Source organism: Halichoeres trimaculatus, unplaced genomic scaffold (assembly GCF_033239565.1).
Source record: "Halichoeres trimaculatus isolate MK-OKI-2021-1 unplaced genomic scaffold, fHalTri1.1 fHalTri1_scaffold_20, whole genome shotgun sequence".
Lineage (NCBI taxonomy): Eukaryota > Metazoa > Chordata > Actinopteri > Labriformes > Labridae > Halichoeres > Halichoeres trimaculatus.
In genome coordinates this window covers 17808815-17939282 of record NW_027437198.1, presented here as the reverse complement: position 1 = coordinate 17939282, position 130468 = coordinate 17808815, and the positions used below count along the sequence as shown (strand labels likewise).

Genomic DNA, 130468 nt, shown 5'->3' with positions numbered 1-130468 from the left:
CATGGATGAGATGTATAAACGTAACACTATTCCTACACTATTGGTTTGTACGCGATCTATCACACCTTCACATGACACAAATCACGCCACTCTTCAGCAGCATCATAACAAACGTATAAACCATAGTGTGAAGATGTCCGTGGCAGAGACTCAAGAGTAGGGGTAAAATGTATGAACTATAGGCCCCTGTGGCAAAGCCTAAGCTTTTGACCCTAATGGCATTACCCCCTTTGAGTTACTTTTATACTCTAAGTAGTTTTGAGACCAGTACTTTTACACTTTAACTTAAGTAAAAAGCTTGAGTTGACACTTTAACTTCTACAAAAGTATTTAAAACCCTAGTATCTATACGTCCTATACTTCTACTTGAGTAATGAATGTGTACTCTATGAGGATGAAAATGTTGCACCAATAAAAAAGGATTTCACAATGAAGCTGAAAAACTCTAACAGGTGGTTAAATATCATGTCAACAATGAATCTGTATTGATAATCTGTTATAAATGAAACATCCCAGTGAAGAAAAGTAAGTAGAACACATGCAAGTTCTCGTTTGAATTTAATTTAGTGCTTCTTTTCTGCAAATCCTGAACCAGAGATGGCCTGTCTTCATTTAAACAGTTCCCTGGAGGCTGTGCAAAACTGGTTTTCATCAAATGTGCTCAGTCATTTTCAAACTCCAACTAAAACTTTCATTTTCAAAACCTAAGGAACCACTTAGTACATGTTTGTGACTGTTTCTGAACTGTGCTCCACTTACTCTCAAGTAAGACAAACATACTTTTTGTTTGTTTCTCTTGCTCATTTGTTGTCTTGTCATTGTAAATGATGCTCTCAATAGCATATTGAGATTAAATAAAGGTTGAATGAAACGGGTCAAGCTGAGGGGTTTAGCAAGCAAGACAAACTCTTAAAATGGATATTTTCAATGCTTGTGTATTCGTAAAAAGTAGTCGTAGTTGACTTGAATGTTTCCAGTCCTGTGTGAGCTTTCTTGTTTGTTTTTCTGTTTACAGTTGATGAATTTCAGATAAGAGGGTGTTTACATGATAGCAGGGAGTGCAGCCATTCCTGTTATCCTCGCGGCTCATGTACCGAGCAGCAGCCATGCTCTCTCAGCCTGCGCCTCCTTCAGCCAATGGCAATGGACTCATTTTCTGCAGCCGGCATATAGTGCCTTAGTTGTTCTGTGGCACAGAGCGGAGCCGCTCGCTTACAGAGACAATAGCCTTGATTTGAATCATAAAAGGAGTCCGGCATTATGACACAGTTTCTCTCTGCAGGGGAGGGCAGCTCCCTAATATGCAAGAACACTGGCCCTGCCTGCAACACCGTCTCCCCCTCTCATTCACAATATTCCTGCTCCTGGCCTTGAATAAATTACAGGCATGGGTAGGGCCATGAATGTAGCCGGCTGGTTTGGAGTTAGGTTCGTTAGTGCGTGTGACGTCATCTATAGGGGTCAGTGAAAAGAGCTTGTTAGGCCTCACAGACACCTGCTTAATTTGGCACCCACAGTGTGATGAAAGTTGGGCAGTGTAAAGTTTTCAATAGCTGGATTCAACTTTTTGTTGCACAGTGACATGATTACTGCATCGTATATTCTTCATTAGTGAGTGGATATGGCTGTTACATCTTGAAAATCTCACCCAAACACACAAACATTTGAACATGTGGGTGAGACAACGTGTGAGACGAGGTGTTATTAATAAACACATTTCATGTTTACTCCAAGTAGGTGTAACAAACTTTTTTTCTTTGTCTGGCTGTGAAATATGTCTTTCACCCTGTGGGGATGTAGTAGCTGCACTCCCAGCTCATTCTGGCAGGTGTTGGCAGTATTTTGACTGCCTTCCAGTTGGACTAAGTCCCAGGGTAGAGATTTCTCACTGTGTTCAAGGGACAGACAGTTGTATTTACTGTATGTTGCTATCTTGGCACTCAAAGTCTCCAAACATCTTTTGTCTATCCTTCAGATGAACGCAAGTCTTGAGGAGCCTGGAGCAATCATTCTAAATTAAAAAGCCAAAAAAAAAAAAAGCAAAAAAATCAGAGTGCAATGAATTAAAATTAGTTTTACGACTTGTATTTCTCTTCTCTGTTCCCATGTCTCATCAGCCTTTTGAAAAGTTCTGATGAAATGTTTGCAAGACTTCCAATTTTCATAACCACATGCTGAAATGTTTTGTTTGAGAGGATTAAAATCTACACCACTTGACTTCAGGAAATCAAGAGCCAATGAGAAAATTCCAGTGCGTCCTTTTCTCTCTGATCTCATTAGTGGAAGTGGCCGCACCAGCGGTTCCCTCTGGAAATATGACCTTTCTGTGATTGTTTCAGAAATAATAGACACAGAGAATGTAATCTTGTGTGAACAGCAGCATTATGGTGGCCTGTGGTTTCTTTGTAGGATTGATTTTTTGAGACAGCTTTTAAAAAGTAATAATTTCTTTATCATGCTACATGTGTGCCTCCTTATCTCCCGTCTCTCACCCTCTTTTGCATACACACACACACAGACAACAAACACAGTAAGTCAGTGTTTTGTTTGTTTGAGGGGAATTGTGAGAGTGGAAGCCCTGGTGACAAAGTTCTCGCGCAGGACTCAGGGGGAAACTCCAATCACACAAACAAAGATGTGACAAGCCAGGATTTATAACTCTGTTCTCTGCTGGAAGGAGAGCAGCTCTCCTCTTTGAACAGTTGTTTGCTTTGCTCATACTTGGAAGATGTAAATGTGGAAAAATAGCAGGACAGCAATCAATCAGGAGATCATAGTTTTATGCTTTCAAAATAGAAACCGCCTTTGTAGCGCCACCTTTCTGTTTTTGTGCTCCCAGCCAAACAAAGTGCATGTTATTTCTCCCATTGTGTATCTGATACCTTTGGAACACATACACCACAGTGACACATATTGCTAACAAAAAGGCTTTTATCTAGAACGGCATGTAAATGATACTGTATGTTAGCTACGTCAAGAGTGAAAGGTGACCAAAGGCTGTTAGGACAAGACCACCTATGAGTGACTCTTTCTAAACCCAGTCTTACTTGTTGTACTCATCGGCTGGGAAATTTGTCTATTCCCTGCAAGACTCATTTAGATCAACAAAACCTAATACTCCTCAAGTTTGAGTTGGCAGAGCATATTTGTTGATATAAAGCTAGTGGTAGCTATGGAGTTGGAGAGTCTAAATGTGTCTCTGTGTGGATTTTTTTTCCACACAGTAAAGTACAGTAAAGAGAAGTTATTGGTAAAACATGAATGTGCAGCGTGATCAGAGAGCACCACGGCCTCTTAGTGCTAGCACGCTCCCTGTAAAAGGGGTGCGAACAGGCAGTGTTTGTGGACACAGTGGACGTGATGACTTAACCACCCAACTCAGACTGATTTATGTGGGAAAAGCCCATAGAGCACCCACAGAGAGTGCAGAGAGGATTAGAAGCCCCTCTAAAAAACGGTCATGGCCAGTCTGTGGTTGGGACCCCCTACAGACAGATGTCGAAGCCAATTGGAGCACTGCGTCCAGCGCGATGATCTCGATTGTCTTCTTTATCACAGCTTAGTTATTGTATGACGTCTTTATTGCGCAGGGTTTGAGGTAAACACTTCAGCTTCAAGTGTTTGAGGTTTGAGGGGATGGTGCAGGCACACTTCTGATGTTGTCTCTGATCCTCTGTGAAACATAACACACACACTGCTGTATCTCACAGTGATAAGATAACCTGTTTTTATGGCTGGGAAAGTTAGGGTTTTGATCATGGAAGAACACCTCTGCTTTTCCCAGGATGCTACAATTTTGTTCCTCTCAGGCTCCTTCCCACTCCCCCTCCAAAATCACTTTTTTTAGCTTCATCAGCATTTAAATATCTGAATTAGATTAGTCATACAACATATAAATACAATTTTTGAAATGATCTAACGCCTTGTTTCTCTGAGGGGTGCATTTCTGGTGCATTTCTTGTTTCATAAAAGAGATCGTCCCAGTTTGCACTGTTTCTCTTTAGCCTTTAATTCGTTTGTCATCATGCAGAAAAAAATAACAAAGGCTTCTTCTGGTATTGTGCCTGTATTCAGTCTTCCTGTATCCTGTTTCACCATGATTCTTTAGAAACACATACACACACGCACACACACAAGCACACTCACACTCAGTGACTTAAAGGCTGGGGCTTTTTGCCTTGAGTAAACACAAGAGAATGATGGATCTTTCTTGGGCTTGTGGGAAAAAGTGTTTGACTTTCACACAAGCTCTCTAAATGGCTTTTAAATCCAGTATGTGTACATTAGTCGTGGCTCTGCTGAGGGGATGGAGGGAGAAAACAGAAAGTAGAATTTAACTTTTTGATACATTTTTCCTGCAGACATCTTTGGGACAACAGTGATATGATTGAATCTGAGAGGATACTTTCCCTTCCTCTTCTATCAGTTTAAATCTGTCACTGCACAAGATACACGGTTTTTATCTTTCCAACCTTAGGAATTTAAATCATCTCGGGGTGCACAGGGGAAAGAGACATAGTGTAAGGACTGAAGGCATCCACATAGCAGAAAGACTGAAGGGCAAATAAATGCCCCTTTGAAGGAATGTATTTCAGACAGAGCTGGAGACTGGCCAGCTGGAGGAATTCAGAATGCTATGACTCTGTTTCCGTGTGAAATAGCTACTTAAGACCACTGCAAACAGCTGCCGGACAGTGCCCCCTCTCCCCACCCCTCCTTCCACCTCCTCTGTCCCTCCGCGGGGCTGTAAATCTTCGAGGAGAACGGAGGTGCTGGCGACCTGCTGAAAGGGAACCAGAGAGGATCCTGGGGTTTAGTGCAAAAGGTCAGGTCTGTGTTAGCAGGACCTGGTGCTGAGACTCTGGGCTGATAACTGCTGATGACCAGACACACGCTCCAGGCTGGGGCACCAACATACTGGAGCAGCCATGGATCTCTACCCTGTTGTAAGGATTAATTGAACTGATGTAAGACAGAGGGCAAAGAAGGCCTGTTGCAACAAGAGAGCTTATCTCAACAAAAGGCAGAGGGGTCATTTAAGCCATTTCACCAAACCGTGTTCAAACCCATGTAATCTGACAAATAAAGCAGGAAATGACGTGTTTTTTTCTGCGGTTATCGTAGTGACAGCCTTGAAAAGTGTTTCAAGTGGCATATGCTCCACTAAAAATGTCAAATGAAAGACATATTGAGAAAAATGACTGAATTATAACTGCAAGTGATCCCACATTTGCCTCTGAAAACCAGGAGAGAAAGACACGGAGGGGTCTTGAGCTCTCTGTTCATCCTCTGTCCCTCCTGAGTCAATTGTTGGGGAAGCATGGTGTCAACCCTGCGCCATCAATCACCCCCTTTCAGAGGAGGGCAGACAAGGCGGGGACCCGCCTCCCAGGACAGGGGGGTGGAAGTTCTCATGCCCTCCCCGCCTCCTGAAACCCCGCATTGCTACAGACAGAACTACGACAGCTGGTCTGGCTATTAGGGATAGGCCGAGACCTGAGGGCCCCCGCACAGCAGCAACAGCTGCCAGTCCAATGCCCCCAACAACCCCAACAACACAGCTCTATAAAATCTGTATTAGTGCAGCAATTTATTGGCATACCCTCACATTCCTGCACAAAGATGGCCACGCCACTGAAAACAATCAGTTGTTTTCTTTTGGCCACAGTACGCTTCTGTTGGTATGTGTAATTTTTCAAACATACAGTTTCCTGTGGAGTGATGATTTGGAATTATCATGCAGATAATTTTATTGTGGCTGAGCTTTTCACTCAATGGAATTCATTTGTGCTCTTCACCAGTGGCTGAGCTTTAGCTGCTTTGATGACCTTTAAAAGCACTTTGAGTTAGAGTGCACTGCAAAAACTGGAATCTCAGCTAGTGTTTTTGTCTTGTTTTTGGTAAAAATTGTATTGTTATACTGTTATGAGCCACGTTCAACTGACAAGCCCAGGAACATGTTTTATTTCAAGATGTTAAAAGACAAATATGAGGTCTGAATGGGGTAGGTAACATTTACTTGTCAAGTTTCTTGAAGTTAGAATAAAGTCTAATTACAAGTAACTTTTTTTCTTACTCCACTGGCAGATATTTTTCTTGTTAAAAGCAATTCAGACCTCATTTTTACTTTAAGTTATTTGAATAAAATAAAAAATTTTGCACACTGGCCAATTTCCAGATGGACAAAACTTTATTGCAACGTTTTGGTAACAGACCTTTATCAAGCTGGTCTGCGACTGAAACGTTGCAATAAAGTTTTTTCTCTCAAGAAAGATTTTTTATTTCTGGTAACTTTTGGACCTTTTTGTCTTCAACCAACGCACCTGCCTGAGGAGTAGATGTGCTAAGAGTGTGCTTTTTGCTGACTTTAAGTTACTTGAAATAAGACAATTTTCTGGACTGGTCAGGTGAATGTGGGTCATATTAAGTCTTAAAAAAAAATTGCCCAAAAAATAAGACACACTTAAACTTCATTTTTTTTTGCAGTGCACGATAAAAAAAGAAAAGAAAACAAAACAAAACAAAAAAAAACAGCCTAATGATTTGCTCTTTGGCCTCAACTATGATAGTCTTTTGATCAAAACTTTCTCAGATTTTGGAATTCAAAACACCTTGCGATGTGCAAAAACAGGAAGTGATGTCAGCATTTTCAAACAAGTGTTTAGGCGTTGTTATAGAATTTTGACTATTTTTTGGCTAGTTTTGTTTGTCTACTCTCCAGTCCCTTTTTAATGTCTAATCTATGATCTTTGTCATTACAATTCTTGTTCCACATGTCTTTAAAAGTCAAACAAAAAAAAATCTATAAAAAGTGCTGTACACTTAATTTTATGTTGCATTTTTCCAGAAATGTATTGGGACACAGGACACTTTAATCACCCTGGGGCCATGACAGATGACATTACGCCATTTCATCTGCTCACCTTTTGTAAGCTAAAAAATGATAATGACCCAGAGTTTACAAATTCTCTAAGTAAAATTTTATGTAAGTATAAATCAAAACAATACCTCATCAGTCTGCATCCTGCAAAAAGTTGTGTTGAACAAATAAAAGTTAGGTTGTGTTCACATATCTGCCATTTTCGTATATTAGATGTAGTGAATTGTTTTTCAGCTCTGCAAGACATGAAATGATTACATTTTGATTTTCTTATCTCACTGCAGACACTGAAGCCCCGCTAAAAACCTAAGCAGCTGTCTTATATTTTGTCTGCCAGCAAAATTTCGTCACTTGATCAACAATCGAACCAACAAAGGTATTATTTTCTAGCTGTCCCTGAATTTACACCACAAACAGTCCTTGTCTTGTGGTTTAAGACAGAGATTTCATTTGATGATTGCTGTTTGTTAATGCTTACTGATTGAGATAAATGCGTGAGTGCATGTAATCTTCTAAGTGAATGTGTGTGTGTTACACTAAAGTGAGAGATAGACACACTGAGCGTAAGAGGAGATTACGCCACACTCCCTCGGGGTCTTTGTTACTCATGCACTACTGGTGGTTGAGTGGTTCCCACACTTACACACGGAGGTGAAAGAGGTTTCACCCACAACCCCACCTGTGCCTCTGCGTGTCCCAGCAGAGCCCTCCTGAGCCAGAGGCTTCCTTAAGAAAAGAACAGGGAAAACATTAAACCTCGCTAGTGCGCAATCACAACAACAGCCAGTAACTAACAATGGTACTACACCACTAAGGTATAATTACTACTAAAGCAGGCAGAAAGAGATAATTAGCCTGTACCTGCCTACCCCCCAAAACTCACCTCCTGCTCCACCAGCACAGATGCACTACTTAAGATTCAGGGACTTTTTGCCTCATGCTAATCAGCATTGACACAGAAAGAGTTGTAATTCCTCTTATTTTTATTTTCATTTTTAGTTGTATGCTTCTATGATACTGTGGCTCTATGGCTGAACAGCAGCTATCTGTGTGTCTAGTGTAAAGAAGACAGCCTCTCCAATATGAGACTGACTCTGTGCCAAAACCAACAGGCCAGTTAGCTTTGTTGCCCAAACAGTGTCTGATTGCTAAATCCATCATGGAAGCCCCCCCTGTCCTTTTTGTGCATCCACATTGAAGTTGTGTGAAATGACACACAAATTCTAACACAGCCACCATCCTCTTCATCGGACTGCTTTGGAAAGCAGCAGCTGGATTAAATCTGTTTGGAAATGGGATTGCTTACAAACCTGCTGCGACAGCTGTTGCACTCTTAAAAAAGGCGGTGATGGTGGTCTGTGGTAGGAACAAATCAAGAAAAAGAGGTACATTCTTTTGTTGTGTTGGACACTGCCAATTATATGCCACACACCCATGCTACGGCTACCTTAAAGGCACACTTGAGTGATAAGAAAGGCAGTAATAGAATAAGACAGGGTGGGAGAACAGTGAAGTGTTTAGGGTCAATATGGCTCAAGTGCTCTATGCTTGAGGGCTGACCAGCCAGATTTTAAAAAAAGCTCTTCAAGCATTGTTGACCACTGTGATAGGAGCCCATTTTAGATAGAGCATTCTAGTAAAGTCAGGTAGAAAGTACACTGATAATTATATTTCGTCAGGGCTTTCTCAGTGATTGAGAAAGATAACTTTTTGACAAGGCTTGTTTTTGACGAAAATGTTGACGATAAGTTCCTCGTGGATGAACTCGTTGAACAGAGAAGATAATACTAAGCATTAAAAAGCCATTACAACAACTGAGAGGAAATGTGTGACTTAGATTACATCATTTCATTGTCACTTTTCACCCGAGGCAACCTGTTTCACACAGTTGGTGGTTCGGAGCCAAAACTAGCTAGCTATGAGCCATCGTTTCATAAACTGAACACAGCTACCGGTTGGCAACAAGCTCCTTGAAACGTGAGTTCCTCTTGACATCCAGAAAGGAAAAACGAAAATGACCTGTGAACATGTTTTTTTAGATACTGTTACTCAATACAAGATTGGGTGTATCATTTCAGAGAGCTTTTGTTTAACGTTAAAGAAAAAAAACCCCACAAACTTGAAAAGCCATCTAAGGACAAAGCAGCCTGCTTCTACGATTTTGGTGTCTAAATGACAGGAAAGTGATTTCACGATTTAAACCTAAAACAAGAGAGTTCTTTGTGGAGTCAGGCTGCTACTAACCATTTTTGACCTGTTTGACCCACTCCTTCATTAATATGACTTAGGTCTCTGAAAATTCGTATAAAGTCATTTTAAATGATGTGTATTTCTTAGAGATGCGTTTTTGCCTTTTATCTTTATTGATAGGACAGCTGAGGAGAGACAGGAAACATGGGGAACAAAGAGTGGTAGAACCCATGTAGCAAATTTTTGCATTAGCTAGGGCTCTGTACATGAAATTTCAAATGAAAATGCAAAATTGCAGTGAAAAAAAATCTGTCTTTACACAGAAACACTGTAGTATGCATGCCAGGCCTCTAGTTGGCGATATAACTGTAGAGACACACCCCTCTACAGACCAGAAGATTGCTGCATGCCATTTGTACTCGGAGGTGGGGAGTCAGGAGTGGGAGTGGCATCATGTCCGAGTTCAGCATTTCAGCTGCCAAGTTGGAAAAACTTGCCATCAAAGCAGTATTTCTGTATCTAAATATCAAATAATACTATATATTCAGCTGATTTATTGTGACAAAAACTAGTCAGAAATTTTAAAATAAGAAGAATTTAACAGGAGCTTAATTACTGTTTACCCCTGAACTGGGAATTTCCTCCTGGGAACTCAGAGGTGGTGTGGATGCTTCGACTCACAAGTCGAAAATCCTGACCTCAGGGGCTTGGGGGGACGCGGAACTTGGAAATTCTGACTTCCGAGTACAAATGGAATGCAGGAGAAGTCTAGTCAGCTGCTAACAAACAAAACAGAGCAGTGCAGAAGTGGTGCAACAGATGCACATTTTGTTTTAATAGTTTCTATTTTAGATTGGCTAAAACATTGTTTCAGTGTTAACAAGAGGCTGATAAGCAACAACAACTTTGTGTTACATCCTAAAAATGTTTTCGTGTACACAGCCCCAAAAAGTCAACACAACAAGTTCTATAGCCTTTATGTATGAGGCAAACAGCTCCCTAAATTATAAATCATATGCAGCTCCACCTGAACAGAGAATTTGTGTTGTTGAAATGGGATTCATGTTTAGCCTTTACATTGTTTTGTAGGTATGTCTCCCACGCTCTGCTTTAATAACGGTCTGAAGCTCAAAAGCAGTCACCATACAGGTTCCCCTACTGCAAACTCTATCCTGGTGTCACCCTTACACAACATGTCCAGTAGGTGGGAATAAGCAAAGTCATCAGCTTTGTGCTATAGATGCAGATCCTTCTGGACAATGTCAGGACTTTATCTGGCAACATGTGACTTTTCTAGCAAGAGGTAGCCCTTTCATGAAGGCTCAGTTGGTTGAGGAGCCTGAAGGGGTGGATGACAGCAGTAGACATTCCACACCATCCAAGCCAGGGGCGGAGCTGTGCGGAGGGCTTGCAGTAATTCCACTTTTATTAAAATATACCCAAGAACAACAACAAGCTGGTCCATGGCAGGAGGAGGAGGAAATCAGCATGACAGCTGGAGCCCAGTTCCCCATCATGATCAGGAAGCTCTAAGCTTTCTTTCTTTCTTTCTTTCTTTCTTTCTTTCTTTCTTTCTTTCTTTGCCTTCTCCCTCAATGCTCTAACAGCTGTCTGGTCAGCCCTCACTTCTCAGCTCGCTCCTTTAATCTCTCTTCCTTCTTGTCTTCCATCCCGCCCATCCTCTTACCCACACTCTATCAATCTCTCCTTCCTTCTCTTCCTCTCTCATGGGTTTACTATCTATGCTTATCGGCCTCATGTGAGCCTCTCACATGTGTGAGACCCTGAGGTACTGCAGTCTGGAAGCTTTGAGATGCCCCTCCCATGTTTACCAGTGTCCTGCAGCTTTATCCAAAAGGTTGTTTTCCTGGGTGGTGGTCTTCATGTATAGTGCTAATCTCTCCTGAATGGCCACTACACCATTATTGTGTCTTCCTTTATTGTCTGGGCAATTTTACAACCATGCCTCTGGCCACTCTGACCTCGGTGACCTGGTCACTATCTCCCCAGCAACTAATGAAGGAGGTGTGATAATGCATGAGAGAGGAGGTTCACCTCAGGATGGCCTGACTGTTGGACCAAAGGCAGGCCCTGACAGCATGTCACAAATAATGTCCCTGCTGTTCACTCATATCATCCTTCTGATATTTATTGCCTGCATATCTTGCCCCCCTTGAAGCTTCCAAGCTGGCTGGTATTTCCAAAGGAATGTGGAGAATATTGGGTCGGGAATGCATTATTCATAGGTATGAGGTACTGGATTATTTGGCTTCACCATATAACTTTTACTTGGCTGCAGCAGTCTTCCAAAGACTCCACGGAAGAGAAAGGCAATCCAGACAATCCAGACATTCCTTGGTCCTGTTGTCTTCTCTCTTACTCTCTAATTTAAGAGCAGCTGTCAGGCCCTGCAAACCCTCAACCATCAAAGCATGGCAAGGAGGCGGGGGTAGGGTGTATGACAAGCACTGATGCCCCCTATCATCCTTCCCAAGGTTGTGGCACTGACTCTTAACAGAACACCTGTGGCAAGTAGGGTGCAGACTAAATGACAGGATAGAGGACAGTCACTGCATGCCCCTGCTGTAAAAACAGTACCATGTAAATCACAGTACACCCAGTCAACACTAATGTGTGGAATAGAGATGAGAGGTTTTCCTTGTTTACCGCTCACTAAACAATCCTTCTCTGGTATTTCGTGTATGTAACCTGAAATATTTGGAGAAAATCAGCAACAAATACTGCCCTCTTGTCTAATAGTTAAGGACTTTCTGCTGGCACAAACAGCTCTTCACACCTTGCTCTTAAAGGCAACACTTGTGCAACAGCAGGGAATTAAATTGTAAAAAAAAAAGGAGACATCTTGTTTTTTTCATAGCTATATTTTGGCATTTGTAACCGTTTACTTGCAAATCCATCAGCCCTATTGCCTGCACGGCCAAACTGAATAAGGATCAGAGTGTTGGAAATGTCAGAAGGCGGTGAATACTTGGATCTTCTTTGTGGTTCTCACACTAGAAAGCAAAGACTCCTGCTGGGTTGTTTGGACTTTGGCAGGCACCTGCTGCTTTGAGAAGAAAAACAGTCCTGGAATCACCTGTTGCTTGGTTCATTCATATTCCCTCAGTCAAAGCAAAGAGGGATGAGTGCACCGGGTGTCATGAGATCCCAAATTTCAGAGGCTTCTCACAGTGCCAAGGCCTCCTCCCACCATCCCAAAACCAGAGAGGAAAGGGAAAGTCTCTGTGCCCGGGCTGCCAATGAAAGGTTATAACTATGTGTGAAATTGGATTAAAGATTTGGACATTTCTTAAAAAAATCAACTCTATCATTTCATATAAAAGTGAACCTTTTATATTCTGATGTGGTTCTGTATTTGTAGCAACTCCATGTATTTTTGGTGCACTCATGGGCAAAGGCTCTCACACACTCGTGTGAACATGTTGAGACACGGAGTCCCTCAGGGATCCTAGACATGGGCCACAATCTGCTCTGTACAAACCCCTAATTACACTATTGGCTTCGTTATGGGACATGATTACTGGGAAACATTCTGCTGGTGGATGGCAATTGATTTATTTGTCTTCTTCTGTCTCCATTACACATACATGCACTCAGACATGTTACTATAATAACAAGCTGCATATGGTAAACACACAGTTTGTGTCAGCCACACAATAACAAAACTCCTTAACGTCTTGACAAAGGCGACTGATGCTCAATTTATTTTGTAACCTGTCATTTCTAGATTTCAGATTTTTACTGTTATTTAATCAATACTAAATTTTCCCCCACATTTGTTAATAAGCTCAAATTGTCTCATAACACTTTTTCATAGCTTGATTTATCCTCATCTTTTACATTGCAACCTAGTTTGGGGAAGTACTTTTCCAACTATTCTTCACAATATTTAAGTCCTTCAGAGTTCTTTGGTTTTCAGAGACACCATATTCTCACTATTCGTAATATATATATATATTTATTTTCTTTTAGTACTTTTAATTGAACAGAATATTTCTTGGCATTTCAAAATGTACTTTAAAGCTAATTCACAGTTATATTCATGTACAACTCCTTTATCATCAGATCTTCCCCTTTCTAAGTTTCTGTCTTGGAGAGTTCAATTTTGAAGATTTCGGGATTCCAAATTATGGAACGACCTTTTCTAACTTGCGAAAAACAGTATTTCTAAACAGTGTTACAGGAGATGCTTGAAAAGCAATTAATTTCCTTCTTGTAAGGTGTTCTGTATTATTGTTTTGTTTTGTTTTACTTTTAGATGATGTTTTCTTGTATGTATACATTTACTTTTGCTTAGAGTTGATAATAAAAACGTATGCCCCTTTGTGATGGCCAGGGCCACACAGGGGTAACAGCTCCACTCAATTCATTCCTCAGTTAGTTCACCACACCTTTTCTTTGCAATAAACCACGAACACATTAGGTTGCTTTAACATTAGTTTAATTCAGAATTTAGTTTTGCATTGTTTAAATTTAGCGCGCACATTTGTACAATGCAAGATTAGACACATTTCTGTTGCACTAACCATTTTTCCTTTGTTTGAGTTACCTGGCTGCTGGGGAAGGGCACTTCCTGGAGGGAGCAAAAGGCGGGGCCAAGGGCAGCCAATGCTTTTATGCTGGAGGCTGGCAAATTGGAAGATTCCAACTGCTCCGATGTCACGGGGGGGATTTAGGGTTTCTTAGTTTAGTTTTGTATCAGGTTGCACATTGTCCTGTTATGTTTTCCCCTTGTGTTTGAATTGGTTTGGCCAAACCACTATATAAGTCGTCCTATTGTTTCATTGTGTGAGGTCTGTTTGTTATGTTCGCACGTTATGTCCAGTTTGAGTTCAGTTATATTAAGTTGACCTCTTTTATAGGCCGAATTGTTAGCAGTTTGATTTTTACAGTTCTTTTTTGTTGGGTGAAATAAAAAATAACCCACTTTTTCAAACAAAGAAACTCCTTTGTTGAGTCCTTACTGCTTGGTCCCTGACAATTGGTGGCAGTGGTGGGATCATCCAGTTTAGGACAAAGGAGTTGTTTTTTCTCTCAATATTTTTTTTTTCTCCCCCCTGTTTTCATTGGAAAATGCACCGTGGAGGGAAAAGTGGAAAAGGCAGAGGAGGACCTGCAGGCCTGCTAATAACCAGCGGTGAAGAAGAGGAGCGTGGAGCTGCTGGGGTGGTAGAAAGCACTGAGGATGAAGGCAAGGAGCCAACTCTGTCAGACCTTATGTCCATTCTACAGGCTCATATGGGTCAGCAAGAAGCTCGGGAGGCAAAGCAGAATGAGGTAACTGAAAGACAAGAGCAGCGGTTTAGAGCATTACAGCATCAGTTTCAGCTTCTGCAGTTAGAAGTGCAGGCCAGGACATCGCCATCACCAGAACCTCAGCTTTTAGACTCTGACCCATTAAACTTGGAGGCTCCACCAACCACCCTACAACATCCACAGGCCCAAACCAAACCCAGTCACATGTACACAGATTCAACAGTGGCCTCTGTGGGTCATTTCCACCCACAATATGTGCCAAGATTGGAGAAACTGACTGATAGTGATGACATTGAACATTTTTTGATCACCTTTGAACGCATCGCTGTAGCATGCCGCTGGCAGAGACCTGATTGGGTTTTTCACCTAGTACCACTGCTGACTGGCAAAGCTAGGGGTGCTTATGTGCATATGGACATTGATGACTCTCTTGATTATGATCTGGTAAAGTCTGCTATCCTTGCCAAGTATGACATTAACCCTGAAGCTTTCAGGCAAAGGTTCCGTTCCCTTGAGGTCAACTCTGATGAGAGCCCAAAGGAATTGTACGTCCGGCTCAAGGAGCTTTATGGGAAGTGGATCCAGCCCAAAGGTAAAACAATCCAAGAAATAAGCGAAATGATAATACTGGAGCAATACTTGAGAATGTTGTCCCCTGAGCTTCAGGTTTGGATCAAAGAGCATGACCCTGCTTCAGCAATGGAGGCTGCAAAGCTGGCTGAAGTTTTTGTGGCCGCTAGGAAGAAGGGACAACCATGGAGCTACAATTCATGGAGAGCAACCAAAGACAACCGCAGACCAGCCCAACAGTTCCAGCAGGGGGCACCAGCCAGTGTGGGTAAGCCTCCCACCTGGGAGACCCAGCCAGCTAGCAAGCCAGCAAAACCAGCTAGTAAAAAGCCAGTTTGTTACCTTTGTGGGCTAGAAGGCCATACTAAACCAATGTGCCCGAAAAACTCAGCCAAAATGACCCAAATGTGCTTTGTACCACGTCCTCATTTCGAAACTGAGCTCAAGAGTAACTCTTCAATTAAAATGACAACCATTGAAGTTAATGGAACAACTCTCAAGGCCCTGTTGGACTCTGGGAGTGATCAGACTCTAGTGCATAGGAAGTTTGTTTCGCCAAATGTTATCAGCACAAATGAAACTGTTCCTATCTGTTGCGTTCATGGAGACGAGAAGAGTTATTTGACAGCTGACATGTTCATTAAAGTGGATGGTCAAACTTATCTCCTGAACATTGGGGTTGCTGATAACCTCCCCTACGATGCAGTCCTGGGAAGAGACCTGCCAATCCTTTTTGATTTGTTGGAGTCAGATCAAAGCCGAAAATGTAACGCTGCTCTTACCAGAATGCAGGCAAAACATACAAGCCAGCCCTCAGAGACTCTTAGTGCCTTGCCTTTCTTTAATGAGGAATTGGAGACCACTCCAGGGAAGTCTCGGAAAACTCGCCGACAGAGAAGGAAGGAAAAATTTCAACAGACCCCTGTAAAACCGTCCACAATCACTGAGCCAGATTTGCCTTTGAGGTTTCCTGTGCCAACCAATATTACTGAGATGCAGAAAACTGATCCATCTTTAGTGTCTCTTTTTCAGAAAGCAAAGGAGAAGGAGTCAGAAGCTGAGGGTAACCTTGACCGAGAGGAGTACATTCTGCAAAATGACATACTCTACCGTCAGCAGGGGTCAGTATTGCAGCTTGTGGTTCCCCAAGCAATGAGAGACACCATACTAGCTTTGGGGCATTCTGTTCCCTGGGCTGGCCACCTAGGTAAGCACAAAACCACTGCTCGCATCACACACCATTTCTACTGGCCTGGTCTTCGTAGGGATGTAGCTCAATTCTGCAAAAGTTGTCCTCAGTGTCAAATAACCTCTGCCAAAACACCCTCAAGAGCTCCACTTCAGCCGCTACCTATTATTGGCACTCCCTTTGAACGTATTGGGATGGATGTTGTAGGCCCAGTGGAAAGGAGCAAAGCAGGAAATCGCTATATGCTGGTGATAACAGACTATGCTACTAAGTATCCAGAAGTCTTTCCCCTCAAATCTATCAAAGCAAAATCAGTTGCTTTCTGTTTGGTACAGTTCTTTTCCAGAGTGGGTTTCCCTCAAGAAATTCTGACTGATCAGGGAACTAATTTCATGTCTACTCTGCTGAAACAGGTGTACCAGCTATTAGGTATTAGGAGCCTGAGGACCACACCCTATCATCCGCAAACAGATGGACTAACAGAGCGCTTCAACCAGACCCTGAAACAGATGCTCCGAAAGTTTGTCAATGACAGTGGTACAGATTGGGACCAGTGGCTACCTTATCTCCTCTTTGCCTACAGGGAAGTACCCCAAGCCTCTACTGGCTTCTCCCCTTTTGAACTCTTATATGGGCATGAGGTTCGTGGACCCCTAGCACTGATAAGGGAGATTTGGGAGGGGAGCAGGGGGAGGGGGAATGTTAATATAATCTCCTATGTTGTCCAGATGAGAGAACGACTGGAAAAAATGACGCAGCTTGCTCAATCACACATGATGGAGGCCCAGCGACGGCAGAAGTCGTGGTATGACAAGTCAGCTCGGCAGCGATCCTTTGACCCAGGGCAGAAGGTGCTAGTACTCCTCCCCAGTGATGACAACAAACTGCTGGCCAAGTGGCAAGGACCATTCGAGATCCTGAAGAAACTTGGGCAAACCACATACCAGGTATCTACCCCAGGACAGTCACGCTCCAGTAGGGTACTGCATATAAATCTTTTAAAAGAATGGGTGCAGCGACCTGAAACAAAGGCGGATGTGATGCTCATAAAGGGTGTGCAAGATGAGGAGGAAGTAGATGAGCAATACTTGCCTCCTTCTACTGATTTTGTTGACCATAACCTCAACCACCTCTCAGAGGACAAACAGCACCAGGTGAGATCAATCTGCAATTCCAATGTATTTCAGGAGACTCCTGGGAGGACAAACATTGTTGAACATGAGATTGTTGTTAAAGAGGGTGCTTCTGTGAAAAGACTGAGTTACAGGATTCCTGAACGTTTGCTGACTGCCCTGAGGAAAGAGATCGACCTGATGTTGTCACTGGGGATCATCGAGACTTCCAAAAGCGAGTGGTGTAACCCAGTGGTACTCGTACCCAAAAAGGATGGAAGTATGAGGTTCTGCATTGATTTCAGGTACCTGAACTCAATTTCTCTGTTTGATTCCTATCCAACTCCAAGAATTGATGACCTGCTTGAGAAACTGGGAAAGGCAAAGTACTTGACCACAATAGACCTTTGTAAGGGTTATTGGCAGGTTCCCCTTTCTGACAAATCCAAGGAGCTGACCGCCTTCAGGACACCATGGGGCCTGTTCCAGTTCACAGTAATGCCATTCGGGTTGCATGGTGCTCCAGCAACTTTCCAGAGGCTCATGGACCAGGTACTTCGTGATTTCTCTGGTTTTGCTGCAGCATATCTCGATGACATTGTCATTTACAGTAACACCTGGGAGGAGCACCTGAAACATCTGCAGGCTGTCTTGGACCGCCTTCACTCTGCTGGGCTGACTGTCAATCCTGCAAAATGTGTCTTTGCTGCTGCCGAGACAGAGTATCTGGGCCATGTCATTGGAAATGGGGTGGTACGTCCGCAGGTCAGCAAGATCCAGGCCATAGAGTCATGCCCCCTACCACAGACAAGGAAGCAGCTCCGATCGTTTTTGGGTATGGCAGGCTTTTATCACCGCTTCATACCAGAATTCTCCACCAGGGCAGCTCTACTCACGGACAGGACAGGATCCAAAAGTCCAAATCAGATCCAGTGGACAGAGGAGGCGGTGGCAGCTTTTCAGGACATCCAACAGTCATTAAGTAAGAAACCTGTTTTGCACAGTCCAAACTTTGATGAACAGTTTATTCTGCAAACTGATGCCTCCGACAGGGGTCTTGGAGCTGTGTTACTGCAGGGACCCCAGGGTAATCGGCATCCAGTAGCCTATATCAGCAGGAAACTCTTTGCCAGGGAGGTTCGGTATTCAACAGTGGAGAAGGAGGCACTGGCTATCAAGTGGGCCCTTGATTCCTTCAGGTACTATCTCCTGGGCAGAGAGTTCACCTTGGAGACGGATCACAAAGCACTGCAGTGGATGGAAAGGATGAAGGACACCAATGGGAGAATCACCCGCTGGTATCTGGCATTGCAACCATTCCGGTTCAGCATCCAGTACATCCCAGGAAAGGACAATCTGACAGCTGACTACCTCTCCCGCTGTTCCAGCGAGAGTCCTGAAGAGGGGGAGTGTGTGATGGCCAGGGCCACACAGGGGTAACAGCTCCACTCAATTCATTCCTCAGTTAGTTCACCACACCTTTTCTTTGCAATAAACCACGAACACATTAGGTTGCTTTAACATTAGTTTAATTCAGAATTTAGTTTTGCATTGTTTAAATTTAGCGCGCACATTTGTACAATGCAAGATTAGACACATTTCTGTTGCACTAACCATTTTTCCTTTGTTTGAGTTACCTGGCTGCTGGGGAAGGGCACTTCCTGGAGGGAGCAAAAGGCGGGGCCAAGGGCAGCCAATGCTTTTATGCTGGAGGCTGGCAAATTGGAAGATTCCAACTGCTCCGATGTCACGGGGGGGATTTAGGGTTTCTTAGTTTAGTTTTGTATCAGGTTGCACATTGTCCTGTTATGTTTTCCCCTTGTGTTTGAATTGGTTTGGCCAAACCACTATATAAGTCGTCCTATTGTTTCATTGTGTGAGGTCTGTTTGTTATGTTCGCACGTTATGTCCAGTTTGAGTTCAGTTATATTAAGTTGACCTCTTTTATAGGCCGAATTGTTAGCAGTTTGATTTTTACAGTTCTTTTTTGTTGGGTGAAATAAAAAATAACCCACTTTTTCAAACAAAGAAACTCCTTTGTTGAGTCCTTACTGCTTGGTCCCTGACACCCTTACATCACACACGCACAGACACACATACACACTTTATCATTTGCTTAAATATTATTTCTGTTATCAGACACATTTTTTTATTATTAGTTTGGCATTAATGGTACTACTTTTAGTATTTTTTTTCTACTTTGAGGTTTAGTACATTTTTTAAAAAGATTTTTTTTATGGTGGAGGCTTTAAGCCCTTTTGTTTTTTTGCCTTTCCCTTTACTGCATAATGTATGTGCCTCTTTTTTATAATTTTTTTTTTATGTTTTTTTTTTTAATTAATGAATTTTAATTGTGCAAAATCAATAAATCAAATCAAATCAAGCTTTAACTTTAGGCTCCTGTTAGAGGTTAATGGCTTGCTTTAAAATCAACAGTAGTACCTGAAAAAAAGTGGGATGGGAATAGGTTACTTACCTATGCACAAGAAAAGATAAGCAAAACATACCACTCTGACCACAGGGGGCACTAAAATGACCCAGACCAAAACCTCCTCATGGGAGCTTTAAAAATGTAATTTCTAGTTTACGATGGAGGCTTCTTTCTACATATCTCTGAGTACCAGCATTGCATTTCCCACATACATGAGAAAGGCCATCTTGGGGGTCTCCCTGACCTGCACTCCCATGGAAGTTGCTGTTTCAACAGCTTGTTTTGATTCCCTTGTCTCCCCAAGCTCCTGAAGGACAAACAGGGAGGAGGAAGCGCTGAAGCCCCACATCTCTACAATGAGCTCAGCCTCAGGGGCATGAGGAGGAAAAGGGTCAATGCAATCAAAGTGAGGCCTTGAGGCACAGGAGTGAGGGGGTTGCAAATAAGGGAAGTGGGTTGCCCACGCCCTCATATACCAGAGAATTTCTTTGCATGGGGTGGGCTCTTTTTGTGGTTTTATGCAAACTGGCCTCCAGCTCCAGACTGTTTGAAGTTCCTCTGAAACCTGAGTCTTTGGTCAGGAACTCATTCCTTAAAGATTGCTGATTCTGCCCTCAGCTCAGACTTTTCCATGTGTAATATTACTCTTAGCGACAGTGTGTAGGATCCTGCAGTGGGAGCTACATTTCAAACACAGCAGACAGTAAAGGCAGTTGTATAGGAAACCACAATCCATACACCAAAATTAGGCAGCATTAACCATGTGGTTACTGACATTAAGGCTGCATGAAGTAATGTGTTGAAACTGTTGAAACTGTGATCAGATCTGACGCTGCAGAATAGGATGTCAGAGAAGAACATTTTGCAATTGTTTCTTTTATCCTTAGCCAGGCAAGCTTATCTGTAAGAGCACTGAAGAGGCCTGAGTGACTAATGCCTGGATTTCCTTTGCAGCACACCCCTCACTAGAATACATTTTCCATAATGTCATGAGTCAGATAGCTAAACTAGTTAGTGGTGGAGGTACAAAATTACCACCAAGGCATCTGGAATTTTAGCTTACTACAAACAATGTCTTCCATCCAGTTTTGCTGCTGGATAAAATGCCATCCAAGAGCTTGTTAAATTGAGCAGGGCTCAGATTTGAATGAATCTGATATTTTGGAGGGATAGCTCTGACCTTGTCTAAGCTGAGTGAAACCTTCAAACAGGTGGGGTCCATTGCATTTACGTACTCTGGCTGGTTGGTTCCTCTCAACACAAATGCGTGTCTCACAAAATCTATACCCCAGTTTTAACAAGGCTAAGAGCTGTTTCATCTCTGTTCACTGATGGGGCCTAAACCCAAACAGTGCAGCGTTCAAAGCCAAAAGAACTCTTAAAGTGACAGGCACACTGGGCATACAATCCCCCTGATGACAGAAACACATGCTTTGTGTGGGCCAACCTGCACATGTCCAACTTTCAACTCTCCCTTAATACTCTGGTGTGTAAAAATGTGTATGTCCTGGATTTGCTGTAAATATCTACAGTGTCATGATAACTTGTTTGGGGAGTTGATGCATATGAATTGAAAAGTTGATTGATTGGTTGAAGATGCTGTGAGGAGGATCTGTTTTAAATGGACTGCCTTTCCACCTTCTGGCCCGGAATCTCACGCACACCGTTGTGAAGACATGACTCTTGACCAAGTGTGTATTTGTTTTGGTGCTACAATGTATCCATAGGCTGACATGACAACAAGCAAACTTTGTCAGTTTGAACGGTAGTTTAGTAGCTGTCCATACATAGCGTTGACAGCCCGGTGCTTAGATGTGTCTGTAATGTGTAAAATCGAGCGATCCAGTGAATCCTGGTTATGTCCTGCCAGAGCAAACGTAACCTCACTCCTCATTTCTCAAGTTTGAACAGACCACTGCAGAATAACTGCTGCATGTGAGTTGAAATGGACATTATCAAAAACACCTTAGCTCTGGCTTTTAGCCTTTAGCTCTGGCTGTTTGCAATCGTTTATCTTTCTTCTGCTCTTCTGTCCTTTTTCTGTCGGACAGTTAGGCTCCTGTATCCACCATCATTACAAAATTAATCAGAAATTGTTTTCAGTAGAGAAAAACATTGATATCTCTTCTTACTTTTAAACCTTGTCAGCTGGCATGACTTGGTTATAGAGTCTTAGATTTGTTGCAAAGCAATATTCTACAAAGTAGCGTTTTGAAATAACTTATATTGGTTCTGATAATCTCATTTCAAAGTGTGGATTAGGATTGGGCATATATCTAGAAGATCACCTTGAAACTCCTTACAGCCCCTTTAATATGTCATTCATTATATTCCTCAGTAAAAAAAAAAAAAAAATACTTAGGTTAAGTTTGTGCCATGGGAACATCGTGAGAAACTTGTGATTACTTTCCAAATTCTTAAGCTATTTTTCTAACAACCAAGACACAAGCTAGGAGATGGGGCTCAGGCAGGCTTTCCTTTGTATTATTATTTTGGCTGATACACTATTGAAAAAAACATTAATTGTTCTTGAACCTTGCAGGCTGTTCACATGTTTGAATTTGTGGTGAAATTGGCACCTCAACGTTGGCTCTAAAGGGGCTTCTTTCACTCTTGCAGGCAGAATTAAATGGTCACTCAAAAAACTGCCTTTCTTTCTTTTTTCTTTACTTCTGTTACGAGTTGATTCTTCAGCACTTGAGGGTGCCCTTTGGGGACAATACATAGTTTTGGTCTTTTGAAGATGGGTGAACTTTTATATTGCACTTCTGTAAATATCTCACCAAAAATATGGCTTATTGTATGCTTCTTTTTGACAATAGACCATTCAAGAAACCACCACTACCCCTGTCAGCTAGGGTTAAAGGGCACAATGTCTTAAGACAGCTCTGATAATTCAGTGTCTGCTAGCTTCTGGTAACAGAAAACCAACATGTCTATGGCCTAAATGAGGCACCAAAAGGCGGCATACAAACCAGTGGGTAACATCTTAATGGCTACAACCACTATTTATACAGTCTATGTGTGTAACACAAGCTGATGAGAGGTTGTGTGTATTTGTTTATGCTGCTGGATGAGGGGACTCTGTGGGAAAGGCTGCGCTCTACTGCGGGGATCGATCAGGGAGAGATAAGGGTTCACTGTGGCCTTGGCTGAGCATGCATGAAAATGTTTCCTTTTTTTGTTCTCATTCTTAAAGTAAATTCTAAGATGATTTGGGAAAAATGCCACAAAATGAGGAGTGCAATAATGTGTAAAATACTTTTTCTTCAACAACCACAGATCAGCCCGTGCAGTGTGACAGCACTGCGTAGGAGGAGAGTGAAATTTCAAAAGTGAAAGTTTGGAAAACCTTCAAATAACATTTTTATGGCTCACAAATGTGTACCACTTTAATGGGAATAGTGTTGGTGGTTTAGAGAGATTGTAAGTGCAATTCTACAAAAGCTTTGCAAATGAATAAAAGCTGGAGGATGTATTGTGAGAAGCAGGAGCTAAAGATTATCAGTAACCAACAGTAAAAATGTAAGTTGCCGAGTGTGAAATTTGGCCCTTTAATTCTTTGAATTTCCACAACTTGTTTGAACTTGAGAAATCCATAACTGTTTTTTTATTTTTTTATTTCTTTTTCTTCTTCTTTTTTTTTTTTTTTTAAAAAAAAGGCTTCTCAGAGCCAGAAATGTAATGACCCGAAATGTAATTTTAAAAAAGTTACAAAACCAAGGGGCAACATCCAGATTAGAAAAATGAAGCCTTTACGAAGGTGTTAAAAGTTGCTGTCCTTGAAGAATCTGCAGGAGGCAGGCTGTAGAAAGACAAGAAACCAACAAAAAAACAGACTTTTACAGCACTAAAAAGCGTATTTACAGCCTGGTTCAAAAATTGGCTTAGGTCTAAAATGTTAATTCTGCTACTGGCACACACTGTACAGGGTGAGAATTTTTTTGTTACTTGGTGGTTTAGAAGTTATTAGGATCGTCTGTTTGTCCAATCAGAGACTTAGCTCAGATCACATGGCTTACAGGCCCCTTTTAGCTGTTAGAAAGGAAGCTCAAAGCCTGTATCATATCCATCATACCTGGATTGGCTTCATCTGGAACAGATGGGTAACGTTACAGAGAGTACGTCCATATTTTAAACAGTCTATGAACAAAGCCCAAAATGTTTCAAGACACTGAGCCCAAAAATGTAATAACTTTTTATTGCATTTTTAAAAGCACTTTTCCAGTCGTTTTCACATTTTGGGTTGATGCTCTAACAGGGCTGGATGTTAATCTGTTAAAACTCATTTATTTATTCATATTTAATGGAATTTTGGAAAAAAGTGCAATGAACATATTTTTCCAGTACAACCCATGACTAGAATAGAAAATTAAGAATACCACGAAACTGAAGGTTACACTTTTTTTCCTGTGCCAGTTCGCCATCATTCAGCCCCTCTTCCAAACCATGTGACAGATTTGTACACAAAACATGAATCCTGGAATTTTGGAGTGTCCCTGTTGTTTTACTGAGTCCTTCCCACCAGCACAAGTTGCTCAGTGTGGGAATCAAGGGCAGAGGATGTGGGAGAATGTGGGAGAATGAGAACTGTCTGTCAGTCAAACACATAACATTTCAAGGAAAGCCGCTCTGATAGGGAAGGTACCCAGGTCTCTTCTCCCCTAAAGTCATGAACTTTACCTTAAATCTTCCCTGTAGGGTGTGTGTCAGCCTTGAGTGCTGTCGACGCTCTGGGAACCCAATGGTAGATGCTAGGATAAGGCAGGAACCTGTCCATACGTGATTTTCCATCCAGATATACCACTTAGATTTATGAGACTGATCATTATCAAGCTCACTTTCTTAAAAAGAGCAATCCCCTTTCTTACAAACTACCCAGCACTTACTGCTGTCATGTAGTTAGATTTAAAGCTGAGGGTCTTCAATGGTCCTTGCTCAGATAGAATCTGCGCACACTGATTGACAGCAGCTGAATAATGCTTCTGGGAACGAGTGTTTGACCTCGGCTATTCTCCTTTATCTGTACTGCAAAGTAATGAAGGCCTTCTCGCTCTGCCTGATAGCAAATATATATCACCTTTAACAGGCACACATTCCAGTGTTAGCACCATGGGAAAACAGAGAGCAGGAGCAAGGACATTGTTCTCAGAGAGAGTGTAGTGACTAAAAGAAGGAGGCTGATGAGGAGGGCTAAATACTGGAAGGAGGGAAAAATAAGACTCGATGGGCTAAAAATAAAGAGAATGTTGACAGTAGGGGAGAGAAGTCCGCTCTCTCGTCTGTTTTTAATTATTTTTACAGATACAAACTCAGTAGCTTGAAGAAGTCATAAAGAGCACATGCACTGAGAGTGTCAGCCTCTTTTTCAGGCCCTCCTTTGTGGCGGTTGAAGCGGCCCTGTGTGTGGTCTGAGTGGTTCCCGTCTTCGAGGAGCGAGCAGATCTCTCAGACACTTCAGACTGCAGTCTCATACACAGCCTCTGATGAGCACAGAGCAAAGAGGGAGAGGTCCAATAAACAGGGCCTGTTTGATCCAGCCGCAGCCCAGCAGCTTGCCAAGTTTTCTTTGTCTTAGAGACGACACCACAGCCGTCACACAGACAGCCGTCTACCCACGGCTCTAAGCTGCGGTGAGGGGAATCATTCACATGCTGCTGTGCCAGTGGAGACAGGAAAAGAGGGTGAGAGAAGGAGAGGCAGAAAGAGACGGAGATAAAGACGGGAAAAGCTTGAACTGAAAGATAATGAGCAACACACAATGTAGTTTGCATTTGTGGTGCTTCACTGTCAAACCAAGCGTTCATATCTGTTTCCATCACCTCCATGAGGCTGCTGTGATTCATGCAGGTGATTGGGCAGTAATGCTTTACAGAGCTGATCCACATGGTCCTCATCAGTGTGTCCACTGCTGGGAGTTGAGACACTAGAAATTGCAAATACTTGTGAAACACAAAAAGGAACACGCCAGATCCCATCAATTTGATACAGTCGATAAACAGAACCAGAATACTTGTGTCATTGATCTATTCGTGATAATTCCCTGTAAATCTTGAACAATAGGATCCCATTGTTTCATCAGGAGTGAAATGTAAACTTTAAAGGAAGGAAACATATTTAACAGAGCTGGGTTATACGATGACAGCCTTAATCCTTTCTCATGCCAAGAATACAAGAATTTATTCACAAAAAAATCTACTTTGTACAATGTTCCTTTCTTTTCTTCATTGTGAACAGACAAGGCTGAAAGTAGTGTCTATTTCATTTTTTGAGGGGGTCTGGCTTTTTGTTCATCCTGAACATCAGCTATGAATTCATACCCAGCCAACAAAAATTACCTCAGCTGACCCTTTGCCTGCACACAATAACTACTGGCAGGCCTTTGCTGTTCCACAGAGCAGGCAAGCCAAACTGTCATATTTTATAATGAAAACAGGGAATTTTTGGCTGAAGGTTGCTCGGGTTAAATTGTGCTCTCTGCCCCCCTTTTTTTCTCCCTGGTGAGGCCTGGAAGGGCTCCAAGTTCAGTGGCAGAGCTGCCCTTATCTAAATGAAATGCTGTTCTGCAGAGTTGATCTTCTAAGTCGGTTTTTGTGTGCGCTAGATCCCTGTGTTCCTCTTTAGATTGGAAACTCTAAACTGAGGCCATCAGGTGCAAGCAGCATGACTATTTCCCACAGTTGAAGCTGGGCAGCAAAAGCCAGATATCTGACACTAATCACCCATTAAAAGTGTAATGCTGTTGTGCGCCAGGCCGGCGAGGGAGAGCGACAGTGACAGCTGCTACTACTGCATCCAAACGAGGGATTCTAGGAAAAGAGGCAAAACTTCTCCTGAAGACTGGGGAATAATAAGTTCTTCTTCCATTCCTGAGCTGATGCCTTGTTGTTGTTGTTGTTTTTAACTAAGAAAAGGAGCAAAACAGACTGTACATAAGTGTAGGAAAAAAGGATAAAAAGAGGATAAAGGAGGAAAGTAATGGATTCTTTTGAGGAAGAGTTTCACTGTCAGTTGTCTTATCAATGAGACAGAAAAAAGGAGCTAACTCTGATCCCAAGTTCAAAGTATATCCCTGCTCCAGCATCAGTTTCCTCTCTTAATATTTCACTCTTTCCATCACTTCTCCCCCTCTTCTTTCTTTCCTTTGGAGGCCACCTAGAAGCCTGACCTCATGTTGGATTGTGCTTTGGTCACAGATCGGCGTTGGGTTTAACAGCATGCCAAAGACAGTGCCATTCCATGGGCGTCTGCAAGAAGGGATCAGCGTTAAGCCAAAGAGAGCACTTTCAGGGCAGTTTTAATGCGGCACCTGTCAGGGCTCAGCTCGACCCAGGATTCTATGCAGCTGTGGGTCCAATCTGATACTTGGCCAGAAACAGGGGCCAGGACCCATTCCATCCCTTCCTGCTGGCTTCTGATCTGTCACCACACATAACAATGAAGCTCCTCTGTGGGTGCTCTGACCTCAGCAGGCCTGTAATCTAATGATATGGAATATGCCTGTGGTAATCTAGTGGGGCCAGGAATGCATCTTGCACAATAGCGCTTGGCTTCATGACAGTCATATGGAGTTGCAGTTTGAGACTGTGCAAGAGTCCAAAAATGTGATAAAACATTTACAGACTTTTTAAGATCCCACTCCTTCTAAAAGGGAGTGGACGGACTATTAATATGTTGAACAGATTTTGTGACTAGACCAGGGTTTACCTTGACATAAGGAAGACTCACAGGGGCTGTTGTCACGACAACGGTTTTAGGGTGAAATGCAAAAGTTTTGTTGCTATTTCGCCTCACATTTACACAGAGAGGGCGTTTCAGCTGACCTAAAATGCAAACTTCTATACAGCTGACATAGTGGAAATTTTCTGAAACACTGCCGACACCGTTGCTGTGAAAACAGTGAGCCAGCGTTGTCAGTGACAATGATGATGTCACCGCTTCGCACGAACGCATACAACGGGACAACAGTACCGCGGACTATCGTGTTGTGCTTGTGCTGCTCAATCTGCTGAATGTGCTGACTGTTTTTCAACAAAATGTGTATCTGTTGCTCCACTTCTGCACTTAGCATTTGCTAATACAGGGGTTCTCGAACTTTTTTCAGTGACATCCCGCCTGTGACATATTTTTTTCTGCCAAGTACCCCCTAACAAGCGCAGTTTTGGTTGGAAAAAAAATGTAAAACAGCGCTGTAGTATTAGTGTCTATCTGATAAAGTACTCAGTTTAAGAACTTAAACTTATGTGGATTCAAACATTGATTGAATAAATTGTGTTAAAGGGATTTTTCATTTTTTAATATTTTAATATTTTTTTAAATTTAATTTAATTTTTTTTAATATACGTTTTTGAATCTTGCGTACCCCCTGGAGTGGACTCGTGTACCCCCATTTGAGAACCACTGCGCTAATACACCAGATGATCAGCCCAACTCTACTTCAGTGGAGATCTCCCAAAAGCTGCTTCTGGACAGGACAGTTATAGCGCCAACTGCAGGCCTGGCACGCTTACTACAGCACTTTCAGTCCTTCAGCGTTTCCATGTAAATGTAGATTTTTTTAACTGTGTTTTAGCGTTTTGGGTGAAACGTTGTATAAATGGGGCTACAGACTGTAAAAAACATGGATGTAGCCTCCACAACATCACCTGTCTGGTCCTGACACAGTGAATTGAAGCCAACCCATGGACGCACTCACATTAGATATAACGCAGATTTTGGTCATGTGAGCTGATCTATGTCTCTGATTGGACAATCAGACGAGCTTAGCGAGATAAGCGTTTTCAGATCCAAGCTGCTTTTTGAACCAGGCTGTATATAAGCTTTTTAATGCTGTGAAAGTTTTTTTTTTTTTTGGCTTGGTGTCAACTTGACTCAAGCTGATCCTCCATGTACAGCAACTCTTAGTACTTCTGCATAGGCTCCATTTTTCTAAACCGTACCTTGCTCCTTGGGAAGACTCAGGAAGTCTGTAGTTGAGGTTAAAAAAGAAGAAACACAGATCTAGTTACAAGAACTATTGTTTGGTGTGTTTGGTGACCTTGTTTAGACAAACAAAAAGGAGTCTAAAGCCCAAATGAGGAGTTAGAAAGTAAATGAGAAAATAAAGTTGACAAAGTCTCTGGAGCAAATGTCACAAACACTCAGGCTACATTACTACTGTAAACACCACTCGTAAATCGTCCACTCTAGACACACAAGTGGATTTTTTCTGCTTTCTTGGATGGAAAAATGCATGCCCTCTGGCACCTCTCTCCCAGAACCCTGGTCTCTGGAGATAGGGAATATTAAAGAGGCTAATGTGACCAGAGTGTTCTGGGCTGTCCTTGCAGGGCTGCCTGCTTGTGAATGTCCATTTATAACCAGATTGGTCTAAATAAGAAGACGAAGCAAGAGCTGCACTTTCCCACAGTGCTGCAGGAGGCCAACACGACCTCCCCCTTTATAGTTCATGACTGCATGGAAACTGCACTCCCACTAAGAGCTCACAGAATGGGTGGACTGGTGGACCGTGGCAGCCCAGATAACACAACTTGACCAACGCTGAATCTGATTAGCCAACTTGAAACCAACCATGCACACTGATAGTGGCGGGGCCAGACAAGTCATGGAAAGATCCAGTGCATGAGGCTGAAAATTAGATCGCCATTACACTCAAGGAAATGGTTCATTTACTCTGTCACTACATCACAAAGGTTTTCGAGGGCGATGTGAAAAGTACAACTCTTCCTGAATTTTCCAATCCAAGTATTCCTGCTACTTATATTGGTTTGTTGTGCCTTTCAGTTTTGGTATCAGTTTTTCATTTTATGAAACAACAATCAGCCAAAGTGAAAACATCATCACATCCCACTGAAACCCCATCTGATCCCTTTTCATTGTTTCCTGTGGCAGACAGCTCCACTGCACTTTGAAATCTTGAATGCTTTCCCCTTCAGGTAACCGAATCTGCTCCACACCTGCTGCCACCCAGTTGCACCCAGTTTGCTCTCTACAACAAAGCTTATTTGACCTTCACATCAGTTCATCCTACAACCCCCTCTCAACATGACTCCTTATCTGCATGCCTGCGTGTCCGAACCCCCCCTCTTTGTCCAGCAGCAGGTCCGTTTCACCGGTATCTCGTGTCTCATGTTGCGGTTTGCGACCAAAGAACTGGACTGTGACATTTTGGTTCTGGTTTTTAAAACTTCTGTAGCCACACACTCTAGAGGTTGTGACCCCTGTATGTGTGTGAGTGACAGGAAGGAACAAAGTCTTTTAAGAGGATTTACTGTGAATTACCACGCTGATTTGATGCTCTTTTTTCTCGTGTTGTGTTCCAACCAGAGCAGCCGGCTGCGGCCCCTGTACAGATGGGCAGATTGCGTTTCAGTCTCTTATTTAAGAGCCGTGCGCACAACGGATTGACTTGAGCAGAGTCATTGGTCAACTGTCACATCTGTCAGCCATACTCTTTTGAAGTTAGATTTTAAGAATATGTGTGTTAAACAATTTAATCCCTCTGCATCATTTTTCCACTAATCCCCTTTGTTTACAAACTCATGGCACCCTCAATCACAAGTATGGAATGCAGTTTATTATGAAACCAATTTTGAGTTCAAAGTGTAACCCTGACGCTAAAAGTGATGAGACATTGTGTGAAATGTTGATTTAGACTGACTTTGACAGTTCACAAATAATTAAGAGAAGCTTATTAAACTGGAAAACGCTCATGTCTCAACTCTGTCCACAGCTTCTTCCCCAAAGAAGTCACTGGCATTTCTGGATAGAAAAGAAGAAAGAAGAATTTATCCTTTGTATTCACCTCATTTCAAAAGAAAAGTGCCAATCCAAATGGAGATTTAATCGGTTTCACAGGGGTGGAATATTCCTTTCCCCAAACCGATTGAGGCATCATGTATCCGCTCAAACAGAAAGTTGTCAGGTTGCGTTCTTTCAGCGCATGCTTAGATATGACGTAAGACGCAACTACTGACGTTCCTCAATCTTAAAAATGGCGGCGAGCAGCACTGGACTGCTGCGGAAAGTTTGTTTTTGATCCAAACTTTAAAAGAACTGAACATAATTTCAAGACTGGACGGACAAAAAACTCGCAATACGGAGTTATTCCAACAAGTGAAAGAAAACCTCTTTGATAAATCACGTGATGTTTACGTTTTTCTGGGCATGCCCCATTGACTTGATTGATTATAGCTGCGCATGTAGACCAGAGATTGGAATATTCCTTTCCATGTCGACTATTGTTTTCGGAAAAGTCATTCAGAAAGATTCCATTTGGAAAGTCGAAAAACTCCTCATGTAACCATGGCTAATTTGCCAACTTACACTGGATCTGTTCCAGTGCAGTCCATCTGTGTGGCTAGTCCATCATGTAGGTGCAGGTAATATGCAGCCATCCTACTTTTGCCGGACACCAAGCTGTGATGCATACATTCCGTAAACTACATAAAAACACCTGGTGACTTTCAAAATAAGACAAACTGTGTCAAAATGAGAACATGCACACAGTGTGAGTCTACAAACACAGTAAACACGCAACAGGGCGGGGCCGTACTGCAGATGTATCTGGTGTAATTGAGGCATACTTCTGCGCATTTTCAACATGGCAAGACAGCAAAAGACCTCACACTTCTGGAGCAAAGAGGAGACAAACATTCAAAGTAATTGGAGAGTTGAAAATCATACACAATGGGTAAAAGCAACACAACAGTGTATATCTAAAAGAGTGTGTAATATAACAAGCTGCAGTTGGGGAGATGAATGAGATGAGAGAGTTCTAGTAACACTATGATGAAGAGGGAATACGAAAATTACTCAATATAGTGCAAAAGCAAGCATCTTGGCCTATTGAGATGACATCTTGTCAAATGCTGATAAAAATGTTGACAGGATTACTCCAGCTCAGCACTCTAAGAAGCATTTTTCTGAACCAGAATATGAATCATAATAGCAATATTGCGTACATGTAAACATAGTCAATGTTTGTCTTTGCAGTGGTGTACATCAAAGTTTGATGTGTTGTTTTTGCACTTTTTTAAAATAAATTACAAGGTTTAAGTGATTGGCAGCTATCAAATTCATTTGTGATTACCATTAAACCCACTCTCCCAGCTTTTTTCTCTTCAGTCTAGGGTTGAAGCTGACACACAGAAACCAGAAATGAGGTAACCTTTTAGTGTTTTCCCATTTTCTCTAAGTTAAGATTGAAAAAGAAGGGTACAATGGTTGCTGGAGCAGTGAGCCAGCTCTCTCCCTAATCAGTTTGGAGGGCAGCTGTGTAGCAAAGACCGACAGTTACCATCCAGCTGGCTCAGACTCTGGGAACCAGCGCTAAAGGCTAAGATGCTTTTTACACTATTAAAAGCCTATGCACGGTCTCTGTCTTTCCATTTTGTTTCCTGTGCACTCTTCTTCCTCTATCCCTCTTGTTTTTCCTCTATCACACACACAAAACACACAGCAAGATCACACAAAACTGCAAAAGTTTTTGACTTTTACCCCCCTGGATAAACTATAATCTGTGGTCCTGTTCTGGGCTTTTTTCCAGCATTTACAACGTCATGTGGTCCAGGATTCCCACATTACAGAGAACTGCATGTGGCGTGGGCTGCATGTTCCGTTTCCTGCCGATTAACTTTGTGCGCCTGCCTCTTTACTGTGACAGACTGAATCAATCTAATGTAAATAAGCATTCCTAACTTTCAACAAACCTTTGGGCCCCACTAACCAAAAGCCTCCCTCAGTTGAAAGTGAGAGAATTCCACCAGGAGATCTAAACTTCCCTCTCTCCCAAAGCTCAGGCTTGCCTTCCCACAGGCGCCCCGGGCTCAATGACTCTGACTTCCCACATTTAAGAGGGACTAAAAAAAGCATCTTCAAATTGCAACCATAAGTTGTCTCTCTTCCCCATCTCCCACACACACACTCCAATGATCCTGAGGGGGTCCTTTACAGTGGGAAAATTAAAATCTCCCGTAGAATTAGCCGTATTTCCCCTTTCACCTGTCATTATTTCTGTCAACAACACTGTAACACTCTGAGAAAAGCCAGCAGTGTTTTTTTTCTGTGGGATGCACACTGGGCTGGAGCTTCCAGTAGGAAAACAAGGGAACTGGGGAGAGGAATAGAAAGAAAAAGAAAGTGCGAGAGGGAGCCTCCTGGCTGACTGCGCAGAGAGGTCAGAGGTCTTTTCCCTGAGGATGTGTGAGTTTGACTCCTCCACAGAATAAAAAAGATCCACTTGGTGAAATCACTTCCTGTCAGTGTTTACAGGGCAGTTAGAAATTAGGCATCGAATTGGCGCAGACTGAAAGAAAGTGGATGTTGTATAAAGTTTTTCATATAGAAATCTGACTATAGCTTTGAGCAGATTGCATGGAGTATTTTCCCTCACCACTGTAAATGTACTGTATCTATGCTGCAAGCTTTATCTTGCTCTCTGATGGTGTGGTTTGGAACTCGATCTCTGTGAGATAGTTTGACAGTTTATCCTTCACACTCATCCCAACAGAGAGTGAGGGAAAAGATATGATAGGTGTGTTATTGTTGCATTTTCAGTGAAACTATGCTGGCTCATTCACGGGGCCTCTCTGATAACATTGACATCAGAAGGAGTACCACTACAACCGAAGCGTTATCTCACGTAGCGTGAAGAAGGCCCACATCAGGGTTTATGGAAGCGTGTACAAGGTTTAATGAATGACGGGCATGGGTCAAGCGGAAAGGCAGATAAAGCCTCCCTAGCAGACATTATAGAATGAGGAGGAGAAGTGCACATGAACAAGACCAAACAGATTCAGAGAAAAAATACAAGGTGACATACAGACAAGATACTGTTATTCAGGAATCTACTTGAGCGTGTCACAAACAAAGAATCACAGCATCGAAGTGTCCAATCAGGTGTGATAATCTTCTTGCATCTTTTAGCCCTCACAGATTTCTTGTTTGTTCAGCACCAAAGGCTGTGCGAGTTTGCGTTGATTTAATGTTGCTCTCCAGCAAAAAACTGTGTCTGTCATAAATCTGCATTTGAAAACAAGAGGTGGAAGATCCAGTTGCAGATGAACTAAAAAGGTTTTATTTTTTAACTAAACTTCAAGTACAAAATGCAAAAGAAATCCAGAATAAAAAAAGGGAAAAAAAAAACTCTAAGTTTCTGAGTGAGTACAAGGGGAAAAGTACACGATTTGGGACACGGCACAAGAAACACAAGAACTAAACACATGGGAACAGCGACAGGCGACAGCAAACATCAAACACAATGTACTGACCAAAAACTCAAGAGACCATGGCTGTGTCCACACGTAGCTGGGCAACTGGCAAACCACATATAATTTTATACGTTTATGCCTGTCATCCACACAAAACCACAGTTTTACTTCGCTAAAAGCAATGTTTTCTGAAAACTACGGCTAAAGTGAAGGTTTTGGGGAACTATGGTTTCATGGTTCAGTGTATGCACTGGGAAACAGAGTTTCTGATTCTTAAACATCACAGCTGATTGACAGGGTTCATTCTGATAGGCTGGCACAGGGTTTACATCTGAAAAACATTGACAAATATGGGTTTGGCATGCTTCAAGACACACTTTCCCATTGGGTGTGGACGAAAGTATTGGTAAAAATGATTGCGGGGGTATTTGATTTTGAAGACACCCAGTTACGTGTGTACAGAGGTGTCAAAAGTATTCACATTCATTACTCAAGTAGAAGTATAGACAGTAGGGTTTGAAAAGACTTTAGTAGAAGTTGAAGTATCAACTCAAGCTTTTTACTTAAGTAAAACTGTAAAAGTACTGGTTTCAAAACTAATAAAAAGTATAACAGTAAAAGTAACTTAAAGGGGTGGAAAATGCAGTGAGGGTCAAAAGCTTAGGCTGTGCCACAGAGGCATAAGTTCATACAGTTCATCCGCCTCATGAGTCTCTGCCATAGACATTTTCATACTATGCTACATACGTTTGTTTTGTCCTTGCTGAAGAGTGGTGTGATCAAGGGGCAACATCCAGTAAGGAAAAATGAAGCCTTTGCGGAAGTGTTAAAAGTCGCTGTTCGTCGAGAATCCGCTTGAGGCTGGCTGCAGAAAGACAATTTTTTTCTATCTCTGTAGTTTGGAAGTTATTAGGATCCTTTGATTTTCCAATCAGAGGCACAGCTCAGGTCACGTGACTGCCAGGTGCCCTGTAGCTGCTTGAAGAAAAACTCACAACGGGCGTCATAGCGAATGTGGCTGCATCCACGGATTCGCTTCATTCCACGGTTTCAGGAACAGACCGGTGATGTTGCCGATGCTTCGTCCATGTTTCATAAAGTCTATGGGTGTAATTTGTGTCATGTCATGTGTGATGGATCGTGTACAAACCAGTAGGGTGTTGAAATGGTATTACGTTTGTACATCTCATCCACCTACAATCAAATTCAATTTTTCCAGATTGTGCAATTTCATCAATTTTAGGATATGTTTTTACTTTGTTTGGTGTGTGTCTTTTTGAACAATGACAAGCTGGAATGAAACAAGAGTAGCGAGGCTATTTTCAAAATGTAAGGAGTAAAAGTAAAAAGTTGGCTAAAAAATAATTACTCAAGAAAAGTATAGATACCCCAAATTTTTCCTTAAGTAAGGTAACAAAGTATTTTTATACTTTGCTACCTGACACTTCTGCATGTGTACAAGGCCTATATAGACAGGGGGTAATCAAAGCAGGTGTAAGACACAACAGGAGAAAAACATCAGGAGAACTAAACCAAACAGGAAACACGAGGAAAACACGAGACCTGAAACACAAAGAATAACAAAGAAACTCAAAATACGCAAGAACGCACGTGAAACACAAGAAAGTCCAAAAGAACCCAAAAACCCCAAACCAAACCATGACAGTGTCGCATAGTGCCACATAAAATTTCATAACATTTACAACAATGTCTGATTCTGTTTGGCTAAGAGTTGCTGACATGCTTGGTTTTAGTGCCTCATAAATGTCAATCAGACAAAAAGAACCCAACAATTAACAGACTATAACACAATCACCAAGCCCGTTAAACCCTCTGAATCTTTAAGGCTACATCTAATCGTCAACTCCAGGGTGAGAAAGTGAGCACTTTGCTGGATGCTTATGTTTACTGGTCCCGCTGGAAATGTTCTGTATCTCCAGTCTGACTCCAGACTGTCAGCAGCCCAACAGCGTCCCGTCACACACCACTGCTGCTGAAAGCCCCTCGTTTCATCTGGCTGACTGTTTGAAAAACACACAACTCAATGAGGGTCTTAGTCAAACAGAAATATTTAATAAAGTCTGTCATGGACCATGACTCACAATCCAAATGGTCCTTAGAGATCTCTTTATCCTCCTACCTTGAGTTATAAATGTGTCACTGCATTAACACATACAGCATGATGGCAAATGAGGCCAAAGGCAGAAAAGAAAAGCTGGGTTGAACCAAAATCTGTGACGTTTGTGTTGTGATTGTTTAATAATCTACTTAAGTTTGAAGACTCAAAGTGTTTCTTGTTATCCTCAATAAACCCCAATAACCTGAGGATGTATGAGTAAGAGCATTAAGACTTGATTAATATAAAACAGGAGACTTATCTTCTCTGTGATGTTGATCAAGAGAGTGATTTCATTTCCAGTGTAAACAGACAAGCCAGCAAATATTTATAATGAAAGTCAAACATCTCATTCTGTTCCCATGCTATATCTCTTTGTGATATCCTTTACATCTACGTACATCTAGTGTCACACATGAATCTGAGGGAAAATAAATGCAAAGAAAATCAGGTTGTAACCCCACTCTTGGCCCTTTGCATCAGAGGTTGTGAGAGAGAGGTTTGTTTCCCCCGGGGTTTCTCCCACGCTATTTTCCTCATACCTCTGTCCCCTCCTCTGTATATGAGAACTTTCATAAATCAGCTGCAACCAGCTTTGACCAGCAAGGAGAAGAAACTCACTCTTACAACCTTATGATTTTGAACCATGGCATTGTTGCAGAAGAGACATTTTTCGACCCAAGGTTTCTGTTTGTTGAAGGAAAGTCTGCCCTTGCCACTGGAGCTTACTAAATTCTGCAAAGCGCTCTACTCAGGGTGGATTTAGATAAGATAAGACTCTTTGTCTTGATGCTGGTTCTTTGTTAATCGTATAAGATTGGCAGGCATTGAGATAGCTATTATGATTTGGTTCGACACAAATAAAGACTGATTGACTGACTGACCTTTTACAATACCCAGATGATGATGTGTCACAGCAATAATGGCTCAAAAGTGCAATGATTACTCAGGCTACAGTCACAACACTCAGGCACGCAGACACACTCCCACCCCTCCTCCCTTTCTCCCCAACCTTAGGGCCAAAAACAACCATTCACGTTCTCTCTTGGGCTTCATTAGATGAAAAACATAAAAGATAAATAAATGAACTAACCCCAAAATTGTTGTGCTTGCGTGGGAGAGTTCAGAATGCCCCAAAATAGAGTCTCGTAAGGCCGGAGGAATGAGGGTCTGCATCGCTTCACCATACAAGGGCCTGTTCTCTGTACCCGATTCCCCGCCGAATCCTTCCACCATACTTACCACAGCGACCAGAATGCTGTGGTTTGCACTGCGCGCATTTGTGCACTTGAACGTACATTCAGGACAGAAGCAGATTTTTTTTCATTTCTGCTCAAAGTGCATCTAAACTTTACGTAGGGGCTCCTGTAGGCAGCTGTGATGTCTGAAATATCCTGAATCTCCAATGCACAGGGAACACTTGTACTCGTGTGCCATCAAAATCATGAGGACACATGTTCTGTGGAAGAGAAACAAAGAGATTTGTGGTTGGGTAAAAGGACAAATTGCACATGTCTTGAGTTTCTTAGTGAAAGGAGCAAGTCTTTAAGGAGTGATCTATCATTTTACTGAAGTAGAAGCAGAAGTGAAACTCACACAAGCTTGACCTTTCAGACAATAGAATGACTCATAGATACACAAACAGGTACACACCAATCAAGACCAGACTCCCTTTCTTTCATCACTCCATTCCCTCTGTGGTGTCGGTGAACCCACCTACATTCTGAATCTTTACACACTTCTGAGACTTCCTTACACCACTTTTTTCCAGGTTACTTGTATTTTTTTCCTGTTGGCAGTTTTTGTTTGTTTCTTTGTGTGTACACACATGTCCCTGATGCATTGCTTTGGTCAGTATTTCCATGTGATATCAAAGCTGTCACAAACATCACCAGCCCACTATAACTGCAGTGTTTATCCGTCAGTGGCCAAATGATGGATCCAAGTGACACAAAGGCATATACACCCAGAGCCAACTGAAATACTTGTCTGGCTCAAGTGAGTCAGGAGGGATAATCCTGTGTTCCTAGACCCCCTGACCTCTGGACATTTAGTAGTGTTGGCACGTAGCTGGAGCTGTCAGCCCAGCATCTATGGGAGATCTGTGTTTAATTTGCAAAAGCGGACTCTGCCAAAACTGAGAGAGAGAAAGGAGAGAGCGCGAGGGAAAAGAGGCCAGAGCTTTGAGTGAGTGCAGTTGAGTGGACCTGTGTTTCTGAGCTCTGCTGTTAATGATAAGGCATAATTTGAGCATCTTTACATACATTCAGTACTGCAAATGTAACAGACAGGGTCTTTTTCAGCCTTCCTTTGTTTTCGTGTCTGCTGTGGAAAGAGTTGTGCAAGTCGCTGTATGTTTCCTTATGTGGGTGTGAGCAAGGGTGTGGGAAAAGGGGGGGTTTACTGCAAAACTGAGTTAATAGTCTAAGTTTGTCCACAGATTGCTCTGGCATTGGCCCACAAGGCTCCACTCCGTACTCCAGGATTACCCAACTGTGAGCACAACCCATGTCAACAACTATAGAACCAACTCATGGAGGGTTTCTTTTTGAAAACAACACATTTTGCACAAGACAGAACAACAAGGCGTCACTGATGTTGTCTTGGTTGGAAAAAAAGTGGTTTTACTCACAGTTTGTGTGTCCAGACTTGTGCAAAGGGGTGTGTGGAGACGGTAAATTGAGGGATGAAAGTGACAGGTAACGGTGACTTCTATCAAGTTTTTCTGGTTCTACGCAGCGGCTGAGGCAGTCAAGCCGAGGCCTGCCTTCTTCCCTCCAGCCTGGGAACCAGAGCAGTGATTCTTGGTTGCTTAAGTACCTGGCTGCTCTCGCCGGGAGCTGTTCCCATCACACTCATCTGTTTATTATTTTCCTGTGAGGGCTTGTGTTGTAAGAGGAGAAAGGGAGGAGGGATATAGAGGTCAAGATGGAGAGGATATGCTCCGTGTTTCATTGACAATTCCTCCAGAGACTTGGATGATGGGTTTTGAACGTAGAACAAGTCATAAATATTTCTGAAAGGAACTTGAAAACATGTGCTCTCTGTTGTAGATTTTGGTTTGTGAAACTCTAACCCATTTCTTTTTCCTTTCTTCTAGGCTTAGACTTAAAGGCAAGTGGTTTTCCTTAGATCCCAAGTATTGCCCTTCTGGTTGGTTTGCATTATGTCGAGAACAAAACGAAAGCGGACACTCACCCCAGGCAACAAGGCATAGTAAGGCGCTTTGAATAGAAAAAAAACGTCTTATGTCCCGTGCATAATAGACACGCAAGAAAATCTCAGCTTACATCACGTCATTTTTGAAAACAAGCCCATTTTGGCTACAGGTTTGAGCACCTAGTTTCACCTGACTTAGCAGACATGAGTCACCTGTGGAGGTATCGTACTACAAGTCGGGATCAGTGAGTAGAGATGAATGAGTAAAAGCAACTTTCTCTCAAACACATTTGTGTTTTGGCAGCCTGAGAGTGAGATGAATTGTGCAGCTAGCTGTGTAGTCAGTTGTTTCCATCGCTGCCCTCAAGGCTTCTGGGTAGAGCTGCAGCATCAGCTGTGGGTTTTGTGTGCAGCAGAGAGTGGGCCCTGGGTACAGCCAACCTCTGACCTCAGGGGAAAAGGCCTTTTCACTGAGAAAGGGAAGACCCTTGAGCTGGTCCCACATGGTCCTCTCAAACTCACATTCCAGGGAATGCTTTTCCCACCACGGACCAAACACATCACTCTGTTCTTCCGTGGCAAAAACCCAAAAAAGTGGGCGATCACATGAGTGGGGTCCTGCCCAGGCCTCATGGAACACTTGACCTTCAGCAAATGTCACAGAAAGACCATTCTCCATAGGTCAAGGGAAATGTGGAGAGGGCCTGGACCTGTGGAAAAGGTTTGCCTTCTGCAGTATAGCAGAGAAAAAATTTGGTCCTGGTTTAGCTGGAATATTTTCATGAACAAATATATATTCTCAAAATAATATACATCTATTTTGATGATGATTTATTTTGATGTTTATCATTTCATTATGTTATACATTTATTTTCACATTTGATACTACATTTTTTTTTATTATGACAAATAGAGTTCTATTCTATCAACAAAAATGTAAAAAATAATTTAAAAAATAATGTCCTTATCATAAAATACCAGGGAAAAAACTAAATAGAAAAAAAAATAAAATAACAATGGGGAAATTTTTGGAAAAAAAAAATTAAAAAAAATAAATAAAATTATTTGTAGAGTCAGATTTTAATGCTGATATTATCTAAAATGGCCATGCTGACTCCAAAGTTGCAGGCAGTTTTTTTCCAGCACGTCAAGTTTTTGTAAGACTTGTCAGCGTATTCTGATTGGACTCATCTACAGCTACGTGGCAACTTGTTTGTGCAGTCACAGTTGAGATAGTGTGTTGAGAGGTGTGTGCGGCTCCCAGTAGGTCAGTACAATCGGTATCTGCAAACAGAAAGCTAGCATAGTAGGAATTAAAAGGATCTACGCTTTCTTTTCTCTTAACCTTGTAACCACGAGCAAACGGTTGTAAGTTCTACTTAGTTTTAAACTCTTTTTTTTTTTGTTTCAAAGCTTGTAACCATTCCATCTTGGTGTTTTATTTACATGGGTTTATACTCCTTTGTTCCAGATCATGTCTACTCTTGTAGCTCCTCCACTAGCCGAATCCTTTGTAAAACACGATAGTGTTAAATAAACATTGCAGTCATGCCTGTTTCTTTCAAATTTCATTGTATGTCAATGTTTGAAGATTTTTATTAAACAAACACATACCTGTTGAGTAACGTTTTTTTTATATTTCTTAAGAAAACATGATCCTATATTTCAAAAACGTAATGTGTTAGAAAAAAACTGGTATCACTTTTGGATTCTGCACCCAAAAGTTACAAACAGCTTTCAGACCTAACTCAACAACAATTGTGTCCCCAAGTGAATAAAACTTGAACCAAAAATTTAGTATGCCAAACTAGAATTAAGCTGTGGTTTGTGTATTTGCTCTATAGGTTTACATACATTTCAACATCATATCATGTGCATAAATTACTGCCTTTAAAACAAGAGCTAATGTAGTTACAACAAGCCAAGAAGGCAGTAGATACTGTTCACGGAGTCTTTCTACTGGTGGTTAAAAATGACTGAGAGCAGCATTTATGCATTATGAAAGATGTGGTCAGCAAATGAAAAATGACCCACAGATTACAGCTGTTTTACTGTAAAATGGTTTGGAAAGGGGAGCTGAGTATTGAGAAATATCCCACAGTAAGACACGTTTATATGTCGCAATAAGAGAATGGGGACATGTTTACAGTAAGAGGAGTAAGTGTTTTAAAGATGCCATTCTACAGATCTGCAGCCTGAACATGAAGAGTCTGCAAATTTAAGAGACAGATGTTCAGTACAGTCAGAGGGGAACAAGCTGTGGGTTTTCTGTGCATCATAAGATCCAGAAACAGCATGCTGAACCTGGAGTGACATGTCCCGCTCTGGATTGTGCCCACATTAATGTGACCACATCCCACCATGCACTGCCCCTATATCCGATATATGTGCACGGGTATACCCTTCAACACCAGAAGAGCTCAGAAGTACAGTGACACAGAGTGTACTTTGTGGTGCAGTGTTTTGACTATAGTTGCCGTCAGAATAAGCACACCCTTTGAAAAGCTGTGCGTCAGGGAAAATTGTGCAAAATCACAACTGAACTATAAAGTTACTTGGTTATAGTTTCCAGGCTGTGGTGTGATGCTAAGTTTAGTGCATAATCATGACTCTTCGCACCCCTCAACACCCTAATTTCTTCTTTTTTTTTATTTTTTTTTACTTTTTTTTCATGTGTATCTCCTGATCCTCTCGCCTTGTTTGGCTTCACATAATGCTTGTTTGAATGTGTAAAGAAACTGTAATCTTTAACATCTACAGGATGTGACCACCTTGTATTCATCAGGAAAAACTACACAAGTCTTCTCCCTGAGGCTTTCTCGACATCTCCCCACTTCCCCTCCAGCAAGCGAAACCAGGCTGTGCACAGACAAGCAGAGTTAATGTATGCCAGGCCCCAGCCTCAGCCTGAGGGACACACACACATACACACACACACACAATCAAGATGAGTAGATTAGATAGAATGAAGATGAAAGAGAGAAAACAAATCAGAGGCCAAGGTGGGAGGAGGAGGAGGGCCAGAGAGAACAACAGTTTGGTGCGATCTTCTCTCTTCTGCATTTGCACAAACACAAACCCACGAACCAGCGAATGGGAGAGTGGGGATATGAGAAAAGAAGAGAAACTGCATTGAGGGGGGCAGTAGAAAATAGAATCTAATTTGTAGTGTTAGTTAATAAGAGACAGACTGAGGGACAGGCAGAGATGGAGGGTGTGAGGGAGAGCAGCCAAATGACAGAGGCGTGTTTGTGTTCTGATTAGGCCGAGCCAAATGGAGGCGGCTCACCAATGGAGATAACCAACAAAGACATCCCTTCACCGGGGACAAATCTATGAACATCTTTTCACGGTCAATAGACGGGGGCATTCTTTTGTTTTGATGAGGGGAAAAAAACTCAGGCTCTGTGGATCCATGAATGCAGCACTAAGTTTACGCTCCTCTCCTCTTGAATAAAGACAAACTTCCAGCATGGGGACATTAAAGTCTGCTGATTCCTACGTGTGCTGCTACATTATAATTATGTTCTTATGTACTAAAATTTTGATGTCTATCCGCTCGATCCACTCTCACCCTGTCTGCCAAGATATGATGCACTCAAGCTGAATAAACAATGATGTGGGCTCTTTGGGCTAACGCAGGCTTCCTGGCATGGGTGTGCCTGCGCCCTGTTTCATCTGTATGGATGGTGACAGTGAATAGATCAGATGCATCCAGAGCGAGGGTTTCTCTCTGGCAGGAAAATAAGGCTGGAGTAAAGCCAGGGTTGCTAGGCAAATTCGAATTTTAGCGCAGATAGACTCTGATGAGGTAACTGTCTCTGCGACAAAGACTGCCAGTCTGTCTGTCTGTCTAGGATCATCTTGTGACACATCTTCTCTCTCTGTCTGACTCAATCACACATCCACACAAACATTTAATAAACTCACGCACTGCCAGATGCATAAAAAGAAAAAAAAAATACAGCCTCCCTTGGAACCAAAATTAAAAGGACAACTGTCCCCTAGTTGAAAAGTTTCCCTCTCCAGGGTTAGTTGAACCCGGATGCAAAGCCTATGGTTATTTTTCTGTGAATTGAAAATATAAATACTCATCCGCAACGAATTCCCAGACTGCTAATTACAGCACTGACAGAAAGGAACAAGTAATTCTTGGTGGAAGAGGTTAAAAACCAAAAGAAGGACACGTTACGGGAAGATCTCAGAATGGTGAGAAAATACTGATTTGTTTGGGTGCTTGTGCACTTTGCATGCAGAGCTGGAACCACTGTCGCCTCTGCTGCTGCATTCTTTTTCCTTGTTGGCCTTCAATGCCCTCCAGTTTATCTCAAGGGGAAACAGGATTTTCAGGTTTTGAGCAAAATCTCTGCATGGACATTATGTTGTTGACGTCAGATTTCACTGATGGAAAACTACACCACCTTTACCTTATTGTTCGCTATTAAAACAACAGGATCATGTTCCCTCTGCTCATATTACACCACCTTTGACCCAGCTCCATCAACCACCTTTGAGTTTCCTTGTTTGAGAATTTGAATGCTTGGACACAGATTGAACTCTGTAATCACAGAGTTTCTCAGTCATTGGAACTGGTAGTTTTGAGAAAGGGAACAGAGCGGAGAAAATGACACCGCAGTGGGCAAAATCAGGCCTGGTCTGGAAATTCCTGCCCAATTGTTTATGTTCTGCAAGAGCAGCAAGGAAAAGGAACAACAGTATTGTTGTAACTGAAGAGACAATAGTGGTTCTGTGTCCATAAAACAATGTTTGACTGACCAGCTAGAACCACGATTTATGCTGTGACCTCCACACGATATACTGAGCAGGGATGAGCATTTCAAGAAAAAGTGCTAATATTCACTCATAACTATTTGAAGATCCCCACAAGTTGCCAACACCCACCCACATACATGTACCTGCAAACATTACACTTTGAGAAAGAGGAAGAGGGGCATTTCCATTGACTTATCCCGGGACAGATCCCCAAATAACCGAGACGAGCCGTCCCACTTTTTGGGACCCTTTCGTATGGGTGCTAGACTGAACCGATCCGCTCTCGGAAGGTGGAGCTACAACACAGCAGACCATTGAACATTGGACCAAAGGCTGCATGCCTTCCATCTATGCTCTTTGTTTACTGTGTCGCCTTTTCTTCTTCGTTGGATTTATTAGCGGGGTAAACTGTGTCGTGCTGCTACGGCATCATGCTATTATTTAACAGCTGCAGCTTTCGGCATCAGGCTTACACGACGCCTACCACAAGAGGGCACAGTTTGCTGTGGAAACGCAAACAGGATCAGGCTTAACTGTACTAAACCGTCTTGCTCGATTTGACACAATGTCTAGAAAGTAATGTATCTGAATGCCTACCGTTCACCTTTTAAAACACCTGTAGAAATACTTAAGTAGTGATGCACTATAACAAAAAATCTAAGCCCTGTTTTGTATGTGTATTTCCTTTTTTATGTGTATATATACTCATGTATATGTGATAATATGTATGCATGTATGTATGTATGTATGTGTTTGTATATATGTGTGTACATATATATATATACATATATATATATATATATATATATATATATATATATATATATATATATATATATATATATATATATATATATATATATATATATATATATATATATACATATATATATATATTTTTTAATATTTGTATTTTTTATTTTATTTTTTTATATTTTCGTGTTTGTTTAAGCATTGAAAACTCAATAAAAATATGTTGAAAAAAAAAAAAAAAAAAAAACTGTACTAAACCGTACTGAACCAAACCGGTCTGCTTGGTGGAAACGCAGCTTAAGAGGGACTTCTCTGGAGAGTCTAATCTCTTCTTGTCTCTCAATCCCAACATATTTTATGATCCCTGAAAAAAAAGAAAAAAACAAGACAGCTGCCAATCATCATTTAATGTTACATAAAGCTTTGTTTTAAGCCTCTTATAATTAATGAAATTAAACTTTTCAGAAAAAATAAGGACTTGAAAAACAAGGCAGCCAAATAATATCTTCAAATCACCTTAACAATCGGATGTGAGAAACATTTCTCTGAGGTATATTAATTTTTAAAGAACTATGACCTTTGGAATGTTAACAATTTATTTTTTTTTACCTATACTGCAGCCAGACACCAAGGGGAGACACCAAAGTGACCTCACTTTGAGCCGAGCAAGATGACGTCCATGTTTTTTTTTTTTTTTTTTACAATCTATTGTTTGTTTTATTTTGAAAGTCCTGGGCATTTTCGGTGGTTTCTTTGCACAACTTCCTGCCCTGCTCAATCTGCTTTTGTGAAATGGACGTGCAACAGCTCTGGCCTCTGTCAAAGAACTGCAACCTGCTGCAGACAGGACAAAGCCATCGTCACACTGGCTAATGAAAACTCACTGCCCATCCCTAATACTGAGTTGCCTTACAACATGCATGCATCCCACTAAGATGGAGAGGTGAAAACATTACAGCAAGTGACCTATGATGGGTGTTCAACCGGACGCTCCACAGGGTAGGTAAGGAGGCGGAAAGACAGACAGTGAGAAAGATGGAAAGAGAAGGAGGAAAGATTGATGCAGACAGGGATGAAGTTGGCAGGAGGGATAAATGACTGTTTGTGTCTCCCTGTGGCTTCTGCTGCCCTGATGGACCTGAATGCCACGGGGCAACCTGAACTTCTCCTGCTTTGACTTTATGAAGACAGATTGCTCCCTCCAGACTCCAGATCAGCTCTGCTGGTAGTAATGTGTCCCATGTGGCTTCATCTCCAGTCAGACATGTCCATGTTAAATGGTGGCTGACATCCACCCCTCTTTATTTTCTTCAATGCTGGCTGCAGCTTGAATTTAATTCTGGTCAGTGGATGTATCCATATGTTTTGTTTTGTTTTTAATCATTGTGTGACCATTATTTCAATTAATTAACAATGGATACTTGATAGCAAAGGAAGAAATAAAACAAACGGACGAGTGGAGCCTGTTCGTGATCCAACCTGACCTGGGATCAGGCTGAAGCACTTCTGTCTAGACATCAGCTCCACTTAATTTCATCATCCCACACCACCCATACCTCTATTTCTCATTCTGTCTTTTGCTTTCTCTTCATCTTTCATGCTTTCGATCTCTTTTTCATTTTCTCCTTTTCACAGCTCAGATCTTACAATTATCTGGCCTCTTTTGCTCCCTTCTCATCTGAGTCAGACTTAAGTTTGCTTTGCTGGTGTTGACTGTGAGAGTCAGATCTAGCAATGTGGCTGAACCAGCAAAACACAGAGTATCATTCCTGCTCTCTTTTTTTCCTCTCTTTTCTTAAAGGCTGTTTAAAATGCAGGCTGCTTGTTTGTCTGAACGCAGCGAGGGTGCATGTAGACAGAGCCTAAGCATGTTTAGTGGCTCAGTAATTGTGACAGGGCTACAATTAAGGGAAGCCCTTACCACATCACGCTGCCCTCATTATACTGCAATTATGTTCTTGATTGTGAAACAAAGGTACACAACAATGGTTTGATAAGACCTCTTGTTTAATGAGACTTTGCTGTAACTCCTGTGTTCATTCAATTAGTAAACAGGTCCTCCATTCAGGTCTGGGCACCCCAATTCTCATTTTCCCAAAAGCGACACACCCCCCACCCCTCAGTGCCCCAAAGTCCCCACCACCCCCTGCCCTTAGCCTTCAGCGTCCCACTCTGGGTCTTGGCATCCCCCTGAACATTTGGGACAAACAGACTCCTCCCCCAACCTTCTACGATCCTCGACCCCCTTCCCCTCCAGCCCCCGCACACACACCCATTTGATTGTGATTGACAGGGTCTTTGTTCCATTGTGCGGAGCTGTCGCCTCTGATGAAGATACATATACAGAGCTGAGGCTCTGCTCTCATTGTACACAGAGAAACTACAGGTCTACAACCAGTTGCACTGTCCTCTGATAATGCACCCCATGCAGCCAGACAGGAGCACTGTAAGCTGCCTGGACACTGCTGGCATGTCAGAATGGGGAGGGACAGGGTGTGTGCAGACAGCACAAACTCTGGCGAAGCTATCCGTGCCAGACTGCAGGCCTCTCCCAGTGTGGACCAGGGGGTCCCGGCCCGATGGGCTGAGGGGGCCAGCTGGAGAGGGTGGCTCTGCGCTGCGCAGTGTGTCTGAGGAGGCCGTCATTAGGGTTCACCCCTCCTCAGGGATGGGAACCAGGTCACATTCTCTCACACGGCACAAAGCAGGGTGTGTGTGCAAGGGAGGTGGGGGTTCAAGGGAGGGGTTTTGATGGGGAGCAGGCCATGACCTCTTTATATCCATCAACAGATCACTAACTTGGCGCATAGACATGTTCATACAAGACACACACACACACACACACACACACACACACACACACACACACACACACACACACACACACACACACACACACACACACACACACACACATGCATACAAACTTGTGCTGATGTGTGTGTTTGCATAGGCACGCACTCTCACTACAATGCATCTGCAAAACAAGTAAGCCACAATTTCTGCACACGTCTCACCTACTGAGCCCTAAAACTGCTTGGATACTGCCACTGCTACTTCTTTGCAATCTTTTTTTAAGTTATATTCAAATTTTAAAATATAGACTAATATTCACAACTGAAGCGCTTAAACATTCCTTTACATTTTCAGTTTTAACTGGTTGATGGAATATCTGCTGGTCAAAGAGGAGCCACTGTCTGTAACTTAGGAAAACATATTATTAAGATTTTTGTTTAGTTACAAATTTATCCTTCTCGTGTCAGTGGGAATAAATTCCTTTGCACTTCAGCTTCCTCTGCGCTTGATGGATTTCCACAGGTTGCATTTGTAAGAAAAACTGTGAAACACTGCCCCCTCTTGGTACTATGGATCTCTTGCAGATGAAAAGCAAATTCTTGCAGTTTGTGAAGTTAAATCACATTTGCTAAGTGTCTGTACTTTTCTTTTAGAAGAACACAAGTATATCTTTGAGGGTAAATCAGAATTGAGTTTATTTCTTAATCAAGACTCTATATTTAAAATGTCTGACTAAACCCTTCTCAAAACCTTTAAAACCAAAAACGTTCAGTTTATCAAAAGATTCAATATACGATTCAACAGCAGCTATGACCATGAGAACACTATGTTAAGACAAACATGAAAATAAGGGTAGCACACGAGTAAGGCAGATATTTTCATTCAGGTTCTATTATTCATCTTCAACTTCTGTGAGCCAGAGTGTAATGTTATCCAGCCTACATGTTATTTCATACATTTCTCTGTAACTGAGTTCACTGTGTGTTTTATTGTCTGTTCATAGGGAAGAGAAACATATCATGTGTGTATTCTAAAAAAATACACACTAATCCACCTGTACTGTGTTTAAGTCTTCCCGTAAAGAACCGACTAAGGCATCAACACCGTTTTTTAATATGGATGTACGATAATCCACTGTGCATACTGTTTTTACGTCTGTATTTATGTATGTGTGTGTCTTGCATCCTGCATACAACATCTCATTGACAAATTTGTGCAATTTATGCATGTTTTCTGGCAAAGCTTATTATGGCACTGTCTTTGTACTAAAGACCCCCTCATCCTCTCCCCAGGGTATGTGGGTCTACTCTACCTGCTGAGCAGAAAATCTCAAGAGATGACAACAGGAAACATTGGGCAAACTGGGAGGGTGAGGTTAAGGGCCAGTGTCAGACACCGTCTTCAGTTGGGTGAGATGGTGCGTCTGCGGAGGCAGCTGCAAGTCAGGCACTTCAGGATGCTCATGGTGATGTGCATGAGTGGGCCAAAATTGAAGAGTAGGTTGTAGAACGTGTTGACGGACAGGCCTCCAGTCTCATCTGCATACTTCAAGGCCACGATGGGTGTGTAGAGGTTGTTGGTCAGATTCCTAAAGCGAGGACTGCTCGACTCAATTACTTTTTTAGTGCACTAATAGGGTGGGAAATAGAAGAGAGTTTAGATGTGTTTAAGCTATCAGTCGGAAAAACAAAACACTCAATCTTAAATTCTCACACATATTCTCTTACTTTAGCTATGTCCTCTGGGGTCTGCCCCATGGCTTCAAATATGTCTATAGATGATGGCAGGTAAACGTCCTTAAAGTAACGAACTGTATCAGCATCAGCGCCTGGGTACTCCATCTTAGCCACATCCTCCATCATCTTTGTCTCAAACTCAGTGTGCACAGGGCCAGGCTCGATCATGGACAACCTAAGGGGAGTCACACGCAGAAAAGTCCATGGTAAGTGAGCATGTATGTTGTAAAGCAAAGACAGATGTGAAGGAAGAACAAAGGAAAGAGGGTAATCCACCGGATATTGAACTTCATCAGTTGCACAGCCATGCTCTCACAGAAACCCTCCATGGCGAACTTCGAAGCAGTGTACACATCATTGAACACGACTCCTGAACCAGAAGAATAGAGAGATACACATCAGCATAAACACAGTTTACACAGAAATACTTCAATTCTCCAGATGTTTTAAGGTTAAACTTAAACTGCATGGTATTATCGGTCAGCCAATCAATCTGGTCTAATGGCACAGTGTTATCCCAGAACACCTGATGTAGAGAGCAGATCTATACTGTACTCTTGGCATGAACTTTGTTACTTTATTACAGAGTTACCATGCAACTGTATTAGATTATGTAATCAAATTAAATGCTGATCTCACTAATTTACCAAATGTGACTCTAAGTAGCTTTCCCAGTGTTCAGGGGTTAAACCTAGCTGGTAGTAACATTTCATTCTGTATCAATGACTTCATGTAAAACACTTACCTTGAAGGCCCATTACGCTGCTCATGACCACGATGTGTCCTGAACGCCGCTTCTTCATGTCTGGCATCACTTCTTTAATCATGCGAACCACGCCAAAGAAGTTGGTCTCAAACACTCGTTTCATCTCATCGATGCTGATGCTTTCCACCGGACCCAGCAGGCCCACTCCTGCGTTGTTAACTGACAAAAGCACAAAGACACAGATGACGGATTGTTTTCCACTGTTGATTACCTGTTATAATTTAATGCTCACTCTTTTTAAAAACATAGACAGTGAAACATTATGTTGCCACCAGATGTCAGCGTGAGACAACCACTCAGAAGTGTGATGTAACACTAGTTGATGTTGAGGGGCCTCTAAGTCTTGAGTAACTAGGTGAAGGGGGATGTAGAGTTGGACTTAGAGTGAAATGGAGGCAGGTTTATAAAGAACTAAATATAGACCCTTAATCCAGATTGGGGGTTTGCAGGAACTGAAAAGAATTACCTCTACATGGGATATTTCTCCAGCCATAAACTCTTTACCTTTGGTGCACATTGAGGGTGAATCAATAAGTGTTTATAGAGGAATTGGTTGACTGGTGAAAAAAAACAACAACATGACAAAGTGAGTTTCAAGGGTAGATTTGACATCAGCTACATTTTACACAGAGTCCTTGGGCGTAATCTGTCAACAGGAGATTCTAGACTCTCTGAAAGTCCTTGGACCAGTAACTCATAGTACCACCAACAAAACTATGGGGAAAAGCACTGCAAAAGAGGAAAAACCTTTAAACCTGTGAAAAAGAAGTTATGCGTTGGAGTAATAACACTAGATTTTTAAGGTACTCTTTTATGAAAGTATGGCATTGATGATTGGGGGTTTAAGCTAGTTTATTGGAAGGTGTTTGGAAAGTGAAAGAAATGTTGGTAATATATTTCTACGGAGGCCAGTTGTAAGCCAATTTGCAACATGAATGTAAATGCTACAACGAAAGTCCAGCCACAACAGAAGTTAAGGGGTCAATTACCAGAACAGACACAGAAAAGTTGTGAAAGTAGGGTTAGGGTTAGGTAATGATTGTTTTCTTTTTTAACTTCATAAAGCTAAATATAAGATGAGGTATTAACAGTTAATAGAGAAATTTCGGTACTATGAAGACTATCACCCCTATGTAGCTATATTTATCAAAGATGAAGTTAAAAAAGAAAATCATTTTCTTACTTTAACAACTTTTCTGTGATCATTAAGTTAATGGAACTCTTTTAACTTCAGTTGTGGTTGTACTTCCATTGAGTTTTGGCATTTGCATTCATTTTTTAGCTTTTGCATTCATTTTTGTGGCTTGTGCAAATTGTCCGACTCCCATCGGCCTCCTTATATTTCCCATATTTAACCTGAAGAGCGGTTGTTGATACCAGTCATATTTTTGTGAGTCCTGACAGGCTCAAGCAGTGGCCATGTTTCAGATGTGTCAAACTCACTCAGGATATCAATATGGCGATCTTTTACATTGTTGATGCACTGCTTCACAGACTCGTCGCTACAAACGTCCAGGGGAAGCAACATCAAAGTCTTGCCGTATGCATCTCCTGCTGCCTCTACGAGCTTGTCCTTCTTCTTCAGGTCCCTCATGGTGGCAATGACTAAAACACAGAAAGGAGGAGGAAACCATTGTAGTTTTCATCTTTTTGTTAAGTGTAAAGTTTTATTTTCCTTCAACATTAAATTGTGAAGGAAGTCACGTTTTTTTCTGTGTGCTAATTTAAAGGATAAACTTGTGAGCCTTTATAACACTGATGCAGTGAAACAGGACTGTGAAAACAATGATTTGTGAGGACACCAACTTCTTAAAAACACATAAGCAAGAACACACACACATACACACTGACTTGTTATGGAGTCAAACATGCGGGTCAAAGTTCTCCGTAACAGCCACGCCTGTCAGTTTACGGGACACAGAATTGATTTCCTGTGAACTTTAAACACTGGGGCAACATTAACCTACATACAGCTCAGGAATCTATCACGACCGGAGACGACAGCTATCAGCAGTGTTGACACGGCTTCCTCCATGGTGTGTGTTGTGCTAACACTGTGCTGACTGATGTTATCAAGCAGAGAAAAGGGGAGACAGTGCTGTTGCACAATGACAATCAGAGAGAGTAAACAACTCTTTATTCACACATTTATCACATTATCTGAAGTTACCTGCTGCCCTTGATGGATAAGGAAGCAAAGACCCTGCAGTTTTTTTTCTCATCCGGAAGCCTTTTTGCTTTTGAATTAGTTGCTGCAGCTTGTCTAAGCAAGCAGGAATCAGCAAAAAGCATTACTGATGTCTCAAGAAGCATAATTAAGCCTAATCTTCTGATTAAAGATCTCTGTGTGTACAAAGTAAAAGAGAGATTTATGCACTGGTAGGGATTTGAACAAGAGATCCATTGTTCGTCTCGCTCCTGCAGGAATAACTCTTGGGCCACTTAAACATTCTTGAGTGAATCACATTAAAGAATGGGGTCTTTTTTGGGGGGTTTCTGAGTCTAGCACATGTTTCTGTGGCTGATTACGCACGATGCAATATTTAATCTCAGCTGGATTTCTTTAAGATTAATGGTAAAGAACAGATCAGCTTAATGTGGCTGTATGAACAATCTGGTCACAGTGGGTAAGAAACAACATTCAAATCAGAGTTGAGAGTACAGTAAGCCTGTTTGTTTTTACTCCTCTATTTGATGATAATTAATCTGATTAGATCTGTGTGACCCAAAACAAAGGGTTATCTAATCATGGTTATCTTTCTCAGTTAGCCAACAAAGCGTTATCTAACCCCTGCGCGGTGCTTGAAATGAGGTATCAGTGTTATTTCATTACAGGAGGCCCAGTTATGTATTTAAGACAGATATAAGCAGTGTTAGGAGTGGGAAGGTGATCTAATACAATTCTGTCTGATGCTCCATGACATGCTTTGGATGTCCAATTCCCTCAGTGACATTAATGATGTCTAGGAAGCAGAAGAGGAGACGCACAAACCAACAATGTCAAAGTGGGACACCCTAACTCCACTGTGCACCAATGAAGACTTCAAACAAGGCCCTTGCTTCTGAGTGAACCCTCGCTTGTACAGGTCTCAAACTTTGTCCCCCTTTCAACACTCGCCCCTGTGAGGGGACTATAGGCACATTAGACACGGCACTAAACCGGAGCAGGCGGTCTACAATTCACTGCGATAAAAGGGGTCTTTGTGTGGGAGAAGTCACTTGAAAGAGAACTGACAAGACTCCTTTTATGATTTCGCCTGGCAAGCGGCATCCTCGCAGAGCCCTTCCCTGGAAACTGCGCTTTCAGATGATAATAGTAGAGCCAAAGGAGAGACTGAATCCAAATCCTTACAAAGGGATATGGATCCGATATCACTAGGGTTAGCTTATTCAATGGACACCGCTCTAACTCGCTTATATTGTTGAAACACGTAGTGAGCTGCACATAAAACTCAACCGAACAGTGTGCGTAAAGAGGCTGCGTGCAACAGCAGAGCTGTGCAGCGAAAAGTAAACAAGGAATGGGTTTTCAGGCGACCCACACCATTGCAGACTTGCAAGTAATAGGTCCGATCAAGAAAAGAATGTAGAGGAAAGCCCATTTACCATGGTAACGCTTCTTTTCATCTTTGGCCAGCGTGACGGCGATTCGTAACCCGATGCCGGAGGAGCAGCCAGTGATCAGCACAACCTTCTGCCCGCTGTTCGCCATGATTTGTCCGGGTACGCGCTGTGTTTTTCAGCGGTCCTCTGCTCTGGATGGTCGCTGCCGAGGGAGCTACCGATCACCGGACTTTAAAGAAGTAAAGCGGATCATGCAGCCACCGCAGCCATGTGAGCGTCTAATGCAGTCACATGTTCGATAAAATCAGCGACCAAAAAACAGAGGAGGCATACAAACACCCCTTGCTGACAAGATTATCAGATTCGTGGGCACCGCCTGCCCTGAAAAAGAACTTAATTACTTTAAAATGTGTGTGGCCGTGCATGCGCGCACGTGCGTGATGTCGAGGGGGCAGTGCTTACTTGATTTCTGGGCTGGTGACTGACATACAACAAATGATTGTTATATCCACTCAGTAGTTCAGCTGTTATTAGCAGTTTACTGATTGGTACTAAGGTCATTCCTGCAATATTATGTTTTTGATCCTGGAGATAGTTTTAAGTTTTTAAAACTTTTTTTTTCAAACATGAGTCATTTTATCCACATGAGGTTATATTTATTTGAATTAAACACTGCATACAGAAAAAAAAGTTTAATGATGATGTTAATCATGTGATGCATATGCATTTTAAATTACTATTATTATTATTATTATTATTATTATTATTATTATTATTATTATTATTGTTATTATTATTATTATTTATTCATTTATTTATTTGTTTAGTCTTATTAATTACTTTTTTGGTGCCAAGAAAAATGCGCAATTTTCCATCAATTTCTCCTTCTTGACCCATTATAACTGTATTTCGAAGGGCTATGTTCATGGTAAACTTTTTTTGCCCTGTACTGCACTGCCACCTGCTGGTAAAAGTAGCACATTGATCAACATTATTGCCTAAGGTTTGGTGCTCCAACAAAATACTTATCACATTGTTATCGAAAACGTGAACTGAAACTGCGATTTATTTGCTATTTTAGCATCTTTAGATTCCCTCCCTCGTTTTTTTTTTTCTTTCTTTTTTTTTTTTTTTTAAAAATAAAAGCCATGAGAAACCTGATCGTTACAGTGGTGTGGGCCCTGTTGTTGGCAGATATGTAAGGGGGTCAAAGTTCTTCTGATAAGTTCTGAAAATAGACCCTTTTTCGGTCTGATAACAGCCCATGGTGCAATCCTTATTTGTAAATGTGATGCAACCACATGCAAGCTGTGGAAGACATGAAAATAGACTATGAATTTTACTGTTTCCATTTTCACATACTGCTCCTCAGACAAGAATGTGTGAGAAAAAAAAACAGTCCATAACACAAGTTTTGATATATTCCTTATAATTTTGCCCCTTATCTATTTAATGATATAATTATATATGAAACATCTGGAACTAAAACAGCAGGTCTAGTGTCAGCCCTGATAACCCCATTCCTTCTATAAACACACACAGACCAGCAGAGGGAACATCTGTGAGCCTGTTTTCTCCGCTGAGGTTACATGGAGGTTACTTGTGGACAGGTCTCCATCGTCATGTGCATCTATTCATATCTGTCATAACTTTAAAGAAAGGATTTTCCCATAGGCACATTTTAACGGTGAGTTATCCATAAAAGGTCAGCGAGAAACCTGCAGCCTGTCTGTGTGACAGGTTCACTTTTAGAGTGAGAACAATCGTCTTGTGATACGAGCACTCTGTAACTCTGCATATGAGAATACATAATGAAAAAACTCTTCTGCGGGCTCCCAATCATCCCTGCTGGTGATAAACTGTCTATTCCACTGACAACAGAGAGCAGACTGTCAGCTTAGAGTTTAGGCCTAATTTCCTCCTGCCGTTTCATAAAGCTGATGCCTGCTTATTTAGAATAGCAAAGCTTTAAACCATTTTGTTTACCAGAAAGCAGAAGTTCAGAATCAGATTGAGGTATTTTCCCATCACACTTGGAGCATCTTACAGCTGACTAGAAAAGCTAGAATAAATCACCAAAGTCATCCAAAAGGCTTTGATCATTCCTGTATGCCATCAATGTCTGACTTCTTGAGTGTATGTTTCCACTAATGCTAGTTAATTCTTGAAGTTTTATTGCTGATTACTTCAAATAAACTATCATGAGATGGTCTGAACATATGTCATGGTTAGAGGTGAGCTGAAGAAGACAAGGACCATGGACTTTGGACTCAGACCACCAGCATGAACCAAGAGGTAAGGACAATGAGCAGCAACTTGACTGTTTGCCACTAACAAGTAGTTGTAAAAACCTTACAGCTAGAAACGTCTCTAAAGAAAAATTGTCATGATTTATATAATGTAGCAACTACGAAGAACAAAAAAGTCTCAGAGAGTCTGAGGTTGGGCCTAGGAATGTGTCAAACTCGCTAAATCCAAAAATCAGTTTAAAAAAAGAAATCATTTTACTTTTTATCCACGAAAATAATGATAAACTAATGACAAACTGAAGGTAATGTGAAAAATGATTTTTAACAGTGATCAAACAAAACTAGAGGTCAACAAAAAATACAGCGACCCAGCTCAACCTCCTCTCATCCAAGCCAAACAAAAGGTGACAGGCGACTTCATAAAGGCAATCATTCCCCAAATTAAGCTACATCAAAACCAACAATTATCTTTGCTACACAAGATTTGTTTTTCTTTATCAACTCTTTTGTGGCCTGAAAAGAAAACTGTTCAATGACCAGTGAAAAAAAAAAAAAAAAAGCTCCGGATGTGTCAGTGCACGGAGGTCAGGACTGTTCCTGGCATGCTGGCGTTTGTGCCTCCAGAGAAAGTGGACAGGTGTAGGTGGAGACGAGGAGGGGCAGCGGGTGACCGGTGATGTCTACCAGCCTCCGAGCTATTGCTGTGGAATTTCAGAGGATTGATGCACTCAGACACAGGGGGAGTGAGCAAAGTGACAAAGAGGGAGGGGGATACAAGACTGGGCATGCTCCACAGTACTGCATGCTTTCTCTGCTTCATAAGTGTTGTTTTTGAACCTTCTGCCCCCTTTCACCTGAAACTTTCCCTTCTTCACCTGCTCTGCTGCACCTACAGTATCTAACGCTCCACACAGTAATCATTCTGACAGCATCCTTCCTCAGCTTTCACTTTCTTTGGCATCTCTGAGCATCTTCCAAAGCTTTGCCTTGGGCCAGAATGATCCATAGGGTCTTTATGTAAATCTAACTCACCTGAAATGCAACCTCCACCACTTCTAAACCAGCAGGATGTTTTCACTGTCATAGGTAGGGTTAAAGTTGTTGTTGTTTTTTTTTAATTTAAGATAGAGACTGTAAAATGTCAAATTAACAATAAATCATTTTAATTTAAATTTTTACCCTCCAAAGAATTTGAACATGACCAAATACTCATTTTAAATGTTTGTCTGATATTGCTTAAAAGGGATATCCCAACTGCGAGAAAAGGCCAAAGGACTGGAATGTTTGCCACAGGTCAGGAGTGCTGCTTTCTGCTCTTTTGTGTGTAGTCTGCAGAGGAGGTGTGGAATGCAAACTTCATGAGAATAAAAGGGATGAAGGGAAAGAGTAGCTGGGGGTCGGTGGGCGGGAGAGAGACTCAGCATCAGAGAAAGAATGGGTGCGAAGAGTAAGAAAGGAGTGAGCTGGAATAGTGTTTGAGGGGCTGTGAGGCAGACTGGGAAGAGTGCTAATTGAGGGAAAGCACTAAAAGAGCTGCATGAGTTAAAACTGTTGCTGCAGCTGCAGACCACACACAACGAAGAGTGCACAGACAGTGATTTGGAAACTGTGTCACTCTGAAGATCATATATGAATGTATGAATGACAGTCTTTTTTTTTTCTTTTTTTAGATCCATGATTTTTTTCAGGAAAATGTATTAAACTCCCCCAATCCACGCCCACAACATTGGGAAACTACTTAACGTCAAAAGACAAACAAGACGGACAATAAACACAACGCATTAAATAAACAGCAGAATGAAATTAGATTAAATTAAGTGACAGAAACAATAAAATTATGTAAAAGAAAAAAAAAACACCACGCTAGCTGACAAAGTTTGGTTGTGAGTGGAGGAACCTGTGTTTTTCTCTGCTGGCAACGATTTCTGGGATTAATTTTGTAGTAATGGTGGACACAGGAGACGGAAAAAGGACAGAGGAGCAGAAGGAAGCTCAACAGGAGAAGGTGGCGAGGCAGTCCAGATAAAACAGATCCTCCTCATTGCATCTCTAAGAGCCCAAAAGAAAGATGTCGCATTTCATGAACTAAAGGGTAGAATCTTTAGGAATCTTTAAGAATCTGCCATATCTATGAAAACTTGTCAGCTGACCCCCTGACAGTATTCCTTATCTCCCCCAGTTTAATAAAATACAGCATGTCTCTTACCCACTTGAAAACATTTAATATTCATTGAGAGGATATACAATGAAAGTATTCCACAAATGGCAAACCTCTATCCCTGATTTCACTAATTTAGAGGTACAATTCGATTGAATGTGTGCCTGTTGCTCATGAACTTCTTGTATTGCACACGTAACCATCCAATCTTCATTGAAAACAGCAATAAGATTTATTAGTAGAAGTTAATAGAGAGATCCTTCAACCCATTACTTCTCATGTTGCAGTTGCTAAAATTCCATGAGATACTAGATTTCAGTATATTGCAAATCATGGACAAAGCTCATAAGAAAAGGGCAACCAATCAACATCCAAAACTGTTCTGAAAAAAAGAGAAAGTTGTAAAAATTTAATGGATTTGAAATGAATGTGAATGAAAGGAATGTTATGTTACAGTGAGAGCAATAACTTGATGGACCAATATATATATATATATATATATATATATATATATATATATATATATATATATATATATATATATATATATATATATATATATATATATATATAATAACCCAGGGGCAAAGACACCGAAGAAGCAAAATCAAAGTATATCTTTGAAAATAGTGTTAAAACTAGTGTATTAAGAAAACATGGGGATAAGTGTTGAACTTAATCCGGCATTTTGTTTCATGGAAATAAGGGGAATTAGCAAAGATATTTTTTATGGATCTTTTTTTGTTGGTTGTTTTTTTGGGGGGAATAAGAAAAACTGAAGCATAATAAGGCATGTTGGCCTGCAGCTCTTTTTAAATTTTGTATTATGTGTTTTATCATTAGTATTTTGTGAGACAAAGGGCAGATGTAATAAGAAACGTTCTTTTTCCTGCTCCTTTTCATCTAAATTCATGATTTATATTTTTTGTGTTAATGTTTTATTTTTCTTGACAGCGTGATATGAAGCAAGACAAACAAACAAACCAGTTATATGTGTGATGGCCATGATGAGCTGAGTGGGGTGGGTGGAGGGGGTTGTTCATTGTTTTTTTTTTTAAATTATTTATCTATCTTTTTATTTTTAATCACACTGTATTCTGTAATTTTGGTTTATTATTACTGTTTTCTCCAACATTCTTATCAAAGTTTATTGTTTTGTATGAGAATATGTGACTGTTTACATATTTAAACATGTTAAAAAAAGGAAACGGTAACCATATTTCTTTGAACTGAGATATTGTATAGTATTCTCTTTCATAAAAAAACAAAACAAAACAAAACAAAAAAATATAATTTTCCAGTCTCTTGTGTGTCTGAATGTTATGCCTCAACTCTTCAAACAAAACACATTTTATTTTGTTAGAGCCTTTATAAAACTCCAAATTTTCTTACCATGTTTACAAAATAATGTATATACAGGGACTAGCAACATCAAAATTCAGTGCATGGAAAGTGTAAAGTAATGCTGTTATGGAGCGTGTTTGGATTTACCTAAGAGCCCCTGAAAGTACCAGTTTGCAAACTCATTACGCCGCTATTTAGAGATGAAAATGCAATCATGGTGTTTCATTCTTTGAACTAACAGAGCAGAGGGGGGGTTCAGAGACGGGGAAGCATCAGTGTGGTTCCTGGCTCAGTTTATTTAGTCTATTTGTTTGAACAGTTAAATTAACAGACATGGTCCTTAGATGTTAATTAGCTCAGTCTGCTGTCATTTATAAGTATTATAATTATCACCAGACTGGCAGATCCTTTCACTGGCCCCAGTGCAGAGGGGAAATTTCCACATTTCCCGTGGTCACATCCCTGGTGTGGCAACCATTACAGCAAAGTTTAGCAACAGCCTGTGTGGAGTAATATGTCTGAAATTACAGCTCTGCATCCAGACTCCCCTCAGCGATGGCTCTGGTGATAATCGTACCCCTTTTCTCATGGTTCATACACAGGCTCCTGCAGCTCTTTTTAAACTCCAAATAACGTAACTGATAAGTTAAGGTAGAAGCAGTGGTGATGAAATGCAGACAAGGCAGAGAATCCTGTCTGATGATGTGTTCACTCTTTTTACCGCAGGGATTTTTACGCAGACTACCTGATGCTAAATGGGTTTTTATCACAGGGTGTGGTTTGGAGAGAGCTTTTATGTAAGAATATAGTGTGATATGCAGAGATGCTATCATCAGCAGTCAGTGGGTGGTACAATCACATTTCTCTTGAGGTGATTCAACAGATAGAGTTTTTTTTTTCTCCCTGTCAGACAAACCTACAAATTCCACCCACGAGTGATGTGTGAATTTGTTCAGTGCATGAGTTGTCTTTCTTTTTTGTTTGTTCTCTTTAGAGGTAAAGGATGTCAGATCTTTTGTTGTTTAGAAGTCACTGACAAAAGCATCCTGCATAAATCCATGTCTTAGATTTTCACCCTAGATCTGAGACACGCAGCTTTGCTTTTATGTAACACGACAGGTGTTTGCTGTTTCTGGAAATATCTAGAAAATAAAGCTGTCGTTATCTGGAGCTCATTCATAATCTTGACTTACATAGATATACCCATGAATCACAGTCATTGTACATGCTCATCCTTGAATTCTTTCCATGTGGTAACGGAGGAAGGAACAAAACTTTTCACATAGTGCAAAACAAAATGACATCACAAGCCACAGCCAATTAGAAAGTGATGGTGTAAGAGCTGAAATGATTTGATGCTGGTGATATCATAGAGACAGCGAAAGTAGAAATGTATTTCCCCCCTAAAATATGCATAAATCACATTTTGGCAAGCTGAAAGAGTTGGTTTCCCCCATCCTCCGTGGCTTCACATGCATATTTTTGCTGACAGTTTGCCTGTTTTCCTGTTCCGGCATGTTCTTCAACACAAGCAGCAGAACGGAGACAGACTCATTTGAGTGATTCTAATCTGAAATCAGCGCCTCTCAAGAATTATTGAGGTTTCACTTTGTCTCACAGGGTTTTACATGATGCTGACAGATTACTCCACTTCACTTTTCACCCTGACAGCGATGGAACGATAAGGAAAACTCTGCGTGATTTATTAGCATGGAGTGACCTGCAGAGGGATGGAGGAACCTCTTGTTTGTATCATGATAACACAAGCCTGTGCAAAACTGCAACTTAAAAAGAGGATAAGCAGAGACGAACCAAACCATCCACAAAGTTTTTCTCCTTCTCCCAGTAATAGATTCATCCCCTGCCAAACGTCATCCATCATTTATTCATACATACATGTCAAGGCACATATGGAGTGTAATTCAGTTTCTTTGCTGTTCCACATGATTTGTATTCGCAGTGTATACAGAAGAGTGTGTGATAGTTTGTAAGGCTTGACTAAAAGACAAGGAGATCTCTGAGTGAGCTCCTCAATGCTCAGCACAATATTTATATATTCACGTGAACTTCTATTAATGTTCTCCTGGCCTTAAAGTGATCATCATCCATGTGATTTCTGAAACTCTTTGACTTAATGAAAGTGGGTCAAGTAGTTACAGTAAAAATTGTAATGCACTTCGTCTTTAATTGGGATTTTCCTGTTCCGTACGTCATGTGATGTGCACTGTAAAAATGAAGAAAAAATAATGCGTGAACTCAAAAATTTCAAGGCAACTGTCAAAACTAGTTTTGAGTTTTGAGACCTGTTAGGGCCCAAAACGTAACGATAACCTGAAATGTAATTTTAATTTAAAAAATTGTGATAAAGCCTGAAATGTAATAAAATAATCTAACAAAATAATGTTACTAAATTGCTGAGTTGGAAATGTAATTCAAAAAAATACGATAAAACCCCAAATGTGATAAATTGTTACATTTTGGGAAAAAAAAGTCACTACATTTTGGGTTTTATTACTTTTTATTTCTTTGATTTTTTAATCTATTTAATTTAACCTGATTTATTAATTAATTTATTATTAATTAATTTATTATTTTTTCATTTTGGGTTGTTGTTATGTTTTGGCTCTAACAAGGGAAACTAAAGATCTTGCATTTGAACCAATAAATAAGTTTTTGTTGAGATAACTTATTTTTCACATTTAATGTGACTTAAAGTTTTAAGTTCTACATGATGAGAATTCAGAAAAGAAAATTTACAAAGTTACCGTCTTTGTTGAGGGAGCAGAACTTGATCCTCGCTTTTCTGATTGGGAGTTAATGACTCCACCGGTAAGCCATAGTTGCCCCATGCATGAATCCCAAACTAATCAAGTAATGATCAAACGATTGACTGTACAGCTAGAGTTTTTTTTTTTTCTTTTTAAGTCACCTTAATGGTGAATTCATTTCATTCTCATCCATTTTAGACGATTGAAAATGTAGATTAAGACCTCTGTAGATCTGAGTTGGAGACCCCATTCTTTGTAGAAAGCATACTCAAAAACTATAGTTATGGCCTCAGACCTATAACTTAAAGCTCAGGCAACTTGAAATAAAACCAACTTTATACAACAAACTCAAAATAGGTAGTCCAGGTAACTATACGTTGAAGTAGTTTTCAACACAACAGAACATTATTTCTTTGCTTAACCAAACAAAATAATAATTTTCAGGTGGACAATTTAAAGTTTTCATTTTTACAGTGTAATTATTAAAATGTTGTTGCGTTAAATCCAAGAAAAGCATATTTTGTGTAAAAATATTCTGGGTTTTGATAATAATGTTGGTTAAAGACCACTCTCATTAGTTTTCTTTCATTTTTGGGTTATAAATTGAAGAATAATTATGTGGTACAGGTTCACTGGTTGGACAAAAGTACATAACACGTGCTGTGGAAATATTTCACACCCAGAGCTCAGACTACCCACTGGACTCTTAGTAACTATCTGCTAAAAGCTGCTTGGAATGCGGCCCTGACTCAGGCCTGCTAAGCTGGTATAGAGGAGGGAGACGGTGGGAGGTCAGGGCGTCTGCTGTTTATCTTCCAGATCAACCTCCATCTGTCTACTTATCTCAATACTTCTGTCAAACCCCCCTTTATTCTTCATTGTCATTCAATTTTATCTTCTATCAAACCACTTTTCCACTTGCGCTCCCAGTATTTACTCTCTTTAAAGCGTGGGAAGTATTCCCTTTATTTTTTACATTCCTCATTGGTTCTTCACTCTAAAGATAGTAAAGCATTTGTAATGTTGCTGAACTAAATCTGAACATGATAAAGCATGCATTTTAGATTAGCGAGGTCGATATCTTTTGGTCAGAGATAAATAACTTGTGGTGTGGGGCGGTTTAGCTGAGAGTTCACAGACTCTTAGGATATTAAACATTAATTGCAGCATGAAAATCTATGTGTACTTCATTCTTTATGTGGATTGAGACTCTTCTTCCCTTGAGACATGCTGGTTTGGATCATGGTCTGTGAGTTATTTCTCTCCTTCTCTCTCTCACTGTACACAGGCATGCTATAGCTTGGACTCTAGAAACGTTATCTTTGGTAATTTTCAATTAGACAAGGTTTTCACAAGGCTTATCTCTGAACATGCCTCGACTGAATACCACAGTCTTTGTAGAATTAATTAGACTTCTGGACAGACTATATTCATCCAGCACAGGTAATCGACACTGTGCAGGCTAAAGTTTGGCGGATGATTTAGAAGGAGTGTCCCAGCAGTATTTAGAGGGAGGTGACTTTCTGTGTATGAGTGTTAAAACTTTTTAGTTTCCTGCAACTTATTTCATTTTATGCCATACCTAGAGTTATGCAGTAATGCAAACTCTTAATTATAGGATGTTTTTGCCAGCGCCCTGAACCAGACACCTTTGACCTGAGGTGATTCAGCCTGCAGCCTCAGTGGTCAAGCTTCAGCCTGAACAAGCACTGCAGAGACACTGCAGACATTAGACTGATGGCACAGATAACCCGCTAATACCTTACTCCATGAACCGTCCAGAGGTGTTGTAATTATGAGCTGCATTTACCAAGTGTTATGTGTAAGTTCAAAGCTTGGATTCACCCTCTGGCATCAAAGGGTTTAGCTGAACCTCTGATCCTCCCTCTCTGCTGAGGCTTGGAATTTAAAAGACAAAAAATCAGAATCATTTTCACCTCATTTATTTGATAACCTAACATTTTCCACTGTGTCATACACAGAGTTTTTCACTTATATGTGTGCCTCTTGTATTATAAAAAAGCTTAACAGGCTACCAGCTTTGTAAACATCAGGAAACTGACAGGCTAACAAAGTGATGCTGTAAATCAATCCTGCAGTGACCCCCTCAATGAGACGAGACCTGACAAATTATCTCGCGTTGTAAAAAGTAATTTATGATGGATAGCGTTGTGCAGGCGCCCAGGACAGCGTCCTATGGGAGGGAAGAGGCAGAGGAGGAGGAGAACAGGAGGAGGGAGTGAGGGAGAGAGGGAGAAATTGAATGAGAGGGACAGAGCGGATTTGAGAAAGGAGCCAACACAACAAAACTTCTCCAACTATCAAGCAAGTGGAGCTACTACTACAAGACTGACTTCTCTCCTTTTCTCCACGCATGGCTGCTGAGTTCCTGCTCTTTTAGTTTGTGCTGCAGAAAGTTCTGGTGGCGGAGGCAGAGGTGGGGGTCTCCTCTGGTAAAGATGGACCATTTAATGAGGAGCAGGTCACGCCGGAGAACACCGCTGTTTATTTTGATTCTGCTTCATGTAACGACGGCACGGACAGGTAAAGTATCCTGTTGAACACACGAAGTTTAAAAAAATGCTAATGTTTGTAAAAATCTCGACTTTCATTCGTCTGTGGTCTCTAAATGATTCACTGACCCCACTGAGTTCCCTTCAGCTGTCTGACACATCGAAAAAACTTCTTTCCTCAACATATCCTAATTTAAATATCTAATCTTTGAATCTGTGATCGTTTGGAGATGCTAAAACTTGCCCCACAGATTCGCTTCAGGCTACATCAAAACGTTAGCTGCCAAAAACTTACTTTTAGAAGTTGTAGAAAACTCTAAGAACAGAGCTAATTATGTGCAATTTTATGTACCAGGTTTTCTCATAAATGCATACTTAGAAGTTATACATGTCATTTCATAAAGAGCACATTGAGAGTGACTCCAATTTTCCTGCTCCAGCTTGCATTTCAATCTCAGATGAACATATGTGTAAGGTTTTGAATGTGAATGTATCCTTCCAGCGTCAGGTGTGCTGGAGGACTTGGAGCGAGCTCAGGAGATGTGTGATGTCATGTTTGAGTTTGCTTGTGACCAGCGTCGGTTTACTGTGAAGAGGTTTAGCGTTGGCTTGAGAAAGAGGTGAATGGCTGAACACTGACCGTGCTGAGTAGATTAAAATTCCTGTCATGGATCTGTTTAATGTGCCCTCTGCTCGCACAGGTCTTAAGTGAAGGCGCTTAGCACTAACACTCTTACTGCCTTATTATAATTATTCTGGCACACATTAATATTTTACACGTTTTATTGCAGGCGACCACCTCAGGTCATATTTTACATGGTTGTAACTTAATCTCACTGTGTCTTGAAGGAGCAGAGTGACTACACTCATTGTTCTGTGATCCACCTGCAGCTAGAGGGCTGGCCTCTGTCAAACAGCTGTGTGTGTCTGTCTGCCCATGTCCACATTTGCTTGCTTGTTCAGCAAGTGCTACAGCCATATTAGGACTTCCGTGCCCCAAGTTTAGCCAGTAACAACCAGTTTAAGCATACATACTGCATATCATTTGGCCCACTGATGTCTGTCACCCACACTTGCTTCATACCCTGTGGCCGTGCCCTGAGTATCTCCAACTTGCAGCAGACAATTTCCTTGCAGGTGCTGCACTTTAGAGACTCCCTTGATGGAGCTGCATGCCTCAACAACAGGAGTTAACCCTGTGGTCGCCAAAAAGTGCTTAAAGATGTTTTATTTTTACTCGTGGCTGTCCACATGCTCACACTTTATGGCTGGCAGGATTAGCTGGAACTGGCCGATGGCAGGAGGAAGTGAGCCAAAGGACACACTCACATTCGAGTGACAGAGCAGCTCTGGTGTCCACTGCTCTAATGAGGGGCCTGTGAAGTGAGAAGCTGAGATGATTTAAAAGTGCATGACATATGGTGCGGCTGATACGGGGGTCTTAGATATGTGCACATTGTAGATAAAGTGTCTGTGCCTCAAAGTTTGTGTGAATGTGTGTGTGTGCGTGTATTAAAGTGAAAGAATGTTTTCCCAAATGCTTTCTGTGTGTTCCACAGAGATCAGAGAGTACTTTGTAGTCATGTTTGCTGACAGGAAGTGAGACATTCTTGCATGCGTCCACAGTTAGTTTCAGTCAGAATCCTCTGTTCTTTTGCCTCCACACATTTTCGTGCAGCTTTCCTTTTTTTGCTGTTATGTTCAAAGCCTGGGAATAGGGAGTATTTGTTTTTATTCTATTTGCCTTATCTCTTCATTTACATCATCCCTTCTCTCTGTCTCATGCCCTGCCTCATGCTTGACTAGTTCTGTGACAGGGGGGGGAAATGGCGCATACAGCCCCCTCACTGGGTACCGTTTGATCCAGCCTCTTCACCAGTCCTGCATCCGACTCCCAGAGGAGGATGGCGAGCCTTGTTCGCCTTTGATCTGGCAACAAATTACAGGCAAATGAAAACAAATGAAAAAGCAGCTGAATTTCGCAGGATACAGACTATGAAAAGAGGAATTTTACGCCTGTTAAAGCCCAAGCTTTTTCCTCTTCTCTGTGATTTTGTTTCTTCACTGGAAACATTAAACACTGTCCGTTTTTGATATGCTGATGTCTGTCCCTGAGATGCTGACGCTGCTGGTATCATATCAAACTGCCTCTGAGGTGAATGATAAGGGGAACAGTTTTCTTTTGTCTGAAGAAGTGAATCTTAAACAATTCATGACACACGGCTGCAATCTATAGTATTCCACTCGCATCTGGCTTCCATAAACTCAGTGACTCTTCCCCCCTGGGCTTTTATGGCTCTGTGTTTCTGATCGCTGGATGCTCTAAAAAGCTTTTCAGGACTTGTGTGAGATGCCTCCTGTAGAATTGCAATGAGCAGACATCAGAGGAGCTGACTTCTCCCCTTGCATTTTATCCGCTTCATTTTCTTATGAGCTTCAGAAAAGTTTATCACCCCTTACATGGTCATATACATCAGAATAAACGTCACAGGAGTTAGCTTTACTACAACTGTGTAAAACAATCTGCCACCCTCTGTGACATGGTGACCTGGCTCATATTTCAACGTCTCTGAACCTGCCAAGTGTCACTTAGCATAGGGGCTAAGCTGTTAACACAGAGGGGAGTGAATCCACGGAGGCCCACATCCTGTAAAGAATTTCTGTCCCTCTGAAGCATAAAGAGACGTGACTTCAAAAGGAGCGTGTGTGTGTACCTGTATCACACACACCTTGTGTTTTGATGTCTGAGGGACTAAATGATAGTTTGGTATGAAACTTTAATGGTCGTTGTCAGGTGTATGCTGCATGTTTGTATTGTGTACCCTTTGTGTATCACAGTTTATTTTGCACAGGTTCATGAAAAATCAATTGTGTGCTGTTTTTTTATGTCTTTGTGTCCCACCTGAAACCCCGAAGAAAAACAGTAAAAAATAACAGTAAAAATAAAACAGGAAACTTTCCACCTCCTTATGGGAATTAAAAAATAAGAAACTGGGTCGACTAAGGTTAATGGCCAATTTTAAGTGTGCAGTGGAAAATATGTTAAGGAGTGGACTTTAGTCAAAGAGTGTCCTCACAAGTATAGAAGCATCTGTTTCTGTGGCGTGCCTGCCCTGTAAGAGGCCATGAGGGGCAGGTGTTTTCTCTGTGGGCCAAGCAGCTTTTGGCCTGCTGGCTCATCACGCTGTGAACAAACATGAGCAGAACAAACTGTGGAGATTGAAAAATGTGGTTCTGATGTGAATTGGAAGGATGTGTGTGGCCGGGTTCCAGTAGAAACTTGCAGCTTTAACACCAAAAGGGTAACACACAGTGAGCATTGGCCTACAGGATGTAGACAGTAAACCAAATTCAGCCAAGCTCTGACTCTAAATATGTTCATTTTAATTTTTAAATAAAAATCTTTGGTCATTTACCTAAGCCAATTGATGTTATTCAAATTGAGGATTTGTGCATTTAGTCAACTAAATGATTAATTGTTGCTTCCCTTACTAGTTGGTTCTGGAATGAGTAGCCTGTTAATCATATTATTAATAGTTTTGAGATTCATAATTTATCTCATTTATAATTTAATAACAGCCCAAAGTCCTAGTCATATGTTGTGCTAGCTGTAATGCAGCCACCTGCCACTAGCTGGGGCTGTAGTTACCAAGTGGTCTAAATATATGAAGCCAATGTGAAAAGTGCTAAAACCTTTAGTCCATTGATAGAGGTTGGCTTTAGAAGCATGGGAAACCATACACACTGCCAGACTCAAAAAACGGTTTGGGTCTGAAAAGCTCATTCCTCTATTGGCACACACTAAAGGGGGCTAAGTTTGCTGTAATATTTTATTTTCAGTTATGAGAGTTACTGGTCTTACTCATGTGAAGCTGACTTGACTGACAGAAGTTGAACAAAGTTAGGTTGACCCAATTTGGAGGCAGACGATTGTCTTCAAAACTCTGTATCAAAAACAGATGGGTGATGTCACAGACACTTCATCTGTATTCTACAGTCAGGTTGCTGCAGTTGAGTGCTGGTTAGTGAATTACCTGCCATCTAAATACTTAGACCAAAGTCATAAATAGTAATGGTCGGTAGCTTTCATTTATTGGATGTACAGATTTGACTTGATTCACTACAAACTAATTAGGACACTCATACTTAAATATATCAACCATGAAAGCTGTCACTACATAGTTGGATTATAATCTTAGCTACACTATTGCAAACCACACTTGAAGACCGTGAATACCTGCTGTTGTTGAAGATGTTGTTTTCTTCTACAAAGGGTAATTTGCTAGCTATCTGAGCTAACATTTGTCTCACAGATAGAAAAACGTCACCCACACTGTCTTGCGAGATTGAAAAGCAAAGCGCAGTATGAAGGACAAGCAGCGACACCACAGTTAACTAGTCCAACCAGAGCAGTAGTAAAGTAACTCATCTTTTAGTAGATCCAAAACGCTTTCTGTTGCTGGTGAAGTCAGTTCCAGTCATCCCTTAAACTGACTATAACTCATTTTCCTGTGCGGTTCAGCAGTGAAAACTCCATCTCCTCTGGTATATTTCTCATGCATGTTGCAGAGCAACATCTTCTGAATATTAAAATGTTGGTATGATGAATATTTTGGTATTTATTACCCATGAACATGGTTTGTAGAGTCCATGTAAAATAATGTTTGGTGATCTCAACAGGACTCTTTTTTAATCTATATTTATATCTTAATAACCCATAATAACCCCATGAAAACAAGTTTAAACCTAATCCCAGAGGTTGCCCTATAAAACGGCTGACTTGGCTTGCTCCTAAACTCTCAGTGATAACCAAAAGCAGACCAAACCACAAAGTGAATTCAATGAGAGAATGAGTATCTGTCTCTTAGCTTGTACGCTTTGATCCCAATAAATCCCGTTGTCTCTGTGTTACAATAAAATGTACCTCAGTCTCTCAAACACACTCCTCTCTGTTTTAATAACATCTGTTTTCAAGTAACAGAGTGAAGTGTTTGACAAACAGAACAACACTGTGATTCAGAGAGAGATTTTGTCCAGGGCAGATGAAGATGCCATTTTAGTTTTCACACAGCGTCTCCGTCTCATTTGGCTGTCCATGTGTTGAAATTTTCATCTGCTCAGAGTGTGTATTAGCTCTCCTTGCCTCATAGTGTTCTTGTCCACAAACAGCAGTGACCCTGACAAAAGGTCACGCCTACTGCTAATTAGATTAAGTCTATTCTTCACGGAGCCTGGGAGAAACTGTGTCTGGATTTATTCAAGTATTTCCTCTGGATGTTGTTCTGGTGCTTCAGGTTTACAGCTTGTTATATTTAAACCAATCTGACAGTTGATTCTTGGTAATACTTTTATTAAGAGAGGGAACTCCTAAAATTGTATTGTTTTAGTAAAATATAAGAAAGGTCCCAACAGGAACGTAAAGTATAAGAAAAAGTGCTCTTTTTGGACTCATCTCTGGGTGTGGTCTAAGATACTATGGGAAACTCTCTTTACCCAGATTCGTTTTGGCGTTATTTCTTGTGAAAATTCCCCAGTTCCCAGATGCAATAGTTTCTGACAGTCCAGCATTGTGTGTGTGCCTGTGTGTGTGTGTGTTTGAGTGTGTGTGAGGGGTACTTTCAGGCAGGGCCTTTTCAGGCTGAGTGTAGGTGGTGTGAGTCATACAGAATGTCTTCTGAGACATTTGCTCCAGTAACACAGAGAATATATTATGTCCATGTATGACTGAGCTGTTTGACCACAAGGCATGGAGAGACTGTGTCAAGTGTCACACATGCAGAGAAGATAAACAGATCCAGTGTTTTGTCCATTCCCAAAGGGGTAGTGCCCTGATTTTGTTTTCCCTAAGACATGTCCAGCACTGTTACCAGGCAGAAATGAAGGGAGTGCACCAGAGAAAGAAGACAAAGGAACTATGAGGGGGATCTTTATGCTTTTATTGTTTTGCACATGAAGTAATTACATGCTGTAGTTGGCTTTTCTGAGTATTTACGGATGTCTGTGAATTTGCTGGATGTCAGACTTCTTCCTCTATGCTTTGACCTTTAGTTGTGAATGGAAAAAACTCTGAGTCATAAATCCTTGGAGATTTAAAGATGCTATTTGAAACACGTCGAGCCCTAATCTCAAGTTGTAGAAAGAGTCTTCTGCACAAGCTCATCGAAAAACACCCAGGCTCTAGCTTGTCATTTCTGTTCCCCAGTAGCTGCTCTTGAAGATGTTTATCTGCTTAATGCTCATTGGCTCTTACTATCTGTCTCTACAGGTAACACTGTTTGACAGATGAGATAAGGTCACGATTTTGACAAAGCCTAATGAGATGCAAGCAGAGCCTGCTCAGACAGTCCCTCATCAGTGCTGCAGGATAGGCAAAGAGACTGCACGAACTGACTAAACTCAGAGGGTTCCAGAGCAGGGAACAGATAAGTTTCTTTTATTGATTGCTGCCTGGATCCAGACTTTACATGGCTGACTGCCACTAGCCTGGGGTTTTCCTCCTGACGCCAGAATCAAGAGCTGTGGTATTGAAATGATGAAATACAGGGGACTTTGCAGAAACTTGTATTTAATGTGGGTCATTCTCACATTGAACTGGCGTCTGATGTGTTTGCTGGAGCTCTCAGGGTTACATCCTCTTCAGGCCAACATATTGTTCCCACGTCTTCTAGTTCTGCTTGCCAAACTCATCTCTCAACAGTTTATTCTGCACACGTGGGTGTGGGATGCCTATTTTCCCTAAAAGTTTAACTGGCAGTTTGTTGTGAATTGTTCCCCTTTTAGAGGAATGTCTGTTCTCTCAAATTTCACCCTGTGGCATTGTTGCTCATTTCTAGTGTTCAGTGTTGTCCTCAGAGTGTCATGGGTCAACTCTCCTGTCAATGCATAGCTGGAGAACATTTAGGATTGAGCAACACTCATTTTAAAAGATGTTATTGAGGCAGAATTCTACTCACTGTGAGCTAAAATACTATTTGGAGATGAATTTGGAGATGTTTCCGTTGTTGTGTTATGAGGCAGTTTGGTCAGGTGCTGTTCTGGATGAGCTGACAGTAACCCAAGAATCCTGCATCATTAGATCCATGTTGTTTTAATTACTCAGATTGTTCCAAACATCGCTGCCTTATGACCTCTCTTCCTCTGTGAGCACAAGGAGACATGAGAGAGATGAAGAAAAAAAAGAGAAAGATAGTTGAGAGGGAATGAATAAGCAGAAATGGGGAAAAAAGAAAGAGACAGTGTCTGACCTTTGACTAAAACACAAACTTTCAACTTTGCTGCTCTAAAGGAAATTGATTTGCAGTCAGGAATTGAACAAGGCCACAAAGAAGCTAAAGGAGCTCATATGGGATTAGACAAAGACAGAGACACTCCTTCCAGTTCAATTAGACCCAGAAATTTAGGATTAGGGCCCAGACCTGATTTTGGAGTGCAAAGTGAGCCGAGGTGAAGATTTAGGCTTTTTAAGGGAAATAGAGATACTGATTTTTGGTTAAAAATGAAATCACAAGCTCCAAAAACAAAAGATTCTCAGACATGCATGACTTGTTTTGTTTAGTTTGAACTTAAGATGAGTTTTGTTTTAATCCACTGACTTTACTGGCCAATATAGCCATCATTGACAGCCCATTTTCAATCATCAGGTAAACAACAGTTATTAAATGAGTTGTTGAACACTTGATGCCTGTTGTCACAAATCTACAACATACCCTGTCAGGTCGTGATGCAGCTTAGATGAACTTTATATCCCACTAATGCCTACTGATTAATATTCTACATACATACCAAGGATTGTTTCAAATGTACCATGTCCCAATATATTGGTCAGAGAGTGAACTTATTATATCTTTATCATATAACTTATTTATAGCTATATCTATCTCCACTCAATTTAGCTTCTGTAAAAATGCACAAAAACTTTTTTTTATGCATTGTAAATTAATTCAGGCAGTAAGGGGTTAATCATTGCACATGATTGTGAGTCTTTCCTCAAAATATATTACTTTACTCTCTAATGCAGATGCAAAAAAATTGGGACAGTGACTACATTTTGATTGGTTCAAGTCAAATGTCTCTGTGCATGTGCGTGGGTGAAAACTACTTGTGCCTTGTGCTTATGCTACATCCAGAAGCTAATTCAGTTCCTGTAATTACTTGATTCTCACAGTTTGCCCATGACTCTTTATGACTATTTATTTGAATTGAAAACCATATGCCCTGAGGTCTTAAACACCTTTAGATCTGTACCTAATGTGTCCATTGTTGGAACCCTGCTGCAATTCACAGCTTAACCTATTTACAGCCTGGTTGCCATGTTATAGGTCTGTGAGAGTGAGCTCTCAAAGCTGCTTGAATAAACACCCTCTGCTATACAAATAAATAATACCATAAAATGTAAAGCTATGCGCTTCTGCACACAATGTCTGGGCAGCAACAAAGTCCGTCCACATGTTTAATTAACAAGGAGAATAAAAGGCAAACTCTGTATGAGCAGCGAGGGCTACGAGAGGTAATTTGAGTTTAGGATCCTCATTTCAGATGCCTGGAATGCTAAGTGTTGAGTTGCTCTGAACAGGCTCTCTCTAGCAGCTGGTGGGAGACCAGCTATGCACAGAGCTCTGATCCTGGCTAATGCTTGCGGCAGTGCTTTATCAATAGAACATCTAATAACACGACCAGCAGACTGCTAATAAAACATAGACTCTTTGTAATGAGAGAGAGGCAACAGTGGGAGAAACCTCATATCTGCAGGGGAAATAATTACAGAGCTTAATGTAAATATGCATATTATGATGCTGTGTATATGGAAAAAAGGGAACCTTATTGTAACAACTAACACGACTGGACATCAAGCTGTTTCAAGAGATTCATGACATGGCTTTGAGATAACGTGTCATATAAAGAGATTAGCTCTTATTAATGACTCTAAAATGCTCAAATGTGATGCCGACGTATTGTTTCAGGGTGAGAGGTGTGCAGGTGTCAGCTGTCAGGTGCACCACTGTAGGATTATGGGTTAGGCTGTGTACCAACCCTATCCTATAATAACACCCACAGCAGCCTGACCACCTGCTGCCACATCTCAGAGGAGCTTGTCTCTTCCGACTCCGAGGAAGCAGGAAGCCTCCGCACTTTAAGAGCGGCTCGCAGCCGCACTAAACCCTGCTCTTCAGCCCTGTAACAACCGGTACTTAACCCAGCCAGCCAGACAACAAAGTGCTGTCACAGTGGCAAAGTTTAAATGTTAGACTGACTCGACTAACAGCATGCTGCTGCCATCTGCCCCAAAGCACCACCCAGTCATAAGTGGTCTTTATAATATTTCATACAGTGTTAGACACACCAGCAGAGACAGAAGGGGTATTAAGACATCTAAAAGTGTGTAAGCAGTGTTGTTAGAGCTAATTTGTTTCACCTTTAACAACTTAACCACTTCACTAAAACACTGCAGCCATGTGCTGATGCTTTATCCTCTCTTTCTTTTTATTTCAGCGGATCCGATTGATGTTCTGCGAGTGTTAGAGCTGTCAGAAAACATGGATGGGGTGTCCCTGGAGGCTGGACTCTGCGGCAGCCGGAAGGGCATGGAGGAGACAGACCTTGCCTACAAGATTGACAAAAAGATCCAGCTCAGTGCACCCACTAAACAGCTCTTCCCAGGTACTGGATTTTTCTCCTACTAGATAGCAAAATCTCCGCCCATAAAGCAATAAAGAACTCAAGGATTTCTAAAAATAGCGTAGAAAAAGCACTCAAACGTGTCATTTTACAAGGATTTCTGCTCTCAGTAAAACCTGGGGGTATTTGACTTTGCGCTCCCTCTACTCCTCCCCGTGGCTTCTTGCTGCTTTCATGGGCAATATTTTTCATTATTATTATCTTAACTCAGGTCTAGCCGACAGCGGGTGGCGCCTGCATGTTATAAAAATGTCTGCTCCCTGCTGTGCTCTCCCTTGTACGTTTTAACAGCATCTCATCTCTCCTCTCCTCTCCTCTCCTCTCCTCTCCTCTCCTCTCCTCTCCTCTCCTCTCCTCTCCTCTCCTCTCCTCTCCTCTCCTCTCCTCTCCTCTCCTCTCCTCTCCTCTCCTCTCTCCTCCTCCTCTCCTCTCCAGATTCCAAATTCCCTGAAAATTTTTCGTTGATGGCTACTGTGCGAGCGAAAAAGGGCTCCCAGTTCTTCCTGTTCTCCGTCTACGATGACCAGGGGGTGCAGCAGCTGGGGCTTGAAGTGGGTCGTTCTCCTGTCTTCCTGTATGAAGATCAGCATGGAAAACCCACGCCTGAAATGTACCCAGTTTTCAAGAGAATCAACCTGGCCGATGGAAAGTGGGTGTTTTCAGGGACTTATTCTCTTTATAGAACAGATAGTGTAATAAAACGATCTCCCTCTTTGCTGTTTTGACAGCAGACTGTATCTTATGTGTTGAACAGAACGGACTTACCATTGCTGCTCAGCTTATTGTAATTCTGCCAGTGTGCTTTTAAACAGCCTTGAATTCTGAGGCGGGCCTCTAATCGTTGCAGTCTTATTCATACAGCTCAGCCCGTGTGTTGACCTTGACTGATTCTGAAGGCAATAAGATTCTCGTGGAGCTTTCTGCAATGATTTGACTTGATCAAAGGGGTTAAGAAATCAATCCTTCACAGTCTCAGGCTCAAAGGCCCTTCTGTTTTGCTTGACTTGAAAGAAGTGTCAGACATCCCTTTTCTGTTATGGGGATTAGACTTTTCTTCAGATACGAAATACTCAGATTGTATGTTAATTTTTTGTGTTGGTTTTTGTGCTTTCAGGTGGCACAGGATAGCCTACAGTGTGCAGGGGAAGTCTGTAACCCTGTACATGGACTGTCAGAAAGTGGAGACCTTGGATCTGTTGAGAGGGGACGATGCTGTGGTCAGCACAGAGGGGGTCACCGTGTTTGGGACACGGCTGCTAGATGAGCCTGTATTTCAGGTAGGTTATTATAGCAGCAGGTCACTTAGCTTTTTGGAAGAAGATATTTTCCATTTTGGCACTTTTTACCTAAAAGAATAACAAATTTGCCGACATGCTGGCTACCCATTGTACTGTGGTATTTTCTGTACATCCCTGTATTGAGGTAGATTAAAGGAGGACATGAAGTATAAGCATTGACTATGTATAGAATGGATAACATGGCTCCACCATTTATAACTGTATTGTTTTGAAGCCAAAATACCTGGCCAGATGTGCCGCCAGAGTCTGTGCAGTAGAGGCTATGAGGGACGAAGGCCGGGTGACTAAAAAAAATTTTTTTTTTCTTTTGAGAGTCTAATCTCTTCTTGGCTCTCCCTCCCAACGTTTCTTACTGTTCCCGAAAAATTACACAAGACGGAATCCATCAGTCATTGTTAAACGTGATGGAAAGCCTTGTTTTTGACTTCTTATAACTAATGAAAAAAGTTTTCAGAAAAAAGACTACTTGAACACAAGGCAGCCCAATAATGTCTTCAAATGGCCACAATGTGGGAATGTAAGAAACATTTCCAAGAGGTGTATTTATTTCTAAAGTTTTGTTTTGAAAGTTACTCTGCATTTTATATGGTTTCTGTGGTTAAATTGACGCTAGCAGCTCCGCTATCCAGCATAAAACTGCTAACTGTCGCAGACAGGACAAAGCCATCCCCACTTGAACTAATTGATTTTTTAATGATAATGTATATTCCAATATTCAAAAATCATTGCCCATCCCTAATCAATATACACTGTGAGCAGTTTTCCATTGAGACATCTAAGCATGTGTGTAGGTGACATTATCATCAGCATAGAGGTGTATTTTTGCTTAGGTGTCCTCATCCTGAAAACATAAAACCTGTAAGTTTGGTTGGCAGTAGACTGATTGGCGCCAATTTCCTTAATTTTGGGGGATCGGTGATCGGCCCATCGAAACTGATCTTATATATCTCCGGAAAGGTCTGACAGCCAGTCACTGTTGCTTTTTGCTCTGAGACCCAAAACTCAGGAGACTTTATTGGTTGTTTAAGTTAAAACATAAAGATTTTACTGTTTTACAGGTGTTGTTCAATGATTTTCAATAAGATAAGATTGGAACATTGAAGGCATATGCTGTCAGTAATAAAAAATAAAAATTGGTATTGGCATGTCAGGCTTTTTAAAGATCGGTGATCAGTGATGGGTCAGGGAATTGTGACCGGTGCACCCCTACTAAGCAGTGGTTTACAGTTTACTGTGTCAGTGTCTTGGATAGATCCACGTACAGTATATGGACATTTGTAAGAGCAATGGCAGCAGTAGAGGTTCTGGTACCAGTTCCAGACCAAACTTAAATAAATCACTGAAGGTGTTTTTATCTTGTAGAAACAGCTGTAACTGCAAATTCACCCAGCTTTTCAAGATCTAATCCAGGACTTAGAGTCTGGAAATCAGGCAGTGTTTGTTTAACTCCATGGGATCTTCACCTTTAAGTCAGCGTTTACAGCGTTCAAAATGTCAGGGTATGGATTGGATAAAAGATTTATTTTCCAAAATAGGAGTAACAAGCGATGCAATATCATGAGCTGCAAGCTTTAAAAGATAAGGATCCAGATTGTCTGAGCCTGCAGACTTTTGGTGGTTTATTTCTTTTACAAACTTTGTCAGCTGATAAAGGTTTGAAGTCAAACACATCCAGCTCTATCAAACCATGTGGTGTACATACAGACTGAATAATCTGACAAGGAACTGTGGAGCTTGTCCTGATGGTCTTCATTTCATTCCTGTGTGTAGATAGGATTTCTGAGTTTATTTCTCTGTTCATGTTGAGCTTGTAAAGCTTCTGATTTGACAAATTCTGGCTTGAGTTTATTGAGTAAAGGGGCCTGAAAAGCTGTTTGATCAGATAAGATAACTAATTTATACTGCATCCTAACCAAGAGGCACTGATTTCCACTTTTTAAAGATTCATGTCAGGATCTCAAACTAATCAAATATGTATACTCCTGGAGAACAGTTTGATAAAAATGCAGTGTATAAAAGGCAAATTGGACTGAGCACCTTCGATAACTTGCATCACCTGTTGTATCTCTACAGTTTAATTCAATCTGGTGAACTGAGAGAAAATGGTGGGATGAGAACAGAGTAAAAATGTCCTCTGTGATATGGTGGAAACCTCCCTCACCTGTCTTTAAGCTGCTTAGGAGAAGATTTGAAAGGAAAATAAGGGGTCAAGGAGCAGCAGGGGTCTTCTGTCAATCAAGTCCTGCAGAAACAAAGCAGAGCAGAGGAGAGAAGGTGTTTGGGAAAGAGTGAGCTGAGGGGAAATTGCTGTTCAGACATGCCCAGCCTCCTCATTTCCACTGCAAAGCCTAGAAAACACATTCTCTTTGCTTTTTGGATCAGTCTGTTTACATCTTTTGGCCAGAGATGTGTTGATGGGAGTATGAACAGCCAGCTGTGCATTTGGACAGAGCGAATATGATTGACGCTGGTGTGTGTGTTTTGTCTTCTGATTGTAAATGCATCATGTGGTAGTCATTCCAAATGCTTCTGCTAAAAAATAGAGATTAAGAGGCTATTTAAAGCTCAGTTAAAAGGCATGTTCAGGTTTATATGACATGCTGTAAAAAAATAAAGAAGAAAAAAAAGTCAGTCCAAGCTCTGAAAGTGATTCTCTCTTTTCCTTTGCAGTTATATTTTAGCACAAGTCATTCTGTGTGTGTTATACGACAATATGCAACCCATGCTCTGCTGTCACTCTCACTGAGGCTCCCCTCATATTCCTCTTTTAAAGCATGAAATAGAGATCAGCTAAAGCCACCTCCCTGCCATGTCCTCGGGCTCTGCATCTGCTGAGCAATGGAGCATGAAGGAAAAGGAAGATGGACAGTGGTGTTGCTCAAAGCCAAGCCCAGAAAAATGACCATCTTTCCAACTCTTGTTCACCTCTGTGTACCTCGCAACCTGCAACAGGAACTTAAGAGTTGAAGGAAGAAAACAGGAAGGGGTTTAACACTCCCTGCTGGCCTGATAGTCAGAAATCACTGCCTCCTTTACTGTACAAAGAGAATGTCCTCGAAACGGACGAATGACCACCTATATAGCCATTGGGTTCTGCGAGTCGTCCGTAACAGCCGTCTTAACTCTGTCCATAGTGTCATTTTACCTTCCCTATACTCTAAGTGAACCTTAGTTGCTGCTCTCCTGCTATCAGTTATCCTCCACTCCCTTTCCCTCCCCCCGACAGGCAGCCCAGTTTTAAAATAACTTTATATCCCACTTCAGTTGAGAAATGTGTCTCCTTTTGGGCTCAATAAATTTCCCTTTTCAGAAGTGCTTGAAGACCATTTAATCTTTGGCCTCGCTCCAAAAACACTCCCATGCTCTAATGTATCATCATACGTGAAGAGTTACGATGATGATGCTGAATTTATGGTGACTACTAATACCTCTAAGAGTTTCTGGTGGTCAGATTGATTCTTTAGTCCAGTCAATGCACTGTCTGTGGTTTGCAGCACAGACAACCAAATGATGAATAAGGATATCTAGATTTTTCAGATGTCAGACTGTTTGCTTTTCCTTTCATACAGCTCTTGCAAGAAAGCATTCAGTTTGTATTCACAGCAGTAAATATTTAATGTCACTATGTCAGTTTATATTTAAGCATCAGTGTCCTACACCTCGGGTGAGGCTGGTGCCAAGAGGGAACAGATTAAGCAGGCTGACCTCTGGGCCTCTGTTCCCAGGCCCTGGGTCTTTGGGAAGAGGCCAGTGTTCCGGCCCAGTCCTCCCAGTGTGGGAGCTCAGCGTGGGAGCCTTGGGACTGTGGTCAGCCACTAATGCCTCTATTGCTTCCAGATTGTCTCCAAGAGTTCAGTGTTTGAATTCAACACTCTGCTTTCAACTGCAGCGAAGCAAACTTGAAACTGTCTTCAATCTGGTGGTGCTGCTGCTTCTTGGCCGCTGTGTCCCCCGTGTGTGTGTGTGTGTATGTGTGTGTGTGTGTGCTTCCAACACCCCGACTGCTTAGATAAGATCCAGCCCTGCGTTTATTTGTATGGAAATTCAGACCCTTTCTGTCTGGATGAGTTCAGGAAATAGAAAGTATTTTTGGCTTGCTGTTGCAGGCATGTTGAAACCATGACTTGTCAAGCATATCATGAAAGAGCTGTTTTATTTGACTGTTTAGCAACCCCTGTCGATTTACCACACAAATCAAACGCTCCCATTAAACCAGGCACGGCTTCTTTTGGTCACATTTCGCTAGGTAACGACCCATAATGACTCATATCTGATTCTGTTTAGATGTTTTTGGTTAGTTGCCAGCATCTGTTGCACTTGAATTAACAATCTCTTGGCGTCAAAAAGCTGTTTTATGTCTGTGACTTTGTTATATGATTGTTGTTCCTTCAGTTCTAGTGACTCACATAAAACAGACCGTTTTCTACAGGTTGTAATCTGATTAAGGCATTGGACTTGAATATGTAGCATGCCATGTTTGGTCTAGTCTGTTGTGATTTGGTGAGGCGACATGGTTCATAGCTTGCTGGCCCCACACTCCTTATTACAGACCACTGGAGAGATCACAGAGCTAACCCTCCTTTGCCAACATGTGACCATGTGCAGGAATATGCGAGTATGAGGTGTTTTCCGTTTCATCATGTCCCCAGACGTCCTTGCCCTGTCCTTAATGAGAAAAAGCAGCAAACACATCAACTTGGGCAAAACTTGACTCTCTGTGTGTTTCCAGAAGAGACAGCCCCTGCTGGGCAAAGAAAACCAGAGAAACTTCCCTGTGGAAGTGTCGGCTTTGATCTTAAATTGAGATTGAATTAGATTGGATTAACTGCCTGTTGCCTTTCTCCTGCTCCTTCTCCCTGTCCGTCACCTTAAAGTGCAATAATTTAATTTGGCTTTTGGCCAAAATAAGGAATAAAAAAGAGGATAAGTGGATAACAACTCCTTTCATCTTTGATGTATTATCGCATAAATGATTGTTCCATAGTCTTTTTCGCTCATACACCGAGTCATACTCTGGGTTGAGATTTACGGCTGATAAGGGATGATGTCCTCTGTATTAGAGGATATGTGAGCTGGTGGTGGCTATGGGAGAAAAATGTGTTTTGATTTACTTCACCTCTGGCCACTTAAGCCTAATTAAAGAGATTACAATGGAAATATAATCACCACAACATCCAGCAGTTAATCAGACTTGATTTATCCCAAATCATTGCATGGCTGTCCCTGAGTAACATTTCACCCGGCAATATGTTGCAATGGCCTGTCAGTTACATAGATCCGTTTCACTAATCCAATCTAAACCTTGTCAAACACTGTGCTGTGGGGCTGCCTGCATTTTGTTTATATTGAATTACTTTCTGACTCATTTCTCAGTCAGTGAGCACTGCAGCACAGTTATTTTTACCTCGAGTTAATCTTTACATGTGTTTTAAAGCAAATTTTCATTTTTGCTTTTGAAACAAATGTATTGTAATCTTTTCTATCGTCAATAATTTAAATCTTCTTGAATAAACAAAGTGTTTATGGCTTAAAAGTTTATACTTCAATAAGTAATTAATACAAAAGCAATCTAATACCAGTTTACATAATGCACTACCTGTAATATATTGATATTATGTGCAGAGAAGACTGGAGTGCTGTGCACTGGAAGGCAATTAAGGTTAACAGAGGCCCTTGGCTGAGTGCTGCAGGGTGCAGCAGTGCTGTCTCTGTGCATGTTTGTGTGTACACACTGGCTGTGCCTGCAGGGTGGGATGGGAAGTGAGAGGTCCTGACAAGGGGGTGAGAGAGAGCTATTTGACTGTTTCATGAACACAATAGGAGCTCTCCTGCAGTTAAGGGAAAACAATAACGCTGTAGACTGTAGCGATTTTTACCAGAGGTGACAGTTTGATTATGCTTCTGTGTTACAGATTGCTTAACATGTGGGTAGGCTGACAGTTTAGTTGTTCTCATTGTGTCTGCTGTGTTAAAGGTGTTTTGATGCAGGTTTAGTTTCCTGATCTTGAAAAGTGTTTTCACAGAGCAGCTGCTGCTGCTGTTTGTTTCTGTCAGAGAGATAATTTAGCTCTTCCTGTATATCTGGCTGCATAACATGACACTTGTTTGTCCTTCTGTCTGCCTGTCTGTCTGTCTGTCTGGGTAATTTCAGGGAGAAATTCAGCAACTACTGATTCTCAGGGATCCCCAAGCTGCTGCCAGTTACTGTGCCAACTACATACCAGACTGTGACTCTGCTCTGCCCTACAACAGCATAGCCCTGGAGCTGCAAGAGGTCAGTACTGCCGCCACCATGAGTCAATGCCTACAAGATAAAAATCACACAAAATCTCCTTCACTGGGTCATCTTATGAGTTATCGCTTTGGGTCAACCAAAGGTTGAGAAAGGCCAATACATCTAAATTCAGTCTTATTTGTCACTAAGTGATTCCCTGGGAGCTTCTGCATTTTAAAGGAAGTCTAAGGCAACTCGAGGAGCTTCTATTTCTAGTGCTCATGTTAAAACATCTTCCTGCTCTTTATGTAACGCCTAAATGAGCCCGCTTCACAAGCCAACCAGAGCCAGCCGCTAACCTACAGTACACGCCTCCAGACCTGTATGATTTACAAGCAACAACAACCTCAGCCAAGAGGAAGTCTGAGTACAGCGCAAGTGTGCTGCAAAAAGAGACTTGAGATTAAGGAGGAAAAGGCCATCAGTCAAAAGAGAAGTCTCTTCTTTTAAATGCTGCCAACAGTGGAGCATTCTCAGGGTCAGGATCAGGATGCACACAGAGAAACAAACTCTAAAGAGTGAAGAGTCGATAACTCTGACATGATATAATGAGCCTCCTGCTTCCTCAGGGCATTCATAAAGTTATTGAATCAGTCATTGATATAAATGATTTCTATGGCTGTGTGTGAAAGAAAGCGATAAGGAGGAAGAAGGAAAGAGATGTGTTTGTATGTGTGTGTGTGTGTGTGTGTGTGTTTGTGTATAGTTGAGCTCAAGCAGAATGATTTAATGTTCTGAGTCTGCTTTATTTTTATACGCCACATGCATACACTCATACATTTGCATCATGAGTCTGCTCGAAACTGTGTGCACCCTGATTATTGATTATCCCCCAGAGATGGTTCCTCAGTGGAAGCATACAGTCATTTGGATTGTCCTCCAGCTGGATTTTATAACAACAGCTGAGCAACGAGGTCTGAATCCAGAACATGTCAACATCTGTCCCCCCACTGACCTACTTCCCATCATTCTCTCTTACACGCTGACCTTGTTTACAAGTGGATCTAAATCACATCACTGATGTCTTTAACAGACTTGGCCTTCAGCGTCGTTTTCAGGCACAGGGAAATTCGTATCACTGACACGCAATGGGAAACTCTCTGCAGGATGACTCAACTAGTATTTGTCGCTTGCCAGAACACACTGAGAGTTAGCACCTCTGTAGAGCTAAAGACAAGGTGACCTCTGACCCTGCAAACAAATATGGCCTCTGCTTTGACTGAAAGGAAACAGCTCTACATTTGTTTGTCTGTTCTCATTTCATGTTTGCTTTAGGTTTTTAACAGCTCAGTGGGGATCTTAGTAGGTATTCAACCCTGTGAGGGTAACATGACCTGTTTGCATCATTTTACTACATCTTTTTGAGTCATTCACATAGTGTTTATCTTCTTCCCTCATCCTGAACTCCTTCTTTCATAAAAGAAAACTCAACTTGGTGCTGATTCCATGATGCAAAGTGACCAGCCTAGTGAACCACAGGAGCACTCTGAAGCGGACACAGGGAGCAAAAAGAACAAAAAGAAGAGGGACAAAGGCTCGAAAGGAAAAGGCAAACGCAAAGGCAAGGGCAAGAAAGGATCAAGAAAGAAAAAACATGAGGAAGAGGCTCTTGAAGATGGCTTCCTCAAGGTGTCCACAAATCTGCCTGAGTACCTTTCCCAAGAACCTTTTAGGCCCACAGAGATGCCGGAAATGAAAAGCAACCTAGAGAGCGAAATTATCCCGAGCGAAGTGATCCTGAATGAAGTGTCCGAAGACAAGACACACACGGAGAAGCCTACACATGAGCCTGATCCGTCAACTGAGACCCTTACAGTGGTGCCCAGTGCATTGCCTGAATCAGAGGTCACAGAGGAGGTAGACATGTTTAGCTGTAGACCCCTCCATTTCCAACTCCCTCCTCCCTAGTCTAACCAATCACTCCTTAATACCTCCTAACCATAGAGAGCACCTCTCATCTTCTCATCGCCACCACCACTAACCAGCACCATCCTAATCAAAACAGTGTTTGAAAAGTTTTTTTTAATGCTAATCTGCAAAATGAGTTTCAGTTTTGCCACATATACTTTATGAATATGCCATCAATTTTTAACTCGCTTCACCAAAAACAAGGATGTTCATGTTGATAATTTTCTTTTCACCAAGTAAACTAATTTTCATGCTGCTGCTGTTAATGTAGCTCTTGCCGTCTGTGCTCTGCTGCTACCTTAATGCGCTGTAGTCCATCAGCGAATTGCATTCCAGCGCCGCAATTAACTCGCACACCTGTCAACCTGTAGCCTGGATAATCAACACTTTCCCGTGGAAACCACCTGTTATGCTAACATTCATATTGTACATTACTTAATGCGCATTAACTTGTCAGCGCCGGGCGCTAATGAGACATGCTCAGTGTCCCCTGGTTAACCTTTTGCTGTGACTCATTTATGCCTGTTCATCGGCCTGCAGGAGAGCAAGCCAGTGAAGAAGCCAGTGGTGGAGGAGTATGGCGATGACCTTTTCGCAGACCTCTATGATGATCTCTCTGTTTCCACGGTAACAGTGGGTCCAAATGTGACTGAATATGAGGTAGGTCTAAGCAAATTCATCAAGTGTCCTCACCTCAGCTCTGAAACACCCAGGGTTTGTTTTTATGCTCACTAAAGACATCACTTATGGAGGTTTTCTTCCTCTCACAGACTCTTGAATATGAAGATTACAAGAATGACACGGAGTCGTCATATGAAGAGTATGAAATCTATGAAGATGGCTTTGACTTTGCTGAGCGGGAAGGAGCGCAGACGTGGGACGGAGAGGTGAATGCTGATATCAAGTGAATGATCATTTCTTCAATTGACTGTGTGGAGTGGTTCTATTCATGTGTTTCTCCTCCTCAGGCTGGCATCAGAGCAGAGAAAGGCCAGAAGGGAGAGCCAGCTATTATTGAGCCGGTGAGCTGCTCGCAGCGCTGGAGGAGTAGTCTGATGGCTTTTGATATGATTATGGAAATGATTTGATAGTCTCCTAATGTACATGCCTTTTCTTGTGCTTGTTCTAGGGTACATTAGTGGAAGGACCTCAAGGAATACAAGGGCCACAGGTAAGGCAACCTCTGTCTGAAAGGAAATAAAAATGTAACATGGCTGATTTTGAACGCATATTAACAGACAAGTCCTTGACAATTATTGAAATTATTAAGATATAAAAAAGAATACTCATCAGGATTTTCTTTGTTTTAATGCTGTGAATGTTTCCACACAGGGGCTCGCAGGCCCAGCAGGTCCAACAGGCCCTCCAGGACCCAGGGGAGATCCTGGTGAAATGGTAAGCATCGACTAGTCTTGAGTCAGTGAGGTAGTTTAATCCCAGTTTAACCCTTTATTTAAAGCTTTAACTGTAACCTCAAACTCCAACCTGTCTGTTGGATTACAATGTCCTGGTTTAGTCCCGAAGTGAACCTGCTGGACTTTGGGGCCGGATGCTGACTCACACATGCTTGACCTGATTTTTCTTCAGTGTGTGATTGTTTGACAAAATGTATTAGCCCATGATTCATCAGAATTGAACCGACTCCAAGGCACACATGCACAAGCCCACAGATGACAGATGCTCTGATGGTTGTTGATCATTTTTGTCATTCTTCTTGGCAAAGATGTTGGTGGTGTTGGTGGTGTTGGTATGCAGAGGAGTCTGGCTTACAGAAACATTTATCTTAAGTCATGTACACCCTTTTAGTAACTTTGTATAGTTCAGATTTAGCCCTTCATAAAATAAAATATATTTAAGACGTCTCTGTGTGTCTCATGTTTGTCTACGTCTTAAATTATGCTTAATCAAGATGCCTTTCAGTCTTTAGTAGCAATAACTTACATGTCACAAGTCTTTTTCATTCTCTGTTACTTACTGGAATTCATCTTGTGATCTCTGTTTATTGCATCCTCTGGGTTATTAAACCCTAGATTTATAGAGCATGTTATATTAAATGTATCTAATCACTTAAAGATGATCGTATCGTAACATTTAGAGTTCTTTATAAATTACATCAGCTGTAATCTAAAGGTTATAATATTTACGACTCGATGAGACCTCACATGACTCGTTTGAATTTATGTTTTTCCAGTGTGTAAACAGCAGATAAGATTATGTGCGCATGTTATACGCTAAGCTGAAGCAGTGCAAAGGTTATTTTCACCGCGATAAGACTCAGGGTCTTCTTTCCCCCCACTGAGACTCACTTCTTATTTATCTCTGTTTCTGTATCTCTCTTTCACACACACACACACACACACACACACACACACACACACACACACACACACACACACACACACACACACACACCCCATCATTCACACAGAAGCTGATTCTTATCCCTTTCTGCGTCTTCTCTTTTCAGGGTCCCCCAGGACGTCCTGGTCTTGCAGGGGTTGATGGGATCCCAGGTCCCCCAGGAACACTACTGATGCTACCAGTAAGACCTCATATTACACTCATGCTTTCTCAACTCACACTCACACACAGACACACTAGCCCAGTACACGTACACACTCACATCAAACCTTTTCCCAGTGTTGAGTTGTGACTTAACCACAAGGGGGGGCTGTGTGCTTGAACTTCATTTACATTTTGGGACTCCTGCAGCGGGGGACTGATTCCTCTTTGCTTTAACTCCAGTTCCAGTATGGAGGTGATTCCCAGAAAGGACCAGTGGTGTCTCCCCTAGAGGCTCAGGCTCAGGCTATCTTGCAACAAACCAAGGTAGACTACTCAAAAAATCTCACTCCTTGAGATGATTAATTCAATATATATGCAAAGTCCAAATTTCCTATTTCCAGTCCACATGAACCACCATGTTTTGTTTTTCTTCAGCTGTCACTAAAAGGGCCTCCAGGTCCGATGGGTCTTGCAGGGCGACCTGGACCGCTGGTAAGCCACATGCTCTGACCTTTGCACAATTTGCATCAACATTTGTCTCAACTTCACATTCAGTCTGACCGGACATAACCTCTACCCTCCTCTTCCTGTCCTAATCTCATCAGTATGCACGCTCAGTTTGTCCAATTTGTTGTGATTGTGAAATCACTACAGGGTTGCAAAAGTGAGGTGAATTCTAAAATGATCTGCTGTTTGCTCATTTACATTTGTTGGTTTAATGCTACTGAGTGAAAAGTTAAACAGCTGCTTCACATCGTCTTGTGCTCAAATGAGATTTTGTTTCTATTCTGCAGGGTGCTCCAGGTTCCAGTGGGCTCAAAGGAAGCAGCGGAGACAGCGGCCCTCCCGTAAGATCAGACGTTCTTTAACCACAGTATAACACTGTAAACATCATGTTATTTGTTGTTACACTTTTTCCTCCACCTTCTTACATTTTCATGTTCTTTATCTTTTAAGGGGCCACATGGGTTGCCTGGTCCTCCAGGAATCAATGGAAAGCAGGGAAAGAGGGTGAGATATCTTGGGTATTACAAGTGTCAGCACTGAGAACCTCTGTGGCTGAGTATTGTGATAAGAGCAGAACATAAATAAAACCTATTTAAAGAAGATTGTGTATGTTATAGGGGCGTGCTGGAGTGGATGGAGGTCGTGGAGCTCCAGGCGAAACAGGCGCTAAGGTAAACTCTTTGATGCGTCACTGCACTGGTGGAAAGTACGAATACATGAGATTATCAGCACATGAAACCCAGAGATTTCTTGTTCTGACAGAGTATTTTTTTACAGTTACATACTTTTTTCAGGCAGTGAAGCTGATATTAAATGAAAAGTTTCCAGTGTCCGAGATCACAACAGTAACCCACGTGTACAAGCAGTAAGGTCTTGTTGGATTCGGCTTTTCTTCACAAGTGTGAGCCTTTGGGTCTCCAGCAGCCCTCGGCTTATTATATGTATTGACGACGAGGCAACTCAATACCTAACAGCTGCAGGAAGAGCTTAGTAAATAAATCAGGCTCCCTTGATACCGGCTCTGACAGAACAGCAGAGTCTTTATCAGTCAAAGCAGCGTTTTTAGCAGACCTACAGCTAATGTGAAAGCCCCGTCTCCCCGACACATACACAGAGCAGATGCTAGGTTCTGCCAGGGGAGACTTTCACTACAATTCTGCTAATGTTTACACATTACCGTATGTGTGTGGCTTCAGGCTTTAATGCACTTGCTTCTCTATTACTTTTCAGGGTGACAGGGGTTTTGACGGCCTGCCAGGTCTCCCAGGAAACAAGGGACACAGAGTGAGTTTGATATGGTGGCTAAAAAAATGTATTAATACCATCATTTGGGCACTAACTCACCAGCAGAGAATGCATAAATACCTTGCACACATGATACAGCAGATGTTTATTTGCATATTGTGATATTGCTGATTGTTGAGATTTCTGTGATGCCAGCTGATAACAGAAAGCATTTGGCTGATATTGCTCTGTTACAAACAGAAAGGACCCAAATATCTCAAGGCTAGCCGCTAATGCTTTTATCTTGTAGGGGGACAGAGGAAAGCCTGGTCCTTACGGGCCTGTTGGAGAGCCAGGAGAAAAGGTGAGTGTGCAGAACTTTACTTGCAATAGAAAGCAGGACCTGCAGCAACACTTTGTTGTCCTTACTTTTCCTTTTTTAAAAGTTTAAAGGAAAACCTCCAGTTCAAAGAATCAGTTCTGCAAATCATTCAGATGTTAAGCATCATAGATCAGAAAGGCTTTTAGGGAAACTAATCCTAAATTCTTGACGTTTCTGATTCTGCAGCACCGTTCTTTGCTCATTTAGTGTCAGTGTTTGCAAAAGACATGAAAGCAAATCAGTGCATCCTTCACATGGAATCGAAAATTTGAAAGATATGAGCCCCATCAAGATGGTATCAATCCATGCAAGAGGGGAAGTTCTGAGAGCAGTCTATTAGTCTTTGCTCCAAGATAGTTGAGCCTTATCTGTCAGGCAGCAAATTTCTTTAATGAGCTATTTTCACGGATTATGTCTGAGGGGATATGAATGTTTCCTTGCCTAGAGACCATGTAGAAGGGTGCAAGTGATGAATCTGTCCCCTCCTTTGTTGTTTCAGGGATCTGATGGTCCTGTGGGGCCAAGAGGGCAACCAGGCGAACCCGTAAGTACCATATCTGGATGAATACAATACTCTATCATAATGAACAGACATTAAAAAAACATGAGTGGATATATTAATAAAGGATTGGATTTTAAAAGTATCCTTTTACAAAACCCTTGTTCTAGGAGTAAAATCACTGAAACAAAAGATTTCTGAGAGAAACCTTAAGGGGATTTTGGGAGATCACTGGATTTAAGCTCCAGCTGAAGTTGCTGCCAAAGTCTTACAGAAGAACTTACACTCGTGCAACTTGTGCAGTCCGCACTGCACATGCACAAACACAAATGAAGCACTTCAATGTATTTAATAATGTATGACAGCTTAAGAGGAAGGTCAAATCTGATTAATGCATTCTGCACACTGTTCAACCTAGCATAAAGGTAGAAAAGGTCAGTGGAAGCAGGTGTAGACAAACATAAACAATGACCATGAAAGCTCATACGCTGTGCAAAAGCCTGTCATAAAGAAACTTCCAGCAATGTAGCCTTTATCTGTGAGCGTCCACAAAGACCTTAAGATTTGTTATTTTCTGTGTATCTGTGGGGTGAACACCGGTTGATTGGTTATGACTCGCACTCCATCTTTCTCCCAGTAGGCGAGGTTGAAACTCAGTGGGGTTTCTGTCCCTCCAAATGGATCACCCACTGCAGGAAGAAATAGAGTGCCTTAAGACTCGTCGGGAAAGCTGTGTTTAACTACAAAGATACAGGAAGGGAGAGAAGTTGACTGTTTTTAAAGAGAGAGAGGTAGCGATGGGAGAAGTGAGACAGTGAGAGACAAGCGCAAGACTAAAATTTGGTTGGTGGTGGGAGAGATAAGAGAGATGGAGAGAGGGAAGAGAGGGAGCCGGAGAGGAAAGAGATAAAATCCTGGCCCGAATGATTATATTTCCATATCAATCACTTCCCAGGAGATCACAGATGTGGCTTTGGAACAGGTGGCTTGGCCAGCCTACAAAGAGGGAGGCTGACAAAAACAGAGCTTGCAAATACAGGCTCCGAGGCTACCACGTACACACCAGATGCGCCCACACACACTAAAATATATTACATCTCTGCCTGTTTTTTAAGCCCCCTCCTTGGTTCTGGCGCATGATTTTGTATTCCACACTCACCTCACCTCATCATGGATTCAGCCTACCTGCTGACTATTTGCTGTGTTTTGTCTCAAGGGTTCTCGGGGTCTTGTCGGACCAAGGGGGCCACCTGGCCCACCTGGCCAACTGGTGAGTTGACAATGTCTTGATTACAGAATCAGAGACATCGGTCTTTTGAACACTACTATAACGTCTTTATTTGATTTGATCATCAGCGTGACTTTGGGGATAATCCAGGGGGCTGTTAAACTCTCTCTTTTCAATCGTATTTTTGTGACATCCTTTATATTTGATTTTCTTGTCAGGGTATAACTGGAACCGATGGTGTTCAAGGGCAAAAAGGCAACGTGGTAAGTACTGCCTCCCACATAAACACATGACTATACTTCACAAGTGCCTTCCAAAGACTAAAATGGGCTAAAATTTGCTGAATTAAATGGAATGTGGATGGCAGTTTTTGAAATAACTTCAATTAGAGAAAACACAAAAGCTACAGTAACTTAAAGGGGCTGTGAGGAGTTTCTTAGTGAGTTTGAAAAAGTCTCCATCCTAGATAAATGCCTTATCTTAATCCACACTTTAAAACAAGATTAGCGGCACCAACATATGTTATTTTGCTGTTTCAAAGTTTAGTAATGAGAATTTATGTTTTTTTTTCTGCTGAAAACTATTTTTTAATCAATTTTGTAGTAATGGTGGACACAGAACCCTAACTGTCAGACAGAAAAAGGACAGAAGAGCAGAAGAAAGTTAAACGGGAGAGTGATACAGCCCAAGCTAAAGGCTAAAACACAAGCTAAACAAACCATAAATAGATAATGTTCCAACCCATATGCAGCAGTTATTCTGCAGTGGTCTGTTCAAACTTGAGAGTCTATCAATAAAATGAAGAGTGAGGTTACATTGGCTCTGCTTGGTAGATGACTAACAGGACATAAAGACAAAAGATGGCGAGGCAGTCCAATGTAAACAGATCCTTCTCAAAGCATCTTTAAAGTAGATTTTAAAACAAATTTTAAATTAACCGGTGACCGGTCATGTAACGATGGGATTATTGAAAAAAACGTGAGGTTTGTGATTGTCAGTATTTCTCTCTTTTAGGGTCCAGCTGGAGAGATCGGAGCCCCAGGCCAACAGGGAAATCCAGGAGTTCAGGTACTGTACCAACACATCTGTGTAGCCATGCTTCAGACAAACCATTTGTATCATACTTTGCACCATCTGCATACTTATACTTAAATTACCCTCCTTTCACAGATTCATTATTTTAATTTTTAAAAATGGTTTGAAAACTGAAGGTTTTCTTTTTTTATATAGTTGTAGAAAATTCAGACTTTTACGGCAAATTAAACCCTTTTAATAATGTGACTGCATGACACTAAGTGTTTTATCAATGCAAGGTTGTTCTAATAACTTTGTAAAGATTGTGTTTTAAGGGATAAAAGCATTTATCCAACAACAGCAGCAACAAGTAACTTTGAAACTTTTTAATATGTAATCATCTTTTCAGTTTTCTTACCTTAGTCTGTCTCCTTCTCAAAGATAAAGGCACAGAATTTTAATCTATACTAATGTAGCCCTCTCCAAATACTCGTAACACAAAGCCTCATGTTAAACCTCAGCTCCCAGCTTCCCCCTGATCTTGTGACACTTAGCCTGATTGATGCTTTGTTCTGGTTCAGGGGTTGCCTGGTCCTCAGGGTCCTATTGGAGTGCCGGGAGAGAAGGTAGGTACCATGACTCTCACTTAATTTCAGAATTAAAGCTGTGACCTCTTGACCCCTGTCATCACGCACCCAAGGGAAGTCCGCTGAGCTGCAGAGTACGACCTGAGCACTTCTGGCTCCTGTTCAGACGAGACAGGGCTGGACAGGAAATCAATACGCAAGAAACACACAGAGGCACATCAGACACTAGAGACAGCCTGGGCCTGTGCTCATCATGATGCTGATAAGACTGATAAAAGAAATAAAAAGCTAACCTAGTCATTAATGCAGTGTGTTTAGTAGAGGAGCTGCAACATGGGAAATGTAGTCTTTTACAAAGAAGTTAAAGCTGAAGCCACAAGCTTAACTCTTCTTTTCTTTTTTTCCCTCCTTTACAGGGTCCCCAGGGGAAACAAGGCATGCAGGGACTACCAGGCATTGATGGTCCTACAGTAAGCACACAAACGCAATAATGCATTCGTTAACACAAGCACGCACAAAACCACACTACGCATTGATGCTTGAGGAGTATCCATCTACATATGAACAGAGAGGGGAGTGTGCTGCTGCATTACATCAAAACTCAAAACTGGACGACTGTTTTTGAGCTTTATTTGAAGTAGGAACACAAATTTCTCATTAATGATTACGTTTCACATTTTTTCCTACAAAAGAGAGCTAATTCATTTATTAAATGCATAAATAGCTGCTATACCCTCAAATAACAGGGACTTAATCAAGTTTTAGGAAGAGATTTAGACTTAGACAGCCAACCGCCAGTAAAGGATCGTGTACCTCCAGTGCAGAACTTTCAAAATAAAAGCAAGGTGATAATAAAATTTCCCAACATTTGCCTTTTATAGTCTGTATGGGACTACACACAGAGAATCAGGGATCAATGTTAGCCTGTTTAACACTTCAGCCTCAAAATTTGCCTGGATTTTTTTTTTCTTTTGCCTGTTTTGATTATGACAAGGTAAGAAAATGTCCTGTGTGGAAGTGCTTGGCCCAGTTTTTTGGAATGCTTTAAAACTTTCACTTTGGGATTTATGTACATTTTACTGCAAGTTATATAAAGGTAAAATAGTTTAAACTGAAGAAAAACACAAAAATGAAATTTGACTTTAGAGGTTAAGCGGATGAAAAAACCCTGCAATTGAAAATAATTTTAAAAATGTAGGATAAACTTAAGTTCTGAGCAATATAATATTTATGAGTCTTTGTCTCTTATTTTAAAAAATAAAATAAAAAACAAAATAAATGAAAAATAAAAGTCTCCAACAATATCACCAGACATTTCTTTGAAAGTTTTTAGCTGGGCACACACACTGTATAGCATAAACAAGGCAAGGCATATTGTTTTACAAAGGTTGCCACAATACAAGCCTCAAATCATGCTAAGATAGTACAAGACTTAGTGCACTATTTTAAAATAGCAAAAAAAATACATGTGCCATATTACATGGTGCATGACACACACACTTACACTCAAACACAGCATGGTACTCTGTTCTAAAAGGTCACTACATGTTGTAACCACTGAGTTTAGCACATATTATATAAACAGTACACTGTTCTAAAAAGTCACCACACTATATAAGTGTCAAGCTACACATACAATTATGTATACAAAGTAAAAACTAGTAGGAGAGCGCTTTATTTAACCCGAAATTCAACACATCTAACATTACTTTTTGAGCATGAAGTTGCTCCTTCAGTCTCAAACTGAGGTGGAGGTTTTATAACCCATTGGCATTTCTAGACAAACCCAGTTTTTCAGTGCTGCCGCACTCTGTGTGTATTCATAAGTTTCCTTAAATGCCCGAATGAAATTATTGTGATAACCACTTATTGGCTGTAAGAACAACACCTCTACTTTCATAAACTGTTGGAATTTTTCAGACTGTGCTAACCGTTTAGGAATAATGCTTATTCAAAGTGTGTTTGCGCAAATGTGTCTGCGCCGACACATCCAGAGCTGAAGGGTTAAATAATACAAATGTTCGTACAGCACAGTTTTTCATGTCCCGGAGTTAATCACACAGTCCACTCTGATCCATTTTAACAAGCTTCTTGTGATGCTCTGTGTACTGTTTTTCAACGCGTTGCAATATTTATACATCACAGTCTCAGTGCTGCTGATGTTTTTCTTTTTTTAATGGGTTGTTATCAGAAGTCTTCATAAAGGAGTGATACAATTATGATCTATTTACAGAAGTGCTTTGTTAATCTGTTTCATGTTTTTCTTCATCAGGGTCACCCAGGAAGAGAGGGCCCCACTGGAGAAAAAGGCATTCAAGTGGGTAACTGTTTATATGAGGGTTATAGAAAACAAATGAAGTGCAATATAAGGCTGTTTCCTGTGATGTAGTGTTATCGGTAGAAGCTAGTAGTACTTTAAAGTGCAATCATCTTCGTTTTATGAGTGATTTGCTCATAAGAGCCATCTTCTACTTAACATTGCTAAGACTGTAGGCATACAAAAAATATCAGATGTTTTTTTTTGGCTTATTTTGTTTTTTTGCAATGCAGGGTTTACCAGGTGCTCAGGGGCCTGTTGGGTACCCAGGGACCCGTGGAGTCAAGGTGAGTCCCAAACATGATATCAGGTGTAGTAGTGTCCACCGGGATACTTATTCCCCTGCACATTTCATTGAGCGTGTATGTCTACCTGTGACGGACAAGCCGTTTGAGTCTTTGATTGACAGACGACAGGTGGAGGGAAAGCACCTCAGTTCCCAAGGGGACTGCTAACAACAGAGTGAGGAACATGTGACAGATGGGAGGAATGAAAGAGTAAGATAGAGCAGAGCAGTGTGTGTGTGAGTGCTGTAAGTGTGGAGCAGTCCATTCTGGCTGAGTGTGTTTTTGAAATGGTGGAATGGAAGTGTAGCTGTCATGTAATGGCAGTCTGCATAGTGTTTGTTTTTGTCACATTCACACTTCTGTTGTTTTATCTGATAGTTGCACTCAGTGTCCCTCAGGGGGAAGTCTAGCTTTGTCGGCCATCATTTGTAGGAAGTGAAAGTGAGGTTAAAATTTGTGTGTTAATGGAACAACATTAGGTCAAAAGAAAATCAATAAACAATGATACATTATTTCAATTTGATAAGTTGGGGTGTTTCTGGCAGCACTTTCAACCAGTGTTTTCTCTTGGCTCAGCAGTAGATTGTTGTCGAGTTTGGCTTTTTTTCCTCTTTCCACAGGGAGCAGATGGGGTGAGGGGTCTGAAGGGGAGCAAGGGGGAGAAGGTGAGTCTGCGCTGTTCACATTTTTAGATTCGGTAGCTGCCGGACTACAATACAGTGATTCCTTTTAGAGTTAAAAATCTTTTATTGCATACCACAATTCTTTTTAATGTCTTGGTATGATGCTCTTTATGATATAGTCATGTCAGAGAAAACCCTTCATAATTTGGTATTACATCACAGGGAGAAGATGGCTTCCCTGGGTTCAAAGGTGACATGGGCATCAAAGGAGACAGAGTAAGCTTTAAAAAGAAAAATACAGTCACAGGAACTTTTTTACAACTTATTCTCCATCAAAGTGGATATTTAATTACTACTCTCTTTTAGGGTGATATTGGACTTACTGGTCCTCGTGGAGAAGATGGACCCGAGGGGCTGAAGGGCCAAGCAGGATCCATGGGAGAAGCAGGAGCTATCGGTATAGCCGGTGAGAAGGTACGATTCAAAAAGATTGAAATAGAAAACAAGATTGCGGCACATAAAAGGAGGGAAGGGGATCAAATAGGCTGGCAAATAACAGTGTAACGCTTTTCTCTGGCTGCATAATGATGCTAAAGCCATTAGAGTGGTACAGCTACTGTAGATCTCCTATATCTGAGGATTTTCTTCCTCTTTATTATATGCTTTCAAAAAATCAGTACATACAGTACACATTTATTTTTAAATCCCAACAATTATTACATCTAGTTACACCCTATTCCCAAGACAGAACTGCCTCTGAACAAGTGTGCATGTTTAAGCATTTAATCTTCTGTCAACCTTAAACAAATTAAGTTAGAGATATCCCGCTGTATTAGCACATGCATATTCAGCAGTGAGTCATACAAGTCCTAATTAAATGATTTTCATGCACTGTTGTTTTTAATATTCCTCCTCCTCCTCTCTTATTCTGCCCGTGTCTCTGCAGGGTAAGCTTGGCGTGCCCGGATTGCCAGGATACCCAGGAAGACTGGGTCCTAAGGTGATTTAGCATTGATGAGCAATGATGATCAGTTAATGTGTCTTCTGGTTCCTGTAGCAGAGCTTTAACCAGCTAGATGTGTGTCTTTGCCTGGGCTGTTTCCTGTCTGATTAAAAATAAAGGATGATGAATGGCTTATAACAAAAAAGGCTATTTTATTAATAGTTCATTAGTGACATCAATTCATTACATGTTGATGAATGGTGTATTTAGAGCTGTGTTGGGCTCATGGATTAGATTTGCTTTAATTTGATACAGTAGTTAATTATACGTTAATGAGACGATTGGGGTATTGGGTGATGAATGGAAGACTGATAACCTCTGTGTGTGTCTGTAGGGATCTCTTGGCTTCGTTGGTATGCCCGGGGTCATGGGGGAGAAAGGACGAAGGGTGAGAACTGTAGTGACAATAAGACACACATCACATGCTGAAAATATCAACTTGTCTTGATGGGAGTAATGGTTGATTTTTAACCTCTACACTGCAGGGTCCAGCTGGTCAACCTGGGTCTGGAGGCCAAAGAGGGCCTAATGTAAGTCCACATATGGGGGAGACCCCTGCACACTGTTTTATTCTGTGTATAAAGCTGTTTCAGGCTGATCTAATTAGATACTATCAGTTCACTGCATCGCGTGGGAGGCAGACTCTTACATCACTGCAGTGTTTTCACATCACCAGACGTTTATCTTCCACCTCCAGATGAGTTATGCATGTGCTAATCAGACTCTTGTTTGTTTTCCAATAGGGAGCCCGGGGGGGCAGAGGAGCGAAGGGACCTACTGGAAAGCCTGGAGAAAAGGTGAGAAACAAACACACACACAATCCCACACAGGCCCATGTAAACAAAGACAAACACACCTGCAGTCAGACGCACATCAACACACACCTGGCTGTCTCATAAAGTATGGATGACTGAGCTGACTGACTTGGAGCTGGCTGTTGCTGTTCACTTGGAGATGACAAGCCATCTGGTGCAGTGAGAAGCTACTGTTTGGCAGGAGATGCTTCAGTTTACGCTCTCACTCTCAAAGAGCATCTTGGGATAGCTAAACATTTTCTGACGAAGAGAAAGCTAAAAATGTTCACATGGTTCAGAAGCTGTGTTTTTTATATTCTTCATCTACCTTTTCCATGACAGGGTTCTGCTGGACAAGATGGTCCCCCAGGATCACCTGGAGAACTGGTAATCTTAATGATAACACTTTACTAAAAGCCAAACACAATTCCTGAAAAGAATTCATGACAAAATAAGAAGCTTTTTAAGTAATTCCTATTTCAAAGGGAAAATTAAGAAAGTGCTTTGATATTCAGTAATTTTATTTTCCAGGGTCCTCAAGGACCACTGGGAAGACACGGAGAACCAGGACCCAAAGGGCCTAATGTGAGCAAAACATGATGTGGTCCATAGTGTTGCTGCCTCCAATTCATGCTTATCATTGTTCACAGTTTGAGAGAAATGTTCCTCTTTCAGGGGCCGCCTGGAAAAGATGGATTACCGGGTCATCCAGGCCAGAGAGGGGAGCCAGTGAGTCTTCTTTATTGCCATTAAAATTTTGCATAGAACTGTTTTATGCTATATTATGGAAAAAAAAACATCAGATGTGGTATTATGATATAAGGTTATTTGTTATTTAATGGGTGTGTCTTGTGAACAAAGTGTCTCAGATCCAGCTCGAGGGACTATCTTTAGACTTGGCACAAAGGACGGCTTTGACTCAAAGAAGGTCTATTTGGAATTTTGTTGTCAAAGTCAAGGACACATGGATCCAGCCGGAAAGTTTTTGGCCATATGTCAAAAAATTATTCACTTATTATGAGAAAACCTCTTCAGAATCTTAAACAGGGAATTAAAGAGTCATGACATTTTCAGACCAAAAGACGGTGACCAGCCAGAGTCCATGTCCCGTTGAATTGAACCTGATATACAGGACAACTTTAAATGTTTAACACCAATACCATACATCAAAGTCAGACTAGAATAAACAACTTTGAGTTCAAAGTCTCTGTGATGTTTCGTGATTATACATGAGGTATCTCAGTGGTAAAAGCTGATCTATAAAAATGCTATTACCATCTTTTATTTTTTGACTGCTTCAACTCTTGATTGAGAATAATCAAACTGCCTTTTTTACTTCAGGGTTTCCAAGGCAAGAATGGACCCCCCGGACCTGCAGGTGTTGTTGGACCACAGGTAAGAGAAGCCTCCCATATCTGAGCCAGTTTGATAGCAGAATTTACTTTAACGCTCTCAGCCTTTTTTTTTTTCAGCCTGTTATAGCGGCTTTAATTTTGATGTTGCTGAATCTTAAATCCTTTTTCTGATTTTTGGTTTCCTGTAGAATATTTTGAAATAAATGTTAAATAATGGTTATTGTGTAATGTGGTTGTTTTTTTAGGGTAAATCTGGTGAGACAGGGCCCACTGGAGATAGAGGCCATCCAGGTTCACCAGGACCACCAGGTGAGCACGGATTACCAGGATCAGCAGGAAAAGAGGGTTCCAAGGTGAGTGGTGTTCATCACAGTACTAATATGCTAACCAGTAACCAGCATTTCCTCAACACAGTTTCCTTAGATAACACCCAGTGACTCTCAGCAGTGCATGCATATCTTATCTCCGGGGTCTCATCCCATCATCTAATTTGCCAATAATTAACCGAGGAAACTCTCGCTGTTGAGTGTATTAAGCTTCTCTCTTAGCATGACCAGCTGGTTGGTGTGATTTATGACTGTATAAGAGCCTGCTGTCTTCTTGCCTTGAATCAAATCACACATGTGCATATGTGCTGTTTCCAGGGAGACCCTGGGCCACCAGGAGCTGCAGGAAAAAGTGGCCCCGCTGGGCTCCAAGGCTTCCGAGGGAGCAGAGGAACTCCTGGTGCAACAGTAATACAGAATTCCATTCATCTTTTCCACCTTTTTCTTTATCTTCTATTTATAACAGGCTCTTGTAGACTTGAGAGCTTGCCATAAAATCATAACTCTACTTAAATCACTGCAGTGTGCATAATTTAAATGTCTCTAAATCAAATGTATCTAAGATTCAGTTTTTGCTGATGGTGAATGATTTTATGCCCGGTGTCTCTCTGTGCAGGGTCCTGCAGGTCTGAAAGGAGGAGAGGGTGTACCTGGTATTGCAGGACTTATTGTAAGTCAGATTTGAAATTACTTTTCACCAATTCCCCTGATCTCTCTTCAGCTTCTATGATATATAGTATATGAGGAGGAGGCTGTTTCCATGGTGATCAGTGATCGTGACCACCACATCAAATGAAAGAGTGAGCCGTGTGACAAACTCACCTCACCTCTCTGTCTCCTCCCATTCCCAGGGTGCACCAGGAGAGAGGGGGCCTGCAGGGCCAGCAGGTGCCATAGGCCAGCCAGGACGGCCCGGTGGGATGGGTCCAGCAGGGCCAATGGGAGATAAAGGCGAGCCTGTAAGATATGCAGCACTGTTAATTTAGTCTCTTTAGCAACAGGGTGCACTAACACATACTGTACCATCACCTCCCACCACTGGGTGATAAACAACATGTGCTCTGGCTTTGGAACATGCCATTATGAGGAAGAGAGCAGGAGAGAGGTAAAGGAGACAGAAGGAGTAAGAGAGGGAGAAATATAAATGTGATCAAGCAGGCTTTCTTGGGTCTGGGTTTCCTTCCTGGTGTGATACATTAATCATTGTGTCATGCTGTTATATGAGGATAATAAGTATTGTAGCATTTTCTAGATGCGTGCTGTTTTCTTGTCTGTCCCCCAGGGAGAGAGGGGGCCTGTGGGGCCAGCTGGGCATGATGGTGAGGTGGGACCTGTAGGACTGCCAGGATCGGCAGGATCTCTCGGGCCGCCAGGAGAAGACGGAGACAAGGTAGTTACACACTCAGTGAGCGTGGACTGCAGCACTGCTGTAAAGGGCTTGCTGATGTAGCAACTTTTGTGTCTGTGTGTGTTCACATGTGTGCTTCTTTGCTGTCAGGGAGAGACAGGAGGACCAGGACAAAAAGGCAGCAAAGGAGACAAAGGAGAATCTGTGAGTATGGATTTTATGTTAAACAGCGGATAAATTTATAATGAGCCAATATCAGGAGGAAAAAGGAGACAATTTGCTAGTTATTAATTGCCGTAATAACTGTTGGCACAGACAATGTATGCTCAAGCAATAAAGGGTGGAGGTGGCTCACTGGTCGTGTGGGTTGTCTCTTAATTGGAAGGTTCCTTGCAAGACACTGAACCCCAAGTTTTTCCTGATGGCAGCCATTTAGAATGTTGAAGTCACACCAATCACACCAATGCTGATATTCAGCACAACACCACGATCTTAAGTGTGACATTTCTTTTATACAACAGTTATGAACAACAGTTCTACGAGCGCATTTTATTAGTAAACAATAATAAGCGACAAGACAATATGATTTATTTTTTTTAACCACTTAATTAGCACGGCCAACACAAGTTGTTCCACAACAGAAAGGGAGACATGGCTGTTGCCAGGTGGCACATAAACATTTTCTACCCACAAGCTTGGTAATCAGACTTCATTTTACCGCTACTTTGTATCATTTACATTTATCTGGTTGAAGGAAAGGCAACCTTTTCCAGAACTTGTGCCACTTCAAAATACACTCCTGTCCAAAATGTCGATACTTACTTCTTTCATAGAATCATCATCAGTGGATAGGAATGGCTGCCTTATGTATACCCTGCCAGAAAATGGTTTTCCATACTTTACCAAAAGATTTGCTGTGACGCATTTGCAAAACACATTAGCGCACTTGAAACGTCATGATTTATATTTATTATTTAACATTTGTCAAATTTTTGAACAAGAGCATTTATTGCATGCTGAATTTATTGAGAAGTGTTAAATAGAATAGAATACAATAGTTTTATTATTTATTTATTTTACTTGTTTATTTTCTCCTCTGCCTCACTGTAATAATTCTCTCCGTGCCAATATAAATAGCCTCACGTGCCAGCTATGGCACCAGTGCCCTAGGTTGTCCACCCCTGATCTGGTCTGTTGATCGACGCTTTGGTGGCATAATGTGTGTTTCTGAGGATTTAACAGCTCAATCAGACAGCACGTTGCTCAATTGTGTCTGACTTGCTATGGCTGCCAGTAAGTTTTTAGCAAGTTTTTAGACCTTTGAAACAAGTTTTTTGTTTAGATATGTTTTATGCTTGTAGTTTTTGTTTGGTTATACAAAGCATCTCACCAATGCACACTCACTGCCATGATCTCCCTCGCCTCGGGTCCGGCATCAGACAGTTTCAGTATGGCAGTGGCTCTCAGGCTGTGGTTGGTGTAAGACATGTGTGTCCCTGCCTCCTTTTATATCCTGGATAACATCTGTGACAGCTGGTTTAATGCTGTTGTACTCTATATAAGCACTCATGGAGTGTCTCTTGCCCAATCAACTTACTCAGTTATAACTAATTGTTGTAAAACCATGAATAAGATGAGCTCATAGTGATGATTCCCATCTTTAGCATCCTTTGCAATCAGTGTATGAATGTGGGCTGAATGTGATTGGTAGTGTAACACACCTTAAGCTATGAAAAAGACTATAAAGGGCTTTGTAAGCACTGGTCAGTTCACTATAAGCAGATGTTTTTTATCATGTCTTTTTCAGTCTGTAGTATTTAAGTGTTCCTCTGCTTCTTCAGGGACCTCCAGGACCTCTTGGAATTCAAGGCCCTGTGGGCCCACCAGGACTGCAAGTACGTTCCAGACATTGAAGTGCATTAATTAAAATCATTCTATTTTATAACAAGTTTGATTAGGTTGTTCATTGTTGACAGAGCCGACCTATCTCTGATTATTTCAGGGCGCAGATGGTGAGCCGGGTCCTCGTGGGCAGCAGGGAATGAACGGACAAAAAGGAGATGAAGGACAACGAGGCTTTAAGGGGACATCAGGTCCCTCTGGACTGCAGGTACAAATTAATGCTGTACTTAAAACTGCCTGTATCTTCATTGATTTCACATGCATTTTTTAATTTCCTGTCTGATACTACATTAACAAAAAAAAAATCTTCATTTGTAGGGAATGCCAGGTCCATCAGGGGAGAAGGGAGAGAGTGGGCATGTTGGCTCAATGGTGAGTACTGCTCAGAGATATTGGCCTGTTCAACACACATCTCAGATCTACTGCTGTGGTCAGTGTCAGTCTTAGTTCTCCTGCCCACTCGTATTCTTTTTATCTCTCTATATTTAAATACTTTAGTGCAATGATTTTGTCTTGTCTGGATCTAGTCAAGCTCTTTTACCGTCTGTGTAGGTATTAGCATAATATCCTGGTTGATGATTTTAGAGTCTTATGTATTTTTTGCATTACTGAGATGTTAATAACCACTAATGATGACAGTGATTTGAGACAGAAACTGAGCGGGGAGGGAAGGGACAAAATCCAGCATGGGGGCACAGAGGTAATCCAGGACAGACCTTTTCTGCTAATGTCGCCCATTTCTCAAACTTTTCAAATCCCTGCTCCAACCTTTATTCCTCTCAATAATCACTCACATTTTTAAACCTCAAACTCTGGGCGCTGAACTTGAGGGGGACAATAATTTCCTCAGGTTCCTAATGAGTCTCAATATCATTAAGGCCAGTCTTGTGTGAGACTGTTGCACAAAACATAAGCTCAACCAATTAGAATAAATACAATTAGGTAGTCCACCCCGAGACAGTTTTCTTTGTAATCACTCTGACAACTCCAGGCAACTGACGATCTGGCTCACCTGTCGAGGAAATGAGGAAAGCAGCGTCTTTGTGTTTTGCCAACAACTGAGTTTTCCAAAGTAGACCACTTAACTTGTCAAAACAGTAGCAGCAATGGCTTGACTTGAAAAATGAGTCATGCTCAGCTACAGGTAGGTTTCCCTGTGAGATGTGCCAGCAAGTCAGTGTGAAAATGTCAGGGCTCTGGAAAAGGCACATTTAATTTTATGTCATTAATAAAGTTCAGACAAATCAAAGTTATGGTATAATGGCACTATTAACAACTGAACAATGGTTACACTTAGTTAGGTTTGAACTGTAGGTCAAAGCAAAGGACATTTAACTGTTGAGAGCTCCGTGGCAGTTAATGCTGGGCAAACGTGTCAGCTGTGCTAACTAAGTGTGAAAAACTCCATGTCCTTTTTTCTTACTATATAAAAAGTTTTTTTTTAACACTCCACAGGGTCTTTATCCCGTTTTTGGTATCTCTACAGTGTGTCTGTCTCCATTGGCTGTGTCATCCCATTATCTTCTACAATTACGTCCATATAATGAGTGTGAAAAGACAGAAAGCCTTTTAACAATCTCAACACATCTCAGATGATCCCTGAGAAGAAAAAAAAAGGGTTTTCCTGTATGTAAAAGGAAGAAAAAGAAAAAAAAAGGAAGAGAGGGTGACAGAGAGGAGGCAGTGGAGCAATGGAGTGGAAGGAAGAGGCGGGGCACTAATTGTGAGCAGGAAGACGGTGTGACAGCTGCTAATCAGATTAGCCTCAGCCTTGGCTGTCTAATGAGCATCCTCCTTTGTGACAGTCATCTCACAACGCTGTCAACCATGAACACACGCTCAACAAGATTCTCTATAGCCCCTTTACTCTGCAGCCAGATTAGGGAGGGAATGCATCGGAATGAAACCAACACAAAAGAGAGAAAGAGGAGAAGAAGCAGTGGAAAGAGGAGAGGAGAGATGCTGGGGACTCAGTGGGGAAGTTTGATTCATGTGAGAGCGTTGCGGATCACAGAATTCTCCCCTCTAATACTCAAGTATCTCTCCGCCAGAAGGATATGTTTCCTCCAGTCCCACACAGCCTCTCTCTGGGCAGATCGTCTGTGTGTCTCTGTGTCTTTACAACACAAGATCCCCCTCTAAGACTTCAGTGATTCAGAGCACAGCTCAACATCTTCTCAGCTGAAGCTCAAGTCGAGCACAGCCAGGATTAATTGCTCGGTGCTCTTTTGAGCCGCACAGAAAAGTCAAATCACATGTCGTCACTGCGGCTGAGAGAACATGTTCCTCGCACATCACAGGCCAGAAGTTTCTTATTAATAAGAGTGCATATGTGAGGAGGGGGTGGGGAGAGGGGAGAAGGAATCAGAGCCTCTGTCATATTGAGGGTAATGACCTGTCTGGGTGTCTTCATCATGTCACTGGGATAATGATCAGATTCTCGGGCCATTGCATGAGCCATCCAGCGTGGGCTGATTCCAACTTTCATTTAATATAGGAGGCACCAGCAAACCCCCATACTCAGTTTGTTTTTCTGTGTTTTATTAATGTTGTATTTCTTTGTTGTCTGCACTGAGATCCTAATGAAAACATTTCATTTCTCTTCACAGGGGCCTCCAGGACAGCATGGCCCAAGAGGCCCTCAGGGGCTCATTGGTGGAGAGGTAGAGTTTTTCTTTTTTAATCAAAGACGTGTGTTTGAGCAATACTGTAAAGGCATAACAGAGAGAGCACAAATTAAAACTTCCAGTTCGAAAGCAGGTAGTGAAAGTTCAAGGAGAATTTTACAACCAGCTAGATTATAAATCCTGTAAGGAGAATCTGTTTGAATTGGACTGCAGCGCCACCTTCTGGCCCAGAGTTTCACGCACGCTGTCACAAAGACATTCACACTTTTAACAACAGGCGTGTTTGTTTTGGAATTAAATTGAGATTGGATCAAAAGAAATTCTCTTTGTTCAAGACAACTTATTACTGGATACAACACAACAAGGTATGGTATTTATCAGTATAGTTACTGTTAGCGCCGTTGTTTGAACGTGACAACAAGCAAACATGGCAAGTTTGTACCATGGTATAGTAGCCGGCCATATTTATAGTTAGTGTCAGCCTGGTGCTCTAAGACATATCTGTAAAGCGTAAAGTTAGTTAAAACAGATCACTGCAGAATAACTGCTGCATGTGGGTTGGAATGATCATTGCCACCAAAAGCTTAACCCCTGTTTTACCCTTTAGCCTGTGCTCCATCACTCTCTTGTTTAGCTTTCTTCTGCTCTTCTGTCCTTTTTCTGTCTGACAGTTAGGATCCTTTGTCTATCTGTATCTATATCTATATCTATATCCATATCTATATCTATATCTATATCTCTTTCTCTTTTATCACTTCTTAATTTAATTAGATGGCATGGTGTTGTCATAGAGACTTAGATATGCCGTAAATCAATCTTGTCCTGCCTGACCTGATTGGAAAGCTAAGAATTAGCATTTCGAAATAATCTATATTGGCACTGCTGATAATCTCATTTTAAAATGTGGATTATAATGTGGCATATATCTAGAAGGGAGACTCAGAAAATCTTCACAGCTCTTTTAAATAAAGAAAGTTTTCATTCAGATCCCATCAGAAAAGTTATAACTTTCTACATCTCCCACTCCCTACCACTCCCACTTTATTTTGATAGACCTTCTGTTGACATTCAAGAAGCTATCAGCAGATAAGTGGTTGCATATAAACTGAGTGTCAGTTTATATATCACAAGACAAGTCAACAAACAAGTAGCACACATACAGAAGGTGCATTATCAGTAGATATGTACTTTCACATCAACAGTTTATCAGTTTATATTTAACAAGACTCATCAATCTGTCAGTTGAAACACTAACCACAAATAGGAAAAAGTCAAGCTGCCTCTGGTTTCCCTCATGGGATCTTTTTCAGAAAATAATTGTACAGTAGTTTTGGGGAAAAGATATGTGTAAGTTTACTGAAATGTTACCGTAATTATGTTTGCCTGCTGAGTATGTTTTGTAATTCAAATAAATAAGCTTTCCTTCTCTTATATGCAGTTGTGCAAAACTTGTATGTTTGGCTCTGTTTATAGAGTTCAAACTATTGTCAACTATTTTTCACTTTAATTAAATAGTCCTACCCCAGGTCTACAAATGCTTCAAGAATGCAAAGTGATAGTTGGAGATTTGTTGACATTTTACTGTTGACTTTCAACTGACAGACTGATTCAGAGTAGCAGAGTAATATCTTACAAGAAGAAGATGACAATCCACAGATAGTTATATGTTAAATAATAGTCTGAAAAAAATTAGAGAGGTTGGTGGGTTTTTTTTTAAGTTGTAAAACCTTTAATTGCACATTATTGTCTACTAATAAGTGGTTGAATGCATGTTACTGGTCTGTTGAAAAATTATGTTAAATATCTTGTGATAGTTGTCGAGTGTCAACAGACGGACTATCAAAATAAAGTGTTATAAAAAAATAAAAAAAACAAAGCACTAAAAAGCACAAATATTGCACTAAGTTGATTTGATTTGATAATTCTTTGTCAGCATTAGAAGTTTTTTGAGTTTTAGAGTTGGTAACTTACAAAGAAAAAATGCATTTTGTTACATGACTATGACAAAACTTTCTCTACCATATTTGCTTTTAAAGTTCATTTTAGTTCCTAATCTCTTAGTCATTATCCTTTTCATTGTCTTTTTCATTATCCTATCATGTAAAGATATTTAAAAACAGAGTTTTTTTATATTTCAACATTTTTAATTAAACACAACTTGTGAGAGAAGCACATTGCTGATGTTGCCTAGTAGTTACAGCTACAGTATGTGCCTCTGTGAGTCATAAAGAAAACATGTTGGTGCAACACTTTTGGAATGAAAGGCTTTGTGCACATTCAATACACAGTGTTATCCAGCGTCAAAGTGAACAACAACTTATCCTCACACATTGGAGATGCTGAAGAATTCCCAGACCTTCATATCTTTGTACACAGTCTCCTCATCAGAAACATGCCTCACCACAGACCTTCCTCAGGCTTCGAGACTTGAATTATTAAAGAGTGTAAGAATATAATCCCGGTTAGAGAGTTATATTTACTGCTTTATGAATCATTAAGGAGTAAAAGACTATCATCAGAGGCAGTTATATTTACCTCTAGTAATGGCCGTCTCTCCACAGTCTCTCACTGTGGTCAATTATTCAGCAGCAGGCTGCAGAATCTGTATGAGCCAAGCTCGTGCTCTATCACAAGACGCATGGAAACACAGCTGAGTAGAGATAGTTGTACACATAAATGGACTGATACAGAAATAGCGGAAAAGAGCAAAATGGGAGGAGGGGGCTGATGTGAGGGGAGCAGTTGACAGCAGGAGCTCAGTAGTAGTGTGTGACTGTACTCAGCTCTCATGTTTGTGCACTCGAGCATAAAACATGCTTTTTCCCGCGTTTCAACTGAGACACAAAGTCCAACACACGTGCATGCACAACATGTGCACACACACATACACACTCATAAACAAAATGATTGAGCGAGGGGAAATAGCGCCCACCCTTATGTGACTCACACACACCGTCCACTGAGCAAACCTGACACTCGGTGTTTTTCCTTGTGTTGTGATTATTCTGTTCCAGTTACGGCTTTCTGTGAGCAGAAGTGCTGACAAACAACAGCTACAGAAAAAGCTGCACCTTGAACTTGATTCTAAAAGAAATGGATGAATATTTCAAACCTACCCTTGTTTTATGATATTTTGGTTTAAGCTGCTCTCTGTCTCTGCTGCAGGGCGCACAGGGGCTGCCAGGAGGAGTTGGCCAGCCTGGAGTTGTTGGAGAGAAGGTCAGCATTTTCTGTTAGCCACTACACAATGTTTTAATGTGCACATAAATTGGCATGTGGCCACATTTTCTTTTGTGTGTGTGATGATTTCATGTTTTAAACGTCTCTTATCTATAAGGGCGAGGATGGAGAAGCTGGAAATCCAGGGTCACCCGGAGAGACTGGAAAGCCTGTAAGTCACACTGTCGACATCTTTCCTTCTTTCTTTCACTGTCTCTCTTCACCCTTTCATTGGATGTTATTTCATACGCTCATATCCCAGGGTCCCAAAGGCGATGTAGGGGAGAAGGGTGACACTGGCCCTCCAGGTGCAGCAGGGCCTCCAGGAACCAGAGGAACACCAGGAGAGGACGGACCCAAAGGCCACCCTGTGAGTCTCTGTCTGTGTGGATCAGTGGGTTTTACTTGCCCTGGCAGTCAGTATCTTAATGTCATACCATATATACATACATGTTGGCTGACTCCCTGTTTGTAAATACAGGGCCCTATTGGCTTCCCTGGGGATGTGGGACCACCTGGAGAAGCTGGCGTTAATGTAGGAATACTTGATTTTTATTGATTCTTCAATAATTCATTAGTAATTTCTGTTTAATTCTCAGTTTCTAAATTTTTAATCTAGGGTGTAGATGGAGGACCAGGACCCAAAGGAGACAATGGAGAACCCGGCAAAGCAGTAAGGACTTTTTTTTTTCACGCACCGGATTCCAATGATGCCAACACTGGTTTAAGTTTTCTGCATAGCTAAGTCCCCCAGAAGAGTTTTTCTTCCTTTATGGCTGTTGATGTGGGTCTATTTGTGTTTCTTTTTAACCCTTTATCCGACCGTGCAGGGACCAGCAGGGGCCTCTGGAGAGCCAGGTCCTTCAGGTCCCCCTGGAAGGAGGGTAAGCTTGACATTTTGAATGTACTATGTGCATACATGCGCCTGCATTGTACAGAATGTGTTTACACGTGTAGTTAAGTGGTCATTTTCTCAGCTTCATTGCAACTCTCAATCACAGGGTCATGTCGGAGCTGCAGGGAAAGAAGGGAAGCAGGGCTTGAAGGGAGCTAAGGTATGGATTGGCACATTGTTGTGTGAAGTGTCTTTTTGTCTTGTTTCAGTGTAGTTTTAATCTGTGTGGGTAACATCCCTCTTCAGGGGGCGCAAGGTACACAGGGTCCAGTGGGTAAGACAGGCCCAGTGGGACCTCAGGGACACCCAGGGAGGTCCGGCCCAGAAGGTTTTCGTGGCATCCCAGGCCCTGGAGTGAGTATGCAACCAAAAGTCAACCATGTTTCGACACATAAGCTTTATTTAGCTGCGTAAATACTGAAACTACCTCTGCTGAGTCTGAGGCAAAAGCTCCTAAAAGAAAACATCAATCCTGTTTGACCAACGCTGAAGCCTAGTGTGACGTTTTATCTTGATTATGTTTTATTTTCAGGGAGAGCAAGGGTTAAATGGGCCACCAGGACAAACTGGACCACCAGGACCATTAGTAAGCATCTACTGTTTGACTTTTCACAGAGCCCACCAAATGAAAGAGAGGATTAAAATTGTACTAATGCTTGCCACACTGTTAACAGGGACCACCAGGACTTGCAGGATTAAAAGGAGACCCTGGAAATAAGGGAGACAAAGTGAGTGCTAAGCCTGCAACAGGAGGAAAGTCACTGTCCCTGTTTAAACCCAGTGAATCAAATGTCATGAAGCATGTCTCTGTCTGCAGGGTCACGGTGGGCTGATCGGTCTAATTGGGCCCCCTGGAGAATCTGGTGAGAAGGGAGACAGAGGCCTGCCAGGGAACCAGGGCACACAAGGGCCGAAAGGAGATGAGGTACAAATCTCTGCAGAAACCAAGAGTCTGATTCTTTTCTTCACATGCTTCAGTCTTTCACTTGCGACGTATGTTTGTCTATAAATCAAGGGTGCAACTGGACTACCAGGCCCTACTGGACCTCTGGGACCACCTGGACTGTCGGTAAGTGATGCAGCTCTAACAATGAAATATGTGTTACTGATGATATCTATGAGAAGATCATGATCTTATCAATTAATATATGAGGAGCCCTATCACTCAGCATTTATCTGCACATTCAGTGAACACTTGATATACTTTTTCTTTTTTTTTTCTTTCTTACTCGAGTACTAAGTTTGCCTTTCTGTTTCCCTACTCCTCACTCCTAGGGTGCGGCTGGTGAGAAAGGATCGAAGGGAGAAATGGTGAGTCCAGTCATCTGTCTAATCAACACTACCAGTACAGCGCTCACACCTCAGCTTGTTCAGCAGCTGCTTGGAACATATGCTTGAGAAGAGAGGAAAAATGGGTTTACTGGCGTAAATGTAGCATGCTCCATAATCATAATGCTGTTTGGTGTTTACTGCATGTCTTTGGAACTAAAAGCCTGCTGTACAGCCACGCTTCCCTTATGAAAGATTTTTCCGTTGGGTTTTTTTAATAGGATTTGGTTTTGGTGTGTGTGATGTTAGGAAAACCACTACAGTGTGTCTGGAGAGCCACGGCTTTGACCACAGAGTGCTGATGCACATAGCTGGATAATCCTGTAAAGCATTGCCAATATCTGCTGGGTAAAGCTGGGATTTAGCCAAGTGGTGTCAGAGGGGCTCCAGGTGAGATCTTTTTGACACAAAGTTTTGTCTTTCTCTACTCCCCAGGGTTCTGTAGGTCCCAGAGGAGATCCAGGCCCTGCTGGCCCCCCAGGACCCATGGTGAGTACAGCCAGTGATTTGAATCAAGGCCCTCTTAGCGCCACCTTTATTCCCTTTTACCTCTTTGTCACCTTTCTGATTCTCCCTTCAGGGACTTCCTGCATCAATGGTCCAGCCCCTGCCCATCAGGGAGGGCAGACGGAAGAAACGCAGACACTCAGATAAGGACAGAGGAGCGGCTCCGCCCAGGGAGGAGGATGCAGACGTGGATGTGGAGGAGCTTCCTCAGGGAGATCAGCCTTTGGAGGATGCTGAGGGAATGGAAGAAGTCTTTGCCATCCTTTCCTCCATGAAAAATGAAGTTGAGGTGATGAGGAGACCCCTGGGTACTTTTGAGAGTCCTGCTCGGTCCTGCAAGGAGCTCATGATGGTCCAGCCCAGCTTTAAAGATGGTAAGCAAACACACTCTTTTCTTTTAATGAATACTTATTTTCTTTCTTTAAAATGTCTTTTTTTTTTAGATCAAAGTATTTTAATTTATGATCAGAACAGAAAGAACAACATTGAACAACAATAAAGACCCAGGACAGGCAGGGACAAGAGATGCCCCTGTCGTATCCCCCTTCCACAAATACTAGGCCTACAACAAAAATTCAACCAGACAATAAAAATTAAATAAATAAATAAGATAGCAGTGGGGAGGCTGTGGGTGTGTGCTGCCGCTGGCACTGAGCCAAGGAGGAGGAGTCCAGTTTGAATGTTGTGTTTACTACCAAACTACGAAAATTTCTGCAGACCCTACCTTTCAGTAACGTAATATAAACCTAATAAATAATTAAATAAATTATAAACAAATGAACAAAACTGACAGACATATGTATTGGGAGATAGTATAAACACTAATAAGAGAAAAGAAAAAAAAATAACAGGAAAAAAGGGAATCTAATCAGAAATAACCACATTTCCTGTTCCTTGCGAAATAAGACTGATTTACTTTAGATTGAAACAGCTCACTGTGTCTCTGAACCAGTGTGAAATAGAAGGAGGAGTGGGATCCTTCCACTTTAATGAATGACCAGGTGAGCCACTAAAGAGAAGAAACCTAATACTTACACATTTGCTTTCGGTAAATCATGATCTAGAAATATGCCAAAAATATGGAGTCAGAGCAATCCCAAAATTTACAAATGCACAAAAAAAATCATTTGTGTATGTGTGTGTGTTGTGCATTCACAAATATGTCAATGGTCTAAAATGTGTGAGTCAATCAACAAATGTGTCAACAGATTGGCAAATGCGTAAACTGATCCAAAAATGTGTTGACAGATTTGCAAATGTGTAAAATATTCACAAATAAAGATAGTCTTAAGTGACTGAAATTGGATTTGCCCACACATTTGTAAATACTTTACACAAATTAGTCTACACATTTGTGGATCAGTTCACACATTTGTGGATCAGTTCACGAATTTGTGGATTCATTGACACATACACAAATAATTTTGCTGTAAATTTGTACATTTTGAGCCTGATCTGACTCCATACAATGATAGCAGTCAAAGGGTTTGGTAAAACTTGATGGTTGATGATTTCTGAGATGGTTTGAAAATAAGATGTCCAAAATTAAGTTAAAGTGGGGCAGGTCCAGCTTGTGTGTAGAAGTGAGTCATCCTGAGTAAGCAATGCAAATCAGCATCCATCGCCACCATGCAAATGACTGTCACACTTTTTATCATTGCCAGCTGCATGATATCATCTAGTTACCTCTTGATGTCTTCATTATATCCACATGTGCTGCTTGATTGATGTCCTTGCTTTGTGCATTTTGAAGGGGACTACTGGATTGATCCTAACCAGGGCTGTCATCGAGACTCCATCAAGGTCTACTGTAACTTCACAGCTGATGGAGAAACATGTCTCTACCCTGACAAGAGGATTGAGATGGTAAGCCTCCAATCTCCCACTGTCAGCCTTTACAAATCCGACCTCGTCATATCATATCAGAGCACAGATCACTCCCTCTATCCCTTGAGCCTTAAATTTGACTCAGCATCCTCCCTCTCTCTTCCCGCTGTGTATATAGGTGAAATTAGCAGCCTGGAACAAAGAGAAGCCAGGAAGCTGGTACAGCCAGTACAGGAAAGGAAAGCAGGTACAAAGTATAAAAAAACCCTTTCATCCAACCATTACTCTCCAAATGCCAGCCAGTTTTAGCTACATTACTCATCTTAAATGTGAATGTGTGAAATATATGCATGTATGTGATTAAGTATTTAGCATTTCTAAAGGTGGGCGCTCACGTGTGTGTCCATTCCTGTGCACACGACTATGAGATGTGGATGTTTGTCATTTTGTGTACCTTATATTTCAGTATTAACCTGTTCAATCGTGCAGAGAGAAAGATCTGATTTTAATGTTGCCAGCAGCTGATTTCAGCAGTCTGGATGACTCACATAAAGCAGCTCTGTCTCATCGGCTCGCACTCACTTGGAGCACTGGCCTTTCATGTGCACCTGATCAGATGTCACATAACCCCCTCAGATAACCGCAGAGCTGCCAGCACAATTGCAATATCCTGAATTTCTCACTCTTAGTCTGTGAATCTTTTAATTTTTTTCCCTTTAATTTACTCTGTTTTAACTCTGAAGAAAAGCTTCTGTGCCTTTGTGACCCTCACTTACATAAACTACTGTTAGGAGATTTCAAATCTCGTGTTTTTCCTTGACAGATTATCAGCTCAGGCGTGTTTTGGGGGACTTAATCTTTCAGAGAAAATCAGTTTTTATGCAGTATTTCTCTCTCAGAGATTTTCTGTGATTTAAAAAGATAGTCTCTTTTGAACTTGCAGCAGTAAAATATCATGTTTTTCTCCGCTGATGTAATGCCTGTGTCTGTGTCATCCAGTTCTCCTACAATGACATGGATGGGAACCCTGTCCATGTAGTTCAGCTGACCTTCCTGAAACTACTCAGTGCCACGGCCAAGCAGAGCTTCACCTACACCTGCCAGAACTCTGCAGGCTGGTTTGACAGCACCACGCGCTCATACCAGCACGCCCTTCGCTTCAGGGGCAGCAATGACGAGGAGCTGACACAAGCCAAAAGCCCCTTCATCAGTGCAGTGCATGATGGATGCCAGGTCAGCACAGGGTTATGCCGGGGCACTAAGAATCAGTCTAATCACACTGATGTGTGTTTTTCTACGGTGATACTTAGGTAATAAGTGGGTAGCCACTTGTGGTCAAATTGAGCAAATTCTAACAAAGGTTTTAATTTTTCTCTTTCAGTCCCGCAAAGGTCAGGAAAGGACAGTTCTGGAGATTGACTCTCCCTCTGCAGAGCTGCTGCCTATTATAGACGTGGCTCCAGCAGACTTTGGCAGCAGCAATCAGAAATTTGGATTCCAAGTTGGACGAGTTTGCTTCAACGGTTAACATCACACCAACAGAGAACCAAAAAATGTGGACCTTGACATCAGGTTTAGTAAGAACAACTGGACTTAAACTACAGTAATATTTATTGTATTCTGTTTCTGTATGTGGTTGGTTTGTGGTATGTTATTCAGACTCCTCCACAGCCAGTGAAATAGGCTCTATGGCTTTACAACCATGAAAAGTACGTCAAGAATGAGGACCCACAACAGCAGGAACAAAGCACATTTACCAAAGGGAAAAATTCCAGTTAGATGTATTTAATTGTATTTAATTTCTTTTTTTATCTCACTGTTTGAGTGTGCTGTATTCTCTAGAATAATAAGGACTGCACCACTTGACAAACATCTGTCCCATCACAGAGAAGAGCAGTGTGCCGTTCTGTGCTGTGGGATCAGCGCGACTCATCGGACTGTGGATGAACTAATCGCTACCTAATGTTTCAGATAGCCCACTGCTGAGTGAATCAGAGATGTTGTCTTACTCATTTGCATGCTCAGATTTCACCCTAATGACAGATGCATAGCAGTTGTGAACTAGCCGAGCATATTAATTCCACAGAAGCAAGGTAATTAATTTCCTGTGTGCAAGAATGATAAATTGTCCTTTTTACCCTTCAACTGCAGTTTGCTCAGTGAATTACATCCATTAGTATTCCACGGGCGTTGCTAGTTATTGAACCTTACACTTACTTGAACGGATAAGGTGGCTTCCTTTATTGGACATCCTCCCTCCTCGGGTATGATAATGTGTTTTTTGAGCCCTCCATGTTTCCAGGGACTACAGTCCTGTCAGACCAGCATCCCTCCTCCTGTGGTATTTACTTACTGTGACACACCTCAGCAACTAGGTTAAGGCTATTTCAGGGCAAGCATTAATAGCATGCTGATTAAAAATGTTCTCCAGTCTAGTCCTGCAGTTCTTTATACTAGGAGACATATCACGCAGCTCTTGAAAGCATTTTGTAACTGCTGACATAACCTGTATTCACTTCTCTGACCCACTCACAGGGTTTTCTCTCTCTGTTATTTTTTAACATGTTGGAATTTCAACAGAATTATGTGACTGTGCATTTGACATGATTTGCTCTTCAGTGGTGCTAAAGATGATTCTGTTTTTTTTATGTCACTGTGTTTGTGTGTCTCCACGGGCAGGATTATAGGACGAGAGAGGGAGAGGGTTATTGCTCTTTCAGCAGCACAAAACACCCTCAGAGGCTTGGGACTAGTCTACTGTGTTTTTTGCACATCTTCTGGCTGATTGTGCCAATTTCACAGGGCCAGTGAAAGGAGGGCAGGGACGGTTCAGAGCAATGTTGTTGAGAGCTTTAAAGGGAAAATCCATTCTTTAACTGAATCCACACAGTACGCCGTTCCACTGACTTTAAAAAAGTAAGTCAGCTTTCAACAAAGTACAAACAGCTGTGAAGCTTCAAATCACTGCAACCAGACTGGAGTTACTGCATGTCAGCAGGAAACATTTGAGATCTGATCTGTTATGAATTGTGTTTCCTGCATCTAAATTTCCATTTGAAAATCTAGAGCGATGACAGAATTACTCCTCACATCCCTGTTAAATTACCACCGGTGCTGTTATGGTGCTGTTTTATTCTATTATTCACTGTCTAAAATAGCAGCTCCAGATGATGTTATTACCACAGTCTGTTTCTGTCTACCAGCTCAAATGAATGCTTCAAATAAACCAGAAAAGCTGCGAAATATCACTAAAACAACAAACGTAAACAATCTTTCTATATTGAATTTCCTTTAATGACATTTCTCACTGCTCTGCTCCATCCCCGTCCTCCAACTCAAACAGTAGACTGTCTATCCAGCACTTGTCATAATGCAACTAACTCCTGATGTTTTACTTGTATCGTAGTATTTAAGCATTCCTGTCATTAACCCGCCTCCTTCTGCCCCATCCTGTGCTGCCCCTACTGTGTATAGTGTTTGTTGTACTAATTTTATATAGTGTACAGTTATTCTGAGGACTTTATGAGAAGTTTGCCTGTATGCAAAACAAATGCATCTGTCAAAAAATGACCAATGAATTAAAAGAAATAAGAAATCCATCATCCCTTTTGTGTTTTCCTCTCAAGGACCATGTAAGCGGGGTTTGAACAAAAACCAGGAGAGCATGTGGTCATCCTCAAAGTCCAGTCAGGGCGTAATAGACAAACAAGGCTCTTCATTACAATCTAGTTCTGCAACATTCGCTCAACAAGCTTGCAATCAGCATCCCCACACAGCCAATGTAATCAACTCTGATTTGCTCTCCAGTTCATTTGTTTCAATTAGCTCTGTTTCAGCCCTCGTGGGGAGGAGGGGGGAGCAGGGGGAGACAAAGTATGAGAGCAAGAGCAGAGGTTGGTTTGGAATAAAGGCTGAGGATGAAAAATGCAGCAGAGGAGATGTGCTCCGGTGGATGTAGTGAGAGCTGCTCTTATGGATATTTATGCGAGTTAGAGAAAAAAGACAAAAAGGAAATAGTAAAAGTCTCAATGATAACTTTATTTTTCACCCATGTCTGACTATGTGTTTAAAACAATTTCATCATACCCGTTTTCACACACTCCCTCTCCCTGCCTACTTATCTCTGCTGCTACCACAAACACACAATAATTGCTTTTGCTCTGTTCACACAGACTCAAGCTTGCACACAACACGTACACACACGCTATCTAAAGCCTATTCTCTCCCACATTTAAGTACAAGGCGCTCATCCCCTTTGGGGCCCGATGTTCAAGGTTAGCGTCAATGGCAGAATAAAGGTTACCATGTTATTTTTTTCCTCCTTTTTCCCCCTTCTTCCACTCAATTGAATTTTAACCACACTAAGCTCTTGACCAGGAAAGGTCATCGGTTCCCACTACCTCAGAATAATGATCAAGCAGAAGAGCAGTCTGACTATCAATATGGTATTTCAACACTTCTCTGCCCTTTTCCTGAGCTCACATTCCAATCTCAAGTGCCCACCCTGTCTGTGACATTGTGTCTCCAAAGTCCTCTATTTCTCCTGCTCAGACTCCAACCTTTGTTCCATAGTTGAAGTGCAGCGGTGTAACAGCCACATTTTGTCATGGCAGATGAACATCTTAGGTGGTGTCAAACCACATATTTCTGTATAAACTCTTACTTCACTGAGTGCATAAGTGTGTTCACACTTACAGAATGGAAAAATGTAGTGCACTCGATTTCTCAGCTGGCACACTCAAACAAAATGACTGAGGAACACTTAAAACTATGGATGCTCCCATCAGGTTGTTTGCCCCTGGGTTGAAGTCAGAGTCATTTGATTTTGAGTGTCCGCTGATACTGAGTCCTGATTCGATATATATCACACTCCCAGCTTTAAGCTCCTGCCATGTTCTGCACTGCTTTACATTATTTATAAGTGATGTGATAAGTGATAACAAGGGCTGTGATCTGCACCTTGAGTGCGTAAACACCAGATCACAGTGGCTTATACACCGCTCAAATACATCACACAGAATTTCACTGTAAAGAGTTGGATTAAAATGGCAAAAAGCTGTGATGTAATCCCACCTTCAGTGAGACACTAGGTTGGAAACTTCAGTGTACAGTGAGGATGGGCAATGTTTTTTGAATATTCGGATAGTTCATGTGATGATGGCTTTGTCCTGTCTGCAGCAGTTTGCAGTTTTTGCCAAAAAAAAAAAGAGTCTCCCTTCTAGATATATGCCTGATCGTAATTCATGTTATTTAAAATGATATTATCAGCGCCAATATTACTGGTTACAGGCAATTTTAAACTGCTCCTTCTTAGCTTCCAGTTTGGGTCTAGCAGGACCAGTTTGATTTACGGCACTTCTAGGTCTCTACGACAACACCACGCTGGCGGACAAGTTTAGTAGTAAGAAGAAATAAAACACAGAGATCTGCGTTTTTCTCTGCTAAAAACAATTTCTATGATTAATTTTGTAGTAATGGTGGACACTGGAGCCGAACTGTCAGAGAGAAAAAGGACAGAAGAGCAGAAGAAAGCAAAACAGAAGCGTGATACAGCCGGAGCTAAAGGCTAATTAGCCTGTAGCTCAGGCTATAACACAGGGGCTAAGCTGTTTGTAATATTGTTCATTCCAACCCACAGTCAGCAGTTATTCTGCAGTGGTCTGTTCAGACTTGAAGGTCTATCAATAAAATAAAGAGTGAGGTTACGTTAGCTCTGCTTGGTAGATGACTGGCAGGACATAGCTAACCAGGATTTACTAACGTTACACATAACATACATGTCTTAGAGCACCCGACTGCCAACTGTGCTAAATATAAACAGCTAGTAAACTTAAAATATGACAGTGTTTATTTGTTGTCATATTAGCTTACAAATACGTCAGAGCACCAGGCTGCCAATGTTGCTAACATAACGCAGGCTCCTCCAATGTTTGCTTGAAGTCACGTTTCAAATCGTAGTGCTACGTAACTGTTCTGTTAAGTCCCCTATCCTGGCGTGTTGTATACAGTGAAAAGTTGTTATGAACAAAGAAAATTTGTCTTGATCCGATCTCCATTTAATTCCAAAACCAACACACACCTCACTAAAAGTAGTTTATGACAGTGTGCGGAGAATCCAGGCCACAAGGTGGCGAGGGAGTGCAATTGAAACAGATCCTCCTCACAGCATCTTTAAGCTGTGCATGGAAACCACCTAAAATTCCCAGTGACTTTCAAAATAAAACAAATCCTGTGAACTTGTCTACAGCAACAAACTTACAAAATGAACAGAGCCAGGCCAGGAGTCAACAGGTTGGAGGATTGACAGCCAAAACAAGAACAAAGACACGCCCAAAAATGGGTTGGGAAGTGTCTTCGAAAAAATAAATGAAAATGAGGTGCAGTGCAAACTCTGCAAGGTTAGGCTAGCATATCACAAGTCATCAACAACTATGCATAGCCATGTGAGAAAGAGGCATGCAGCAGAAAGTATGGCGCTGTCTGCAGATCAACAGTCAATGGCAGGCTTTGTCACGTGAAGAAGTAAGTTTGATGATCGACAGGCAGAGAAGGCAACAACCCTGTCCCCCTTTTTCAAAGTGTAATGTAGTTTTCAAGTAATTCTCGAATAGTTCAAAGCGAATATCAAATAGTGCTTTTGATTGAAAATCCCATCAGTGGTGTATAGATGTCAAAGTGTTTGTTGGTATCAAGCCACTCTGCACTGTTCCCTCTTCTTTGACCAAGGCTTTAAACAGCGCTGTTGGTCTTTACTCGGCTACTTTCAAGCTCTGCAGTCCATTAGTGTAGCCAACAGGCAGGAGGATCCTCAGATGCTGCATATTGCAAACAAGACAGTTCTTTTTTCTGTTCTCTGCTGTGTTTTTCACATTTCTGTCTCGTTTCTCAGAAGTTGGAAATATTGGAAATGTTTCTTTGTTGATTGTCAAACTGTCTTGTCTTCCCCTCATATTCTCTATTTCATTCCCTTTGCCCTCAGCTTCCCTCGTGTGGCATTGATTGTAATGAAGCTGAGCGTGTCACAATGCTACAGTGAGAAATGAGCAAATTAAACAGACGTTCAGATTAAACCGGGAGAAGCAGTGGGAATATCTACGTTTTTAGAGTGTACAGGGATGTTCCCCTCCGTCTGAACACATCCCCACCTCATCCCGGTTGTTCTGTCAGAGCAGATAACAGCACATTATTTTCCACACCACTGATGTGTGTATGAGTGCGCAAGCTGCTTTCACTTTAGCATCTTGTTCTGTGCGTGTGGCAGGATGGAACTTGGATCATGTCTGACTCGTGCTGGGCATGTTTCTTGATGCACTGGCCTGCATACATGTCTGTGTGGGTGTGTATGGAAAAAAGATGAACGTTTGTGGCTCAGCGAGGCTGTTCTTATTAGTGTGCATGCAAGAGCCTCGCCTGCCACGTCCCATCCACAGCTCCTTTATCTCCTGAACAGTGGGGGGAATCATTTCCGCAGATGCCTTTCCATCAAAAGCACTTATCGACGGAGCTAACATAAGTAAAACAGTTTTAAAAAATAACTCCAGGGCAAGGAAAGGGCATTAGAATCCCTGGGGGGAGTGGACCAAGAGCATGTGGCCGTTCTGAAGAGAGTCCATGTGTATTCAAGCAAGCATTATGCAAGCATTATCCATGGAGATTCAAGCAAGCATTATGCAAGGCAGAGCTACAGAGCAGAGCTACAGAGCAGAGCTACAGAGCAGAGCTACAGAGCAGAGCTACAGAGCAGAGCTACAGAGCAGAGCTACAGAGCAGAGCTACAGAGCAGAGCTACAGAGCAGAGCTACAGAGCAGAGCTACAGAGCAGAGCTACAGAGCAGAGCTACAGAGCAGAGCTACAGAGCAGAGCTACAGAGCAGAGCTACAGAGCAGAGCTACAGAGCAGAGCTACAGAGCAGAGCTACAGAGCAGAGCTACAGAGCACTGTCCACGATTGCTTTTCATTCATTATCTACTAGACATCTATACATATAATCCTAGACATCTAATCACCGCCTGCCAGCTTGTTTTTCAGCAAGCTAAGGCTAGTTGTGTCCACGATTGCTTTCATTCATTCATCGAGCCGGGCTCAAATCTAGACACCTACTCGCCGGCTAACCACACGCTGGCTCCTAGCTGTTAAGGCTAGTCGTTACACAGCCCTGGAAGATCGACTGGAGTACCTTGATACCCCCAGGCCCCAAACATCCAGGACATCGACTATCAGCAGCGGGCCCTGTTACTGGGGCCCCCGCCGGTAAGTCTCGCAAAGCCGCTCTGTTTTCGCCTGCTGGTGTTTCTCACTGCTAACGCTGAGCCACCTCACCGCTGCGGGCTCCGTGTTGGAGCCCCTGCGCGTAAGTGCCTTCGCCAGCCCACCCTCTGCCTGCTACCGCTATCCTCATCGCCGTTACTATACCTTGCACTGTGCACTATCTGCTCCGTACTGGCCCTCTTTTTACTCTGCTCCCAGGTGCTACATTTGGCCGAAAGCCCAACAAAGACATCAGACGGAGCTCCGAAGACTCCAAACCCATGGCTCCACTTACCTCCCCATCCTGTGACTCCTGCTCCCGCCTGGCCGGCAAAATCCTGGAACTCGAAGGACGGATCTCCACACTCTACAAAATCCAGGAAGCCGAACGTCTCATGGACACAATCACCTTTAATCCACCTCACATCGAGACCCCCGCTTCCCCACCGGACCGTCCAGCTGCTACTGCCTCTTCTTCGCCCTCCTTTCAGCCCGAATCCTGGACACGGCTCGGGGCTAAGCCTAAGTACCTCGTCAGCTCCACTCCATCCCAGCACGGACTCCATTCTTCGCCCGCTGCTGACAGCGGGAACGGGGCGCGGTGCTCCCGCAACTCCTCTCACTTTGGCATCACATTGGAAAATAAATACGACATCCTCGCCCTTAACGACTTCCCTCCTCTCCCCACTGTCTCCCGAATGACCCCACCATCATCTGGGATCCTTTCGACGGCCGTCCCTGTTCACTCCACCCGTCCCAGAAGACGCCGCTCCACACTGCAGTTCACACCCGCGCCGCCTCGGACAGCCTCTCCCCCGTCCATTCCGCTGCCTGTTGCAACCTCCTCCTCACCGTCCTCCGCCCCTCCGTCCAGGCCTGAAAGCCGTCGGTCATCTCCCCAACCGCTTTTTCCTCCTACCACTCTCATAGTGGGCGACTCCATTATCAGACGCGTACGCTTTTTCAACGCCGTCACACACTGTGTCCCCGGAGCCACGGTCCCTGACATCCTCTCCCGGCTCCCAGCTCTGTTGAAGTCTGTCCCATCTTCTGTCCTCACAATTATAGTTCACATTGGAACAAACGACACGGCGCTAAGCCACTCAGAGTTGACAAAGATGGACTTTGAAAGACTTTTTAGCGCTTTAAAAAGCTGCGGCTTGCGCGTCTTCATTAGCGGTCCCACCCCCACACTCGGTCGCGGATCACAGCGCTTCAGCAGACTCCTCAGTCTTCACACCTGGCTCCAATCTACCTGCATTTCCCACCAAATAGCCTTTATTGATAACTTTAATCTTTTCTGGAACCGGCACACACTCTTCAGTTCAGATGGCATCCACCATTCCATACTGGGCACCCGCATTTTCACTGCTAATATGCAACATGCTGTTCACTCGATTGCACCTGCGTGACTGTTTACGTTCCCCCCACACGCCCCTCCCCCGCCCCCTTCTTCTACTCCGCTATCACCACCACCAAGCACTGCTCTTCGCGAGAGCTCCCCCCTCCGGCCTCCTATGTCATTACAACTAATGTCATTATTTTCTCATCCCATTCCCGTCATCTCAGAGGAAAACATTATAAGACCTTTCCAGCAAGGAAAACGAGCTAAACGTGGAGTCGACTTTAGTGTACTCCGGCCTCTGCAGTCCACACACCCACCAAACCTCAAAATAGAACTGTTTAACACCCAATCTCTCACAAATAAATCCTGTCTTATACATGACCACATCTTAGAAAAAAACATTGATGTAATGTGTCTGACTGAAACCTGGCATCAGCCAGAAACCTACTCTGTTTTAAATGAAGCCTGTCCTCCCGGTTACAGCTACCTAGAAAGAGCCCGCAGCACTGGTCGTGGCGGCGGCCTAGCTGTAATACACTGCAGTAACCTGAAATTGACCCCCCTGTCTCTGCCTGAATTATCTACCTTCGAATGCCTTGCCTTCAAATGCAACCCCCCTTTTCCTGTGACTGCTCTTCTAATTTACCGGCCACCCAAACCCAACCCAGCATTTTTCTCTGAAATAAATGAGCTTCTCACCTCTCTCTGTGCCACATGTGCAAATATCATTATACTTGGAGATCTGAATATTCATGTGGACACCCCCTCCTGTCACCTTGCAGCTGAATTCCTTCAATTACTGGACTGTCTTCATCTCAAACAACATGTTGATGTTCCCACACACAACAGAGGTCACACGCTTGACCTTATAATCACCAACTTTGCCCCCATCATAAATCTGTTGGCATATGATATAGGAGTGTCAGATCACAGAATAATCTCACTGGAGTTGAAATTGTCCCAACACACCACGCCAAAACGCCAAATTCACTTCAGAAACATAAAAAACATCAACCCAGACACCATGACTTCTGACCTCCTGCAAATCCCCCCTGTAAATTTCACATCCACTACTGACGCAGTTGACTTCTACAATAACACCCTGAGCAGAATCCTGGACCTCCATGCCCCCATCAAATCACGAACAGTCACCTTCTCACGCTCTGCCCCCTGGTTCACTTCAGAGCTTCGGACCATGAAAGCAGCCGGGCGTGTACTGGAGCGGCGAGCTGCACATTCTGGACTCACTGTTCATAGACAAGCCTATCGACAACACCAAAAAGCCTATTCAAAGTCACTGAAACTAGCACGGTCACAATTCTACTCCAATATCATCAGTAAAAATCCTGGTAACTCAAAGCAGCTTTTCTCCACCATAAACCATCTCCTCAAGCCACAGACTCTCCCAAACATCAACACCACAAAAGAGCAGTGCAACAGTTTCATTTCTTTCTTCAGAACGAAAACTGATACCATCCGCTCCCTTCTCTCCAGCTCCCCTCCTATAATTTCTCCTACTGCTGACCCACAGATTAGAACTCTCCAGCCACTTTCCTCCTTTACAGATACCTCTGAACAAGAGGTTGAGGACATCATCCGCAGGATGAGACCTTCCACTTGTGCCTTGGACCCTCTTCCGACAGTACTGGTCAAATCAAATATCCATGCTCTCAGCCCCTTGATCACCCAAGTCATCAACCACTCACTCCAGGCTGGTCATGTTCCATCTGCTCTTAAAACTGCTGTGATCAGACCCCTTTTAAAAAAACCCACATTAGACCCAGAAATCCTCTCAAACTACAGGCCCATCTCCAACCTCCCGTTCCTGTCCAAAGTACTGGAAAAAGTAGTTGCTGTCCATCTCCAGGACCATCTAAACTCAAACTCCATCTTTGAAAAATTCCAGTCCGGTTTCCGTTCTTCCCACAGCACTGAAACAGCTCTGGTCAGAGTCACAAATGACCTACTGATGGCAGCAGATGCCGGCACACCATCACTCCTCATCCTCCTGGATCTCTCCGCCGCTTTTGACACGGTCGACCACAACATCCTCCTTCAGCGCCTCCACCACACCGTAGGACTCTCTGACTCTGCCCTGAGCTGGTTCAAATCTTACCTGTCTGGAAGAAAAGAGTATGTTTCTCTGGGGGATGCAAAATCTGAGACACACACCGTCACCTGTGGTGTCCCTCAAGGGTCAATTCTTGGCCCCACCCTTTTCATCCTATACACCCTTCCACTTGGAAGTATCATCAGCCGCCATGGAGTATCATTCCACTGCTATGCTGATGATACACAGCTCTACATTAAGACAGACCCTTTTTCATCTGCAGCCCCACTATCATCATCATCATCTTCATCATCATCATTGGCTCTGAGCACCTGCCTTGAGGAGATAAAGGCGTGGATGTCAAACAACTTCCTGCAGTTAAACAGCTCCAAAACTGAAGCCATTTTAGTTGGCACACCGCACCAGGTCCAGTCATCCAGCATTACCCACATTAACTTCTCTGGTCAGCACATTCCTCTTTCATCAACAGTCACCAACCTGGGTGTAAGGTTCGACAGCCACCTTACCTTCCACACTCATATAAAACACATCCATAAGACCTCCTTTCACTTCCTCAGAAACATTGCAAAACTCCGTCCTCTACTCAGTCTTTCAGATGCGGAAAAACTGGTCCACGCCTTTGTCTCCTCAAGGCTTGACTACTGCAACGCACTCCTCATCGGGACTCCTAGCAAGGGCCTACAAAAACTCCAGTACATCCAAAACAGCGCCGCTAGGATCCTGATGAGGGTGCGGAAGTACGACCATATAACACCCATCCTTCACTCTCTCCACTGGCTTCCGGTCTCATTTAGGATTCAATACAAACTCTCCCTCCTAACCCACCACTGCATCCATGGAAACGCCCCCCCATACCTAAAAGAACTTCTCAAACCACAAACTTCATCACGCCTCCGCTCTGGTAACAACTACCTCCTTCTGCCCCCCAGGACTAAACTGTGTACAATGGGTGATCGGGCATTTAGCTCAGCCGCTCCTCGCTTGTGGAATGCCCTCCCTGAACACCTGAGGGCTCCACAAACAACAGACTCTTTTAAGAAGGGCCTAAAAACCTTTCTTTTTAAAAAAGCTTTCACTGAAGGCATTTAACCTCTTTGTAATCTTGTTGTTTTTAACCTTGTTTTATTGTCGCACTTTGAGATCGCTTTGATGAAAAGTGCTCTACAAATAAAATTTATTATTATTATTATTATTATTATTATTCGAGAGTGTCAGATGATTACCAGGCAGGCCGAGAGCCCAAATTCAAACGCACAGCTTGACAACACCCCTGCCACCTCCAACACACAAACATCCCACTCCTAATTTGCCGTCTGCTGCAGCTCTCAGCTTCCTCCACCACAACCACTACTGCCATGCCATCTTCGCTTAACTTAGTTCTCCGTAGAAGGAGAAATGAGTTGTCTGCAAGCTCTCCCCAACAGCAAAAGTAATCAGTAGTGTCTTATTCACCACAGTGGGAGAGAGAAATGGAGGGATGGGGGGTTGAGAATGGGAGAGCAGAGAAAGAAAGACGCTCAGTAGACAGAATGGTAATGTGCAAATCACTCATGCCAATTTGAACGTGTGCAGCTGCTCTAAATTCAAGCAGTGAGTGTTAATGAACAAACATAGCCCTCATCAGGCAAGCAGGAAGAATTACCACACGGGATCTCTATTCAGTGCAATGACAGTGTGTGTGTATGTGTGAGTGTGTGAGAGTTTCTGATTTGTTTGAGAAGAGAGAGCCAGAGAGGAAGCTGCATGACCCCATCGCTCAATAAAGATGATTTTTTCCCATAAATCAGACAAGGAAGCAGAGGGAGGCAGAAAGTGAGTGATTCAGCTGTGGGAGTTCACTGGCTCAGACCTCGGCTGAAAAGCCAGGGAAACTAATCGTTTCCATTCACCTCGATGAGTCTGGCTGCTCTCGTCCGTGGTCCTGAATGCAAAGACATCCTAGGGTCCCCTCCTCTTCATCCTCCTCCTCCACCCCCCTTTGCTCCAGCTCTGAATGATCAATGCAGCCTGTCCTGTATCGGTTCCTGACACGGTTGTTATTCTATCACAGAGAATCAGACGTGGCAGCATTTCATGGGCACCTGGACACTTCTCATAAATCTTGCAAGGCAGAGGTGAGCTGCAGAGGAAGCAGAGCTTGTTGTGAGACAGACCAGGAAAGGACTGTTACGCCAAAGCTTTAACTTTATCTCGAGGATACGGACAAAATACGTTGTTGGAGGTCTGAGAGGGGGCTGAGACTCGGAGCTCAACAGCGAACAGAATGTTTCCTGTCTGCTGCATGAAATTGAAAATGTCATGAAATCATTGCACTTACCAGCAAAACGAATAAGCACCAGTAATCAATAGACTTGCTGAAGGGATAAAGTGCATCCTTTTCGCTCCACTTGTCGGTGCAGCGTTTAAATAATGCTTTCATATATTTCCAAGTAATGAGTTAAATTGAGCCTGACTCGGCTGCTCTTAAATAATTCAGATCCCACCTGAGACATGAAGCGATATTCTGAATTTGAAAGAAGGAATTATTCCTACAGTCACTTGATTTTGATGAAATATTTCAGAGTAGATTTCTTCTCTATCTAACTGGATGATAAGGAGAACTAAGCCTTTTTGCTTCACTTTTACACACACACGCTCTCACGGTCACACAGCAGTGTATAAGTCACTTGGACATGGTGGAGGGTGAAGTCTCTGGCACAGAAGTAATAAAGGAGAGAGTGGGGAACGTTGTATAACAAATAATCATTTTTTAGACTTGGATTAAGAATAACATTGATTTGTCTTTGACAGAGGCAGTGTCCATGGGGGGATTATGGTGTTGTGTATAAACATTCTCTCATCCCCTTCCCCCAATCATCATGTCGAGGACTTTCTTTAGAGGACTGTACTGTGAGCAAGTGAAAAGACATCTTCACACACTCTTCACTTTTCTCTGTCATTATATCTAATCTTTTTTTCTTCTTCTAACTGCATTATGGCATTTAGAGCTTGGTTATGACCATGTGCTGAGCTCTGTTTTGCAACCATGTTCTAACACTAGAGTCAACAATAAAGGATACTCAGATTTAGAGTACTTTGAAATTACAATTCTTCAATGCCTCAAATACGACAGACACGTTTGCAGTCCAGCTTCACTCTGATGATAAGTCTTTCTTCATTCATGTTGAGCTGTTAAACCTAAAACCTGTCGACTCCTGGTCTGGCTCTGCTCACTATGCCTGTTGGTCGACATAGTCAAGCTAAACATGAACTGATTTTGACACAGTTTGTTTTATTTTGAAAGTCACTGAGTGTTTTCAGGTAGTTACGGTCACCACCTCCTGCCCCGCTCGATCTTCCCTGCGCTGAATTCATACGTCACAGTGGCTGTGGATTACCTGCAACCTGACAGACCAGCCTTGCAGCTGGACCACAACAGAGTGGATCCGGTGCAAGTTGACATAGTGACTTGAATGGAAACCTATCTAACCAGTTGCAGTGAGGAAGAGGAGATGGACTGGAGACACACCTGGTGTATTACAGCTGTAAGAATCAATGAATCTCAAAACCCATCTGCATTCATTGTCTTTTTTAGGTAGGCATGGGGGTCTATGTCTATAAAAGATTCTCTGTTTTCCCAGAGCAGTAAAGTGGAAATCTCTGGTACGGCAAAATGACAGCATAAAAGAAGAGCAAAAAACCTGCAGCTCCTTGAGTGTCCACTTCAGTCTGCCTCCAAATGCTTCAAAAACCCTGTGTGGTAACTTTGCAAAATTGTAATGTCTAAAGCCCAGTTTCTACCAAGCAGTCTGGTTTAGACCAGTACAGTTTGGTATGGGTTGGATCGGTAAAGCCTAAACCTGTTTGCATGTCCACAGCCAACTGAACCCCCTCTTACATATATCTGCTACTGGCATATAAGCCAGTAGCAGATAACTGAGTCAGTTATGTGATGTGATAGCAGTGTGACAGTGTACCCTACTAATAAATCTGACGAAGAAGAAAAATGCAACACAGTAAACAAAAACAACACTGGAAGACACCCAGGAATTCATCTTCTTTGTGATTTTCACATGGCTCTTTGTTACGAAGCACAATCAAGCTTCGTTTCAAAGAAGGCTGTGTGCCGCAAGGAGAAACACAGCTGCTGCTCCACAGTAAGTGACAATTCTTTCGACCAATCAATGGATTTCAGTATTGAAGCTCCATGTTCTGGGCTTGGATTGGGATGTCTGGCACCCCAACAGAAGGGTACCAAAAAGTGGGACAGTATGCCAATACAACTTTAGGAGTATTGCCATGTTTCATGTCGGTCTAATAAGATACACAGAGGCTTCACTCTAAGAGTTTTTTTGTTTGGGATTTTCTCGCAGTCAATGTCTGTTTAAGGTCATAATTGGTCTTTCAGTTGGAAAGAGAGTATAGGGTATAGGGCGGCAGGTTGGATTTTAACTGGGACTGCTGATTCGAGGATTGTCTCCACTGTACATGGGATGGTTCAAAGATACATTGTGTAGTACGTCTTGCAGAACAGACTTTGTTTAGATGGAAATTTCACAAGTGTGTTTCAATCTATAAGCCAACTGCTAAGCATCACCACAAATTCCCATTCCCCCATATGATTTCGAAAGCTTTTCAATCATTAGGAATTATCATTGGAATATCTCAAAATAACTGGCTTTGGTACCAGAGCACTAAACAAATTTGTTGCTCATGCTAAAATCATTTTACAGCACAAGTTTTAAGATACACTTTCATTTAGATATTTGTTTATAGAGGTAAATATGCCACCATTATCATTAAATACTGCATAAAAAATATGGAGGTGTGTGTCGTGCCTTCTTTTGCCCTTCACATGATGTGTCATTCCTTCATTTGCCAGAGCCTGCTGATATGTGATTGGTCAGCACTACTGGGACAACATCCAGACCCCTGAGCATAGATCCAACATTTTAATGTAGAATCGGTAAATAAAGATTTAATCGGCATCCAATGGTCAAGTCCTTCAAGAAACCCCCACCACTACCAACAACAACCAAGCCCACTCTTTGAATAGTGTTACTCTGGTTTATAATTTAACATAATAAGCAAAGAAAGCAGACCAATATTGACTCAAGGCTCCTTTCTTTGGGAAAAGTCTTCAAACTGGTGTTTTATTTCCACAACACACACAGGAGACATCAGCAAAAAACCTCTGTTTCTCCATCTATTTCCTCCAGGACACATCAAACAGCTGTTTTTAGTGAGGTCCCACATGTAAGCTTGTTTCAGCTTCAGATGAAAGTGAATCAATGTTTTGTTTCTTTTCAAACTACGTTTTTGTTCTGGTAAAGATGCTGGCTCCTCTGTTGTGTGTTATTTTACATCTTTAAACACATGTAAGAGTATTATGGCTGCGTGGTAGAATTAATGCATGCTTGTGTAACCGTGCATTGCCGTGTGTGTCTGTGTGTGTCTGTAGGTGTGTGCTGCAGAGCTAACGAGAGACTGGGGGTTTCAGGGTTTCAGGTGCCTGTGCTTTGAGAGAGAAGGTGAGTGACAGGACTCATGAATAGTGATGTCCGACAGCTGCTCATTAACCAGGAGACTGTCTGTCAGCCTGCAGACTGGAACACAAGTCCTTCCCCTCTATGTGTACACACATTCGCACGTAAACACACAGCTCATGCAGATGTACCCTGTAACAGCACACACAGATCAAATCTCCTTCATCTGGCTCCCTCGTGTCTTCTGCAGAGCGGGAGTCAATCTGATCTTTCCCCCCTGTGAGCGTGAGCCGGGTGTGCCTATTACCTCTGCGCTCACACTGCTCCCTCTGGGGCCAGCCCCTCACTGAATATGGAAACAAGTGGCAGATGTAAATTCTGAATGAGTCCCGGAGAGCAAAAAGGTGCAAAAGATTAAGGCAAAGGCAGTGCCAAAGAAGAACTCATGCTTAGTGTCTGAATGGATTTCAACTGCTGCTGAGAAATTTCTATGCCGCTTTTGTGTGCATCTCTTTAATTGTGACAACCTTTAAAGCTGAAATACAAACACAAGGTGACCCAGTTACTGTAGGTAGAAGCGTGTTTCATTACTCTTATAATTGTGTCGTGTCGCTCACCAGAATAACTCTATCTGAAATTTCATACAGTGTGAGAAATGAAAGGACCATGAAAGGAATGCCAGAGGAGGCTGCTCCGTCTTTGCACACTGTGAACATATTGATTTGAAATCAGGCTAAAAACACATTTGGATGTACAGCAGCTCATTGAAGAGGATGATATCATCTTGATGCAACCTAGGAATGTAAATAACAACTGACAAAGACTGTATTTGCCACGATGATTTGAAAAACATTTTCCATTTCTTTTTTTAAATCAAAGGTTGTCAGAAAATGATGTGATGGGGAAAAAAATAAATTGCTTTTTAGAAGAGAAAGTACGGGCCCAGAGGGTAGGGTGTAATCTTAGATACAAGCTATTGACAGATTTGACATGATCCTGCTTGCAGAGCGACAAATAGCAAACTGCACATACATATACAAAAGAGACTTGAATCCAAGCTCATGATTTTTTTCCTTTCCTCAAACACTTGGAACAAAAACTCGTAATCAAAGCGAACAATGCATCTGTTTGAAGCATCAAATAAAACAGAAATCTCATCCAAATCCCTCACAAACAAAGCAACGACACCCAAGTCATTTATCAAACGCGGCATATTAAAGCAGAAAAATCTGTATCATCATCCTCCGCAGCTGCGGCGACTCTGCAGTGAAGATGACAGTTATTAGCTGTGCAGAAATCTGTTGTTCTCTTACCTCAACGGCAGA

The 130468-nt window shown here is 41.9% G+C and overlaps 3 protein-coding genes across 3 annotated transcripts; 2 read left to right on the top strand and 1 right to left on the bottom strand.

Moving 5' to 3' along the window:
- Positions 1-13552: 13552 nt before the first annotated feature.
- LOC141809381 (uncharacterized) lies at positions 13553-18658 on the top strand. The gene has a single exon (XM_074696371.1). The coding sequence runs from the start codon at positions 14165-14167 to the stop codon at positions 18656-18658; it is 4494 nt and encodes a 1497-aa protein (XP_074552472.1). The 5' UTR covers positions 13553-14164.
- Positions 18659-48176: 29518 nt separating this feature from the next.
- Positions 48177-53924, bottom strand: rdh8a (retinol dehydrogenase 8a). Its single transcript, XM_074696596.1, has 6 exons — positions 53565-53924; positions 51402-51563; positions 49938-50117; positions 49469-49562; positions 49184-49367; positions 48177-49085 (listed from the first exon to the last, which is right to left on the bottom strand). The coding sequence occupies exons 1-6, from the start codon at positions 53668-53670 to the stop codon at positions 48858-48860; spliced, it is 954 nt and encodes a 317-aa protein (XP_074552697.1). The 5' UTR covers positions 53671-53924; the 3' UTR covers positions 48177-48857.
- A 10410-nt stretch (positions 53925-64334) lies between these two features.
- On the top strand, positions 64335-115580 carry col5a3a (collagen, type V, alpha 3a). Its single transcript, XM_074696486.1, has 67 exons — positions 64335-64585; positions 74044-74211; positions 74665-74878; positions 75344-75506; positions 81679-81801; positions 83224-83658; positions 84250-84369; positions 84480-84596; positions 84678-84731; positions 84839-84880; positions 85042-85104; positions 86177-86251; positions 86455-86538; positions 86650-86706; positions 87009-87062; positions 87172-87225; positions 87339-87392; positions 87952-88005; positions 88256-88309; positions 88827-88871; positions 90043-90096; positions 90273-90317; positions 91069-91122; positions 91650-91694; positions 92072-92125; positions 93928-93972; positions 94206-94259; positions 94880-94924; positions 95105-95158; positions 95249-95356; positions 95829-95882; positions 96220-96273; positions 96371-96415; positions 96629-96682; positions 97022-97066; positions 97211-97264; positions 97355-97408; positions 98021-98074; positions 98280-98387; positions 98679-98768; positions 98977-99030; positions 99212-99319; positions 99643-99750; positions 99859-99912; positions 101550-101603; positions 101711-101818; positions 101929-101982; positions 104220-104273; positions 107403-107456; positions 107575-107628; positions 107719-107826; positions 107938-107991; positions 108076-108129; positions 108287-108340; positions 108458-108511; positions 108598-108705; positions 108884-108937; positions 109026-109079; positions 109169-109276; positions 109367-109420; positions 109627-109662; positions 110116-110169; positions 110261-110561; positions 111941-112053; positions 112193-112261; positions 113014-113247; positions 113396-115580. Exons 1-67 carry the CDS (start codon positions 64501-64503, stop codon positions 113540-113542), a joined length of 5643 nt encoding a protein of 1880 aa, XP_074552587.1. The 5' UTR covers positions 64335-64500; the 3' UTR covers positions 113543-115580.
- Positions 115581-130468: the final 14888 nt, after the last annotated feature.

Excerpts from the sequence above, each read along its gene's own strand:
- LOC141809381 (XM_074696371.1), top strand. The coding sequence starts at position 14,165 with ATGCACCGTGGAGGGAAAAGTGGAAAAGGCAGAGGAGGACCTGCAGGC.
- rdh8a (XM_074696596.1), bottom strand. The coding sequence starts at position 53,670 with ATGGCGAACAGCGGGCAGAAGGTTGTGCTGATCACTGGCTGCTCCTCC. Across the intron at positions 51,564-53,564 it reads TGAAAAGAAGCGTTACCATG|TCATTGCCACCATGAGGGAC; the intron begins GTAAATGGGCTT and ends TCTGTGTTTTAG. Across the intron at positions 50,118-51,401 it reads TCGCCATATTGATATCCTGA|TTAACAACGCAGGAGTGGGC; the intron begins GTGAGTTTGACA and ends TGCTTTTGTCAG.
- col5a3a (XM_074696486.1), top strand. The coding sequence starts at position 64,501 with ATGGACCATTTAATGAGGAGCAGGTCACGCCGGAGAACACCGCTGTTT. Across the intron at positions 91,695-92,071 it reads TTGGAGTGCCGGGAGAGAAG|GGTCCCCAGGGGAAACAAGG; the intron begins GTAGGTACCATG and ends CCTCCTTTACAG. Across the intron at positions 101,983-104,219 it reads GTGGGCATGTTGGCTCAATG|GGGCCTCCAGGACAGCATGG; the intron begins GTGAGTACTGCT and ends TTCTCTTCACAG.